At 38.9% G+C, this 121,896-nt stretch overlaps 5 protein-coding genes across 5 annotated transcripts in view; 2 read left to right on the top strand and 3 right to left on the bottom strand.

Annotated features, from left to right (window-relative positions):
• Nucleotides 1-1,175: 1,175 nt before the first annotated feature.
• slc6a15 (solute carrier family 6 member 15) lies at nt 1,176-48,230 on the top strand. The gene is made up of 12 exons (XM_007250574.4): nt 1,176-1,369; nt 4,192-4,695; nt 8,613-8,770; nt 9,012-9,138; nt 9,811-9,992; nt 38,444-38,554; nt 40,700-40,941; nt 41,616-41,805; nt 43,033-43,225; nt 43,341-43,500; nt 44,528-44,690; nt 45,012-48,230. Exons 2-12 carry the CDS (start codon nt 4,398-4,400, stop codon nt 45,396-45,398), a joined length of 2,211 nt encoding a protein of 736 aa, XP_007250636.3. The 5' UTR covers nt 1,176-1,369; nt 4,192-4,397; the 3' UTR covers nt 45,399-48,230.
• A 255-nt stretch (nt 48,231-48,485) lies between these two features.
• ctsd (cathepsin D) lies at nt 48,486-57,287 on the bottom strand. Its single transcript, XM_007250573.4, has 9 exons — nt 57,098-57,287; nt 54,294-54,453; nt 52,654-52,777; nt 52,076-52,194; nt 51,127-51,326; nt 50,860-50,982; nt 50,094-50,238; nt 49,197-49,295; nt 48,486-49,022 (listed from the first exon to the last, which is right to left on the bottom strand). Exons 1-9 carry the CDS (start codon nt 57,157-57,159, stop codon nt 48,861-48,863), a joined length of 1,194 nt encoding a protein of 397 aa, XP_007250635.2. The 5' UTR covers nt 57,160-57,287; the 3' UTR covers nt 48,486-48,860.
• A 7,421-nt stretch (nt 57,288-64,708) lies between these two features.
• On the bottom strand, nt 64,709-70,317 carry bhlhe41 (basic helix-loop-helix family, member e41). Its single transcript, XM_007250572.4, has 5 exons — nt 70,093-70,317; nt 69,938-70,001; nt 69,039-69,146; nt 68,827-68,938; nt 64,709-68,136 (listed from the first exon to the last, which is right to left on the bottom strand). The coding sequence occupies exons 1-5, from the start codon at nt 70,152-70,154 to the stop codon at nt 67,265-67,267; spliced, it is 1,218 nt and encodes a 405-aa protein (XP_007250634.2). The 5' UTR covers nt 70,155-70,317; the 3' UTR covers nt 64,709-67,264.
• A 4,406-nt stretch (nt 70,318-74,723) lies between these two features.
• sspn (sarcospan (Kras oncogene-associated gene)) lies at nt 74,724-82,006 on the top strand. The gene is made up of 3 exons (XM_007250568.4): nt 74,724-75,218; nt 77,928-78,014; nt 79,352-82,006. The coding sequence occupies exons 1-3, from the start codon at nt 75,006-75,008 to the stop codon at nt 79,709-79,711; spliced, it is 660 nt and encodes a 219-aa protein (XP_007250630.1). The 5' UTR covers nt 74,724-75,005; the 3' UTR covers nt 79,712-82,006.
• A 7,881-nt stretch (nt 82,007-89,887) lies between these two features.
• itpr2 (inositol 1,4,5-trisphosphate receptor, type 2) overlaps nt 89,888-121,896 on the bottom strand; it is a 110,700-nt gene continuing 78,691 nt past the window's right edge. The window contains exons 46-57 of the mRNA XM_007250570.4: nt 119,274-119,378; nt 118,869-119,061; nt 117,706-117,831; nt 116,894-117,069; nt 115,179-115,343; nt 114,771-114,954; nt 111,871-111,954; nt 110,510-110,640; nt 109,459-109,624; nt 107,868-108,028; nt 96,014-96,175; nt 89,888-92,493 (exon numbers count right to left, since the gene is read on the bottom strand). Of these exons, the coding sequence (XP_007250632.3) occupies nt 92,410-92,493; nt 96,014-96,175; nt 107,868-108,028; nt 109,459-109,624; nt 110,510-110,640; nt 111,871-111,954; nt 114,771-114,954; nt 115,179-115,343; nt 116,894-117,069; nt 117,706-117,831; nt 118,869-119,061; nt 119,274-119,378 (1,737 nt within the window). The 3' untranslated portion in view covers nt 89,888-92,409. The remainder of the gene's footprint in view (nt 92,494-96,013; nt 96,176-107,867; nt 108,029-109,458; nt 109,625-110,509; nt 110,641-111,870; nt 111,955-114,770; nt 114,955-115,178; nt 115,344-116,893; nt 117,070-117,705; nt 117,832-118,868; nt 119,062-119,273; nt 119,379-121,896) is intronic.

The following is a 121,896-nucleotide window of genomic DNA, read 5'->3' as shown; positions in this document are numbered from 1 at the left end:
CAAAACTGTGTAAACAACAGGGTTATTACACCAAATCTTGATTTCTAAACTTGAATATGAACTTGGTGAGGTCTAAAAGCTCAAAGCTGCATTGTTTTTGTTATTTCAGCTATTTCTCATTTTCTGCAAATAGATGCTTTAAATTACAACATTTTTGTTTGAAAATTGGGGAAAATGTCCGTAGTTTATATAATAAATCAACAATGTTCATTTAACTCAAACATATACCTATAGATAGTTAAATAAATGTCCGTAGTTTATATAATAAATCAACAATGTTCATTTTACTCAAGCATATACCTATAGATAGTTAAATCAGACAAACTGATTCAGAAACTGAAGTAGTCTCTTTATTTTTTTTCCAGAGCTATATATATATAATTAGAGGCTTATACTATAGGACAGAGTGGCTGTCCCACATAGATCTGAAATGCACTCTCAGACTAAATCAATATTGGAGCTCGCTTAGGTTTGATCTGGTTGCTGGGGGCAAAACTGTGAAACAGTGGAGCTTGTGGCACAAACAAATTTTGATTAAATATAGAGAACGCTTATATCAATACATTATACAGGCTTACTAATCAGAATGACCAGCATTTGTAAATGAGGGAGTGAATGAGTGTATGTGTGTGTGTGTGTGTGTGTGTGTGTGTGTGTGTGTGAGAGAGAGATGGAGGGGGTGAGAGAGAGAGCGCATAAAGCAACAGTACACCATATATAATCAGACTTGCAATAGGTTACCGGTCATTCTTGCAAAATATGTAGGTTATTATATTGACTGTATTTTTTAATATTAATTATATTTACATGGGTAAATAAATGCGATACTCATGGTCGTTAGATATAGAACACACGTCATTTGATACATTTACTGATACATATATTATAAGAGAAAGGCGGGATATCGCGTGCATGGCCTCGAGAGCGAAATCCACCCACATGAACCATCTTAGCGTGTGCACCATGTAGTAGACTGAACCACTCGCTTTAGTAAGGGGGGAGGGATGTTGGGAGATCCATTTTGCCCCGTTTAACGTAACTTAAATTGTAATTTAAAATTCGTTTTTAAGGTAATTCAATACATTAAACGTGTTTTACCTTTTGTAAAATATTTTAAATCAGCAGGCTGTTGGTTTGTGGTTCGCTGCTGAAAGCCCGCTCCCCCCTCAGCATATCCGTTTGAATGAATGTCACTGAAGGCGAAGCGTCTTGTGAGCAGCACCGGCGGAATCATTAGAATTAGATACAGGAGGAGAGATGCGTAATGCTGACCGGCTCCCGCAGATTTCACTAAATATAATATAAATACTTATTACGGGCTAAAGGAAGCCGTTACACTTATTGAACACGTTTTGTTTAACCCGGGAAGGTAAGAATATCTGTTTTCTCGTGATTTTTTTTGTACAGAGGGGGAAGGATGCGCCAGCAGCCAGCCAGCCTCACAGTGCAGTCAGTGCACAGTGTATGATGAAATACGCCACATGGATGGCACAGGGAATTTGGGCGGGGAATCTGATTAATTCTTCTTCAACCCATTTGGAAAGAAAATGCATATATCTGAAATAACTATTATTTTCTTCTTCAAAAAAATCGCTTTTTATTAAAAAAATGAATGAAATGTTGATTATTTTAATACTTGCTATATAAATTCAACCAGCAACCTTACCTATAGCTACCACTATAACGCTAGTTAACCTGCGATGACTGTGTGCTATAGAAATTGAATGATGGTGAGCTCCATATGGTGAAACCATTTCTAGCTAGGTTATTTTAGTGACGACCCTCTACAATTTGATTTAAAGCTTATGTAGCAGTGTTTTCATTTGTGTTTAAACATGAATTAGATTTTACAATATTTAAGGTGATATTCTTATATTAATATTTTGCTACTTTGTGTATAAATGTGTATAAAGGAAACGCGTTTAGTGAAGGCTAATCCTGGTGATGAGCTCTGTAAGCTGCTATGGAGGGTAGCAGCAATTTGCCGTGTGTGTTTTTTGAACACACTTCACCGCTGTAAAATCACGGGGTTAGCCTACTTTTAGCTCTAGATGGTAAAAGATCGGTGTAGCAGGTGTGTGTGATCCGCTTTTCCCCAGAAACAGTAAAACAGTGTATCAGTGAGGGTCTGAGCACGGTGCGCTTCTCAGATTGGCCGCTGAGCGATGCTGAGCAGTGTTTGGGTTCTTATGCAAATGAACCTCGTGCTTGTGGGCTCCGGTATCATCAGAGCGCAGGGGAAAGAAAGAGGATCGTTTCAGAGCAAAGCTCGCGATTAAATAGGTCAACCGGACAGATATCTGACAAGTAGTCGTGATTGCATAACTGGGGATGTCGGTAGGCTGTGCTGTGATCTGAAGACATCATATATTGAATGCATGAATACTGATCCAGCTGATGTGCTGAGCATTGTGAAACGAATTACTCTATTGCATCACCTATACTCTATTGCATATATATATACATATATATATATATATATATATATATATATATATATATATATATATATATATATATATATATGTATGTATATATATATATACATATATATATGTATATATATGTGTGTATATATATATATAGATCACTAAATGATAAGTTTCATTGATTTTACCAAATTGAAAACCTATAAAATCAAGAGGAAAATAGATGATTAGAAGCCATCAAACCAAGCTAAACTGCTTGAAGTTTTGCACCAGGAGTGTTATCCAAAAACAGTGTGTAAGACTGGTGAAGGAGATCATGCCAAGATGAAACATTGTTAACTGTTATTAAACTGTGATTAAAAACCAGAGTTATTCCAGTTGTGCTTAAAGCTTTATGAATATGAACTTGTTTTTTTTTTTTGCTTTATTTGAGGTCTGAAAGCTCTGCATCTATTTTGTTATTTCAGCCATTTCTCATTTTCTGCAAATAAATACTCAAAATGACAATATTTTTATTTGAACTTTGGGAAAAATGTTGTCTGTAGTTTATAAAATAAAACAACACTTTTCACTTTACTCAATGTTTAGCTACATATGTTTAGTAAAAAAATATTCTGTTACAGTTCATTTTGGAGCATTTCTTTTAGTCCATTCATCATTAAATTTTGAAACAATGTAAAAAACAACTGCCAGATACAAATGTGTACACATGCTGGTACACTGTGCTGTGTTGAGCATTGTGAAACTAGTTTCTGTATTGCATCACCTAATCACCAATCTCTAATTGTGTGTGTATATATGATATATTATATTATGTGTGTGTATAATTTTTCACCATTAATAAAAAAAGGCAATACTTTTGTTTTAATTATGCTATGTTAGGACAATGTAGGCTAAAATGTGAAGCACAAAAACACATGCTTTCTTTTTAGTCTATTCATAATTAAGTTTTGATGTAAAGAATGTAAGGAACTACTGCCAAATACACATTATGTATTGATGTGTACACATACATTACTTATAAAATGGAGACACAATGTTATGTTGGGACAATGTATAGCTTCATGCTTTAAAACAGATATGAGCAATGGCCAAGTCTGATCTCACAGCTTCACTGTTTTTTTTTTTTATAAAGTTGAATTTTTAACAATTGCAGTACACATTATTGTGTATAGTATCATTGTATCTCGTAATTGATCGAATAGTAACTCCTGTATCATGATACACATTGTATCGCAAACTTCTTACCAATACACAGCCTAATTCCATATACCGGTAGTTTACTTTTTTCCCTTGATTTTTATTGGTAATCTCTAAAGATCTGCTGATGTATTTAGTAATATGTTTAACTAATTACTAACCGAAACAGGGTAAACAAAAACCTGTCATTACCATCACTAGATGACATTACCATATGTTGATGATGACCTGTTCTGGTAATGGCAGGTTTGCAAGACCTTGGCTCATTGCTCTCCAAACCCCCACGAACAGCTAGTATAATTCCTGCTTTAAATACAAAGAAATATAATAATTATATATATATATATATATATATATATATATATATATATATATATATATATATATATATATTCTTTCATAGTATTTATGTTTAAAACTTTACATTTAAAGTCATTTTGTTTTCTTTAACTAAGCTGCTAATTTTGTAATAAAGCATTTATAATGTCTACCCCTCTAGACATTATGACCCAGATACTTACTAAACTTACTAATTTACCCTTCTTGTTTTTTCTCCATCCAGCTTGTCTTTCTTGTTGAGAAGCACATCTCAGTTTCTCTTCAGCCTGTTATTATCTGTTGCCATACACACAGCAGAATCTCTTCTGTGACCGGGCTGTGTCCTTTGCCAGCTAAGGTGGCCCAGGCTCCATCCTAACCCCCAATTACATTAAGCACAAAAGACATTTTCACCCATTTTATTTTGTATTGTATGTTGTATACATTACAATGCCTAAAAACAGCAAAACTGTCAAGAGAGCAGATCTTGACGACGAAGTCAAAGAGTCTGTAAAAGACCTGCTGTCCAATGAGGACTCGTGTGACGACTCTTTTAAGAAAAGCATGCTGGCTGTATGTGCACCTGCAGAGGAAAAGGCCCGTCAGGCCGAGGAGGGCATGATGATTGTTGAGGAGGAGAGACCCGCGTGGAGCAGCAAGCTGCAGTACATCCTCGCCCAGGTGGGCTTTTCTGTAGGACTTGGCAACGTCTGGAGGTTCCCCTACCTGTGTCAGAAGAATGGAGGAGGTAAGTCAGGCATCTGTTGTAGCTACAGTCTAATCTCTTCACAGATCATAGTTGAAATGCGTTTGGTGGAAATGTGTGCATGTGTTTTTATTTATCTATATTTTCTTTATATGTATATTTCTTCTAATCTTTAATAGAGCCTGATATTTTTATAATTGTCAGCATACCAATTCTGCTGAAATCATGAAACTATTAGCTCTGGGTAGTTTGCATATCTAAAGTAGTCTGAACACATCTGACAGGAACCCAGCTTTATTTTTAGCATGTAGGCTAAAATGTGAAGCGCAAAACACATGCTGCCTGTGAAGGGAGGCTCTTGTGCATAAAGACGGACTCTCTCTCTCTTTTGCAATGTTCAGTCGTCACTGTCATGCAAAAATCTTCAAAAACGCAGCTTAGCAGGAGAAGAAAAATATCTACTTGCCTTTAAAAGGAATCAGAGTACAAATATTTAATTTAATATATAATTCCAGTTAGTTATGCAGTATTTATATTAGTCCGTTCATCATTACAATTTGACACAATATAAAGAACAACTGCCAGAGATCTATGTACAGATGTGTACACACATATCATGTATAAAATGGAGAAACAATTTTTTTATGACATTTTCTATCTTACCAACATTATAAAATGCTGCTAACTGCTTTCCGGTAAGAGTGATTTAGAGATGTGGTGATGCCCTTGAAGAGGAAACCCTTTATGTTGTCTACTGTCTAAGATTATACTAGATCAAGATTATTTCGGGAAAAAAAGCTCCAGCAGTGTCACTTTCACTTGAAAATGTAAAGAAGCTCATTCCCAATGATGACCTCCTGTTCGGTTTGTATGTTAAAATAATAAGGAAAAGACTCTACTGCAGCTGAGATGGTTTTTATTCTTGTGTATTTCTGGCTGTTCCTGTAAGAGCACATCATATGTAATATATATGTATACTGTTCAAAGCATAGGTTATTTAAGGAATGTTTAAGGGTTCTTCAGGACTGCTTGTTCAGGTTAGCACAGTCTGCACCGTAAAGAGCATCCTCACAGCTTTTACGATGTATTTATCATAAAAAACTTATATCTTGATGACAATAAACATACAATTTATCATACAGCCCTATGGCAAGACCCTGCATCACTGAAAAACCTACCACGAACTTTATCTCACCCCTTACACGAAACACAAGATCATGAGCACCAGTTCCTCTTAGCCCACTAAATTACGAGACACTTCCTCATTTACAAGAAGTGTTACTATAACATCCTGCTTTGTCTGAAATGTTAGGGTACCTCTTGCCTATGTCTGGCAGGTGTCTTGTCATGTCTGGACGATAATCAGAGGTTATATTTCCACCCTGAGATTATGCAAAGCTCCTCAGTCTCCAGAGAAAGCTGATTACACTGCATTACCCTAGTCTCTCTGATAGAGTCATACTGTAGTTACAGTAAGCCTTCTCGTGCCCATTTTTGTCTACTTTGGTAGAGTGTTTATATGTTTTGTTTACTTTGGTAAGTGTTGACTTAAGGTGGTCTTCTAAAAGCAGGACTGCTTGAGTTTTTAGTCAGTTAATTCGGTACATTTATGTGCACGGACATTTATGTGGACGTATGTGTTTGTCGTTTGCATGAGACCACATTTGCCTACTGGCAGGTATGGCAGCTGTGTCTGTCGGAAACTACGATTTTTTTTACCACCCTGGAGGTCACTGCAGGGTCCTTGTCTTTCAGGCCATTATAAGTGAGTGGGTACCCTGCTGTGCTGGACTGTAATTAGATTAAAGAGGATAGGCCAATGTGTATGGTGGGGGAGTCTGTGCTTGTCTTCATGTCTGCTCTCTGTCTCTTTCTCAGAATACCGTTGACTCATATGCCATAAACTGAAAAAGGAAGTTGGTATTTAACAAATGTAATCCAGAGAAATTAAAGAGTTTATACTTTAATTTACAGCTCTGGAAAAAATGAAGAGACTACTTCAGTTTCTGAATCTTCAGTTTCTCTGATTTTGCTATTTATAGGTATATGTTGAGTAAAATGAACATTGTTTTTGATTCTATGAACTACAAACAAAATTTCTCCCAAATTCCAAATAAAAATATTGTCATTTAGAGCATTTATTTGCAGAAAATGTGAGATGGCTCTCATCATGATCAAGTTCATACTTATACATTTTTAAAATGTCAGGAATCAATATTTAATTAAATAACACTGGTTTTTAATCACAGTTTTTGAGCATCTTGGCATGTTCTTCTCCACCAGTCTTACACACTGCTTTCGGATAACTTTATGCCACTCCTGGTGCAACAATTCAACAGTTTAGCTTGGTTTGATGGTTGTGGTGATTCATGTTCCTCTTGATTATATTCCAGAGGTTTTCATTTGGTAAAATCGAAGAAACTCATAATTTGTAAGTGGTCTCTTATTTTTTTTTTTCCAGAGCTGTGTATCTTATAAAGTTACAGCTTCTTATTTTGGAGAACATACTGGCAAACTGTCTGTATATACTGTAAAAAATATTTGCAAAAACAGATAAGGAACAGAATCTGTTTTTGCAAACTTTATTTAGTTTATATAGTTCACTTTTTATATAGTGGACTATATATTGCTTCCAGCACAGGTCTACTAAAAAAATGAATGAACGTATCATAACAAGACTTAACGGTAATCAATGCCGCTACACTCTACTCTCTGTGGTGATGGAGGTGGTTAGTAAGCACAAGAGCAGAGGGCTAATAGCCTGTGGGTGGAGTGAGAATGAAACCAACTCAAAACACATGCCCAGACTGGTCCTGATGGAGCAGAAAGCTATATACTCTGAGTAAGAGGGTGTGATGCGTGTAAAATCACACACTGTGAGCACTGACTGACTGACTGACTGACTTTTAAAACTGACTCATCGAGCGAGAGAAAGAGAAAAAAAAAGATCTGCACTGCCTCATGACCCTAGCACATGTTTAAAGCCCTTGAGACTTTATAGGGCAAATGAGTTAAGGCTGATTTCTCAATGCACTGACATTATATGCTCACTGTGCCATCCTAGAGGCACTGCATAGGAATGCAGATTTTCTGTCACTGATAGTGTAATGTGGTTTTTAATTCCATTCAGGAATTATTTAAGGACTATGCCTGTAGCTAATATGAAAAATCATATATTTATTAGGGCTGTCAGCATTACCACATTAACACATGCAGATAATTTGAAATTTTTAACAAATATTTTTTGTACGCAAATTAATTACATGATAAAATTGACAGAGCCTGGGTAACACATTAGCAGTTTTATTTAGCGCTCTTACACAGCAATGTGTACTGTTGAGTTCAGTGTGTAGATTAACTTTTATTTATACTGAAGATTATGCTCTCTCTCTCTCTCTCTCTCTCTTACACTTTCGTGGACATGCAAACACACACACACACACACACACACATTAACTCTTTCCAAATTGTTGAAGCAACTTTTTATTTTCTCTATTAAAACTCAGTAACTTAGCACATTACAATATTCTAGTTTAAAAAGCATCAAAACTGTCCTGATATATTATAATACACTCTACCAGGTATATATCATACCATATCATACAATATTTTTGTCCCCTTCCCAGAAACAGTTATTACTAGAATTTAAACATGTAATCATACATTTATCCATGATTTATGCACATAATCTTGTTTTGATTTATACAATTCTTTTTTATATTAATTGGCACCAATAATACAAAGTAAGTTTGTACCACTGATTATTTTATTCACATTTAAAATACCCATCATCAAAAGCTTAGTCTTAAGGAGGAAAAGGTGTGATTAATCTTAATTGACATGACTACAATTAATATTGCATATTCATAATGAAAAATGTTTTGAATGGGCATTTCTTTGTTTCGATTTGAATTCCTAAAATAAGCTTATATATCTATTATCTTCTTATTCCCTGATAGGAGCATACCTGGTGCCTTACTTTATCCTGCTAGTTTTGATTGGCATCCCACTGTTCTTCCTGGAGCTCGCTGTGGGGCAGCGGATCCGCCGCGGCAGCATCGGCGTCTGGAACTACATCAGCCCTCGCCTGGGAGGCATTGGCTTTGCCAGCTGTGTGGTGAGTTTCCTGCAGAGCTCCGGTGTGTGTGTGTCTGTCTGTACACACATTTGTTAATTCAGGTGCACAGAGAAAAATAGAGGACATAGGCGTAAGTAATTATTGCCCAAGAGGGAAAGTGCTAATGAGAGGCTCATTAGTAACAGTGGATTGCTGTATTTTGTGCTGAATTCAGTGCTCCTGACCTGGATGTCACATGATGCACTGTTTTATGTGTGTCCTCTGTCCTCTGCTATTGCAGGTTTGCTTCTTCGTTGCCCTCTACTATAACGTGATCATCGGCTGGAGTCTCTTCTATTTCTCCCAGTCTTTTCAGCATCCCCTGCCTTGGAACGAGTGCCCTCTTGTGAAGAATGCGACCAGCACATGTGAGATGATTTGCAAGCTGTTGAGAAATATTAGTTTTAAAGTTTAAAGTTACAATAGTACCTATGCAAAGACATAGAGCTCTGGAAATAATTAAGAGACCACTTGAGTTTCTGAATCATTTTTTGCTACTTATAGGTATATGCTTGAGTAAAATGAACAACATTGTTTTTTTTTATTCTATAAACTACAGACATTTCCCCCAAATTCCAAAAAAAACATTGTCATTTAGAGCATTTATTTGCAGAAAATGAGAAATGTCAAAAGTAACAAAGAAGATGCCGAGCTTTCAGACCTCAAATAATGCAAAGAAAACAAGTTTATATTCATAAAATTTCAGAAAGAGTTCAGAAATCAATATTTGGTGGAATAACCCTGTTTTAAGCACAGTTTTCATGCATCTTGAATAACTTTATGCCACTACTGGTGCAAAAAGTCAAGCAGTTCAGCTTGGTTTGATGGCTTGTGATTATCCATCTTCCTCTTGATTATATTCCAGAGGCTTTCAATGTGGTAATATCAAAGAAACTCATCATTTTTAAGTGGTCTCTAATTTTCTCCAGAGCTGTGGATTATTGAACTACATAATCTCTATTAAATCTCAAGACCTAAAGCAGAACCCAAACACCATCCTGGTCATTCTAGATTTAACACCAACTTCTCTTGTTATACAGACATAGTGCCTGAATGTGAAAAAAGCTCAGCTACCACCTATTACTGGTATCGTGAAGCTCTGGATATTTCCAACTCCATCTCAGAGAGTGGAGGACTGAACTGGAGGATGACCCTCTGTCTACTGGCTGCCTGGTCCATGGTGTGTCTGGCCATGATCAAGGGCATTCAGTCTTCAGGAAAGGTAAGAGTAAAGATGGTAGTAAATAAGTGTGATACCAGTAAAATATTTCTAATACAGTGTGGAAACCTTGTATTTGACTAAAAATAAAATAAAAAAATTGTGTGCTAAATTGTAGACCTAAAACCTAGGACATTTATTCTGTATGATGTTTTTGACCTGTCTCTACAAGCTTACATCCCCTGTCTACTGGTTTTAAATATTGTATGTTTCATTTCAATACTATATGATATACCACAGAATAAACATTTACCACAGTTCAATTATTAATATACATATGTCTTTATCTTAAACAAAGAGGCTAAATATAAAGGAAATTGTCCTCTGTTTAGATGTAGGTGACTGAAACATAATGCTTATCCTAACTATGATTGGTTATTAAGCAAATCAGGGGTGCGTTTCCCGTACAACGACGGAGCCTAGCATTGAACTAACGTGGTACGATGCATCGTTAAACTAACTAACATCTGAAGTACGACCGTTTCCCGAAACCATCGTACTTTGTTGGTACCACAGAAGTCTGAACTATGTTGGTTTGAACCACCGTGGTCTTAACTAAGGTGTTTCCAGATGTGTTCGGCCAGACTTTCCCAGCAGAAAACGTGCAAAACTCACAATCTTTAAAATATTATGCCAAAAATATGTTACTAATGTATCATTTAGGCTATTTATATTGTAATTATCACCAGAACATAACGGACAACAATACTATTAATAAAATAACAATGAACTGCAAGTAAAATGTAGACAATAATTGCTATATATTAATTATTATTTGTAACAGACAGTGTTACTTAAAAAAAAACATACACATATTTGCTATTGCAATATTTTTTTTAATAAAATAATCACCATTCTGAAGAAGTCTTATTAAAATGAGACATGAGAAATGTGTTACTCAGTGGTTCAGCAGAGCGCCTACAACGTGCAGCGCGCGGTGTTCTGTCGAATTGTGCAACCCATCGAGATGTGCTTCTCAACACCAGCGCCCATGCGTGGAAACATTATTTATTTATTTATTATTTTTTTATGGTAATTCTGTTCTTTTTGGTTGCATTAAACAACCAGAAACCCCTTGCCATTATTTCTGAGTATTACAAATGCGTAAATGACAGCTGATGATAATGAAAGTAATGATAAGTTAGCAATAATAAAAAAAATAAGGTTTATAATCACCCTAATAACCCTAAACTGTCTCCTGATATTTTGAATCAGGCTTTCCAAATATTCTACCGAAAGCATGTTTAAATATGGGGCTTTTTCTAGCAATTTTATATTTAAAAATTAAATATGCACTAGGATAATACGGTTTGACAGGGTAGCAAAACTCGACAGACACCGGATGGAAGCCTAGTTCGAATCCCAGTCGTGGTTTTATTCTCTTAATGTTTTTTCTCATAATGGCAATTAATGTTATTGTTTTTTACATATATATTAATGTAGCCTACATATTTCTACGTATTTCCTGTAATATATTATTTAACAAATACTAATTGATAACATTTGTATAGGCCTAGAGACACGTTGTATTGGCTAAATAATAAATTTTCTGTATTCACACTCTGTCTGGCCCTGTTACCTGCAGAGGATAATTAGGTAATTCAAAACACCTGCTTATTGCATATCTTATTCACAGAGTGCATATAGCACAATGGGTTTAACTATTTCATAAATGTTCACAGCACAAGTTATCTTTACTCAAGAGATGCCTGCTTGAATAATTAACATACATCTTTCCAAGACTGTAAAATACATTTTAGCTAAAGAGCACTTCTCTTTTCACTACACTGAATTCATGTTTGCCAAATAAAGCTAAATGTTAAAGACATACATTAAAAAAAGGACTGAATTTTATTATTTTACCTGGGCGCACATGGGTAAAAGTGAAGTGGCTCAATTAATGTAATTAACACAAACATTAAAAAAATAGGTACACTTGATATCTTAAATCCTCGTGTAGCAATATTAATGTGATTTATCAGCTTTCTGTATCCTACCGTCCACCGTCTGCACTAATCACCAGCAACTAAGCTCTTAACGACAGGTCTAGAGCTGTAGTTGGAACGACGCAGCTGAACCACGGTAGTTGCGAACATTCGCTGGAACCACGGTTCTGGGAAACACCTGAGTAGCTTAACTAAGGTTCGCACTATGCAAGTTACTAACGTGGTTACCTCCATAGTTCCAACCACGCTTTTGGGAAACACCTGCGTCGCAGCTGCATCGTCCAGACTATGTAAGTTGCTAACGTAGTTAGCAACTACGCTTTTGGGAAACGTACCCCAGATCTCATAAATGCCAAATTTAATCCTGCCCATCTCAATTCCAATAGAAGTACACCACAGATAACATAGTATAAAGAAATCTTTCCACCAAAAAGACCAACATAATTGTTTCTTTTACATTTAATAATAAATTAAAATAAAAACACTACTTAGGATCATGAAAATTAGTATACAGGGCCTTTAAATTCAGTGAAAATGGTAAAAACCAACATTCCTGCACAATAACTGGAGAAGTTCATTCTGAATATAAAATCAACAGTTCATGGGCCTTCACTAGGACCTTTAACCAGTACTGTAAGAATGTGATCTTTCCCATTGCCTCCAGCAGATGCCTTCAGTGCCACTAAAAACCTTAAGTCTCTCATGTGGTTATTGTCAGGGGTGGCATAGCTCACCGCTATCAGAGTGCTGCATAGTATCTCTGTGTTCCTGACCTTCTCTTTTCTGGCTTTTAGATTTTCTCTGGTCTTGTGACAAATATAATGATATTCAAAGTTGAGTTTTTTCAGCTATTGAGCTCCTAAAGATCGATCTGAATTTATTTACATGGTTAGCTAGTTGCAGGATAAGAAGAATATGACCTCAAGTTCTGCTTTGAGTTCTTCTTTTGACCTCACAGAGAGAAATCAATTAATAGCTTGCTGGGATGTTGTCTTTAGGCTTAAGGATTTCCTTGTGCTGTTTAAACTTTTATTATTAGGTCATGCACGTTAAATGTTGTCCTTCAGTGAGTTCCAGAGATGAGTGTGAAATTGTCTGTGAAATGCAGTAACCCACCAGCCATGCACCAAATAATTCACTAGTTTGGAAAGTAGAGGTCTCTGATCAAGCATGCTTTATGAATGTCTCACAAGTCTAGCAGCGTGCTGGTGGGCTCATTACAGTGAGTGAGTGCAGCCCCTCAGCCTCAGTATGGGCCTCTGTCTGCCAGCAGAGCAGTAGAATCTCTGGGACTGGACTGTTAGGAACTGAAGGGGGTCAGGGAGGTCTTAACAACAAAAGAATATTAATGTCCTATTCACTGTTTCTACAAAAGCGTATTTCAAGAAAAACTAGATTGCAGTTCCTGCAGAAACTGCGAGTGTGATTGCAGTGCTGCTTCATGGCTGGGTGTTATGGTGTTGCTATGGTTTCCATGGTGGTTGCCAAGCGGTTCTTAAGGTGTTGCTGCGGTATCAATTTTATTTTCACATAATTTGGGGAATCTGTGTTTGTACAGTGATGTAGCATTAATTAATTAATTATTAATCATAGAAACATTATGGCTATGATCTATACTAGTACAGGTAGAAGTTTTAATAAAGAGATTACTTACCACTTTCTCCATCAACTTGGCCAAGAACATCACGCATTTTAATAATCACTGTTGTAAAAAAATGATATCCAGTTATGCAGATGTTATATACAGCTCATTAACACAAACACAATTATCTCACAGTATTATATTAAACTCTTGGCCTTAATAGAAAGTCCTGCAGAATGTTAAACCTGCAATAATTTTTTGATTTATCAGAAATGCTATAAGTCTATAATGCTATAATCAGCACCAAACTACATTACACTACGAGTAGTGTTTAGAGTTTTTCTCAAATAGTTAGCTATTAGAATGTTTTAATCATGATTAGGGAAAAAAACATATACTATACTGATGCAAATACCTGCCTGTACTGGTTTACACCCCTAGAACCTGGTGAAAAAGAGTGAAGTTATTCAGCTCATAGTATTAATGTGTTATTGTGATGACACAAACGGGGCCTGCTTTTGTTTAAAGCCCACTCACCACGTCAAGGTACAGGCCAAGAGTGGGATGTTAGTATGACACGACAAGGACAAGGTTAGTGTAAACTGACAAACAATACAAACTTTTAGACACGCAGACAACATAGAATTATTGCATAGAACTATTTACAGAACTGAATATTTTTATTTTTTGCCTTCAATTTTTTTGTATGAAATACTGGAAGAAATACAAAACAATTTACAAAACTAAACTTTATTTTTGCACATGTGAAGGATTTCACAAGTGATTTTTTGGTATGGAACATTTGAAAAAAATGCATAGTAGTATTTACAGAACAATTTTTTGCCTTGCAAAATGAAATATTTTTTGTATGTAATTTTTTGGAAGAAATGCCTAGAACTATTTACAGAACTGATTTTTTGGGTCTTGCAAAATACAAGATTTTTAATGTAAATGTTGGGGAAAAATGCATAGAACTATTTACAGAACCAGACAACATAATACAGAGCCCAATACATGACATCAATACATTATACTCATTGCCACCAAAACCATATGGATTTTAACCACACAACAGATCCATTTTGGCCTCCCTGGCGACTAAGGCTGTACGGAGCCCCACTGACACCAATAATATGTAGTCAGTGTCGCCAGTTCCAAATGGATTTAACCACACAACAGATCCATTCTGGCCTCCCTGGCAAACTAAGGCTGCACCGAGCCCACTGGCATCGTTTATGCATGCTCAGTGTCGCCAGTTCCAAATGGATTTTAACTACAGAACAGATTCATTCTGGCCTAATTTTTATTCTCTTGCTTTTAGTTAGGCACAAACCTTAATTGTGTGATTCTTTTATTAATTATTTTACTTGTTTTGGTTTGTTATTTTGTGTTTTAGTTCCTGTTTGTTGTAAGTGTTCATTTGATTCCAGTGAGACTTGTTTGTTGTGAGAGCATTTATAAGTTATACAAATCCTGTGCATGTTCTATTGTGTTGCTGTGGCTGATTACGATTCAATCAGTACGTTCTTCTGTGTAGCTGTGGCCGCTTATGGTTTGCTCCTTTTATTGGTCTTCTGCAATTCCAACATATTGTTCCTCTGATGAAATCACTCCTTGATCACTGCATAGACGGGGTTGTGGTAACTATAATATGAATGCAAAACTCCTGATGATAAGCACTTTTGTGGTTGAGAGGTAAAGATGAGATCCAACAAAGTGTTTTTCTCAGTTGTTGCTCCCTGTATGAGCTGTGTGTATCCTCTTCTTGTGAATAAGTCATAGATGGACTTTGAAGTCGTTGATCTGAGATCTTCATTGAAATCCCCACAGATGATAACATGGTCCTGATCCATTATATCTATGGCATCCAAAAGACTCTTTAGGTTTGAAAGAAAATCTTCTGTCTTGTAGTTCGGTGGTTTGTAAATAGCAGCTACAACAGCTTGTACAGGGTCTCTGATTTTGAGGGCCAGAAATTCCATGTCAGTGACACCCATTACATACTGCAACACCTGGGCATTTATATGGTTCTTCACATATATTGCAACACCACCACCTTTTTGGTTTGCCAACTGTGGAAAACTGCTATAGGAGACTTGTCTGTTCCGCTTGTACATGTTGTAGCCTTCTAGTTGGAGCTCCTCTGGGATGGACAATCCAAACATGTGGGTTTCAGTGAAGCACAAAATATCTCCTAAGCAGATCTCATGGTGTTTTCGCATGTCATCAAAATGACAATGTAAACCTTCCACATTGTGGTGAATCACAGTAAAACAGTCCCTGGCTTTTGTTTTAGCATGCATCAGGAGTGGCATGACCATTTCAACGTTTGCTTTAGGCATGCTTTCCAGTGAATTCAAAACTTCTTCGTTGCAAAAAATCTTCTTTTCTTCAAAATCGATGATGTGTAGGCCTTGCAAAGAGGTGGTCCTGCTGAGGGCTACATAAGCCATTCCTGGTTCAAAAATCCGCTTCAGAGATACTACAGCTGATGATGACGTCATGCCTTGTACTTTGTGAGACGTGCAGGCATATGCTAGTTTTAAAGGAAACTGACAACGTACCAGTCCCTTTCTCTTGCACCGCTCCTCTACTCTCTCAATGAAAACAACATTGTCAGGACTCCCAGGGATTCGACTGCGTCTCTTGGTGCCAGCAGTAGGGTTATCCAACTGCAATCCGATTAAATCCACATATTCATTGCCTTTTGTGTCAGTCTTCTTGACGATCTGTGAGATCTTTGCAAAAGTTCCATTAACCAAACCGTCTCCTGTATCTATATTACGTGTAATGACAACACGTACACCCTCTGACAACAACAATGAGTCTGGAAGATCTCCTTTGCGGCCTTGAAACGGAGCTGCTTGCCGTACCATTCTTCCTGTTCGGTCATCTTTCATATGGTCCTCTGCATCAACACGGGTTATGTCAGAACTAAGTGCAGAAAGGGTGTCATTGTTGTGTTTATCCACCTCCTTGTTTGTGGCAAAGATGTGTAACACATCCGGTGGGCAGTCTTCCTTCCTGGGAAAGGTGCGCGTAGCCAGCAGAGCTCTGTCACAGTTCAGTAATGGCTCGGTCTTCTTCTTAACACGAAGCCTGTTCAGCATTTCCGCAAATGGGGCATCCTGCTTTTGTCTCATGATTTCTTCCAGTGTGACGATATGGAAATTGTCTTTCCAAATGTCCATTGTGTTGTCTTCATAGACACACAGGGCCTTAGCCTTTCCAACTGGTGGGAGTTGAAAGAAGTCACCTACAGCAAGCACCGACACTCCTCCAAAGGGTTTCTTGCTGCCTTTAATCTGTTGTAGCCTTTGGTCAACATATGCAAAGAGCTCTTTGGAAACCATGGAAACTTCATCAATAACAATGATTTGAACATTTGAAAGTATGATCCTCATCTCATCCAAAGAATTTCCAAGTCCTTGGTACGGTGGCTTCAGGTTCTTTGGAAGTTTTAGTACTGAATGCAAAGTGTTTCCCGAAATGTTAAATGACGCCGTTCCTGTGAAAGAGGTAAGTAAGACAGTTGGCCTTGATGGGTCATCCAGCTCATCCATACTGGGCAATCTTCTCAGAATTTTGGTCACTTCATTGTAGACACACTTGATCAAATGAGATTTGCCAGTTCCGGCTCCACCAGTGACAAAGTAAAAGAACTGGTCTGGCCTTTCGCCATTCACAAGCCTTAAGCTCCAGTCTCTTAGTTTATAAAACACAGCTGCTTGTGTTTCATTTAGGTTTTGGTACATCTGCCGTAAAACCTTACTACTCAGTGCTGGGCACTCGACAAGCTGCACTGCTGTTGTTCTTTCAGAATTTTTTCTGTATTCTGGCACATCATCTTGCTCTTCATCCTCAGCTGGATCCATTGGTTGATGTTCTGAAATGGTCTCAATTCGAATGAGCTCTGTATTTGGAGCAAAATTGGCCCATGCATCCTCAGTGGGTCCAATTTTTTCGAAGTCCTCGATTGCACGCTCGATAGCATCACTGTCCTTTTCATATCGCTTTCTATTGTCATTCACAATTTCAAACACAGGCCTTAGTGACTCAGAGCCAGAAAGTTTGATACATGCACTCTCATAGAAGAACTGGTAAGAATTAAACGGTGGTATCTTCAGCTGATGTTCATCTCTGTAGGGGAGGTAAACCTTAAGAAGACTTCCATAAAACTTTTCAGGGTCCTTTTTTGGGGAAAAACGTGCATATCTAATGACTGCAGGTTTGCCTTTGGTCCTCTTCTGTATAAATCCCATATTATCTTGAAGTGGAATGACATTTGGACCACCACTTTGTCTGCCATAGACAAGTCTGTAGTTGGATGCGAAATCAGCCATGCACATTGTTTCGAATTCAGGAGTTTCCGGTCTGGCTTTATACTTTTCTGGCAATCCAGCCATCCACACTTGATCTGAATCTGGATCCTTTGTCTCCAGTTTTCTCAGCGGTAGGCTCATCTTCACTGCATTGTCGTCTGTAGGAATAAAGATTACGCTGCGTGAGCAAAACTTCAGTTTTAAGCTGCACACACGGGTGACAGCCTCTTGCACACTGACCTCCCGGTTTTTGGAGTAAGCTTGCATGATCTCTTTCATCTGCTCAAGCTCTGATGAATTGTCTTTGCTTGATTCCTTAACAATTCGTTTGAGATAGTCACTCATCTCATGCTCGGCCTTGGTTATGTATGACAACATGTAGATGATGCAGCTGTAGGGATTCAGAATGTACTGAATGTCCATATTTGCATTCCATGCTCTCAACAAGTGTGGATTGTAGCCATTAACCCAACAGTCCTTGGGGTCACGTTTCATCATCACAGCACTGGAATCCGTTGTCATCTCAAGATAATGAGAGAAGTCGTTATAAGTCATATTGCATTTAGCAAGAATGTCATCTGTGCTTTGAAATGAAGCTGCTGAGTCATGTAGTAAATCCCAAACAGGCTTCAGCTTTGTTCTTGCTTGTTGATTTGGGTTTGGTCCATCTGGATCTGATGGTCTTGGTCTGCTAATGAAAGTTGACTTCACGGGTGGCTTTGGAAACCCGAAACGGCAATGTTTTTTTCCTTTTTTACATGACTTTGTGTGACTTTTGCTGTGAGACTGGACTTCCTTCACAATATTGTGCAGATCCGGGTCTGACTTTTCATCAGGCAGTTGGCATGAAATGTATTTATCAATGAATGCAGAAACCTTTTCATCTGGATCATCCTCAAACTTTGGGGCATCCTTAATCCAGAACAGGCAGTGAATGTGGGCTGACCCTCTGGCCTGGAACTCCACTCTGTAAAACATGTCCACTACTTCACCGATGGGTTGTGCAGGTGACAAGATCAAATCTCTCATTAGAGCCTCCACTCTCTTTTCAAAGAGTCTTATGACTGTCACAGGGTTGCTTCGAAGGATGTCACATTTAGTGGACCAGTCCAATTCTGAGAAGTTCACAGTTTCTCCCTGTTGCTTCTTGATGGCTCCAATGATCTCTGGCCACCTCATTTCAGCAGCACTGAAAGTGCAAAAAAACGTAGGCAATCCTAATTGTCGTAAGCATGCAAAGAGGTCCCTCATAGTCTTTTCCCAAAAAGCCGGTGTTCCTCTTAAGGGCTGCATGAATCTTGTTGCTTCCCCATGTTGAACAAGTTTCTGCACCTCACGCTGGTCTTGCAACACTCGTGATGTAATTCTTCGTCCATCCTTTGTGAACGCTTTCCCTTTGCGCAGCTGAATGGACATGCTTGACATAGCAGCGTGCATTTCTGCCACAAACTGAGCAAAGAAAATGTAATTGGTGTCCATGGCAAAACGGTTGTCAGCGCTGAACAGCCTTGCATTAAAATATCTGCTTGGAGAAATCTTCTTGGGTCGATCTGATTCATCCAATGTGTTCCTACCTGTGTTGAATTGCACAGGAAATGCCATGGATTCCAACTTTGGAGTTTTGAAAAAGCTGACTGGTTGATTTCCTTCTGCCGGTGCAATTGAGTAAACATTGTCTCCAAATGACAGTATTTCTTGACCAACATCAGCTGGCTGAAGGCATGAATCAAAAGCAATCCCATAGTTTCCTGCAACACTGTTGTCCTGTTCGTCACATGCATTTTCATCGTCAGAACCACCATGTGCACCATCGTCTTGGTTGGTGCAGACATTGTTAGCAACATTGTCCTCCAGTTTGTCAGATGTATTTTCAGAATCAGAACCTCCCTCTGCATTTTCTTCATTGTTGCTGCAGCCATCATTAGCAACACTTTCAGCACCGTTCTCCCCCATTGCACATTCTGTTGTTTCCAGGTACTCATCTTCTTCTTCCTCTCGTACAGCCACTTCTCTATACTCAGAATGAATTTCCTTTAATTTCATTAAGGCAGTTCTGACCTTTTTCATGTCCAAATTCTGAAACTGAAAATGTCCTTTGTACTGTAGGCGTCTCTTCAACTTCACCCTCAGTAATTGTGATTCAGATGGGGGTCTGGGTAAACACTGGACAGTTGACTCTACCTCAGAAGGTACGCATACCACTGCTCCATGGATAGCACGCTGTTGTCCCTTTGGAAGAGCAATGATTTTTGCAAAAGGTATGAACTTTGCAATGATGTGTCTCTCAAGAACATTTAGCCCTTGCAATTCATTTGGAATAGGGTCAAGCTCAAGGTTATTTGATACAGCAATAGATGGCAGATGACCAGTCTTTAGGTTTTCATGGCAGCTATGGCAAATCCACTCTTCCTTCCTTTCAGGCATTACACACTCGCCTTGATCTCTGCAGCTGTCTTCACATACATGGACATATGTTCCTGTTAAGCACATGGCTGTAAGCTCAGGGTCTTTAGAGTAGTTTGAAGATGCACACAGCCTCACTTGGTTGGCAAATAAGCATCTGTGGCAGACAGTACACATATATATTGGTCCTTGCTGCACATTTAGTGCAAACAGTGATTGTGCCTGTTGTATCAGTTGGTTTGACTGGGTATCACTGGTACGTTGGACTGTAGTTGGCTCAGAAAGTTCTCTGTTGACTTGTCCTGTAGTGAAGCCAACAATGCTCCTGTATTTCTCCTTTATGCGGTTGCTACATCGTATGCTGTGCAGTGCTTTGAGGTCCTTGGTTTTTCTCAATTTAAAATGGCGGCTTTGTGACATACGGCGCCTTTCTTGGAACCTTGCATCTTGTTCATAATGCTTTTTAAAATGTGCCTTCATATAAGCCTTTTGTTTCAGCTGAAATGCAGGGTCATTTCTATAACGGCCTCTAGCGTTCTCTTTCTTTTTCATTTGGCATGCAGGGTCATTTCTATACTGGCTTCTCATATGCTCTTTTTGTTTCAACTGGAATGCAGGGTCATTTTTGTAACGGCCTTTAATGTGCTCTTTTTGTTTTTGCTGGAATGCAGGGTCTTTTCTGTAACGGTCTTTAATGTGCTCTTTTTGTTTTTGCTGGAATGCAGGGTCTTTTCTGTAACGGTCTTTAATGTGCTCTTTTTGTTTTTGCTGGAATGCAGGGTCTTTTCTGTAACGATCTTTAATGTGCTCTTTTTGTTTTTGCTGGAATGCAGGGTCTTTTCTGTAACGGTCTTTAATGTGCTCTTTTTGTTTTTGCTGGAATGCAGGGTCTTTTCTGTAACGGTCTTTAATGTGCTCTTTTTGTCTTTGCTTAAAAGAAGGATCATTAATATACCGACCCCTGATGTACTGTTTTTGCCTTAACTGGAAGGCACAGTCTTCGCTATATCGGGCTCTGATGCTGGCAGTCTTCTCTGAAGAAAGAAGCCTATATCTATGTTTATCAGCATCTTTCCTCCTCTGTGACATTCTCAGTTTTTTTTGTTCTTTTTCATTTAGCAACTCTTGGTTCCTTTTTGACATCTCCAGTCTTGTCAGTCTCTTTGCAACTTTTTCTCTCCGAAGTTTATCTAGTTTAATAGACATCTTAGGCAGCATGGAGGATTCCTGTACCACATCTGGTTCACTCTCTGTTGATGTTATTCCCATTTTGAGGTCTTCAGATATTTCTCTCTCAAAGCAGACAGGAAGCAGGTTATACTCGTTGTGTGCTTTTAACTTCAGAGAGTAGAAGAAGAGCTGTATCAGTCGGTTTGCCAGATCAGAAACGAAGTGAAAAGTAACCATCACTGCTTTCCCATTTTTGTCACAGCATGATCCATTTGCATTTCGAGCATGTGGATCAAAAAACCCATACCGCCCACTTCGATCTTTGAAAACACTTACACACAAACCACCAATGATCAGCAAGGCCTGTGAAAATTCAGTTCCAAGACCTTCAAGACGAAGTGACAGATTCAAAAAGTTTTGCCAGTCTTCAGGTGCATCTTGCAGTAACAATCCACCGACTGGGTTGGATTTCTTCACAACATAACGCCCTGAGTCAGTTTCAATTGTGTTTGGGAGATCATCAAAATTCAAATACCTAGAAATAAACCTGTTTTCATCCTCTAATCTGTGTCTTATCTGACCGTACAACTGGTCTCCTCTGTTTAAGATGCAATTCAAGCAGTCTCTGTTTATGTGTTGTTTCTCATTCAGGTGAGCTAGAAACATCAATGAATTAGCCACACATTGGGTTCCTCTGGTGTACTCTGAAAACCTGTAATCCGATTGACTGTATGAGGCTCTCACCGAAATCTCGTCTGTTTCTTTATAGGATGTACTGTTACTACTGACAGGTCCCTCACTGCTTTTAAACATGATGTCATCCTTGTCTGAAGCTTTATTATCCCTATTTTGACTTCCTTTGTTCTGCTCTGAAATCCTGTGATCAGACTGGCTGGAGGAGGCTTTAGGTGAAATAGGTATTGCAGTTTCACAGTTGTTGCTCACAGCTTTCTCAACAGTATCAACTAAATGTTCAGTACGTAATTTCCACTGTTCTTTTTTTGCACAGGATCTTTTGTTCTTTCGCGGCATTTTGGGAGTGAATTTCTTGGAAAACGATATATAATAACAGCTAAATCAATGTACCTTAATCAAAAACGTAAACAATTAACCTGTAAACAAAACACCTCAATATGGATATAACTTACCAGTATTCCTGTTTGTGAACAGGAACACAATACAGCAAAATGACTCTGCAGTCAGTCGACGCTTACCACTCTCTCTTCCACAACACCAACCTGCCTGCAATCTGCAAATAAGAACACAGCATGAATGAACGACAAATGTATGCCTCTTACAAAGCAATGCAAATATGACATTTTTACAACCCTTGGTACTTAGTCGTTAAGTATTTATACTTCATAACAAACAACAAAATAACCTTGCAAAATTATTTTGCCTTATCTGCACTTCTCTAAAGCAAATACAAGCACATTTCCTTAATACAAATTAGTTTACAGTTTAAAGGGGTATTTAGAGGCCATAACATGTTGAGCAATACTGCTAGATTTGGTCATCATTTCACTTTGTTAATAACATAACATTAGTCTAACCCTGATACCTACAACAGACAGGCATTTTAAGTGTGTGTGTTTATTTGAAAGAATGTGTGTGTGTGTGTTTGAGAGTGTGTGTGTGTTAGAGAATGGGACATAGTGTGTTTGAGAGTGAGACAGAGCATGTGTGTGTTTAAGTCTGTGTGTGTGTGTGTTTGAGAGAGATAAAGTGTGTGTGTGTGTGTGTTTGAGAGAGAGAGTGTGTTTGAGAGATAGAGTGTGTGCGTGTTTGAGAGTGTGTGTGTGTGTGTGTGTTTGAGAGAGTGTGTGTGTGTGTGTTTGAGAGTGTGTTTGCGTGTGTTTGAGAGAGAGTGTCTGTGTGTTTGAGAGTGTGTGTGTGTTTGAGAGTGTGTGTGTGTTTGTTTGAGAGAGATTGTGTGTGTGTGTGTTTAAGAGAGAGAGTGTGTACGTGTGTTTGAGAGTGTGTGTGTGTTTGTTTGAGAGAGATTGTGTGTGTGTGTGTTTAAGAGAGAGAGAGTGTGTACGTGTGTTTGAGAGTGTGTGTGTGTTTGTTTGAGAGAGATTGTGTGTGTGTGTGTTTAAGAGAGAGAGAGTGTGTACGTGTGTTTGAGAGAGATTGTGTGTGTGTGTGTTTGAGAGAGAGTGTGTGTGTGTGTGTTTGAGAGAGAGTGTGTGTGTGTGTTTGAGAGAGATTGTGTGTGTGTGTGTTTGAGAGAGAGTGTGTGTGTGTGTTTGAGAGAGAGTGTGTGTGTGTGTTTGAGAGAGAGTGTGTGTGTTTGAGAGAGAGTGTGTGTGTGTGTGTGTTTGAGAGAGTGTGTGTGTTTGAGAGAGAGTGTGTGTGTGTGTGTTTGAGAGAGAGTGTGTGTGTGTGTTTGAGAGAGTGTGTGTGTGTGTTTGAGAGTGTGTGTGTGTTTGAGAGAGAGTGTGTGTGTGTGTTTGAGAGTGAGTGTGCGTGTGTTTGAGAGAGATTGTGTGTGTGTGTTTGAGAGAGATTGTGTGTGTGTGTGTTTGAGAGAGTGTGTGTGTTTGAGAGAGAGTGTGTGTGTGTGTTTGAGAGAGAGTGTGTGTGTTTGAGAGAGAGTGTGTGTGTGTGTTTGAGAGTGTGTGTGTGTTTGAGAGAGAGTGTGTGTGTGTGTTTGAGAGTGAGTGTGCGTGTGTTTGAGAGAGAGTGTGTGTGTGTGTTTGAGAGAGAGTGTGTGTGTGTGTTTGAGAGAGATTGTGTGTGTGTGTGTTTGAGAGAGTGTGTGTGTGTGTGTTTGAGAGAGACTGTGTGTGTGTGTGTTTGAGAGAGACTGTGTGTGTGTGTGTTTGAGAGAGTGTGTGTGTGTGTGTTTGAGAGAGAGTGTGTGTGTGTGTTTGAGAGAGAGTGTGTGTGTTTGAGAGAGAGTGTGTGTGTGTGTTTGAGAGTGTGTGTGTGTTTGAGAGAGAGTGTGTGTGTGTGTTTGAGAGTGAGTGTGCGTGTGTTTGAGAGAGTGTGTGTGTGTGTTTGAGAGAGATTGTGTGTGTGTGTGTTTGAGAGAGAGTGTGTGTGTGTGTGTTTGAGAGAGAGTGTGTGTGTTTGAGAGAGAGTGTGTGTGTGTGTTTCAGAGAGAGTGTGCGTGTGTTTGAGAGAGTGTGTGTGTGTGTTTGAGAGAGATTGTGTGTGTGTGTTTGAGAGAGAGTGTGTGTGTGTGTTTGAGAGAGATTGTGTGTGTGTGTGTTTGAGAGAGAGTGTGCGTGTGTTTGAGAGAGTGTGTGTGTGTGTTTGAGAGAGATTGTGTGTGTGTGTTTGAGAGAGAGTGTGTGTGTGTGTTTGAGAGAGATTGTGTGTGTGTGTGTTTGAGAGAGTGTGTGTGTGTGTGTTTGAGAGAGTGTGTGTGTGTGTTTGAGAGAGAGTGTGTGTGTTTGAGAGAGTGTGTGTGTGTGTTTGAGAGAGAGTGTGTGTGTGTTTGAGAGAGAGTGTGTGTGTTTGAGAGAGAGTGTGTGTGTGTGTTTGAGAGAGAGTGTGTGTGTGTGTGTTTGAGAGAGAGTGTGTGTGTGTGTTTGAGAGAGTGTGTGTGTGTGTTTGAGAGTGTGTGTGTGTTTGAGAGAGAGTGTGTGTGTGTTTGAGAGAGAGTGTGTGTGTTTGAGAGAGAGTGTGTGTGTGTGTGTTTGAGAGAGAGTGTGTGTGTGTTTGAGAGAGAGTGTGTGTGTTTGAGAGAGAGTGTGTGTGTGTGTTTGAGAGAGAGTGTGTGTGTGTGTGTTTGAGAGAGAGTGTGTGTGTGTGTTTGAGAGAGTGTGTGTGTGTGTTTGAGAGTGTGTGTGTGTTTGAGAGAGAGTGTGTGTGTTTGAGAGAGAGTGTGTGTGTGTGTGTTTGAGAGAGAGTGTGTGTGTGTGTTTGAGAGAGTGTGTGTGTGTGTGTTTGAGAGAGAGTGTGTGTGTGTGTTTGAGAGTGTGTGTGTGTTTGAGAGAGAGTGTGTGTGTTTGAGAGAGAGTGTGTGTGTGTGTGTTTGAGAGAGAGTGTGTGTGTGTGTTTGAGAGAGTGTGTGTGTGTGTTTGAGAGTGTGTGTGTGTTTGAGAGAGTGTGTGTGTGTGTTTGAGAGTGAGTGTGCGTGTGTTTGAGAGTGTGTGCGTGTTTCAGAGAGAGTGTGTGTGTTTGAGAGAGAGTGTGTGTGTGTGTGTTTGAGAGATTGTGTGTGTTTGAGAGAGAGTGTGTGTGCGTGTGTTTGAGAGTGTGTGCGTGTTTCAGAGAGAGTGTGTGTGTTTGAGAGAGAGTGTGTGTGTTTGAGAGAGAGTGTGTGTGTGTGTTTGAGAGAGAGTGTGTGTGTGTGTGTTTGAGAGTGTGTGTGTGTGTGTGTGTGTGTTTGAGAGTGTGTGTGTGCGTGTGTTTGAGAGAGTGTGTGTGTGTTTTTTGTTAGAGAGAGTGTGTGTGTGTTTGAAAGTGTGTGTGTGTATGTGTGTGTGTTTCTGTGTGAGCATGTGTGTTTGAGTGGGCGACAAGAAATTTAAGTACCAAAACCAGTATTGCTGTTGTGTTAGTGCTAACTATGTAGCTAACTTATCCCTGGTTCAGTCCTCAAAATGGCCGCTATATATATATGTATATATATATAGCGGCCATTTTGAGGACTGAACCAGGGATTAGTTATCTAGTTATAATTTATAAATTAAAGCTAAGTTATCTAGTTATAATTTATAAATTAAAGCTAGGTTATCTAATTATAATTTATAAATTAAAGCTAGGTTATCTAGTTATAACTTATAAATTAAAGCTAGGTTAGCTAGTTATAATTTATAAATTAAAGCTAGGTTAGCTAATTATAATTTATAAATTAAAGCTAGGTTATCTAGTTTATAATTTATAAATTAAAGCTAGGTTAGCTAGTTATAATTTATAAATTAAAGCTAGGTTAGCTAGTTATAATTTATAAATTAAAGCTAGGTTAGCTAGTTTATAATTTATAAATTAAAGCTAGGCTAGCTAGTTATAATTTATAAATTAAAGCTAGGTTAGCTAGTTTATAACTTAGAAATTAAAGCTAGGTTAGCTAGTTTATAACTTAGAAATTAAAGCTAGGTTAGCTAGTTTATAACTTAGAAATTAAAGCTAGGCTAGCTAGTTATAACTTATAAATTAAAGCTAGGCTAGCTAGTTATAACTTATAAATTAAAGCTAGGTTGGCTAGTTATAACTTATAAATTAAAGCTAGGCTAGCTAGTTATAACTTATAAATTAAAGCTAGGTTGGCTAGTTATAACTTATAAATTAAAGCTAGGCTAGCTAGTTATAACTTATAAATTAAAGCTAGGTTGGCTAGTTATAACTTATAAATTAAAGCTAGGTTAGCTAGTTTATAACTTATAAATTAAAGCTAGGTTAGCTAGTTATAACTTATAAATTAAAGCTAGGTTATCTAGTTTATAACTTATAAATTAAAGCTAGGTTAGCTAGTTTATAACTTATAAATTAAAGCTAGGTTATCTAGTTTATAACTTATAAATTAAAGCTAGGTTAGCTAGTTTATAACTTATAAATTAAAGCTAGGTTAGCTAGTTTATAACTTATAAATTAAAGCTAGGCTAGCTAGTTGTAACTTATAAATTAAAGCTAGGTTATCTAGTTTATAACTTATAAATTAAAGCTAGGTTAGCTAGTTTATAACTTATAAATTAAAGCTAGGTTATCTAGTTTATAACTTATAAATTAAAGCTAGGTTAGCTAGTTTATAACTTATAAATTAAAGCTAGGTTAGCTAGTTTATAACTTATAAATTAAAGCTAGGCTAGCTAGTTGTAACTTATAAATTAAAGCTAGGTTATCTAGTTTATAACTTATAAATTAAAGCTAGGTTAGCTAGTTTATAACTTATAAATTAAAGCTAGGTTAGCTAGTTTATAACTTATAAATTAAAGCTAGGTTAGCTAGTTTATAACTTAGAAATTAAAGCTAGCTTAGCTAGTTATAACTTATAAATTAAAGCTAGCTTAGCTAACAGTTAGTTATAACTTATAAATTGAAGCTAGGTTAGCTAGTTATAACTTATAATACATCACATTAGGAAAATGCCAAGCTAAAGCCCATTAACTCCTTCAATTTTCTCAAGGTAAGGTCCATTTAATTTGATTGTGTGTGCTGGCTACCCAGCCACCAAAATTTAAATTAGTAGCTTCCATTAGCTACCCAGCTAACACATTAGACCCTATTCTACTGGTATAAACCTTACATAGCTATGTACAAAATTCCAGCTTTCATCAAGATTAGTTACAGCTTTTAATCACAAAATAATTATCCAAACATCTATAAGTCTAAAGCAAGATAGTTTAGCTAATTAGCAGTTTACTAGCTAGCAGAGTTAACACATGGCTTGTATAAATTAATGTTAGTTTGACTCACCAGATATTTAAAGTTAAAGACAGAAGTCCAATGTCTGGGTGAAATCAGGCCTCGTCTTGGTTGTAGAAAGTCTGGATTCAGTTGAAGAAATGTGGGGTTTGTCAAAAAGCAAGAAAGCAAGAGATATCTCTGATCCAGTCACCTCAGTGGCATTGATCAAATCTGAGAGAGAATTGTGAATTCCAGACAGATGTACAGGAGAGAGGGGGGCTTTTCCCCCCTTTGTTATGTCTGGGTCTCTCTGTGTTTTTATTTAAAAAATACACTCAGCCAATCACCAGCAAGTGTAGTGTTTTTTTTTTTTTTTTCAAAATCAACTGTCCAAGTTGAAGCACCTGCAGCACCCCACACTGACTGACCTTCACAATAAATCAGATTATGAATTTTAAGTACTTAGATACAGTAATTTCCTATTACTACTAAAGTCAACTAATAAGAAACCATTTAGCTAGCTAGCTAGCTAACAAATATATTAAGAACATATAAAGAGAAATTATTTTTTCACACATTTTATTTTACTGCTTCACAAAACATATTTTTTGTGCTTTAATTTTACTATGAGTATGTCATCATCTACTGTTATCTACTGTGTATAGTCACATTCTAATTTTTGCATTAAATGTATGCAATTTACAGAAAAACACACGTGCTGGTGACCATGGTGTTTCTATGGGGTTTCTAAGGTGTTGCTAGGTAGATGCAAAGTTTTGCTATGGTGTTGCTATGGTATCCGGAGTGGTTGCTAAGGTGTTGCTAAGGTGTAGCTAGGTGATTGCTAAGGCGTTGCTAGGTGGTTGCTGAGGTGTTGCTATGGTATCTGAGGTGGTTGCTAAGGTGTTGCTTAGGCGTCGCTAGGTGGTTGCTAAGGTATTGCTATGGCATCCGGGGTGGTTGCTATGGTGTTGCAAAGTGGTTGCTAGATGGTTGCTAAGGTGTTGCTATGGAATCTGGGTGGTTGCTAAGGTGTTGCTAAGGCGTTGCTAGGTGGTTGCTAACGTGTTGCTATGGTATCTGGGGTGGTTGCTAAGGCGTCGCTAGGTGGTTGCTAAGGTGTTGCTATGGTATCTGGGGTGGTTGCTAAGGTGTTGCTAAGGCTTTGCTAGGTGGTTGCTAAGGTATTGCTATGGCATCCGGGGTGATTGCTATGATGTTGCTAAGTGGTTGCTAGGTGGTTGCTAAGGTGTTGCTATGGTATCCGAGGTGGTTGCTTAGGTGTTGCTAGGTGGTTGCTAAGGTGTTGCTAGGCGGTTGCTAAGGTGTTGCTATGGTATCCGGGGTGGTTGCTAAGGTGTTGCTGGGTGGTTGCAAATGTGTTGCTAGGTGGTTGCTGCGGTGTTGCTAGGTGGTTGCTAAGGTGTTGCTATGGTATCTGGGGTGTTTGCTAAGGTGTTGCTAGGTGGTTGCTAGGTGGTTGCAAGGCGGTTGCTAAGGTGTTGCTATGGTATCCGGGGTGGTTGCTAAGGTGTTGCTAGGTGGTTGCTAAGGTGTTGCTAGGCGGTTGCTAAGGTGTTGCTAGGCAGTTGCTAAGGTGTTGTTATGGTATCCGGGGCAGTTGGTAAGGTGTTGCTAGGTGGTTGCTAGGCGGTTGCTAAGGTGTTGCTATGGTATCCAGGGTGGTTGCTATGGTGTTGCTAGGTGGTTGCTAAGGTGTTCCTATGGTATCTGGGGTGGTTGCTAAGGTGTTGCTAGGTGGTTGCTAGGTGGTTGCTAAGGTGTTTCTAGGCGGTTGCTAAGGTGTTGCTATGGTGTCCGGGGTGGTTGCTAAGGTGTTGCTAGGTGGTTGCTAAGGTGTTGCTAGGCGGTTGCTAAGGTGTTGCTATGGTATCCGGGGTGGTTGCTAAGGTGTTGCTAAGTGGTTGCTATGCGGTTGCTAAGGTGTTGCTAGGCGGTTGCTAAGGTGTTGCTAGGCGGTTGCTAAGGTGTTGCTATGGTATCCGGGGAGGTTGCTAAGGTGTTGCTAGGTGGTTGCTAGGTGGTTGCTAAGGTATTGCTAGGCGGTTGCTAAGGTGTTGCTATGGTATCCGGGATGGTTGCTAAGGTGTTGCTAAGTGGTTGCTAGGTGGTTGCTAAGGTGTTGCTAGGCGGTTGCTAAGGTGTTGCTATGGTATCTGGGGTGGTTGCTAAGGTGTTGCTAGGTGGTTGCTAAGGTGTTGCTAGGCGGTTGCTAAGGTGTTGCTATGGTATCCGGGGTGGTTGCTAAGGTGTTGCTAGGTGGTTGCTAGGTGGTTGCTAAGGTGTTGCTAGGCGGTTGCTAAGGTGTTGCTATGGTATCCGGGGTGGTTGCTAAGGTGTTGCTAAGTGGTTGCTAGGTGGTTGCTAAGGTGTTGCTAGGCGGTTGCTAAGGTGTTGCTATGGTATCCGGGGTGGTTGCTAAGGTGTTGCTAGGTGGTTGCTAAGGTGTTGCTAGGCGGTTGCTAAGGTGTTGCTAGGCGGTTGCTAAGGTGTTGCTATGGTATCCAGGGTGGTTGCTAAGGTGTTGCTAGGTTGTTGCTAGGTGGTTGCTAGGCGGTTGCTAAGGTGTTGCTATGGTATCCGGGGTGGTTGCTAAGGCGTTGCTAGGTGGTTGCTAGGCGGTTGCTAAGGTGTTGCTATGGTATCCGGGGTGGTTGCTAAGGTGTTGCTAAGTGGTTGCTAGGTGGTTGCTAAGGTGTTGCTAGGCGGTTGCTAAGGTGTTGCTATGGTATCTGGGGTGGTTGCTAAGGTGTTGCTAGGTGGTTGCTAGGTGGTTGCTAGGGTGTTGCTAGGCGGTTGCTAAGGTGTTGCTATGGTATCCGGGGTGGTTGCTAAGGTGTTGCTAGGTGGTTGCTAGGTTGTTGCTAGGGTGTTGCTAGGCGGTTGCTAAGGTGTTGCTATGGTATCCGGGGTGGTTGCTAAGGTGTTGCTAGGTGGTTGCTAGGTGGTTGCTAAGGTGTTGCTAGGCGGTTGCTAAGGTGTTGCTATGGTATCTGGGGTGGTTGCTAAGGTGTTGCTAGGTGGTTGCTAGGTGGTTGCTAAGGTGTTGCTAGGCGGTTGCTAAGGTGTTGCTATGGTATCCGGGGTGGTTGCTAAGGTGTTGCTAGGTGGTTGCTAGGCGGTTGCTAAGGTGTTGCTATGGTATCCGGGGTGGTTGCTAAGGTGTTGCTAGGTGGTTGCTAGGCGGTTGCTAAGGTGTTGCTATGGTATCCGGGGTGGTTGCTAAGGTATTGCTAAGTGGTTGCTATGCGGTTGCTAAGGTGTTGCTAGGCGGTTGCTAAGGTGTTGCTATGGTATACGGGGAGGTTGCTAAGGTGTTGCTAGGTGGTTGCTAGGTGGTTGCTAAGGTGTTGCTAGGCGGTTGCTAAGGTGTTGCTATGGTATCTGTGGTGGTTGCTATGGTGTTTCTAGGTGGTTGCTAGGTGATTTATATGCATAAATTAGATTAAATGGTGTTTGCACGTTGCTACGCAACGTGCAAATACATCAATCAGCTATGCACGCTAGGTTGCTCTGGCCGTTCGGGGGTGTCCAAACTTTTGACCCGTGGCTCCATTACACACAGTACTGGGGGGCCGGGGTGTCCAAACTTTTGACCCTTGGCTCCATTACACACAGTACTGGGGGGCCGGGGTGTCCAAACTTTTGACCTAACGCTGATTTATCCCATAGCTGCTCCATACACTCACAGTACTGGAGTTCTAGCTACCTGTCCTTCGATCTAGCTGCCGTCCTCCGATTGGCCCCATTCATTCCAATGGGGCCACTTCGTACGACAATCGTACGAAATCCGTACGTCGTAATTTTTCGTAACGCATATTTTCGGAAAGAGCTCAATAAGTTCTACAGGTCCTCAATTGGTTTCATCTTCGTATTTCAAAAATTGCGACGTCCACGGGCGTGCAAAGTTCTGCCCATTCATTTTCAATGGTCAAAAAAACGCGTACTTACGAAGTTTTTACGAAAAACGTAAGTTCGATCGGAAAGCTGTATACAAGCCCACCATTCCCGATATGGACGCACGTTTTCTCTTTTGAACGAAGTCGATATTTCGAAAACTGCGGCACTAGTTAACCGGACAAAAAACAGGTGGAATAATAATAATAACTAGATTGCAGTTCCTGCAGAAACTGCGAGTGTGATTGCAGTGCTGGCTGGTATCTGCTAAGGTGTTGCTAGGTGGTTGCTAAGGTGTTGCTAGGTGGTTGCTAAGGTGTTGCTATGGTATCCGGGGTAGTTGCTAAGATGTTGCTAGGTGGTTGCTAGGTGGTTGCTAAGGTATTGCTAGGCGGTTGCTAAGGTGTTGCTATGGTATCCGGGATGGTTGCTAAGGTGTTGCTAAGTGGTTGCTAGGTGGTTGCTAAGGTGTTGCTAGGCGGTTGCTAAGGTGTTGCTATGGTATCTGGGGTGGTTGCTAAGTGTTGCTAGGTGGTTGCTAGGTGGTTGCTAAGGTGTTGCTAGGCGGTTGCTAAGGTGTTGCTATGGTATCCGGGGTGGTTGCTAAGGTGTTGCTAGGTGGTTGCTAGGTGGTTGCTAAGGTGTTGCTAGGCGGTTGCTAAGGTGTTGCTATGGTATCCGGGGTGGTTGCTAAGGTGTTGCTAGGTGGTTGCTAGGGTGTTGCTAGGCGGTTGCTAAGGTGTTGCTATGGTATCCGGGGTGGTTGCTAAGGTGTTGCTAGGTGGTTGCTAGGGTGTTGCTAGGCGGTTGCTAAGGTGTTGCTATGGTATCTGGGGTGGTTGCTAAGGTGTTGCTAGGTGGTTGCTAAGGTGTTGCTAGGCGGTTGCTAAGGTGTTGCTATGGTATCCGGGGTGGTTGCTAAGGTGTTGCTAGCTGGTTGCTAGGTGGTTGCTAAGGTGTTGCTAGGCGGTTGCTAAGGTGTTGCTATGGTATCCGGGGTGGTTGCTAAGGTGTTGCTAGGTGGTTGCTAGGTGGTTGCTAAGTTGTTGCTAGGCGGTTGCTAAGGTGTTGCTATGGTATCCGGGGTGGTTGCTAAGGTGTTGCTAGGTGGTTGCTAGGGTGTTGCTAGGCGGTTGCTAAGGTGTTGCTATGGTATCCGGGGTGGTTGCTAAGGTGTTGCTAGGTGGTTGCTAGGGTGTTGCTAGGCGGTTGCTAAGGTGTTGCTATGGTATCCGGGGTGGTTGCTAAGGTGTTGCTAGGTGCTTGCTAGGTGGTTGCTAGGGTGTTGCTAGGTGGTTGCTAAGGTGTTGCTATGGTATCCGGGGTGGTTGCTAAGGTGTTGCTAGGTGGTTGCTAGGTGGTTGCTAGGGTGTTGCTAGGCGGTTGCTAAGGTGTTGCTATGGTATCCAGGGTGGTTGCTAAGGTGTTGCTAGGTGGTTGCTAGGGTGTTGCTAGGCGGTTGCTAAGGTGTTGCTATGGTATCCGGGGTGGTTGCTAAGGTGTTGCTAGGTGGTTGCTAGGTGGTTGCTAGGGTGTTGCTAGGCGGTTGCTAAGGTGTTGCTATGGTATCCGGGGTGGTTGCTAAGGTGTTGCTAGGTGGTTGCTAGGTGGTTGCTAGGGTGTTGCTAGGCGGTTGCTAAGGTGTTGCTATGGTATCCGGGGTGGTTGCTAAGGTGTTGCTAGGTGGTTGCTAGGGTGTTGCTAGGCGGTTGCTAAGGTGTTGCTATGGTATCCGGGGTGGTTGCTAAGGTGTTGCTAGGTGGTTGCTAGGGTGTTGCTAGGCGGTTGCTAAGGTGTTGCTATGGTATCCAGGGTGGTTGCTAAGGTGTTGCTAGGTGGTTGCTAGGTGGTTGCTAGGGTGTTGCTAGGCGGTTGCTAAGGTGTTGCTATGGTATCCGGGGTGGTTGCTAAGGTGTTGCTAGGTGGTTGCTAGGTGGTTGCTAGGGTGTTGCTAGGCGGTTGCTAAGGTGTTGCTATGGTATCTGGGGTGGTTGCTAAGGTGTTGCTAGATGGTTGCTAGGTGGTTGCTATGGTGTTGCTAGGCGGTTGCTAAGGTGTTGCTATGGTATCCAGGGTGGTTGCTATGGTGTTTCTAGGTGGTTGCTAGGTGATGTATATGCATAAATTTGATTAAATGGTGTTTGCACGTTGCTACGCAACGTGCAAATACATCAATCAGCTATGCACGCTAGGTTGCTCTGGCCGTTCGGGGGTGTCCAAACTTTTGACCCGTGGCTCCATTACACACAGTGCTGGGGCTCTGGGGTGTCCAAACTTTTGACCCGTGGCTCCATTACACACAGTGCTGGGGCTCTGGGGTGTCCAAACTTTTGACCCGTGGCTCCATTACACACAGTACTGGGGGGCCGGGGTGTCCAAACTTTTGACCTAATGCTGTTTTATCCCATAGCTGCTCCATTACACACAGTACTGGAGTTCTAGCTACCTGTCCTTCGATCTAGCTGCCGTCCTCCGATTTGCCCCATTCATTCCAATGGGGCCACTTCGTACGACAATCGTACGAAATCCGTACGACGTAACTTTTCGTAACGCATATTTTCGGAAAGAGCTCAATAAGTTCTACAGGTCCTCAATTGGTTTCATCTTCGTATTTCAAAAATTGCGACGTCCACGGGCGTGCAAAGTTCTGCCCATTCATTTTCAATGGGCAAAAAAACGCGTACTTACGAAGTTTTTACGAAAAACGTAAGTCCGATCGGAAAGCTGTATACAAGCCCACCATTCCCGATATGGACGCACGTTTTCTCTTTTGAACGAAGTCGATATTTCGAAAACTGCGGCACTAGTTAACCGGACAAAAAACAGGTGGAATAATAATAATAACTAGATTGCAGTTCCTACAGAAACTGCGAGTGTGATTGCAGTGCTGGCTGGTATCTGCTATGGTGTTGCTAAGGTGTTGCTAAGTGGTTGCTAGGTGGTTGCTAAGGTGTTGCTAGGTGGTTGCTAAGCTGTTGCAATGGTATCCGGGGTGGTTGCTAAGGTGTTGCTAGTTGGTTGCTAGGCGGTTGCTAAGGTGTTGCTATGGTATCCGGGGTGGTTGCTAAGGTGTTGCTAGGTGGTTTCTAAGTTGTTGCTATGGTATCCGGGGTGGTTGCTAAGGTGTTGCTAGTTGGTTGCTAGGCGGTTGCTAAGGTGTTGCTATGGTATCCGGGGTGGTTGCTAAGGTGTTGCTAGGTGGTTGCTAGGGTGTTGCTAGGCGGTTGCTAAGATGTTGCTATGGTATCCGGGGTGGTTGCTAAGGTGTTGCTAGGTGGTTGCTAGGGTGTTGCTATGGTATCCGGGGTGGTTGCTAAGGTGTTGCTAGGTGGTTGCTAAGGTGTTGCTAGGCGGTTGCTAAGGTGTTGCTATGGTATCCGGGGTGGTTGCTAAGGTGTTGCTAGGTGGTTGCTAGGTGGTTGCTAGGGTGTTGCTAGGCGGTTGCTAAGGTGTTGCTATGGTATCCAGGGTGGTTGCTAAGGTGTTGCTAGGTGGTTGCTAAGGTGTTGCTAGGCGGTTGCTAAGGTGTTGCTATGGTATCCGGGGTGGTTGCTAAGGTGTTGCTAGGTGGTTGCTAGGTGGTTGCTAAGGTGTTGCTAGGCGGTTGCTAAGGTGTTGCTAGGCAGTTGCTAAGGTGTTGCTATGGTATTTGGGGTGGTTGCTAAGGTGTTGCTAGGTGGTTGCTAGGTGGTTGCTAAGGTGTTGCTAGGCGGTTGCTAAGGTGTTGCTATGGTATCCAGGGTGGTTGCTAAGGTGTTGGTAGGTGGTTGCTAGGTGGTTGCTAGGGTGTTGCTAGGTGGTTGCTAAGGTGTTGCTATGGTATCTTGGGTGGTTGCTAAGGTGTTGCTAGGTGGTTGCTAGGGTGTTGTTTGGCGGTTGCTAAGGTGTTGCTATGGTATCCGGGGTGGTTGCTAAGGTGTTGCTAGGTGGTTGCTAGGTGGTTGCTAGGGTGTTGCTAGGCGGTTGCTAAGGTGTTGCTATGGTATCCAGGGTGGTTGCTAAGGTGTTGCTAGGTGGTTGCTAGGTGGTTGCTAGGGTGTTGCCAGGCGGTTGCTAAGGTGTTGCTATGGTATCCGGGGTGGTTGCTAAGGTGTTGCTAGGTGGTTGCTAGGTGGTTGCTAGGGTGTTGCTAGGCGGTTGCTAAGGTGTTGCTATGGTATCCGGGGTGGTTGCTAAGGTGTTGCTAGGTGGTTGCTAGGTGGTTGCTAAGGTGTTGCTAGGCGGTTGCTAAGGTGTTGCTATGGTATCCGGGGTGGTTGCTAAGGTGTTGGTAGGTGGTTGCTAGGTGGTTGCTAGGGTGTTGCTAGGTGGTTGCTAAGGTGTTGCTATGGTATCTTGGGTGGTTGCTAAGGTGTTGCTAGGTGGTTGCTAGGGTGTTGCTAGGCGGTTGCTAAGGTGTTGCTATGGTATCCGGGGTGGTTGCTAAGGTGTTGCTAGGGTGTTGCTAGGCGGTTGCTAAGGTGTTGCTATGGTATCCGGGGTGGTTGCTAAGGTGTTGCTAGGTGGTTGCTAGGGTGTTGCTAGGCGGTTGCTAAGGTGTTGCTATGGTATGCGGGGTGGTTGCTAAGGTGTTGCTAGGTGGTTGCTAGGTGGTTGCTAGGGTGTTGCTAGGCGGTTGCTAAGGTGTTGCTATGGTATCCGGGGTGGTTGCTAAGGTGTTGCTAGGTGGTTGCTAGGTGGTTGCTAAGGTGTTGCTAGGCGGTTGCTAAGGTGTTGCTATGGTATCCGGGGTGGTTGCTAAGGTGTTGCTAGGTGTTTGCTAGGTGGTTGCTATGGTGTTGCTAGGCGGTTGCTACGGTTTTGCTATGGTATCCGGGGTGGTTGCTAAGGTGTTGCTAGGTGGTTGCTAGGTGGTTGCTAAGGTGTTGCTAGGTGGTTGCTAGGTGATGTGTATGCATAAATTTGATTAAATGGTGTTTGCACGTTGCTACGCAACGTGCAAATACATCAATCAGCTATGCACGCTAGGTTGCTCTGGCCGTTCGGGGGTGTCCAAACTTTTGACCCGTGGCTCCATTACACACAGTACTGGGGGGCCGGGGTGTCCAAACTTTTGACCCATGGCTCCATTACACACAGTACTGGGGGGGGGCCGGGGTGTCCAAACTTTTGACCTAATGCTGTTTTATCCCATAGCTGCTCCATTACACACAGTACTGGAGTTCTAGCTACCTGTCCTTCGATCTAGCTGCCGTCCTCCGATTGGCCCCATTCATTCCAATGGGGCCACTTCGTACGACAATCGTACGAAATCCGTACGACGTAACTTTTCGTAACGCATATTTTCGGAAAGAGCTCAATAAGTTCTACAGGTCCTCAATTGGTTTCATCTTCGTATTTCAAAAATTGCGACGTCCACGGGCGTGCAAAGTTCTGCCCATTCATTTTCAATGGTCAAAAAAACGCGTACTTACGAAGTTTTTACGAAAAACGTAAGTCCGATCGGAAAGCTGTATACAAGCCCACCATTCCCGATATGGACGCACGTTTTCTCTTTTGAACGAAGTCGATATTTCGAAAACTGCGGCACTAGTTAACCGGACAAAAAACAGGTGGAATAATAATAATAATAATAATAATAAGAATAAGACTTAAGAAGATCAATACTGTGATTGCATTACTGCAATCACACTAATAAGAAGAAGAAGAAGAAGAATAAGACTTAAGAAGAACAATACTGTGATTGCATTACTGCAATCACACTAATAATAATAATAAGAATAAGACTTAAGAAGAACAATACTGTGATTGCATTACTGCAATCACACTAAAAATCCCACATGGGCGTGTTTTTCTCTTCTTACATGTGTGTGTGTGTGTGCTATGTGTGTGTGTCTGGGTGTGCATGCACGTGTTAAAAAGAGAACAAAAAGCCTTGTCCGTTGCCATGGTATTTCGCGCGCTAATCTCACTGGCAAAGTGAACAATCTGTTGTGAAGGCAAATTGCCACTATTTAGGCAGCGTCCAAGTACAGTATGTCTGGAGCGGGAAACTGAGTGTTTAATGGCTCATCTGAGTTCTGTGTCTGTAATTCGAGTGAATTACCATGAAACCAACCCTTTGAAATGTTAGATTTGACTGCAGTGAACCATGTATTATCTTGTAATTTTGTGAAATCTGATCTCAGAATTTAGTCTTTTTGATGTTTTCTCTGTAGCATTCATTTAGGTTTATGTTTGATCCAACCATATGCTGAATATCTAGCTTTAAGTGTTGTTTTTATCAGGCATGCAACAATGTGCAATTATTCAGGCACGTTTGTAAAATTTTTAGAGATATTTCAGAAATATATTGACACTAAAGAATACAATAAAAGACTGTAGAGTCAGAATCAGTTGCATGCAGTGCAGCAACAGAACATTATACCATGAAAATACACTCCCCAATCTCCTAATTAAACCCTACAGAGCATGCAATTTACCTCCTAAATAACTCAAATTTTTCAATAACTCGATAACATTTTTGTGGAAGAGCTGTTAGTATGAATAACTTTTACATTGGTAAAGAACTTTTATATAGACTTCTTTAAAACTTCAAAAAGTTCACACATACATTTCTTGTACAATAATGGTTTTATATGGAATAAATGTTCTTCTATGGCATTGCTAAAGTATCTCACTTTGAAACGCCTTTATTTTTAAGTGTGTAGGTGTAGTGTCTAAAAAGTGCACATAAATTTAATCACCAGTTGAGAGCGCTGTTATGCTGTTGGAAAACTGCAGTTAAACTGGCTGTGAAAGTACCTTCATGTTTCATTTTTAATTAAGTTTTAATAATTGACGGAGAATTATATGTTCTTCGGTTGTCTGCAGGTGATGTACTTCAGCTCCCTTTTTCCGTATGTGGTGCTGTTCTGTTTCTTGGTGAGGGCCCTCCTTCTGAAAGGTTCTGTGGATGGAATTGTCCATATGTTCACCCCCAAGGTAAGATCCTAAACACTTACATATTTGTTACATAGCAAAAAAATTGCACCCGTAGTCAAATTACATATAATTCTCAATAAAAAAAATATTATACAAAGACAAAATTCTACACATTTTAACAGTTACTATTAATTAGCTGAGTTAAATGTCAATTTTGCCACATACATTTAATATGCATAAATCTTTGTTCAATGAAATTAAGCAATGCATTCAATTTGTGCTTCAAAAACGACAGAAAATGCCATGTTTTAGTTTAAGAATAAGGATGTTCAAAAGTTTTAGGACACCGCCAATTATTTCAGTAGTTTCAGTAGTTGCCACTCCCCCTGTCAAACCTGCAGCTCCAAATCGTTTCCTCAAAGCCAAAACTAAGCATTTGCTCAGTGTAACACCTGTACATAAGCCCACTCCTTTAACTACAGTGCTCACATAATTAGCATATTTTCCATAGGTAGAATCCTCTAAATATAATTCTGTAATATACCTCAGAAAATGCTGAACTCTTACCAAATAATTCACTGTAGTTTATGTGTTAAAATAGTTGACAGAATAATAAAACTAGAATTCAAAAGGTCACATTGAGCTACAATTTGTTATCACTGTATGTACATTGTATGTCTTATGATTGAATAATGATGAACTGAATAATAATAATAAGCTTGTAAATGAAAGTGTTAAGATCTTATCCACAGAGACGCGCTCCGCTATCCCAACAACAGTTTAGCACAATTAACTTAACCTGCTGAACCTCGAGCGCAAGCCAAGCACCTCATTTCTAACGTCACAGTTAAATTGTTCATCAGCAATTCCTCCATGTGCTCCACTGGGTGGTCTAACAGAATTTTCAGAAAACAATAATAAGAACCATGGAAACGGCATTGTTCTGTCCAGTTTCCCAGCATGCATCTGTGTGAGTAACATGGCAGGTTCCAGAAATGAATTAATTCCTCCTCCAGTAGACAGCCTGCATCCCAGCAGCGTGTGTGTTTCTGCCAGCTACTTTACATAATACACACACACACCACACACAAACACACACAAACACAAACACACAATGCTGTCACATGTCAGCTGTGTGCCTTAGATCACTATCTCAGCTCACGTCAAAGATTTGGTGTGTATGTGTGTGTTTGTGTGTGTATGTGTGTGTGTTTGTGTGCGTGTGTCCTTGTTTTTGTGTGTGTGCGTGTGTGTGTGTGTGTCTGTCTGTAAATATTGATTTATAAGGTTTATCAAGCTGCTACTTGTGCTATATTTTTTATTTTTTGTTGAACTGGCAAGTTTAACTAAAAGAAAATATTTAATACACTGTGTTACTTTATTTCACATAATAATAATTTGCTCTTTTAAGAAAGTTATACAGGCTATATTCTCCTGTTATCAGTAATTTGATCATTTTTATTATTAATATTATTATTAATACCACAAAAGACTGTCACTGTGTTAAGTAATTTGTTTTAGTAACATTAAAATAAATAAAACTTCGGTCACACTATAATTAATATATCTATTCTTTCAATGTTTCCCTACCTAATTTACACTAACAGTTATATTAACAATTTGACATAATGTGAATCTACCAGTTCTTTGCTGTTTATGAAAACGATATGGTGAATGTACTGATAAAAATTGTTACTTATAAAAATAATTGATTACATTGACTAAATAAAAAAAAATGTAAATGCTGATATAGTTCTTTGCCTGATTAAATTGTTCTTCGATTTGGTCAAAAACCTTTTGTAGATGGTTCTGCAAATAATAAGTGTTCTATTAATATAGATTTCTTTAATATACTATATATGTTTTGTTTAGATCATATACAGTATGTGCTATATGTTACTCAGATAATTCACCTAATTGCATGTTAAAGATGAGTAAAGAACTGTGGTACTGTTATCTTCTGTAAGCAACCTTTATACTTCATCTGTAATTTGTTTTATAGTATATTATCCACTTTTCCATATTGTGAATCTGACAGTTCTTTACATTTTGCCAGTGAGGATTATAAGAATGTATAAGAATTTGCCAATAGTAATGCTCCAAAATGACTTGGAATAAAACTTTAAGCTTAACGAAAGTTTAGAAGGCACAGTTTATGTTGTTGGCTCAGTGTGAAAAGAGTATTTGTGTGTGTTTTTTTGTCAGCTTGAGATCATGCTGGAGCCTAAAGTGTGGCGAGAGGCTGCTACTCAGGTCTTCTTCGCTCTGGGCCTGGGCTTCGGTGGAGTCATCGCCTTCTCCAGCTACAACAAACGGGATAACAACTGCCACTTCGACGCTGTGCTCGTCTCCTTCATCAACTTCTTCACTTCTGTATTAGCTACGCTGGTGGTGTTTGCAGTGCTGGGCTTTAAAGCCAACATTATGAACGCCAAATGCGTCGAGCTGTGAGTCCCACCTTTTTACACAAGCCAATACAGGGAAAGGTTGTGTTTTTGTTGTGTTTTTTTTTATTTAGGAATTTAGTTGAACCTATTGTAGCAAAATGTAGAATTAGCAGCCACTGCACTTTTTATTCAGCTGTGGAACCAGTAGGTATGTATCATAAAAAAAATTGATTGGTTTACTGATACAGTCTTTTGCAAAGTCTAAAGTTTGTTTGAAGTGTAAAAATAGTAAAAGAAAAAACCAGAGAATTATATACACATATTTTATGCTCAGAAAATCAACAATACTTTATAATATTTACAGGGGCAGCCAGGCTTTTGCACAAGCAGTATGTGCACAATTATTTATTAAGTACATAAAATAATTTTTTTATGCCTTAGAATTATGAGCACTAGTTTAGGGGTTTTGTAGTATTTGATCATTTGTGAATATGTTTTATTACAATGTATTCAATATACACTGTAAAACATCCTGCACAACTGTAAATATAATTAAAATTTAATAAATTAATAGTTTTACATATTAAAATTTTACCAAAACAGCTTTTGTCTGTAAATTCTCTGTTCAATAAAACATGCAGTTGTTCTGTGTTTTTAAATGATGAATTAAATCCATTGCCATGTAACTGATCACAATAAAAATTTTATATTTTTTTTGTTTTACTAAATTTCAGGAATACAAAGAAGATAGTTGGTTATCTGGGTAACGAGATAAGTCATGACTTGATCCCGCACCACATCAACTTCAGTCAAGTGAGCACCGAAGATTACCAGCAGATGATTGAGATAATTCGTGGCGTGAAGGAGAACGATTACTCTCGTTTGGGACTGGACAGCTGTGACTTAACAGAGGAGCTGAACAAGGTAAACAGTTATAATTGGCCATACCTAATTTTTACATCTGAACTTTACTTGGACCCCAGTAATTACAGTATTTCTGGAGGTGTGATTTTTTTACTTTTATAATGTTGACTTTTATGAAGAAGGGCACATTTTGTCATTAAGTCATTAAGGGAAGTTTGTTTTTAACTACACCTAAAATAAAGCTCCCTTACTCTTACCTGTAATGAAAAGTACTTGTTGTTTTATGATATAAAGTTCATTTAATCACCTTCCTCAGACATTGACATAGACTTAGCATAGGTCTTCTAAAATAACAAAAGAGAGCAAATTGTGTGTAGTAGAACAAGTGCACTGCTTTTCATAATCCTGTCGAAACTACACTGTATGGCCTTGTGTGCTAAAGCGTGTCTCGCGCGAGTGTGAAAGTAGAAGAGGAAGTGTGGGTGGAGAGTGTGAGGTTTTTGCGGAGTATTAGCAGATGATGAAATAAGCAGAAATAAGTGCAGTAGGTGTCTGCTTGGGTGATGCCATGTCTTCCTTTGGGTATTCAAAGACGCAGCCATAGACAACAGTCACTCTGAGAAGCTGACTTCTATTTATAGAACAAGCTGACTTTAGCTTTGTATGTTTTTTGTTTAGCAAAATGTTGTTTCTCTACATCTTAGTGATCTCTATCATGCTCAGTAGTTGACAATAGAGAAAATACTATACACTGTGGGAAAACCTGACAAGCAGTTAGCAGGAAAGTGGAGTAGAGGATCTGTTTTGTGGAATGAGGGTGCTTCATTCAGTACTTTGGGAATGAGGTAAACTGAGGTAAAATATGTCAGCAACGGAAATTAACAGTAGAGAGGGCAAGGCAAAAATCGAGAGTCAGAAACAAAGTCAAGTTGGTAACTAAAGACAATAAACAAAAAAGGAAACACGTTGTAGAAGAGCTAGATAACTAGATTCAGCAAACAGAGCAAACTATAAGTATATATATACTAGACAGGCCAGGTGGAAACAATTAGTAACTGGGAGGGGGGAACTCTGTATCGTCACATGATCAGCAGACTCAGGAAAGTCCGGTGTGTGTGCATGCTGGGAATTGGAGTCTTTGAATAGTTCAGAGTCCAGTGCAAGCAGATTGACAGTATATGTCAGGCCTGAAATGTCGAAAATGTGTGCATAATTTATTTTTTATGCATCGTGCCTTTCTATTTAACTCTTTTTCTCTCACTCTCTCTCTCTCCCTGTCTCTCTCAGGCTGTCCAGGGTACAGGGCTGGCCTTCATTGCTTTCACTGAAGCCATGACCCACTTCCCCGCCTCACCATTCTGGTCGGTAATGTTCTTCCTCATGCTGGTGAATCTGGGCCTGGGCAGCATGTTCGGCACTATTGAGGGCATCATCACGCCCATTGTGGACACTTTCAAAGTCCGCAAGGAGTTTCTCACAGGTCAGTCTAAAAGCTAAGCCGACCACAGCATTTACACATATTTTGCATTATTTGGTGTAATAACTCATCTATTGAGCACTGTTATTCACATGTTCTAATTCTGCTCTTTTTACAGTGGGCTGCTGTTTCTTGGCGTTTGGTATTGGCCTGATCTTTGTTCAGCGATCAGGAAACTACTTTGTGACCATGTTTGATGACTACTCTGCAACACTGCCCCTCCTCATCGTAGTGTTTCTGGAAAACATGGCTGTAGCGTGGGTCTATGGAACTGACAAGTATGTTACATATGTTTTATATACAGACAAAGTTAAATTAATTGGGGTTTTGTTGTGGTATGGTTGTTATTATTGGGAGGATCAGATCAGCAGTGCCCTCTTCTGGTGGTAGTGGGTTGTGTACCATGGGCTGAGCCATGATATGAGTGTTAGATGTATTAGAAAAAAAATAAGATTACCTAGTCTCATAATTACATTTAAATGTTTTATTATACAATTGTAATACTAATAGCAGCTTATATAAACCATTTATATTATCAATTTATATTATCATTATTATATACCCTGTCAAAACAGGGTCTGTTTGGTTGAAGGGACTGTAACTACCCTGATTAAGTTAATGCCATCATCATTATATGGCACAAATGTAAAAAATCTCCATAAATTTTGAATTACTGTACTCTAAAACTAATTTAGTCAAATGTAAGTAATCTTATAGGTTAATTAATTTAAAGGTGTTTTAAAAATAAGGCCTATAAGATTATATAAAGAACAGATGGCAACTCAAACAACAATTTAAATGCTGAAATAAACTTGTCTAATATCTAATTCTATATATCAAGAAGTATTTTAAGCAATATTCAGAACCTATTTTTGATTGCTGTGTCATGAGAAATTTTACCTCATTGTTTGCTCTAAAACTGTTTTACTGCCATCTACTTTATGCATTTTTGCTTTAGCACATCATTGCTGTTGTGTCAAACATTGTAACTCCAATTTTCACTTTTTCACAACTAAATAGTGTTTTGACAAAATGTGAATCTGACAGTAGTTCTAAACATTGTGTCAAAAAATTTAAAGTGAAATGCTCCAAAATGTGTTAGGATAAAATCTTTTTATATTAGCTTGTAATAAAATTGGTGTAGCACTGCAACGTTATAGTTGTTACACACAGTTACTGATAAGTTTAACTTTGTTCTAGTTACTTAATTTCATTTCTTCTTACACCAAATAATGTTATGCAGTGATTAGTCTCTATTGTGCAGTGAGCTCAATTATGAAAACCTGACTGTCTGCTTTCCCTCAGGTTTTTTGACGATTTAAAGGATATGCTGGGCTTCACACCATTTCGTTACTATTACTACATGTGGAAGTATGTGACTCCTCTGCTGCTCCTGGCTCTGCTGGGAGCCAGCCTTATTCAGATGGGTCTGACCCCTCCCAGTTACAGTGCCTGGATCCAGGAGCTGGTGAGTCCTGCAGGGCTTCTTGTGCCAACTTTAAAGTCTCAGATTAAGAGAATTAGATCAAATCACCATCTGTTGTACTAATAGCCTGTTTCCTTTACACAAGCATATGCTCTTAGCTCATTCGGCATACTGTAAGGACAGAGAGTTTACTAACTGAGTAGCAGTTAAGGATTAATGAGTGCAATTAAGCTGTTATCTGTGCGTATGCCTCTTCCATTCAATAGCTTTTAACAGGAAGGCATGATAAAAGGCTACAACTCAGGATTAAGACTGCTAGCATTTCCTGGAATAATCCTTTTTCTGTGTGTGTTTGTGTCTCAGGCTCATGAGCAATCCCTCAGCTTCCCGCCATGGGGTCTGGCAGTCTGCATCACGCTGGTGGTAGCTGCCATCCTGCCTGTGCCTGTAGTCTTCTTTCTGCGCTACTTTAACCTCATCGATGAAAACGCCTGCGGCATGTCCACCATCTCCTACAAGAAGGGACGCATCATGAAAGAGAGCGTGCGGCGAACCAGGGAGGAGGACGAGGGGGATGATGCCAGTCTGCTCCAGGTAAAGACTCCCAGTGAAGCACCGTCACCCATGCCTTCCAGCAGCAGCCACCGCAAGCAGAGCAGCTCCACGCAAGCCGACCCTGCCAGCAACGGCCACTACAGCGTCGGTTACCTGATGGCCGACATGCCTGACATGCCGGAGTCAGACCTTTGAGGACGCCTGCTAAGCAAAGACGTCCATAAATATATCTCAACAATTAGCATAAACCACTGTCCACTTATTGTGGTATTAAGGGCCCATATTGTGGTATAAATAAGACATAATAAGGCATAATGTATTATATATACCACTGTCAAACAGATTAATATATGGACCACAGTCTGCAAAAATGTTTCAGTTTTAGCTCAGGTTGTGATGTCACAACCATATACAGTTTTATGGGTGATTCTTCAATTGGAGGAACTTTTTGCACACAGATAAAGAAATGTTAGAAATACTTTTCATACAAAAAATAGCTTAGATATTATATATGTTATTTCAAGTACAATACTGGTCTTTTGCCTAACCCTGGCTCCAAATAAATTACTAAAAGTAATTAGTTCAGTTAAATAAATTCAAAATGTGCAATTTATAAAATAAATTATTGCATTTTTATCTCACCAATGCATATGCATATTTCTAACCATGTCCCTAATTACTGTATGCTATTAATGTAGCATTTGATTTCTGTAAGGATTTTTTTTTTAAGATAACTATACATTATTGCTCGCTTTTGGGAGAAACCATGTGCTTTACTTTTACATATGTTTTCAATCATGAAGGTATTTAAAATACAATTATTTACAACAGAAAAGGAAATAACTGGTCTCTCCCAAAAGGGACAAAAAGGTCGACATATGGTTATTCAATGCAATATCTAATTTGTTTGAGTGAAAAGGATCATATCCTGATCATGGAGTAAGTTTATTTAGAGTTATTCAGTATTTGTACCATTATGGCAATATTTTATTAAATATGTTTACATTATTTATGCATTTAAAATGCATCTTATACTAGCTGATGAGTATTGTTAAAAAAAAATATGAACTGGAATATTTTTACGCAGAAAAGGAAAATATATATATGAAATATGTTTTAATGCTATGTAAGCTCAGTCTTGGAAAATGTTAAGTGTTCCTCCAAGTGGTCCTAGGGAATTGTCACTATTTATTTTCCACTTTTATTCCCAGATCATGCTGCATTGGCATCAGCAGCCGGAGTCTGAGAGAAAACAATTGTCCATGTTCTCTCCCCCAAATCATTTCTAATGTTAGCTGTTAGCTGACGTATCAGAGAAAAGGATATGGTGCTTTCCTCCAAGCGCTCTAGATACCCTGTGATGCTGAACTGACAGCAGTTTAAAAATATTTTCTTCTAAAGTAAGGAAAACAATATTGAGCCTCCTGTTGAAGAATTACCCATAGACAGCCTTAGCCTACAACAGGCTTTAAAACAGTTTATTCACCCACTCACTTTAAGCTAGTAAAACTTTAACTGTGGACAGTTTAGAACAGTTTAGGGAAGATGTTTAAAAGGTGGTGCTTTAAAGGTCAGGAAGCAAATCACCGCTGTCCAATGAAAACAAAGTGTCTCCAAAACAGCAACTTTACAGGAGAAATAAAAAACCTTCTAAACTTTCAATGGAAAAAGAGCTTATTTCAGGTGATTTTTAAATATTTCTATAGGTCCATTCATCAAGAAGTTTTGGCACAGTTTAAGGGAAAAATGGTGACACTTGTTAGGACAGCGACAAAATGTACCAATGCAACCTTCCTAGGGATCCAGACGTCCTGAAGGACTGGTTGAAGTTATATTTCCTTACCTAATGTAAGGGCATTCTGTATGTTTTACTCTGCATTGCTTTGTGAAGGTGGTGTGCCTCATTTCACTTTTGTCAGTCTGACGGAATGGTGGCCATTTACAGATATCATTAATGATGGGAAACTGTTACAGTAATCAATAGCCTTGTGTTAAAATATTCAGCCTTATCAGAAATCAAGTTTGCATTGTAGTTTTAGAGCTACAATATCTGGTTATTTTGCACTAGATCATGTTGGTGGAGGCATGGCCACACCGGCCAACAACCTAAAACAGTGTGTAGCACTTATGTTACTGGATTCATCTCCACAATTTACAAGTTATGGCTACATAAAGTTACAGATTGGAAACTAACCAGATTGGTTAGTCATGAACAAAATCTGGGACTTCTGGTACAAGAAATTACACAAATTTCATTTTTCATAAGACTTCAGGGAAAAAAATTAAAACGTAAATGATGGGACTTTTGACATTCATCCATACTCTGTCCCCACTCTACTCAACTATGCTGTTTATGGTCCCAAACCAGTGTTTCATATTGTATTATATGTGTAGATATTGCGCCCTGCACTCCCGAATGTTAGCGGAGTTGGGTGCATGTGAACATTTTTTCCTCTTCCCTGTATGTCTGATCAAGGGGTGTTTAACTGCATTGTAGAATGGCTGTGAATATTGATCATGTCGCAAGTGAGGGCAGTCACTGTCCATCAATAATGAGATTAGAAGCAGCTTAGCCGCTTTGGATGAGTTTAGAATGTACTGTGTATGTGAAATGTGAAGAAAAAAAAAAAAAATCAGACCAGAAAATGCAATACAACATTTCTTTGGTAACATTGCTGTGACATTATACAACACCCTGTGGATGGCATTTACAAATGATTGTTCTCAAAATGTGTGCCTAATTTCATTTGTTTATACAATACACCAAGGATGTTGTAAATTTAAGGTTTTCTGTAAATATATAATATAAATATATTTATCTGATGATAGTTTGGACATCAGGACATGTTTCTTTTGGTAAGAAGTGCTTAAAAATCTCAAATGCTAGTTATTTTCAGTTTATCTATGTACTGTTATTTGTCTGGACTTTTGCGTCCGCCTACTTGCTGTAAATATTTTTTTTCCCCATGAAAACGCTCTGAATTTGCTCTTTTCTGCATTGAAATTAAAACCAAATGAAAAACAAAACATCCACGTTACTGTATTGTGTGTTTTAATTGTTGTATATTGGTACATCGCTGTTTGTTTATCAGTCAGGATGAGAATTTTAACCTTGATTAAAATCAATTGTTAGTGTAGTGCCAGAGTTCTGAACATTCTCATGCACATCAGCCAAACAGAAAGCATTGCCCATAACCCACAACAACAAAAAAACAAACAAAAACCCTGAAAAAATGTATTACAGTGGGCTGGGTGGAAAAAAGTGATTACAGGTTATGAACACAAGTTTTAAAACATTTATTTCATCCAATTCAATTGTACACATTAAAATCAGAGGTATTTTCAAAAAAAGCAGATTTAAATGAAATAAAAATCAGACATAAAACCTTAAAACAAGTTAAAACGTATTAAAACCACACGTCTGTTTTTCCTAGCATATCTGTAGTACCTTTCCCTGATTCGTTTAGACTTCTCAAGCCCACTGATAACGGAGTATTTGTATAAGCTAAGAAAGCACAGTGCAAAACACAACACTATCATATCGCTAGGTATGTAGATATTACAAAAGCAGCTGATATGATGTGTAGGGTTCTTTCAAGCTTTCCTACAGTTATTTAAACTCCTCTCTGACCCTTTAGCAATTTCACTCAACAGCCTTTAGACAGCCTTGGCGAAGCCCACTCTGTTGTTTTCGCGGTCAAACTCAGTGTAGTACTGGCCAATGAACACGTCTCCCAGAATCCACAGTGGTCCGGCTGGGGGAGGGATATCCAGAGCCATGAAGCCACTCAGGCAGATCTCTTTACCAGCCTGGCTCTCCTACGGAAAGACAAGGACATAAATATAAGTTAGAGATGGGGAAGCTGTCTTTATAAACTCTCTGAGGCTTGGCTGCTTTAGTAAATAATCACACCATGACCTAGTTACAACATCATGTGACCTTTGAAGCAAGATTTCTAGACACTGTTATTTAAAGTGTTTTTTCTGACCAACCTTGAGAATGTATTGTTCTCCAGTCAGGGTGTAGGATTGTCCGCCCAAAACAAAGGAGATAGTAGGAAGAGAGGGGACCTTCTTGCAGTCAACCATATACTAAAGAAAAAACAAAATGTGAAACATTAACAAGATCATAAAATAAATAAAATGTTTGTCTTGATACACTGTACAACTGAAAAGTCAAGGTTTACAAAAACTGACCCATTAAAACCATTTTGAGCTTGAGTCATTTGAGCTTAAACCGCACACTGAACTGAGTAAAAACAATGCACTTCTTAGGTGAAGTAGGTTACACTATTTAAGCTAACATTACTCAAACAGCAGTCATTAAATATGGACCTTGAATCCAGTATCCAGTCCTGGACTTTGTAATTCTTTGTAGTTGTGACACTAAGTGGCAAACAATTAAATGAATTGTTCCCTCACAAAATCCAGGGCTGGAAACAGATCTCAAGTTCATGATTTTAAAACTTGGCTTGTATTTAGGACAGGGGTTAGAGTACAGCAAAGTTTACTGATACAAGACTTTAAGTAGTAAGTAATAATGAAATTATTTCATATTAGTGCATGGGTGGCCTATGTAGGATTTAGACATAAAAACTTAAAGACTCCCTCTGCAGCAAAGAAAGAGTTAACTTGCTCTTACAGTCTACAACACTGAGGCCAGGTAGCAGTGCCACATTATATATTAAATGGTACCCACCCAGTGGGGAAACACCCAGGATGCAAATAGAAATCAATAGGAACTGAGCTTTACTCAATTTGGTATCAAATCAGTATTACTTAACTGATTTAGTTGACTTGAAATGTCAAAAGATCTTACATAAATAAACTGAGTATATATAGCACAACTATTCATTTTTGAGTTAGACTTAAGGTAAGATGAGGTGGTACCTCTCCCTGGATGAGGGGGATAGCTCCGATGGCTTTCTGCAGGGCCTTGACCTCAGCTGCAGGTCCAGTGATCAGCGACGTTCCAGTGTCTACAATGGCCTCACAGCCTCCCTTACAAAGGTTCAGCTGGCTGCCGATGTTCATGCTAGACAAAAAACACAAACAGCACTATTAACACCAGCTTACTTCTCATTACACTGAACTAAACTGTTTAAGAACCAGACCTTAAGTGAACCTAGGTTCCTAAGTCTCTCAGATAAAACTAGCAAACAAAAACAAAATGTTATACCACTCCTAAGGTTTATACCAGGTATCAATTCTATCTACCTTTGGATCTATAAAACATCATGGGGTGAAAATGTCAGCCAAAGTCTCAATGTCATTATAAGTGTTTAGTTGGACAGACTTCAGCTCTCCATGTAGAGAAACCTCGCTTTACACAGACCCAAGCATAATAAAAAGCAGATCAGGGTCACCTGACCAGCACTTTAGCCTGCATTTGCACCTCTCCAAGCCTTGGGGAAAACAACTACTTCAATACAGGCCACTTCACTGACCATGTTAAGTGGGAGATTAAATTTCTGAGAAAAGTGCTAGTCCACATCTTATGTAATACTTTTGAATAAAGGATGTGAAACTGATCATTTGGTTTCACATGACAAGTCTTGCTTAGCTTTTCCTCTATGAATCAGCATGAACATAGTTGTGACTTCCGCTAAAGAAAACATGACATACGAAATCACAAGTCATGAGGTTGAGCTCTTACCCGTCCATATGAACCTGCCAGTAAGCCTGTCTGCTGATATTCACGTAGTGGAAGTCTCCAGTGTAGTACTTAGGGTCAGTCCCACCCAGCAGGAGTTCACCACCAGGCTGAGTATATGGGTTCCTACAAAAAATATATATTGTACACATGTATACATTAGTTCAAGGCAGATAATTATTAGCTTCAGTGAATACATTGTCTCCAGCTTGATTGTACACAAAAGATGTAATAAACATACTAGTGACTAAGAAGCAAGCACACACTCACCTGTTTAAATAGAAAGAGAAGACGTTTTTCTCCACTTTCTTTTGGCTCATCATCATGTCAAACACAGGAGGAACCCCATCCACAGAGATCCGAGGATAGGCCATACCCAAGATGCCATCAAACTTTGCTGCAATGAAAGCAACTCCAGGCTGTTTGATAGCCTCCCCAAATATCTGCTTTTCAACAGCAATATCACCGATCTGAAAAATAAATGTTGCATTTTAAATCAGTCACGTCATAACTTAGTACAGAATAGTTATACTGTATCTTGGTCCCAAATCTAAACATCCAGTTCCTGAGAAGACATTTTCTCTGTCGACCCATTAACCTTTAACAGGTGGGAACATTCCATCAAGTCTTCATCAGCTTCTAAATGATTCCTGGTTCAATTCTATGCTGATGGGAATACCTTTTTATGTCTGCACCAACGAAGGGAACTAAGCATGATTCTTTAATTTAAATTTAGTTAAGCCATTGCTTTACTGTTCTTAAAGCACACGCTGGTGCTCGTTAACAGTTGACATCTGACTGTAAAGCAGCATATGGATGATTTTTTTTAATGGGTTAAATTACAAATTGCAACGCAAATTAATGAACAGATCTTTTCATTAAGAATGGAAAAATTGGTGCAGTTTAGCTGTTGTGGTGATTAAAACAAAAGCAATAACAAAATCAAAACCTAAAACAAATTTTGGTGTGAACTTTTACCAACAAACTGGCTAAGAAAACAGGTTTAGAGTCTATCCCTCATACACACCCACTTCAGCAGAAAAGCTTGCTAATGAGCAAAGAAAGCATGCAAGAGCAGGGACACTAACAGACATAGGGAAATGGAACTCTAAATTCAGATTTTAAGCCTGAATAAATAAATAATATAAATAAACTTAAAATAAAAAAAAACTTTCCAAAACAGAACAAATAAACCATGTATATTATTTTATATTCTTACTGTGCATGTGTCCTGGCTGAGATACCCAGACAAGCTCCCACTGCCATACTGGATGGCAAAAGCAGTGCCATTCTTCACATAGGTGCTGGATTTAGCTCCATTGTACTTGTGATGAAGCACTGCAAAATCAGTAAAAGAACGCAGTTATACACAGATTATCTAAACATCTTCTAGACATAATATAAACTGCTGATGGCATGAGTAAAGGACTACATAAAGAATATACAGAAAAATAAATTGTGTGTTGTCACTATCCCTATCATGTTGATATTTTACATAGTACATTACTTCACATTATGTGCCAATTTTATGATAAATGGACAATAGAAATTCTTCTAAACGACCTGGATTAAAAACCTCTTTACATGGACTTTATTTTGGAGACACATTTTTCTTTGGACAGCAACGATAGAAATGTGAGAGATACACAAGTCACATCCAAGTCAAAATCTATCACACAGCAGTGTCTCTACAGCAAAAAGTTTTTGTTTTCTGCAATACTGAGTTTTATCAGTACCAACAGCACTTTAATAAACCAATAATTTCACACTTTATACAGAGACCTAATGTTGACTTACAGCAGGCAATGTCAGTAAGGGAGCAGTGGACAGAGGGAACCCATAGGTTGGAGGATCCAGTGTCAAACACCACAGTAAAGGTCTGGATAGGAGTGCCAAGACCTATTTCTCCATAATACTGGGCCTTTTAAAAGAAAACAAACAAAAACAGTAATCAATAAGCATGTCTTAATCAGATTATACACTCACTGGATAGTTTATTCAGAAGGCATTTCACACCAACAGGAAAAACACTTTTCAACAAGGTTGTTTACTAAGTTATTATTTGGCAATAAAATCACAAGGCTTTTGCCAAATCTGATTGTGTCAGTTCTCATGACACAGTAGGGGCAGTCTTTCTAGAGCGCTATGACAACAGTCTCGTGATGAGAGACCGAACTTCTGCCAAACACTGATTTACTTCTGCTTATAATAAAGGCAAAAAAAAATACCACAGATTTTTTACACGACCAAGCAAGTCGTTGGTTAAGTTTCGCAAAGGTTAGCAATGCATGACAATGAAAAAGCATCTTAGTAAAGTATGATGGTGTCACGCGCCCCAATATGCAGGACATTAGTCAACTTCTAAAGGACTTCCTTCCTGTACAAGTTGTGGTCACAGAGGGGAAAGAGAACATCCACAGAATGACACAAACCACTGCTTGGCAGCAGAAGTGATGTCCTCTGCCAGTATTTTGTTAAGTAGTTTCTTAGTTGCATATAAAGAAACACTGCTAGCAGCGATAAAAGACTCTACGTACCTAATGATTGCACTTATACAGTACAGTATTTTATTAGGCAATTATTTTACTTCTTAGAATATAGGCACTTTGAAGTGTTTTAGTGATGCCAAAAAAGAACCTCCTAAATTTTCATTAGGAACTATGTACTTGATGTAATTTTTGGTTCATTAACAGGAATTTTTATTTAAAAACTCCTTTTTTCAGATATGCTGACAAGCTGCTCATTTACTTCTAATAATTGTAATTATTATATACAGACATGCAAAAAATCTGTGGCCTTCTTTATTGAATGAGAGATTACTTGTTTAGTTGCATCTAGAATTCTAGCCAGATGCAACCAGTCACAAACATTACCATCCACTGCAACTAGGGGTGGTAATGCCTTCTACAGTGCCTTCTATAGTCCTGGTACACAGGTGATACTGTGGATCGAGGAATCTTTAATGCCCTCACAACTTTGAAAATGCAATGTCCCATCCGTCTCACACCCACTACTAGGCCTCACTTGAACTCATAAGATAAAGCCTTAAAACCTTGACAGGTGTGGGTGTTTCCCAAGCTGTGATCTTAGGTAAAATCTTAATTAATATACTGCCATCCCATGGCTTCTGAAATGCCAATGTAATATTCAACTTTATGATCACTGCAACAAATTCACACATTTAGTTTAATTTCTGATTTACTTGAACTTTAACAATACATGCATGCAACCCTTGCATTTGATTTGCAACCCCATTGTTCTTAAACTAGATTTTCTTTAAGTAATCAGGCCAAGAACAGATCTTCAGAAAATAATTAGGAGCCTACCCTTCACAGTCACTCAAACAGATTAGAGAACCAGGGCAAAAGAGCACAAGTAGGCTACTGCTGATGATTTAAGACAGATCAGTTTAAAGGACAAAGGGGGGCCACACTCACGTCCAGATAGTTCTTGAGGGTTTCAGGGGTGGGACCGTTGCTGGGAGGGGGGAACCCCAGGTTGTACTTTGTAGACTGAGAGTCAGCTAGGAGTTCTTCCATAGCTCTGCCTGAGTCAGTCATGGACCGCCTTATGGAGCGAAACTTCTTCAGGGGAATCCTAAAGGGTGACATCCAAAACATTTGGGTTAAGGGTTACACAAGGGCTGTGTTGTACATGTCAGTCACTAAATTTACACTCTAATCTGTTGGTGAGCTTTAAGACCACCTGCTGCAAACAAGAAATATTCCCATCACAGCATCTACTGGTCCAAACATGACCAAAAGTGTGATAACGGAGTTTGGACTTTTATTTAATAGTTGTCAGGGTGAAAGAGGGACATATTTTACACCTGTGCTGCGTATAAGCTGAGAATAGCTGTACAAGCAAGCAACATTCAGCAGGGGTGGATCTCTGCTTATATTCTTAAAAAAATAAATGTAGTATTTTTATTTGAAGACAAATGAGACATTAACCTACACCTAGTGATAACACCTAAACCTTGCATCACAATTTATTTTTCTTTTTGACTCATTGAATTGGAAACCTATAAAACTATCAGGAACTAAATTTGGATCCAAGGTTGTCTTCCTTTTTCTTAAAAGCTGACATTTCAGAGGTAAATGATTACATCTTGGCACAATTTTGAAGTTTAAAAAGCTTCAGTAGCAATACTAGTAACAAGATTAGCAGCTGGCCTGTAAACACTAGTTCTTATAGACACAATGAGCTTGGTTTGACACAATGGAAACTTCCTGCTGTGTGAAAGGTGGGCTACTTGTGTGGAGGAACTGAGGTCTACACTGAATGCAACAAACCACAGAAACATCCATGAGGTCCTTTAAGACACTGACGTGTGGGTTTCTTTCATGAATGGCATTCATTTTTGCAAAGCGGGTCATTTCAAAAATGAGTCACTTGTAACAAGAAAACAATCTTCAGTGGAGGTGCTGAGGTGTGGTTTTCAAGCTAACATCTAAATGTGAGACATCATGAGGAAGAGTTTTGACCACTTTTTTTTTTAATCACACGATCTTTGAACTTGTTAAATGTTACATTAAAATATAGCATATTCATTAGAAGAGAAACAAGTAAATAACCTACAAATACTTTTTTCAGCACTTGAAAGAACTACAGACAATTAGAATACATTTCTCTCATTCCTCAGGAATGGAGACTTTGAGCTAAACAGTGGCATTGTTGGTACTGCAGGTCACAACTGCAGAGGAGCAGCTGGCCAGTAAACAAATAGGCTTAACTTCCTTTCATAGCTCCAGATACACTGTAAACGTAGGTGTACAGTGTATTCAAACATGTTTAGACAAAAAAAGAAGAAAAACGAAGGATACAGACTAAATAAAACACAGAAAATCCTCAAACATAAGACCAGTCGTACCAAATATCTATACCTGCCTTCGGCAAGCTATCACTGTTGGGTCCTTGAGTATGGCCTTTAACTCCATCAGATCTCACTGATTGCTGCCCACCACTTCAGGCATGTGTGCTCACATTTTAGTAAAGCTGCTTTGTGTCATCAGTTGTAAAAATTACTATACAAATACATTTAATTTAATTTGATTAAAGAGAGCAGCCATACTCCAAACATTAGTATTGTGACCATTGTTGGTAAACTTAGGTGTAGTGAGTAAAATAAACTAGAGATTTTGTTCCAGCAATTAGCAGTTCTTCCACAGTACTGGGTTATATTTTTGCATACAGAACCTAGATTTGCCACCTCTGAGCTTGACAATGGACAGACATTCCCTGCTGTGTGAGAGCTGGGATTGTGAACAGGCTGAAGACTGAGTATATGGCCCGAGTGAAGACTGAGGACTAGTGTGTGAGGGTTTCCTTTAGAAGTGGCCTTCTTCTAGACATGAGGACAGGTTTTAACTACTTGGCGCCACCTTGCTTGTAACTTGATTTGTGAAGCTTTAAAGCTAAAGACCACTGAAACACACTGCCTGGCCAAAAATGTCACCACCAAAATAAAGGTCACACTATTTTATTTCAAACCAGTGTTGCATTCATTTTTCACCAAGATCTTCCATTGATTGTGGTAGTGTGTGACCCCTGCACATCCCTTCGGACCCAGCACATCCCAAAGATTCTCAGTGGGGTTAAGGTCTGTATTCTAAGGTCTGGGGTGGCCAATCCTATGTAAAAATGATGATCTCATGCTCCCTGAACCACTCTTTCACAGTTCCAGTCATCTTGGAATATACCCGTGCCATCAGGGAAGAAAAAAAAATCCATAGATGGAATAAACTGGTCATTCAGTATGTTCAGGTAGTCAGCTGACCTCGTTCTTTCAGAATATACTGTTGCTGAACCTAGACCATTTGCTTGGTTAAATCCAAGTGGATATTTTTATTTGGCCAGGCAGTTTATTAACTCATATAAGCTCAGTTTATATAACTTACTCGGTTGTTTGGTAACTAACTACACCACTCCTGAACTCCCTCAGGTGACTTTTGTTTACGAGCAGCTCATGTTAGACTGAGGCTTTTGCTGAGTCATTAACACAGAGTCAAAAACAACACAGACAGTTATTCTGCTCCGCAACATTAGAGCTACACAATAAACCAAATTAACACACTTAAACCGATTTAAATAATACAAACACATCACGAATCGCAGCACTAAACGGTAGTGAGTGTGTAACCAGTGAGTTAGCTTCAGCGCCGTGCAGGCTAGGCTAGTCTGTAGTTAGTAAGAGTCTGAAGGTCTCTGAGAAACACAATACGCTCTTTGTTTACTTCACCTAACTATCGCCTCGGAGCTCCAGGCGACAGCAGCCAGCAGCAGCAGACAGGCCAGCTTCATCTTGTCGGTTTCAGCAGGTCGATAAAAGCAGCTGGGGTTCACCGCGCCTCCTCCCGGGGTGTTTATGCCGACTCTCCGCTGTGGGATCTGGGCTAAACTAAACGACTCGAATCAGCTGACTGCTGGGTCACTTATGGTCCCGGTCACGTGAACGCTCCCACGCGCCCTTCAGTAACGTCATCCTCCCAGTTTCGCAATCGCAATGCGCAGACTCTGTAGCGGGTGATTTAATGCTGATGTTAGGTCGTGTCAGAAATATCGCATTTACGAGATGAGAGCACAGACTCGGATTTTAGATAAACCCCGGGTTTACCAGTTTGGGGCGTGTCAGTAACAATAGGTCAATAAATTGAAAAAATTTAATAAATTAAAAACGTATTGTAAACTGCGTAACAATTGAACACTTGCTGGGAAAAACACTGGCAATACGTGAAAAAAAACCGTAAAGTCTACTATGATTCGCGGTTCTAATAGGATAAGAACATAACTCAACTAATGCATGTCTCATTCGCTTCATTCTCTTGGAGTAGGGCAAAATAAACCTGTTTTTATGATAATAGACCAAAAGTATAGAGTAAATAATTTTCTTTATGGCGTCCATTTCCACCCGACCAAAACACATCGACATTACAGTCGAAATTACGACCCCCAAACTCGAAAGTAGGAAATTCTGAGGAGGATTTGAAGGCATCCTAAATTGTACGCAAGGAGTGAATTTTGTGCCAAAAGTTTTACCCCAAAAAATAAAATCCGCAATTAAAACTTTAAGATTCAAAAAGTAAAGGTCTATGTTTCAAATTCAATAGAGCAGCAAATACAGCAAATATATATTTTTAAATATACTTAGTTACTTTATTATTCATTGCAGATATTTTGAAAATTATTTAGTTTGGAGTTTTCGTGTTTGTGTTTTTGTGATTTTTCTGTGGATTTTTGTGGATTTTGCTGCTAAAGAAAGAAAACATACTCTAAGCATGGATATTAGCACACCTATGGTATGGAATGAATTTGTGCAAAAGGTTTTACGCCAAAAAATAAAATCTGCAATCAAAACTTTAGAATCAAAAGGTAAAAGTGTATGTTTCAAATTCAAAAGAGGAAAAAAAATACAGCAAATATATATATTGTAAATATACTTGGTTACTTTATTATTCTTTCCAGTTATTTTGAAAATATTTTTTGCCAGTCTTTGCTTTAACCCAGCTGGCATTTTAACATTGAATTAATGTTAAATCAACGTTTCAACGTTGTTTAAACAAAAACAGACATTACTTTAATCATATTTCAACCACAAAGTTTAAGATCAGTTTTGTCGATTTTTTGTGGATTTTTGCCGCTAAAGAAAAACACATAGTTTGAGCATGAATATTTAGCACCCCTCACTAACGTGAACTTTGAAATGGGGTGAAACACATTTACTTAGAGTAGAAATATAACATTAAACGTTATGTTTGTATGAAATTTAATCGGAAAAGTATCTGCTGCTGCTGCTGTTTACTGGAACCCGTTCGCTCCGCCCTGTTTTTAGAAGAAAGCTTGAAGCTGGCGGGTGGGCGTGGTCAGTCTCAGACTAGCGTTCAGGGCACTCGTCAGTAGAAAATCAAGTGAACAGGGAAACTTTTAAGCCCCGCCCACACGTGTAAAGCCTGCCAAAACTCAGAAGCAAAAAAATTGAAGCAAAAGCAATGGAGAGGTTCCAAAAGCAACAGTCTTCAGCAAAACCCACAAAAATCCACAGAAAATCCACAAAAGCACAAACATAATCCAAATTTAAATAATTTTTTAAATAACTGCCAATAAAAATAAATAAACTTAAAATAAAGTAAACTTAAAAATATATATTTGCAATATTTTTTCTCTTCTGAATTAGAACATACACTTTTTCCATTTGATTCTTAAAATTTTCATTGCAGATTGTATTATATTTTGCTGTAAAACAAAATTCACTCCATATAAACTGTACATGTACATGTACATGTACATTCGTATTTGTATGGAATTTAAAGTGAAAATGTTTTATTTGGTTCCACTAATTATAGGAAAGAATTGCAAAAAATATTTTTATATATAATAATTTTTTACTACTTCTCTACCTTCCCTGGCTATGTTTTTTTTTTTGTTAACATTGTTTTGGAATTGTAACAAACTAAATTGACTAATAAATGTACTGTAGTAATAATGCTGTGCAAAAATAGTCAATAAAAAAATTAAAATACTAATTAATTACAGACTCACCTCATCTCAAATAATCAATAATTATTATCAAATATTTGTCACATGGGAACAGTTGCTTTTATGAAAGAACCCTTGAAGTTCCCTCTTGTACACAAGATCTAATTGAGCTGACACTTTCTTCGGTCCACTTATCCTGTAGTTATTTTTAGGAGCATTTTAAGTACACCTTTGTACTTTAGAGTCAGTTGACTGACTCTACACTTGCTATTTCAGGAGTTTCAGCATTTTTAAGGTGTGACCTAAAGACAGGAATTAACTTAATGTTTTACATAATTTCATTTATTAATAATGTTTATTCAAACATATTCAAATTCTGTGGGCTTTTATCGGTAGGCACACTTTAATTGACACTTAGCATTTTGATTTGAGCCTGCTTGTGATTGTATTATCCTGCAGCTGTAGTTTACATTAGGCATGACAGTAATCAAATTCAGCGGATTTGCTCCTTATGCATTGATTTGTAAACCTTTACACAGCAGAGATTTGCAAATGTCAGCATATTTGTATTTATTTATACAGTACACAGTGTTTAAATTCCAGAAAAAGCCTTGCTGTGGCTGATACACTCAAACCAGCACTAAACACACTAACTTATTTATTAACGCTGCACTACCAAGAGTGATCCACCATTAAAATTATATTTGCTCAAAATTTTAAAAATTACAATCATATGCTGAGATGTGCATCTGTGTGGGTGCATGAAGCTTATGATATTATACTTGAAGGCTTATAATGTTTATTTATTTGCGCTTTAATACCAAATTATATATATAGGAAACTATTACTAAGTCCAAAAAAGCCATGAGTAAATTCTATTTTTAGTATAAGTCATATGCATTATATTTATTGTGACCTAAATATTACAGTAAATACATTTGGATAACAAATGTTGGTTAGTTGAGAACAGAGCTTTTTTCCAAAAATAATTGTATTCACACAAAAAAAACTTTTATTAGCATGATTTTAACTTATAATATCATCAGCTAACTGGTAATGTTAAAATATGTGAAAACACTGATGGTCAAACCTGCCTGTCTAGAACTGGAGCTAGAAAGTAAATACAGTAAAAGGGCTGTGTGTTCTGGACTAGTATATAATTCTCTGCAAATTAACATGGAGCAGAGGCTGAGATGACATTTGTTCAATGTTGTAATAATTATATGGGAAAAGAGTGGGTTACACTGGCTATGGTTGCCGTTTGGTTCAAACCTAGTTCAATTAATTTGCCACCATACAGCTTTGGTCTGCATTTGAGTGTGATTACTGTCTTCACACTATCTGCCTAAACAAATCACATCAAGGGTAAAAGAAGATATAATAATGAAACACTGTACAGTGGTTTGGCCAAGAAGGTTGCGTTGATGATTTTAAAAGGAATGTTTTTTCAACTTTCAGCTCTATCACAGAGAAATGTTCAGAGAAAGCCAATGGAAAGTTCTCAAATAGCTAAGCAGAGAACTTAGAATTTTTGCATAAAGGCTCTGATAGATAGAAATCAAAATCAAATGAACAAAATCAAATGATCCATATACTGGGGACAACAGAAAGCAAACAGAATTTACAACAATCCTAAAATTAGTATGGACATTAGGGTTGTACAGAATTTAGAATTGAATTAAGAATTTGAATTTTAATTGAGATTACAAACAGAAAGCAGAATTGCAAATTAGATTCAAATTTCAGGAAGTAGAATTGGATTCCAAGAAATATATATATATATATATATATATATATATATATATATATATATATATATATATATATATATATATATATATATATATATATATATATATAATAACTAAAGTGTATTGAACAACAAAGCCTTACAACAACATGAATTTCATACAGATATTTATGGTCCATAAAATAACATTAAAAACATATTTTTTAAAACAGTATGAAAAAATTTTCCAATTGTGGAAAATGATAAGACAGCACTTAATTTCCCAGAATACCTTGCTTTACCTTGCTTTTAGGAGGAACTGTTGACCATTAGACGCAAAACCCTGTAAGAACTTTAATAAATGATAATTGCATTTACCAAAAGATTGTTTAATTTGCTTATTTTGGAAACAAATATATTGCTAATTATTCAACATTAAGAAAATGTATGCCTAAATGGCAGTGTATGTACTTCCATTTGGAAGAAATGGATGTTTAAAGTCTCACATTCTTTTAATTCCTTTGAACTCCTATTCCTGTCATTCAAATTCAAACTCAAATCAACAACATTTAGGGTGGATTCAATATAAATTCAAATTCATTAATTAAATTTAATTAAATTCTGAATTTTGCACAGCCCTGATGGGCATAAGAGAGCAAAAATTAAAACTGATATTTCTTTATTGTGTAAAAAATGACCTGAGATTTTTAAATCAATATGTATTTTCATACATTTATTTCTGGGCACAATTTTATTTGGAAATGTAAGGATTTAAAATATATATATCTCGTGATCCAAATGACGCATTACCCACTCTGGCCTGTAGATGGAAACAATACGCCATTCAGGCAGTAATGGAGTGTGGAGGTTGTGTATATTTACGTACCTGGAACTGTTCTAATGAGAATTTGACCATATATAGCACTATTTGGATCTCAGTTTGAAATATAATGACATTTATTGTTTCTACAGACATCATTAACTCGTATCAGCTGTCTGTAGTGTTAGTGGGAGGTGTGCTGTATGTATGGTGATTTGGTGCCGTCTACAGGACATATAAGGTAACGTAGCTACTTAAGTTCCATACAACATAATGCTAACTTCCGTTAGCTCCTGAATGTTTTTTTTTTCTGCTTGATAGCATGAAGCTAACAGCAGTTCATTCGCTTTCTCAGGGGGGTTACTATAGTCTTTTGCACCAGCTGATTTTGAAACCCGTGAGATGTGCATGTCCTACTTTATACTCTGTGTTTCAGCAATTCCTTTGGTTAATATACAAGCTTGAACCCTGAGTCTATTAGCTAACCAAATTTCCACTGAGCTTGTAAAACAAAATCACAAAAAATGCTAAAAAAAATCCAGCTCATTAACTACCTGTAGTTCTTGACAAACACTTTATTAAAACATATTTTTTACACACATAGATTTTAGCAGGGTTATATTGGGGCTAATTAAGTATTGGTATTGTTTAAAGTATTACTTCTAAGATTAGTTTTTATATATGTATATTTAAAAACAAGCTTATCTCTAGTTTGCATTGTTTGTTGACTTCTCATATGTGTAATTTTGTTGTGCCAACCATACACTCAAAGACACCAGATACCTCAGACACTCCATCACATCTAAGGAATTGACTATTGTCAATGACAGTTGACAATTTGACAATTTGTCATTACACTGCAAGCACTCACAATCTTTTAGTTTTGCAAGCCTATTTGCATCTACATTCTTTTTGAGATCACTTCATGCTCCAGGTAGAAATTTACAAACAGAGATGTTGTTTAATAATAAAACAGAAACAGAAGCAGCTTTTGGCCACAGCTTGCCCAGAATATGAACATGACAGCTGATTTTTTTCACAGTGTCCATGTCACAATTTGCAAGGGCCAAAATGAATAACTTATATTAAACATGGTTTATTATTATTATTATTATTATTATTATTATTATTATTATTATTATTATTATTATTATTATTGTTATTATTGTATTTTATTTCTAATTTCTTCCCATGTCCTCACCAATTTACACGGCCAATTACCCAACCCACTCATTAGGACTCCCCCTATCACTAGTGATGCCCCAAAACACCAGTAGGGTAATGACTAACACATTCCTCCTTCGATACACGTAAAGTCAGCCTCCGCCTCTTTTTCAACTGCTACTGATGCATCATTGCCAAATAGCATCACAGCGTGCTCGGAGGAAAGGGCAGCAACTCAGTTCCGATAAATCAGCTCACAGACACCTAGTGCTGCGGACATCACCCTCTGGAGCGATGAGGGAAGAGAGCCCCATCTACCCACCCAGTGAGAGCAAGGCCAATTGTGCTCTCTCAGGGCTCCGGTAGCCGATGGCAGGCTACATGATTGGGATTCGAATCAGCAATCTTCTGATCATAGTGGCGGCGCCTAGCCTGCTGGAACAGTCTGTGCCCGTATTTGTTTTATTATTTTAATGTCAAGATGAGAAAAATGCTCCTCATCTTGAAAAAAATATAAAACAGTGAGGTCATGGAGCTATTGTGTGTTTCTGCAGTCACACCACTAGATGCCACTGTTGTCTAGTTTATGAGGGGAAAACAGTAGGGTACTGCTTGGGTGTGCTCACATCATGGGACAGTCACACTGGTTAGTTATGTTTGGATATTAAATAAAAAACAGATATATAAAAGCACAGGCATCACTCCAACATCTTCATTTTCAGATACATGTATGAGTATATATAGACACCTGATGAAATTTAACTGATGTATACAGCTGTGATGTATGAAGCTCACAGAGGCTGTACTTTTACTGTAAAAAATAAATATAGGTACTTTTAGTGCTTAACATGTGACCGTTATGACCATTATGAAGTGACATTGTCCTCATTAAATCATGTCATGTCATATGTACGCCCACTAGTCAAAAACATTTTATAGATATGTGGGTGGGTCCTGACGTGTGACTCAATCCTACATGGTTGTATAACCCTACTGTATAATAAACTCTGTGGGCTCTACAGGTCCACTGATATAATTGGTCAATGTCATCCTGTTGTACTTACTGTAACACAGACATAAACATGTTGCATAAGGTTGTTCTGAAGGGTGCTGAGAAATATCAGAAATCCACCACTCATGCATAAATGATGTTGTTTTGCCTCTTTTCTGTAAAGTGAGCAATCATGTCTATATTTTAATCCCTCAAATATCACATGACAGCAGCTAAACCTTGGCTTACTGTACATTCCAGCTAAGTGCCTTCTAGATCAGCTGATCTTTGTGTCTCACCACCATTAAATACTATGAAAGTACAGTGACCATTATCCAGTGTTCAGTGACCGGGAACAGGAGTCATTTAGTCACTGCTGCTTTCGATATGAAGTGTTTTCAAAACCAAGCTGGCCTTTAGAATGAAGTGTCCGCACCCTCACTGAGGCATATGCAAACAGTGTATCACGTGTCTTTGGTTTCAGTCAAGTTCTGGTGTAACTCCAGCTCTTGACTGATCCCTTTGAACAGGCTGTCTTAAAAAAAGCTATCTAGCAAGACTGTAATACAACCTTGCTTTGGGGAGAACAGATAGTTCCAAAGAGGCAAACTACAGAAGTGTACATTGTAGTGTGTAGTAAAAAGAGCAAAATGAAGCATGAGGAGACATCAGGTAGTTTTTGAAGTTTATTTGACAACTGTGCGGCAATAATTTAGAACAGCAACAGTGTAAAGCGTTAACGGAAAAAAATGTGCAACAGTTGCTCAGTTTTATCCTTTATAAAATCCATAAATCATCTACAACATGAACATTGGACATTGAGCATATTCACATACTATTTACATGACACGTGCTGCTGCTTAGGCCAAGAAGACAGCTGTGGCAAAGAAGCTAAGAACAAGGGGCCTACCAAATTACTCGATGCCAAAGTTAATGGTCATTCTTACCATTCTCCTCACTTCTGACAAACTTAAAGAAACATTACAAACTTAGAACAACAGGAAAGCTCCTTGTCACAGTCCAACATTGATCTTTTAAGGTAGTAAAATCAATGCGTCCTTCTTACATTCCTCCAGTCCAAGGTCGTCTGCATTCTTGTGTGGGCACGTGCAGAGCAACATGCACTCTGCATGTTACACAAGACGTAAAGTCCCAGTCAGCAGCTGTTACACCAGAGAGACTGCTGCGGCCACAGGTGCAGCTCTGAGTTTAGTAGCACAGGCCGCGGTGAATACACACCCGCAGATACACACTTTTCTTTTTGTTATTTAAAAAGCAATGAAGCCTTTGTTGTTGCTGTAGTAATAATAACTTGCCTGAAAAGTTGTTCTCTGCCGTGACTGCTGATTGGGACCTTAGCCAGTGTTACATCATCTCACCATTTAATGTTGTGGATGAAAGCAGTACTAAGTAAGGCAAAATACACACGTTGCTTTAATTGCTTTAGCCAGACAGCTACTGAAATCATAGGCATTTATCAACAAAGCATGACACCCGAAAGCTGACTGAAAGAACTGAAGTACTGAAACGTGTAGCTATTATATATACTGTCATTTGTACATTTATTCAAGATACATTGAGTCTGAGAATTGCCAGTCAGTCAGGATTTTGTTAAGAAAATACTTATTACAGTTGGAATACAAAGGGCAATGGATTAGAAACAGGTGCATGTGAGGAGTGTGTTGAAGGAACAGAAAAGGCATGAACAAGTGCACTTTACCTTGCGGATTAAAGTTTTACTTTTTAATCAGAATATTTACAAACTTTCAGATCTACCAAAACACACATTACATTCAATATCAAAGTTCCATAAGGTGCTAACATATTTTTGTTGGTTGTTTTTGCTGGGGACCGCCCTTCACAGGGGCCATAAAAACCGTTTCTCCAAGGAGACACACAGTAAGTCCCAGGCTCACACAGATGGTGTGGTTTAGTCCAGCTTAGCCTTATAAATTTGTCCAAAAATTGGCCTGAAGTCAACATCCTTGAATCACAGTCACCTCCAAGCCTTTAATATTCAAAGTGCCATTCCACACCTTTCTCACTTAAACTTAAGTCCGAATGGGTTACTGGAGAGTCGGGGGGAGAGAGCAGGGGGCTGTCGTAACAGTATGTCAGAGGATTGTTACGTTTTTATTTTTTTTATTTAAACAGAAACCACTCCCATCCTATCCAAGAAAGTTACTGCAGTACCCCTGCCAGAGGAGCATTTTCTCTAGGACTCTCTAGGAATGAACGGATCCTGATCTAAAATGTCTAAATGCTAAAAGTATGTTGAGGTATTTAAGTAACTATTTTCAAGCACTGAAGATTACAAAAAAATAAACAAAACAAAAAAAAACGATCCTCACCATCAATCCAGTAGTTATACCAAAAAAATTAAAAAAGTTGCTAAAGCAGGTGCTTCAGCTTGCTTGAGGTCACTATCATACGGTACATCCAAGAGGCCAATATGTTTCCAAATCCTTGATAAAAAGAGGTGCAGTTGGTTGTAGCTCACAGAGCGTTAATGGAGTATTGCACTAGACTACATTTCCTAAGCAAATAACAAAAAAAAGAACAAATCTGCGTTTTTGTTTTTCTTGCTTAAGACGCTTTAATGCCATTGATTAATAATGGCTATAATGACAGACATAGGCTTGTCAATCACTGTCGATTTCCATTCAAAATAGCTCAAGGATTGAGTGCAGAAGGCACTGAGTTGTTACAACGTCCCCCAGTCATTCTCCCCACAGTAGCTAAAGACCAACTGGACGATAAAACCCTGTTCTGCAAACACTTAAAGTAACAGTTTGGTCAAAAATCAAACCTGCACAACATTCTCCATATCCCAAATGAAGATGATCAACAAAGACATAGTTGGTGTCCATTATTGGCTTATTTAGTTTTGGGCTAAAGTAGCTAACAGGTAATGAAAGTCTGCGGTCACCCAACATTTAGTATTTGCATTTATTTTATTACTGTTCCAAAGAAGCCAACTTTGAACAACAAATTGTGTCACTAGCTGATCACCTTTGAGTTGTAAGGAAAACTTTGCTCATTTGATTTTCGCCAAACTGTTTCTTTTAAAAAGAGATACAAAATGAAAGTACAGATTTCGCCAGGAAACTCCATAGAAACATCTACAGGGCTACAGAACACTCTACGACCATTAAATTAAGGAACGGATAAATAGGCTACGCAATTTTACAAGCCAAAAAAAAAAACAAGGTGAGAACTGACAGATGGTCTATGTACCCTCATTTTCTTCACTTTGGCTCTGCTCTTCTGTATTTTCAATTTCTGAGCCGTGCTCCTCTGCTAAAGGCGAGGAGGCCTCTGCTCGGCTCTCCAGATCAGTAGCAGAAGGAGAAGGAGAAGAATCTTCATCCTTGGATGGGGTCTCGAAGCTTTTGGAGTTGAAAGCAGCTGCTGCAGTGGGCAGCCCTGGATAGAGCCAGGGGAAAGGGGTTGCCAGCGGATAAACCAGCTTCTCCATATGGCTCTTGTCCAGAAAGGGCACATATGAGGCAGCTGCTGATGGGTTGATGAAGTAAAAAGGCATGCAGAAGGGTGTCTGCTGCCCCACGCCTGCCATTCCCGCCATCAGTGAGTTCATAAAAGCCATTTCCGGTCGGCTGGCAGCGTCCGTGCCAGCAGCACCACCTGCCGACCAACTAAGCTTGGGCTTTTTGGCCGGCCGCTGCTCATCGCTCCCAAATTCTTGCTTGATTTTAAGTCCTTTTACTGCCCCAGCGTCCCCTACTCTGTCTGGCCGCCCATCACTCTTCACCTCCACCTCACCACCATAGCCACTGTCAGTGTCTGTGTCATTCTCATTCAGCTCTTGGTGCTGAGTCCTCTGGATGACTGGCACGCAATTGGCATGACCGTCTTTGGCGTGACCCTCACGCTCATGGCCTTCACCATTGGTCAGTGGGTGCTGCAGGAGCTGTGCAGACACTTTATGCAGGTGGTCCACCAGCTGGGTGCAGCGCTGCTCACGGCTTGTCCACTTCTCCACCTTGCCAAGGTACTGCACCACCTCCCGGGCACACGCCTGGAAGCCTGAATGGAAGGTGTCCAGATCAGCTTGGATGGAGGACTTCAGTGACCGGTCACCTAACAAAGAGGAGGAGAGGAGAGCTATAAGCATCAGTTTGAGATTATTTTCATTCACTATATCACACCTTTCTACTAACTTATACTAAAACTACACTATATGAACCAAGGTACTGGCACATTTGCCTATTGTTACGTCCAAAGTCTAGGGTATTAAAAAGAGTTTTTTCTTCTTTTGTAGGAGTAACCTTCTCTAATGTCCACGAAAGGCTCTCTACTTGTTCCTTAACTCCTGAACTCCACAGATTACAGTTTCACTGCTTTACAGCTCAATACTTTAGGGATTTGGGGATATCCCTCTAGCCCAGACCTCGTCACATTAGGTATGGTGTGAAGGGATTGTTGTTTATCCTATTCTTGTGGTGATACTTCTCTCTAGGGACTAGACAAGTTCTGTATGTGGGTGTGTGCAAACCTTTAGACTTACAGTGTACTTGTGAGGTGGTATTAGACTATGTTTGTGCCCCAGGTGTTTAAGTTTAAGCCAAGTAACTAATATTAAATAGCATATCATAGCATAGTATAGTACAGTAGTATAGTCAGTCAGTAGTATAGTAGAATTTAAGGTGGTATAGTAACATTTAGACTGAGATTAAGCTTAATAAATGTACAAAAAAATCCATTTAAATGAATAAAAGTCCAGCAGGACTCTACAGATAAACTCTGAAGATGTTAATTCAGCTCCTTTACCGTTTTGCAGAGCGATGATCTTCTGGTGCTGCTGCTCTGTTACCGCCGTCAGAGCGTTCAAGTGCTTCAGAGTTAACTCCAGAACCACCGCCTTCTCTAGATGACCCAGCGTCTACAGGAACATACCAAATAGAAGTTTATTAGCCATCAACTTTCATAAGAGTCTGGAAATGCAGGTTTGTGCAAAACCGACAAACTTGGGAATAGCTTACCGTCAGCTTTAGATGTTCGGGTAGTAAGTCTTTCAGCTGTCCGATACATTCATTTATCCTGTCCCTCCTCTTCTTCTCAATCAGTCTGTGGGGTAACTTGTAAGCGTCCTGTGTTTGAAAATTAAAATAAAGTGTGAAAAATGCCAGCACTTTAAACATCAACAATCAATTTTTACATGATTTTATTTAAATACTAATTAATTAATTTTAATAAATATGGATATAAATAAATTATGTATAATATTTAAATATATGCATTATTATAGCCCAGCAAATACAGAACGTTGCTATCAAGTTAAAATGTCAAAATGTGTTAATATTGACGTTGTCTCAGGAAGGTTGTCAATTAGATAACTACATACAGATACAAACTACATTCAGTCAGAACTGATTTGTGCAATATTTTAACGGCAGCCAGGAAGATAAGGATTAAAGTGATTTTGTTCTGTATGACTTAGTTTGTTTAAAAAAACTGAAAATCATGCAGTAAATATTCAAAAACATATATAAGTAAATATCGGATGCTCTAAATCATATACATTTTAGATGTATTTATTTAACTCACATTTTCTAGCAATTATATGATGGTTCGGACTTTTAAGAGTTAAGAAATGGTACCGCACGGAATCATTTTAGCAAAATGCGGACTAATTGTAACTGTCTTTTACAGTAGTCTGTTGTCATCACACGCTGTCAAAACCTTTTAGAAAATATCGGATATTGTTTTCACAACTTTCTAAGAAATTACTATGTTTCAACGTGGTGACAACGTACAAATCGCCAAGCAGACAACAGTATGGCACCAAAAGAAAAGGCAGTCAGAAAGATAACATACTGTGCTGGCTGGGAAAGATGAGTTTTATTATCTATATATAAGTGTTTAAATAAGCGATTCTCACCTTTCCTTCCTCTCTCTTCATTCCTCTTTTTGATTTACACATGTACAGAGACGAATACTCGACCCTAAAACAAAACAACAACCACACACAGCACTTAGAGAACTTATTCAACTGTAAGCAGAGAGTCAGTAAACACTGATACAAACAGCACTCACCCCAAGAAATCTGCATGATCCAGGAAAGGTCTGTCCTGCAGTCGCGCTATTCTTTCATCCATAACTTTCTCCTTCTTTCATCCACCTCTTCTCGTAGTTCAGAGGGAGATCTGTTCTCTAAGGTCGGTTTTGTATTTCCGAGAGCGGTGAAAGTGTTAAGGGAGGTGAGGGTTGTGTATGTGCAGCAGTGCAGCACTTTCAGAATGATGTCTGCACTCGCCTGAGCTCGGCTGCCACTTTGCCGAGGCGTGAAGTTTTTTTGTCGTTTGTTTCCCACCCGTTTTCTCTGTGGCTCCGCCCTGCGCTGCTGTGATTGGCTACAGGTAAAATTCACCCGCTGAATCCGCTACAGGACTCCCAGCCAATCGTAATACACGAGGGCGGGGCTTACCTGACAAACACGGCAATGTTGTGACAATGTTAAATGAGAACTTTGGAGTAAAATGGACTTTAGGTGTAGTAAAACATGATAAAAAAAGTACTTACCTTTGATGAACAGCACACCGTTCTCCCACAGCGTTCTGAGATCCAGAAATTTTAACAGTTTTTCCAAACACACTTCAGGCTGGGTGACACAGGGCATAATTTGCCCCAATCACTTTTTCCATCGTTATCCAGGCTCAAAGTAGCTCCACACCTCCTTGCTAGAATACGAAGAGCCCTGATATTTAAAACAATAAGCTTATTAGAAACCACTGTTTACATCCCATAACACTAGCTTCAGTTCCTTGCGCTGCCATCCATGTACGATAATGACAAACAGTACCTACTCTCCTAACACCTCTAACAAACTAACCACTTCTAACCTCATTTCCTTCTTCCCATCCTTCCCTCCTCTATTACACTATTTCCCTTTGGCTTTCTTTAGACCTGCCTAAAAATGGTTTTGCCTTGAACTTCTGTGTCCTCTATTGCTAAATGTACATCATTATTTGTAAGTTGCTTTGGATAAAAGTGTCTGCCAAATGTATTGTTTTGAATGGTTGAGGCTCCGAATCTACACTCACAATGCTTTAAGGTTAAAAGGTGATTCCCACAGAAAATATTATTATTATTATTATTATTATTAATAATAATACAAAATATTATTTAAATGTTTCGTTCTACACTGCAATGCCACAGTTCATTCTATATAAATATAATACAAACAAGTAGTATATATTTGTAGTATTAGAAATAGTTATCTTAAGGATGTAGCCTGTGTTTTAGGACCTGCTGGCAAAGGTGATTCCTGTATCTTTGAATGAGCCATATTTTTATTGTCTTTAGTTTCATCACAGCTTTCACACACTTAGGGGTACATGCATATGCTAGTTTTTGTGGCACAACCTGTCTTGATTTGGTAATGCTACATTTGAGTTAATGTACAGCTAGTGAAACTATAGGCCCAGAAACCAATGCAAATGTTGGGGAACTTTTCCATTTAAACTGAGAAACTTTTCCATTTAAAACTGAGAAGCAACCTGCAATGTTCCCCTAAGGTGCCTTATAATTTCATTTGCGAATAATCTTATTGAGAACGTAAACTGTACCACTTTTTCCAACAATGCACCAAGACTGTAAGAAAATAGACTATGTTGTGGCATTAGTGTGTGTTTGCTGTGTGCACGAAAAGTGGTGGAAAATGACAGCGAATATGGGTGGGTTATAAAAACAGTGACATTAGTATAAACTACTGGCCAATCAGAGTGAAGATGGGCTGGGCCTGTCTGAAATCGGGCGGTAAAAGAAGTCCAAAACCCTATCAGCGCTTCATAGAGCGTTCCGTGAGGCGAGGGAGAGCGCACGCGCGATAGCTCTGAAAGAGCCTCACGTGTAGGGCTGCACCATGCAGTCCGGTAAGCGCGCGCGTTAATGTCCGGACAAGACATTAGTGGATTTGGAGACCCGCGAAAACCTGCACGCGCTTGCAAACAACCTCCAGCGACCACTGTGCAAAAAAATTCCAAGCGTTTATGCTCGAAAACAAACAGGAGAATGTCCTGCTCCTGGATCCTCGCGCTGCGTGCTATAACACGTGCGCGGCGCTAGACGATGCGCGCGCACTGAAAAACTTTACAGCAAAAAAGTGCAGCATCACGCGCGCGGTGCGTGAACCTGTGAGGGGCAGGGTGGAGGGGCACGAGAGGGCGAAGACCACAACTCTCACATAAACACCGTCTCCAACTTCACACAATCACACAGCAGCGCTTATCTAATGAACAGAGATCAGATTTTAAAGCAGCCTCCTCCAGAAATCTCTCTCAGACTATATTCCCTCAGAGTAGACCAGTGACAACATCAGCACTCACGAAGTATGGCTATTTTGAGTTAATTTATGCAAATATATGCCCACACGTTTCATTCGTTTACATAAGAAATGTTACAAAACGTCTGCATCATTAAACTGTAAATGCAGTGTGATTATGTGTAAGAGAAGTAAAACTTCTTATGTCATGGAATTTACAACACAACAAAACAAGACAGTAACAACCTTTAATCCCACTGTTTTAAAAATATAAGAAAAGTCTTCCAAAAGAACAATTTTAAAATATTTTTGTGTCTGTGTCCTCACCACAAAATGAAACGTGCTAAATCTAAAATTTTAATTTAGCAGCAAACAAAAAATAATTAAAAAAAAGTCACACATCTTTAAGTTAATGAGAGACAAGACCACCCACATAGAACTGTTTATGCAAGATGGCAGAGTGCAGCATGAAATGTTCACACTAAAAGTGACCAGACAAATATTTAGGTTATCAGCCAGGCTCAGCAGAGTTGGGCCAGGTTAGCCAGTATTCTAACAGCCAAGCTCAGCAAAGATGGAGCCAGGATGCTACCATGGACAGCAGACAGGTTCTAAAAAGTTGGAACAGGTTAGTAACAATGTTCATAACATACTCAGTGCTTTTTTAGATTTTCAACTGAATTATTGTACTGTATTATTATTGTACTGTATTATTTTTGCTTTGTAAAACTCTACATTAAAAAGGAAAAGGAGCAAAATGCAAAATTTGGACACCCCAAAAATTTGAGCTCTTAATTATTTCTTATTAGTTAGTTAGTTGGGTTGTTAATAGTTTTACTGGGAAAGATGAAGTTATGCAAACATTAAAGCTTTATAAATAGACTTACTAATCTGCAGTCATCCTCTAAGAAGCTGCCTGGCACTTAATAAAAACTAAAATAATTTATCACCACAATTATGCAGGAGGTTTTTCTGGTAGTAATTTCTAATCTTATTAAAATGGCAGTTAACAGGAATGGTGGAGTTTGAGTCGAGGTCCAAGAAAACCTTCAAAGAGAACTGCTTTTCTGTATGTCGCAAATGCTAGAATGGTAAATTCAACTCCAAAAACATTTGCTAGAGTGCTTGTGCACTTTCTTGTTTTACTGAACATATATTGTTAGACCTATGTGAAATTTCATATTTGTTGATTCCTTTGTGCGCTTACACTTCCATCAGTGGAGTTTGGATAAGGCTACTCAGGAAAATAAACCTAATTGTTCTCCAACAGAGCTAAATGATTCAGAGAAACACTGTGGGTGTTAATCCAGCTTTGGTGATTTTATAAGATTTTGTTCCTTTGTCTTAGTCACAGTTTATAGTTTAGACACAGCTGTACTGACGGTGTTATGTTGTTATGTTGGAATTTGATATGATGGTTGTGCAGTGTGGAGCAGTGTCTCTACCATCTTGATAGTGTGTATATATTGCAGATATTGGCATGAAGAGATGTCAGAGTGCACTTCTTCACAAGGGAACTACAGTATACACTGACATGCAATACAGGTAAGACAATAAACTTTTTTTTTTTTTTTGCATGATAAAACATTTTTAGTTTTATTTTCCAAACATGTCCAAGCCTGGAGCAGATAGAATTGAACCTATTGACACCATACCAAAATGCCCGGTGTGGGCTGGAGGGGTATAAAGCCTTTGAGCTGTGGTAGAACTGTGTTCCCTGGAATGATGGCGTTTCATCCAATACTTTTGAGTTGGATGAGTTGGGGATTTGGGGATGAGGTAGGGTGGTGATTATTCAACATAATGCACTTAAAGTCTTACAGCAATGCTCAAAAATCTAGTAGAAACCTTTCCTTGGACAGTTATTTTAATAACTACTGTAGTACAATAAAACAATTTTAATACACAAGATTTTGGAAGAAACAATGAATGAGCAGATGTTCTAAAACCTTAGTTTTACTAAATATTTTTACCATGCACAGGGTATATACTAAACTGGGTGAGTACATTAGAATAATATTTATCAGGGATTAGCTGTAACGCTCTCACATGCCTGCAGGTCACATTACTTCTCCATGGAAATCATGTGACAGTTCCAACATCATTATAAAGAGATCGCGCAGCATGTGTGTGGCAGCACTTGGCCCAAGTCATGCATTCACCCACATGTTTGACAGTGCAGTGGGACGTCACTGGCAGCCCTCATCCCTGCTCTCTGCACCTTTTCCTGGTTCTGGGCTGAGAACTCTTTCCCAGCACTGTTAGTTAGTGTCTACAGCAGTTGTTCTGGTCGTGTGTTGGAGTCCCCCTTTCTTAGTCTTCCCTCCACTCTCGCTCCCTCCCTCCGTTTCCTCTCCTCTGCTGCGTTCTGCTCTATATGTAGCTCTCAGGCAGCTTCGCTCCAAATGTTTTCCATATTAGTTCAGAGCCCTCTCTGGTTCCAAATAGAAGGGCTTTGCTCAGAGAGGAGCCCACTAGCTGGGCAGGGAGGGGAGGAGAGGGGGAACATAGGGAAGGGCAGGGCAAAGCAGGGGGGCTGGCAGGCAGCACTGTGGAAGGGCAGTCAGGCGAAAGAGAGCAGAAGAAAACACTAGAAGAAGAGGAAGGAGTGGAGCAGGCAAGGCTGAGAAAAGCTCCCAGTTTAGAGGAAGAGTAAGCCGGGAGGAGGAGGTCATCAGGAGGAAGCATGGGGTCACAGAAGAGTCCAGGGGGGTCCGGTGGAGGTGAGAAGCCAGACAGGCCGGAAGATGCACACAAATGCTGCGGCTGCCGCTTCCCATTGCTCGTCGCCCTGCTGCAGCTGCTGCTGGGCATCTCCACAGCCACCGTGGCCTTCCTCATGGCCACCATCAGCCCCTCTCTGCTGGCCAGGGAGACGCCTCACTGGGCCGGCATCATCGTAAGCATCTCAGTCTCCTCCTCTTCCTCTCGCTCACCACCTTCCTCTTCCTCAGCTCCCAGCATGCCATGCCTACCCACACTGCCTGGGCCGAGCATGAGGCCAGCACATCAGCCCTCATCACCCTAACAAACCAGTAGACACACTACCATGCAGACACTGCAGCTGTAATGGAGCCTCATATAATGTTACACTGTCTCTGTGTGCATGTGTTTACATGGTTGAGTGGGTCTGTACATTTCACTGGAGCAGGGCAACTTCAATATTACAATAATACACAAACACAAGTACAGCTACAAGTTTGGGAGCTATTTTGGACAAATTGGACACATTGGTAACTAGGGAACTAACTTTGGTTTTAGCCCTATAGAAATAAATGTGACTGTTTTGCCATACTCTCTTATAAAAATAAAGCTCCAAAAATAGATCATTGGGGGTGCCATAGAACAAGAAGTCCCTACACAGAGTAGAGATAGAACAAAAAAAATGTGGACTGTGTACAAAGCTCTGAGGACAGGCTTAAGAAACATTGGCCTAAAAAACCTTTCATTGGATGGTTCTTTAAAAACACTTAACGGATTGGCCCTTTAGTATTACTCTGTAGTAATTGCTACAAAGAACCCTTTTGGTAGGAGAGTCGTTATATTAAATACTTTAAATAATTTATATATAAAGTATTTTTGTCAATAAAAATGTACAGTTATTGCTATTGTAGAGCATCCATATACAGATTACTGCTCTGTAATGGCCTGAACAGATCCTGGCCCAATTATTTTGTTAAAACAATGTCACACCAGTGAAGTCAGAATGATTTCCTGTTGCCCAAGGAAAGATCTAGAGTATCTAGATAACAGCTTCAGTACAAAAGCTTTTTGTTTTGAAAAGATAAATAAATAAATAAACTGAACTCAAACAACCTCTGAAAGTAGAAGGTGACTATTAGTGTCTGTCTGATGTTATAGCTGAATTATATTTCTTTATGAACTATGTCCAATGGTTCTTCTGAAAATTGGGTTAAAATCTCTTTCCACAAGCTGTTAGAAAACATTGCTGTGAGGATTCGATTATATGTTTAAGAGATATATCACAATATTTTTTGTAAAATTTTAGTTATTTAAATGTAAACATTGGTGGCAATTGTTCCATCCCACTGTAATTATTGCATAAAAAGTAAACTTTAATTTACTCAGATTTAATTAATATGATTTTCATACTATGAGAACACAAAGTCATATTACCAAGATCCTGCCAATAAACAGCTGAACTCTAGTCTCTGCTTGGCATTGGACATAATTACTATAACATCCTGCTGTTAAAAGCTCTGTGTGCACAACCGAACACAGTTCAAGATCGACAATGTATGCTTTTTAAAGGAATAATTCTTGGCCTAAAAATAACATAAACAGGTTTGAGATCAGAAGGTTGTTGGTTCAATACCCTTAGTAGGAATGTATTATATGGCCTGAAGGAACAGTCATTTCTCCTCCCTCAGCATCCATTCCACCTAAGCCCAACTGCACCTTGGGTGCACATCCTTACTGCCCCACATCACTAGTGTGTATGTTTACTGCCATGGATGGGTTCTCAACTCTTCTCAACTGTGCAGTGTCTATAAAGTTTTGAATTCAGTTTAAACTCACAATGTCACTTGAAACCTGACCTGGATTTAATTCAGAAATTGTATGTTTATTATTTTGATATTGGAGTGATTTTGTAACATTACAGCTATATTGCACCATATTACTGTATTATATTGCCTATTCTTATCTCAGACCAAGATCATAGTTCATAGTTAATGCAGATAGAGGCTGAATGCCACAGACTTTCTTAAAGTGACAGTTCCAGTGTCAACAGCTACCACATGATTAATAAAGGATTCAGATTGAGGTTTGGGCGTGTGGGATAGAATGGTGTGCACATAATTTGCAATAGAACAGAATGGTCCTATCTATGTCTATGTTCTAAACTGCATGGTATTGATTATTACACACATTAATGGACAGATTTAACAGGTTTCACAGGCCTGAATGAAGGCTTTGTAAGTGGTCATGCAAAGTTGCTTGTTTACGCTCTCAAAGGTTTTTTTTTTTTTAAGAAAGTGCTTGTATCCTCCCTCTCTATGCTCATGCCTCCACATCATCAGAGTGTCTCTGGACATTGCGATATATCCCGAGTTCAGGCCTCACGAGACCACCACTGCTGGAGAAAAACACTGAGGTCACCAAGATTTCTCCGCTTAAGAACCTGGAAAAAACAATCAAATTAGATACTGCACGTTAGTCACAAGACTCCAATAGCACTGAGAAAGAGAGCGTTATCTTAGAAAGGGGGGAAAAAAACTATTTAATTTGGCAAAGGCAGTGAGTATACTATCAGATGACAACTCAGTGCTGAGTTGCACAATACTGATTACAACAACCAGGGGCAGGCCGGCAGCAGCGGAGAAATGAAGAGACCGTCTAACAGGCCTGAAAATGAGATTAGGCCAATCCAGTAGGATGGTATGTGTTTATAACATGGGATACAATGGCAACACTGAAAAGTGTCTGACCGTGGGATGCAGAAGGTCATTAAGTTTGTACAGAAAATCCAAAATCTTAGAAGTGGGTTAATTTGCAGATGTAATTTGTTTTTAAATTATTGTATTAAATTTGGAGGGCTCAGTAACACAGGCTGTTTTAATGTGTTTCTCTATGTGCTGTGTTGCAGCTCTGTGTGGTGTCTATAGTGGGATTTGTCCTTTACTGTATCGCCTACCTGCCTGATGAGAGAACCTCCATGCAGTTCATTATAAAGGTGAGAAAACGAGGGAATTCCAAAAAAATGTGCTATGAAAACTTAAAGAGCTGCTCTAACTAGGAGGATATGCATGTGGAATATCTTGTATTGAATGTGGATGTGATATTTACCAGAGCTGCAGTGTATAGATTGGAGAAAGAAACATTCACACATTTATCTTCAGTCCCATTTATCTTTACTTGTAAATACTTAATATTGTACAATTTTAGCGATATTAAGAAAAAAAACTTTGGATTTTTGTTTTTAATGCAGGACTGAAAATCATATCAAGCATAAACATAAAAAAAACTTTAAACTAGTAAAGAACTTTTACATTGCCTTTTTTAAAGTCTCTCCAGGACACATGTGACAACTGAAACCCCTTTCACTACAACTGAAATACCAGTAATAATTTCTGTGCAACAAGATAGTGTGATTTCACTTTGACTAACCAGAGACTCGTTTAACCAGCAACACTAAATGCATGTGGCAAAACACATATAAGCATACAATCAAGATACTTATTACATGAAGTGACCAAGTGTAAACTGTGTCTAACAAGACTAGGATACTGCGTTTCAATTTGGACATAAATTGATTCCTCTTTGCATCCCATCAGGCATAATTTGTGGATGCTTTAAAGGTCACTGTGAAGTAGTATCTAATTAAAATAAAAAAAGGCTACAAAAGCAAGTCATTAAAAAGCAAGCAACAGTACAGCCAGTTTTCCATTGTGCTCATGGCAAGTTCATGCTAGACCTGATGGTGGATGCCAGATGTTTGGGACATGTTATTTAGTGAATTTTAACATTCCTTAAACCAGTGTCCCATGAATACATCATACAAGACTTTAACACTCACAGTAGTATTGATTGTGACCGGGGCATCTGGATAGAATTGTTCTTGTTACAGGAAAGAAACCACATCACAAGAAATCACATCCACATTCAATTCAAGACCCCACATGCACAACACACAGCTCAGTTCAGCCTTCTTTAGCTTCCAAAGAAGATGGCAAAAGTCATGGCACACAGTACTGTTTCCTATTCTTTGAAAAGTAGCATGTCACTGTAGAATCAAAACAGAAACAAACACACAAGCACATGACTGGAACACTAGACCAACAGAGGTGAAAGGCAAACAGGAACCGTGACAGATGATCATCTTGTTGTGATAACATGTTCGAAAGGCAGCTAGAAAAGACACAATTGATTTCAAAAGTACAAAAGATACATTTCAGGCTTTAAGACTTTGGACTTCAAATCGCATTCCCACAGCAGCATCATTCCTGAATTTGAACTCTTCTGTTTTGTTATTTAACTACTTTTTCTATTAAACCTCCTTCCACACTGCAGTTCCTCTACTTCCTCCTGTGTTCGGTGGGACTGGTCATCTCCATCCTGGTCATCGCCTTCCAAGGCCACCACTACTCCCTCACCAACGGCTTTGTGTGCAGGGAGGTAGCGGAGGACTGCATATGCACACTGGAGCCTGAAGACCCCATTGCTCGCACCTTTACCTACGCCCAGGTGAGCGACTGCTCTGCCGTCACGAGCACGCTCATGCTCTACTACCTGCTGCAGATGGTGCTCAACTTAGCCCAGGCCATTGTCTGCTTGCTGGGGGCCTTCATTATGTGGAAGCACCGCTACCAGGTCTTCTTTGTAGGCCTGCAGATGGGCTCCCCCACCAGCCAGCACTGGCAGAAGGTTTAAGGGCAGGACTGAGGGCCAGAAACTCTTCAGAAACTTGGAGAAGGAATCTGAAGCAGAAGAAGAAAGCTCTCCTGGGGGAGGGAAATGTGTGGAGTGTTGGAGGGTGTGTTGTGCGAGTTGAGGGAAAGGTCAGGATCTGCCCTTTCTGAACAATATGTATGTGTGTGTGTGTGTGAGGGTTTGCACCAAGAGTGTACTGTAAACGTGCTAATGGGGGCAGCGGGTGTGGAAGGAGGGGTGGGTGCGGTGGTTATACTACAGGCATTTAGCTTGGAGTAGTATTGGCACAATGCTGGCGCATATAATATGGTCCCATATTTAGAGCTGTTGTATTTTTCTACATTGGCATCTGGACATTTCCACTAATGTAAATGTATACTTGCCTTTGCCGGTGCCAAGGAGGCTATTTTTATCTATCAAACTGAATATGGGATGCAATAAGAGAGCATTCATTCTCACAGAGTAAGAGTGTTATGCAAAGGTCTGCTCACCCCTGACCTATTTTGTTCATTTCTGAAGTAAAAAGAACTAGGTTTAAACGTAAATGTATTTTTTTGTTATTGTTATTGTTATGTTAATAATACTTTGACACCAGCAGATCCTTGTCTGTAATACAAGGGGTTTGCCTTGCCTTTCTTGCCAGCATATGATTAGTTAGTTATATTTCTTTGTCTTGCAGTTCTTGCATTGACTTCCACAGTTCCCCTTAACTGCCATTCCTTTCTGGGAAATGAGAAATGGAAGTGCTTTAATATATATTTTAATCTGTGTTTGAGTCATAGTTTCATTTTCAGAGCCTTCTTGTTGTTGGAAATTAGCATCAGTTTACGATTTCTGACGTATCTAATCAGTCCTAACATGCCATAATTGGTTAATTACATCCTGCTACATTACTGGAAGGGACATTTGCACAACAACTTATTTTTAAGCAATGATACATGACAGGAAGTGCTACAATGCAAGATACTGGCACTGGTATACTACAGTTGCCACTGACCAACCAGTGCCAGTGATAATGTTGTAGCATGAACCTCAAGTGTAGGATATTATAGTAAGTATACCACCCATTGTCACTGTTAATTGTGTAGATTATTGTAGATTTTAAGGTAAAAAATTATATATTTATCACTTCTGAGATGTAAAATTATTTGTAGGATTAGTGTCATTCTATCAGGTATACCTCTGCATCAGTCCCCAACATCATCAGACTCCATCATTCAGTCACAAAAGTTGAGTAATAATACATAATTTCCCAACTATCAGGGTTTAAAGCAACTGCCAAAACATTAGATGTTACAGGTTATATTAACTCCATGGCTCACACACTGCCAACACTGTAATTTAATAAGACCTTACTTGTATGTGAAGCTGATCTTTGTTTCATATTTGCCCACTCTCTAATAAATGTATTTGTTGTACCTTAAATGGTGCAGCAGATCATGCTCTCTCTGATTGGCTGATTGGCCTTGTCTCAAACCACACACTACAGTACAGTACCTACCAACTGTACCTATCTATCTACCTACCGAGCAAAAGTACTGCTCTGCTCCGTCTGTGTTTAGTGTACTTATGTATGATGCTGTGTGAATAACAGTGTGAAATCTCCAGCTTTTAGCTTTAGTTTTAGTTATCAATTGATGTTTTCTGATACAACTGGACTATTGCTGCTTTGTTATGGCTGGTGTTTTGTTTAGTCTTGTAAGAACTGGTGTCATGGCAAGGTTATGTGTGTATGGGCAGCGTAATACTTTAGGAGCTTCAATCAGAGTGCCATTATTGTGCAATATTGGCATTCCTAGAATGCCTTTCAGACAATCACCTTGTTAGATAGGAACTAACTCATTTCTATAATCTATATTCTTTTAATTCCTTAGGTTCACAAAAAAACATATATTTTTTCAAATGTTCAGGAATTGAAAAAAAAAATAACTTCAGGAATGAACAAAATATGTCTTATTGGGGTGCCTTTTTCATACAATTGTATGTATTTTCTGTACTGTGTAACTGTGTCACTGTTTGCATTGGAATTTTCTCAGACTGACAGCCTTAACAGTTAGCATGGTCGTATGACAAATCTCCAGTGTTAACTTCTCAGCAAAAAGCGTTGCAAACTATTTTATACCTGGCATTTTAATCTGTTTATTTTTTCTTAAGTGATATTAAATAATACTGTGTCTTGACTATCTATGACTAAGTCTTCTTGTTACTATGCGAAATGCTGACAGAAACATAAAAGGGATAAAAGAGCATTTTATCACTTATTTACCAAATTAAACTATCGTTTATATTGTTTTATATCTTTGTGTGGTTTTGCCTTGCCTTTGCAGTGAGTTTTGGTCAATACAATACTGTTACACTAAAACTTGTCAGACTGATTTGCATAGTGTGTGCATGTGTCGCATGATGTGTGATACGTTCACGTTGCATCACATTCGTTTGTGCAGGACAGAGGTCAGACATCAGACACTGAACGTCTTCAGTTGTGTAACAGTTTAGTTAAAAGCCGAAGACATTCAAATCGTTGGCTGAGGCTGGCTTTAGGAAGTGTATTCATGCTATATCTAAAGACAATTTTATATATATAATTATAGTATCACATTACCAGCAGAAATAGCACTGCTCAAACACACACACACAGGCAGGCAGCAGTCAGGGACGTGAGGTATGTCCAGTAAAAGTACTGGCCAGGCCTGTGGTCAGGAGCCTTGACTCATACAGGCGGTAAACAGCAGCCGCCACTGTCAGTGTGCAGAGGGGTGGGGGGACTGAGGGGGAACTGAGACAGACGGCAGAGCGATGCGGGAACACTGACTGACAGACTGATACAATAACTTACTCCATGAAGAGCATAAAAAACCCACTAAGAGACAGTTTCATGCACAGAGATTAAGACTAGTGGTAGATTTTCAAAAGAAAATCTCCATTTAAAATGGTGTGTAGAATAAGGCCCAATCCCTTTTCACCCTTTGGGCCTACCACTTGTCCCTACCCCTCTGTTTGCACGCCTAGGGGTAGTGGGAAAGGTTAGGGGTAAACAGAAATCTTTCAGAGGCACCCTCAAAACTGAGGGATATAAGAATCACTGACAAAATGGCGGCACAAGCGACTGAAAAAAACACAAATGTTAGTATTTTTCTTTAAATGTGACACTAGAAGTTTGTCTCAGTAGCTAGCTAGCTAACTTTCCAGTTCCACCTACAATGGTGCAACAACAGAGGCTGCAGCACTTGAGGAGGAATATGGAAACATAATATAAAACAAAAGCTAATAATAGTTTATTTCAGCTCTCGATCACAAAAGAATTAAGGAATGGACAATAATTATTAATTGCTGCACCAATAAATACAATCTCTAAAGTTAACTAGTTAAGCAGCAGCTAGGTTGCTGAACTTTACTGCTCCACTGCTTTATATTTGTAACTCTGTTCCAAGCGTAAGGGTTACTCTTAAAAAAAGGGGTAGAGGTACAAAAGAGAAATGGGATTGGGCCTAAAACCAGGCTTAATCCCTGTCTGGGAAAGTGCCCCAAAGATTTTTTTTTATCTAAATAAAGAAAAAAGCATGATAGGTAAACAGATAAAAGTGTATATGGAGTGCCAGTGTCACTGTCAGTACCACATAGAAGATGATCTTAATAAAACATAAAAAAAAAAAAAATCTGCAGACTTATGTTTTAGAAGCTCTTAAATGGCTATAACACTCTTTGGAAAGGAAACTTGGCTTGGAAAAAAGACCCCCCTTCACCACCCACTTTCATTTTTCAGTGACTCATCTCTCCTTCCAGCTTTTTTTTTCTAATAAAAGACATTTACGTAAGTCTTTCCCCTCACCATGAAGATGCTTGTCTCCAAAAATAGCCATCTCTGGCTTTCTCAGACAGTTCACTAAAGACAGGCCAGTATGTGTGTAGATGAGTAGATGAGTGTAAGAACAGTGCCATAAGTGCAGTTAGGCAACAAGCATCTCAGAATTGACTCAATATCAGCAGAAAATATTTGATCAGGTATCAGATGCTAAACCTAATTGAATACTGTAATAAAACTGCACACACTCTCACACTGTGGCTACATCCAGAACACCTGAAAGTCACTCTCTTCTTTATGACACCATCTTGTTGTCAATTTGCTGTTTAAATACCAGAGAAGGAAGTGTTGTTTCTTTCAGTGGATGATGCATAATTGCTACCAAGACAACCCAAGATCTTTTTATAAGTTTTAGAGTGTTCATGTTTTATGTGTTTTTATATGATGTAAGGTAAGGTAAAAAGGTTCTTAGCCGTGGTATATTTTGTGTTAGCCTAGCACCTGTCTAGCACATATTACCCAGCTATGGTAAGCAACCTTTCTGAAGCTTAGTGATTATCTCTTACCTGTTAAGCAGAAAAATAATCAACTGTCACGATTCCATGGCTGCAGCACACTGTTTGCATCACACCAGAGTTAAGTGCATTCCAGTTAAACATTCGGATATTATCTATGATTGTTAGAACTGCTAGCGATAACAGCACATTATGCATACGTTTTTTTGTGTATTCAAACTTAATGGAAACATGCCCACAAATGGAAGCTGGACAGTATTATGTGTATAACCTATTTAATTAGACAGTGCTGATAAACTGTATAACACTACTGCATTTACTTCTGTTATTGCTGCAGTGCAGCCATCTTTGATTCTGAAGTGGAGGAATTTGGTGAAAATCAAAACTGTAGAAGCTTTTCAGTTAAAATTTCCTACTCTGCACTAGGAAATTCTGACTTCCGATCTCAAATGGAAAGCAGCATTATCCTAGCAAACATACTCGCTAGCTTGCTTAGGTTTTTATGTCACCACGTACACATTTTTGAGCTCCTCTTCTTTGAACAATGATAGCAATCTTGTGGTGATGTGTCTAAAAGACACCCTATTCTCCCAAAGTGGATGTTGGGTTTTACTGTGTCACAGCCACGACTAGGCCTAGCAGGACTTTTGTAAGTGGGATGGGTGTATTGTATGTATGTAATGTTTTGAGGTTTAGGATGTGGCTCATTTTACAGCTCTGCTTCTGCATCATAGTATCAGATTGTCTTTTCAATAAACAAACAGCAGTTTTTGGTTTGAGACAGAGCTTAAAATGGGCTGGTACTTACTGGTTTGCAGTACCCCATTTCTGCATTTTACTCTTTGGCATGCTGGGATTCTCCAAGCTGCTGGAAAGTAAAAATATCATCAGATTAAATGTGTTTGATTAAGTCTTTGCCTTTCTTTTTGCCACCAACAACAGAGAAGAGTCAAACTCAGAAGCATATCCAATCAGAATCTTCAATTTATGGAGGGTCAGGACTTACTTCTATCAACAGTGAAACTAGCATGAATGAGTAAACATTTTTAATTTGTTCCCATAGTGTCAATATTACGTGTGACCGCAGGAGTGAGTGGCTGACAGATGTAGCTTTGACACAAAAGGCAGTGTGATTGGTCTGTTCTTGTGCTTAGACTTAAAAGTATGCTCCGTAGGTAGGATTTACCTCCTGATTGGTCTTTCTTTGGGCTAAGAAGGCCAATCAGTGAGCTTTGTGGGTGGAATTTACATGGGATCTCTCTCTTTCAAGTGACTTCTCACCCAAATAATAAATATAATTTAAAATAATTAACTAAATGCTAGTATAGTTAAGATATTCATACCCTGCAGGCACGTAACAGTATTAGACGTTATCCTTGCATGAAATATTTGTCATCTGATGTCATAACCAACCTGAAATTAACATCTATTGATGTTGGTGGCCAGCTGGGTAGGAGGAGCATGAGCTGAACTCTTGGTGGATGCTTGATCAAGCAGGATCTCTCAGATGGATAAACCTAAAGCCAGAAATGCCAAATAAGAATGTTCTTTTTCACTCTTCTGATTAGTCAGGAGCTTTAGCTTGAAACTGGACTTAAGTGGCGAAATCCCACCTCTGGCCCATTCCTAGACAGAGGAGCATCCAGTTCAATCCTGGTACAGATGCCTTCCCTCTCAGGATTGATCAGCAGGCCTTCACTGCTTTCTGCAGCGGTTGATTAGATTAGGCAGGAACGCTGAGTCAAATAAAAAAGTGGCTCATGTTTTCCACAGTGTTTTTGGGGAAGAGGGCCGCAGGGGTGTTCTGCCACCGCTCAGAAACACACTCATGTGACGGCCCTGATCTGCTGGGCATCCTTCCAGCATGACACAAGACGTCACATGCAGGCTCATCACATGCGGGTGTATTTAGAGTGTGCTGCCTGTTTTTCACTGTTCTGAGGTTTTTCTTTCTACACTCCTGATGTGACCCAGAACACCTGCTTGATTGAGGCAAGATCTTATTTGACCTGACAATTCTTAAACATAAGGTTTGATGTTTTTTTTTAGGTAAGAGACAGGACTGCCAATCAGAAATTAGCATAACAGATTAGATTCTTTAAATAACTGTTTGTGGTAGTTTCCTAGTTTCCCGGACAAGGATTAAGCCTTAGACTTGAACTATAACAATTTTTGAATGGAATTTTTCTATTGAAAGGGAAACATTGTTTACGACTAGAATTAATCCCTGCCCAGGAAACTACCCCGTAGTGTTGTAGGCCTACAAAAGTAAAACAGTGACAATTAATACAGAGATATTTAATTCAGAAGAAGGCCTGGATTCAGTTCCCAGCTGACTGGGGTGTTTCTGTGTGGAGTTTAAAAGTTCTCCCTGTTTCCTTTGGGTGCTGCTGTTTATTCCTGCAGTCTGAAGATGTGCTGCTCAGATGAATTAGAGGTGTTGACAGTGAATGAATGAATTCCATCCAGTTAAAGCAACATTATGTGAGAATGGGTATTTCTCACATATGAGAAAGTGTAATTTGCACTTTGAGTCACTCCAAAAGCACACTTGTTCACATCCATTTCTGGACAAGCTGGGAAGTACAGAACTGTCACTGAAAGTGAAAGAAGAATGGCTTGGGAATGTCCACACCTTTATAAGTTGTAAAGTGTTTTGTGAAATAACATCACCTCAGCTCTGTAAAAAAAATAAAAGACCACTTAAAAAAAATTAGGAGTTTTCAAATTGAAAACCTCTGGAATATAATAAAGAGGAAGACAGATGATCACAAGCCATCAAACCAAGCTGAACTGCATAAAGTTATCCAAAAGCAGTGTGTAAGACTGGTGGAGGAGAACATGCCAAAATGCATAAAAAAATGTGATTAAAAACCAGGGTTATTCCACCACATACTGATTTCTGAAAACTTGAATATGAACTTGTTTTCTTTGCATTATTTGAGGTCTGAAAGCTCTGCATCTTTTTTGTTATTTCAGCCATTTTTCATTTTCTGCAAATAAATGCTCTAAATGACAATGTTTTAATTTGGAATTTGAAAGATTTCGTTTATAGAATAAACAACAATTTTCATTTTACTCAAACGTATACCTATAAATAGCAAAATCAGATAAAGTGATTTAGAAATTGAAGTGGTCTCTTAATTTTATCCAGAACGGTATATATCCCACAGATGAGTAGAGCATTGTTTAGTTTCCAAAATTTCACATAGACTGAGACCTCAGTTAGAATCAGAAGAACAAGTCCAGAATTCTCTAGTTGTGATTCCAGTACAGCACTTCCCACTTCCTAAAATGATCATTATGAGTATATAAATATTGATTATGCAGCCGTACTGTGTTGAAAAGGGGGACAGGCTGCATCATTTCCTGTTAATTCTACACTGCAAGTGTTGAGATGTAGGTAAGAATTGTACATGGCAGTCTGAGAGCTTCCTGACCCTCTTCACGTAGTCTGATGTCATTCTGCTAACAGAGGGAAAGTCTGCAGTCTGCTGGCACGTGTGTATGTGTGTGTGTCTGTTTGTGTCCGGTCAGTTGCCACCCTGCTGTCTTCTCCTCCCAGATGGAGGCTTCTAGAAATGCCGGACTTTCTCCTGCTTAAATGACAGCTGTTGGTGCTACGAGCTCAGTCAGGGGCTAAATTTAACCGGTGTCACAGAGACGGCACAAGCAGCCACGGGCCTCACGTACCAATCTGCCATTCCTGGAAGCGGGCCAAGTCTCTGCCCACACACATACAGTATATTACTAAACCCAAACACATGATGTTGAAAACTGGGACATTTTGGGTTGTGTATGTTGTTTTAAATGTAATTTTTTTTCAAGTTTTTGCTGGTTGGGCAGAAGATCTTTAAGCATTTACCATGTTCTTGGAAAGATTGGTGCTACAGTAGAGAACATAGGCTTTTAACTCTCTATGGGATGAATTATGTGGCTATAGCAACTTAAATTTAGATTTTCACTTTTGATAACAAGCTGACCATTTAAATCCAGTGTTTTAAAGAAAGGCACCCAAGCACCCGAAACATGCAAGGTGGGAGGTCTCTGTGACCAGAGATGAGAACCACTCCTTCATCATGATTTACCTAACAAAAGTTATTTAATCGTACAAGCAAACAAATATAAAAACACCATCTTAGTAACAATATAACAAAAATGTATTATATTACATTATATCACAGATAGACAGATGGTATCAGATGGGATGGCATGGTTTGGTGTAATAACCAAAAAGTTGGCTGTTGCCTATGGGCAACTCTATGCCATAAAAGGTTAAATGATTATTACACCACAGTTAGTTCAGAACCTGCAACATGATTGGCTGAGAGGCGTTCTATAAGTGCCATTATCAGCCGGTAATGCACTGTAACCGAAGCTCTCCATGAATGAATCCGCCACATACAGATAACCTAGCAATGATTTTGTGTTTACAAGCCAAACAGCGCAGCTAAAAACAGTGCAGCAATGGAACTGTTTTAACTCGGGGTGTTTATAACTAAACAGATCGCATTTTCTCGTCCTCTGTGGTAAAATCGCAATAATACACTCGAGGTTCGTGCTATTTTGCCAATATAACACATTATAGCTTGAACCTCGAGTGTATTGTTGCTTAATTATGGGTTTTGTTATGCTATTTTTCATACATCAAAAGTTGGATGTTGGAGCTGGGAATGTCATCACACCTGATTTGACTGAATTCCAGTTCAACATTCTAATTTTACACAATTTACACAAACATATCTAAAAAAAAAACATATAAAAAAAACAGTTTTTATGTCCCAGATTAGCGGTTCCAGTTAATAATGTACTATGTTGAATTTTTCAAATCCAAACACACTGAAAATGGTACTGTGTGTATGACTCATTTAACAAGAGACAAATGTACAAAAGTGATAATACTGTGTGGTACTACTGTTTTTTTCTTACTTGGAACTGGAACTAGCAAAAACTAGCAAAGTGCTAAAAGGCTAAAAACGAACACTAACTGAGTGTCTTTTACCCTCCCTTCGCTCCACTGTCAGTTCCCTCACAAACAAACTGGACTATATCATTTGAACAAACTTCGAGGTCAACTCACATCAGAAGGGAAAGCTGGCTTTACTGATTTATTAGTTTAATTAATTATTTATATTTTTAACTTATTGTTGTTTATCAGCGAGTCTGGGAAAGGGTTTGGGTGCTAGGCTTAAAGCTAACCCAGCTAAAGTCTTTTTATGACAAAAGGAAAAAACAGGGGACAGCAGCAATGTCCTGTAAAAGTTGGGAATAATTACATGTTTTTTGTTACGTTATTAAAATTATGCCATGTTAGAGTACTCTTAAGAGTTATTGTGATGCTGTAAACCAGCCCATAAAAGCAGAGCTTATCTTTTTTTTCCACTATCCCTTCATAATATGAAAACCAGTGTTTCATTCTGAGGCAAAAAATAAAAATGGTTGTAAACAGTGTTGTTAAACTGCATCTGAGCATTTTTACTGCAACTAAAATCATATACATATTTACTATTTATAAATGAATAAAAATAGTTTTAGTAAAAATGAATTCTGAAATGAAATAGTACCTTTAACGCAACCTTTAACACAGGTCTTCATTTCATAACTCCTGGTGGAGAGCAGTTAAGAGCAGGCTTACATTTACTGATGTTAATCATTAACCGCTGCCTCCAGAGAGACACAGAGAGACAGAGGAACTCAGGACTATAAATACTCAGAGAGTAAATGTCACATGTCAGAAGTGTGGGTCACTTTGTAGGTGACTAAACACACGTGCATGTGTATGGGTTGGTTGGTTTGTGTGTGTGTGTGTTGACAGGTGCACTGTGAAATAAAACACAAGTCACATGACAGTCACGCCGATCACATTCATGCATATTTAATACAGTATCTTAACCACATAAAACAAACACTCTCTCTCACTCTCTCCTGTGAGCAGAAGATAAGAAAAGGCTTTTTTTTTATTCTTCCAACATACAAACTGCTCTCACTGCTGGCGTGAGTCGTTTGTGCAAATTTAACCCCTCCAAAAAAAAGAAAAAAAAAGAATTAAGGTGACTTCTAATCTCTTTGTCTCGTGATCTGTTAGTAGCTTTTCCCCTTGAAAGCACATTCAGATTTTACAGTGTGATAAAGCTTGTTCCTCTTATCTGATCGACTGACTGAGTTTGCAGATACAGATCAATATTTAACCCTGGTTACACAAGCAGGGGTTTTTCACCACGCATGCCCTTCCCTTCCACAACAGTGTACTGTACCAAAATCTACCATTCACACATCAATAAGTACATTCACCTAGTCTTTAATCTTACACTCACACATATTATACATATAGTTTGCTCTATTATTTACTGTACAACGTTTTTCTTTTGCTTTAAGGTACTTCTGGTGCAGTGATTTGCATGGCAGGCACATTGACGGCTTTCAAAAAACAGTTATAGTTATAAAAACGTACAAAAATATATTTATATCAACAGTACTGTGCAAATGTTTTAGGCACATGTGGAAAATTAAATGGGAAAGAAAAATCTCCTTCTCTGGGCAGCAAGTGTTTATTTGCTTAGTAAAACACTAATATTAGAATAAATACAAATAACTTTAATACAAAAAGTGGTCATCTAACATCCCTGTGCTCATTAAAACATATAGTATTAGCTAATAATTATTTATAGTTACCAACATATCAACAGTTTAATGGCAATAAATCAGGCTGGGGTTTGTAAGGGGCCCTGTTTAGATCTGTGTTCTGTATCTGAATAGTAGCTGTTCTGTTTACACTTATCATTAAAAGACATCTTCAGTGTCACAGGATGACATCCGATTTTACTTTCTCGCATAAAAATTTTGCAACACGTACATCATTTCTGTTTTACTTCTTGTAAAGTTTTTTTTTTTTTTATCAAAACTGTTCTGATCCAGGAAACTTTTAACAGTTTAGAACAACAGTGTTGGTTCTACAATGTGATGGAACAATCAATTGCTCTCAGATTCCCAAACTACCAGTGAGCATGTGCTCCAGCACGAGAGAGCAGCATAGAGAAACCAGGATCCACAGTAATAACTACTCATATTATTCTTTTTTTCAGCAAATGTATTTGAGCGTGCTTGTCTGAATCCAAACACAAGAAACAGAATCTATTTACATTTGTTATAAATGTGGATGGAATCTTTCTCTGACCACCTCTGAATGTGGTTTGAGATCAGATCAGATTCTAGTCCATACACAGCGTGTCTAGGGGATGTTCACACCTGCCTTTTTTATGCAGAGAAATAAAATCAGAGCATAGCATGATCACCAATACCGCAGCATGTTAACGCCAACAGGTCCAATAAGCAATCTGGATCTAGCTACCAATAAGATCCATCACTGACCTCCTCTGTATGTGGTTTGACGGATCCTTTCATGCAGACAATTTACTTCCGAAAAATGTTACTTTTTAGTGTATTTGTGTTAACCTGCATCTGTTCTAATGTGAGCTGGAGTTTTTGTAACAGTAAAAACTCTTTATATTTATAACTGAAATAAATGTTTTAAAATATTGTTTTTTTAGGTGCCAAAAACTTCTGCACAGTACTGAATGAGAATGACTGAAACCATCAAACGATTGTTTGCCAGCTGCAGTAGCTGGCCCTGGCACTGAGAGGGAGATGAAACAAGACGTTTTTTTCTTCTTCTTCTTTCCAATTCTATAGTCTCTTTCTGTCTAAAGGACATGAAGGACACTTTAGTCTGCAGTTCTAATAAGCATGAGACGACGCTGTAAGGCACTTCGAAAGCGACTCCAGCTACATACTGAGGTTAACCTTGAGTCACGATACTGCTCCAGTTACTGCCAGAAGGTAAGACTGCAATAAAACAGAACCACAGTTAAAACATGAGTAATACTTTATAGTTAAAATTTCAGAGACGCCGTTTCTAGAGGATCTGCTCTACACTCAAAAGGTTCTTTGAGCGACAGTACATTTTATTTCCACGAAGAAGAGCTGTGTTCAGAAGTTTGTGAGTGTTTGAGGAAGATTTAAAGTCATAATACAGTGTGTGAAGGTTCTTGAGATGTTTATAAAGTTTATCACACAAATAAAATTAGTTTTTCCCCCATGGCATTGCTCAAAGAACCCTTCAGAACACCTGTTTTGTTCAGGGTGGAGTCTTGATGTGTCAATACTGGATATAAACAGTGTAGTCCGTAAGCATGCGGGGAGTTCTCTGGATATCTGTGTTCCACTCAACACTGCATCGTCAGGGTTGTGTAGAAGTTTAGGAACCTCAGGGTTGGATCAGAGCAGTGTTCAGGCTGTGATATAAGCTGGGATGAGAGCTCCAGTGATGAGAGTAGTGCAGCTGAGCGTCCCTGTGTGTGCATTCGTTGGTCGCGGTCCTGCTCTCAGTGTGCAGGGGGCATATGATGGTTGGCTTGTGATGAACCCAGGAAGCCCATCCTCTGCTTGTTTTTCCTCTGCTCAGTCATCTAAAAGACACACACACACACACACACAGAAAGAAAGAGGCCATTCCATCAATCCGCTCAGCCCTCAGAGGCAGGCTCAGTGCAGTAGAAATATAGAATATAGGGCAAGAATTTCTTTTAGATCTTCAGGCCTTTGAAGCCTGAAGACACGTTTTTTTGCAACAGAGGCTGGATTTTCTGAAAAGCGGTTTTAAGCGCCCTTCATTATAGAAAAGGTACGGAGAGGTAAGTTACAATAGCATACTGATGCCAAGAGCTTAGTGCACACACTGGTCTCAGCTCAAGATCTGTGAGCATCAAACTGTAGGCTAGATCACCTCGCTGGGAAAGATTCTGCAGAGCGATAAAAGCAATGGAGTGGCAAAAATAAAAAAATAAAAAATAATATTTTGATTTTATTCAGTTTTTAATGTTTTATCCCATTTAAATTACCTATTGTCCTTTAACACAATCTGAACAGGAAATTCGCAATACTTATAATAATTGCATATTTGATTTCGGACGTGTTAGAATTAGAATGAAACTTTTTAATATAGTACTCTACATTAAAATGGCAAAACATTTGTGGGATAAAATTATTTATGTAAATTAATATGTGTCACATATGTACTGGTAATACATAAATTCAATTTATGTAAAATAATATGTCACATATGTACTGGTAATACATAAATTCCAGCATAAATGCTGGAATACATACGAAAAATGTATGTATACATATAAATAAAAATAAATAAATGTGTGAAACACAACTGTGTTTGTAAACTAAATGAAGATGAAAAAAAATATATTATCTAAATTACCTGATGTGGAAATAAGAGATCTGGGTTTATTCAACTCAAATTAGCACTTTATGTATTAAAATAAGTAATAAATAAAGGTTCAATTAAATCATTTATCCGAGTTAAATAAACTATAAGTTCTACTATAAGTTCTATAGCAGTCTACCACAGGTGATTTTGCTAGGATTAACTGACTAACTTTTAGTCTTTTGTGCTTTTTTACAGTGCAATCATTATGTGTGTCATTAAAGTCAGGTAGCCAGTAGGTGTGATTAATATTCATCAAATTGCAGGGGGATCTGAGGGCAGAAGGTAAACACTGCAGAATTGTGCAGTGCTGGAATGTACGGTACGTGCGAGACGGAGCGAGCTCGGCGTGTTCACACGCTGCTGGGCAAAGCTGCTGTCCTGTTGGCTCGAGCTCAGCAGTAATTCAGCAGGGCTGGAGCAGAGGGGTGAGGAGGGTTTGTTTAATTAGGCCTGGCCGCCGAGAGAGAAATCGCTTTAATAAGTTACTTAACATCTAGAGCGCCTGGGGGAATTACAATCAGGCCTTGGCGCGTGACCACCAGGAATCAAAAAGACCCACCCCCTACAGCCCGAGCGTGACTGACTGTCTCACCTGACGGAGGGGCTCCGCCTATGTGTGCACACTGGAACACTGCTAATCACAGAGAATTAGCAACACTATAGTGACATGATGCATTGGCAGCTGCTTTACTGGAGTAATTCTTTTACAGACGTCATTTTAACTTCATTTTCTTACATTTTTACACATTTATCTGTACTTTTTACTCCTTATGTTATAAAAAAAAACATTGTTTATCCTATTTAATTTGAGCTTGGTTTTATTCTGGCTTTGTATTGTTAAAAAAACATCCAGATAGAAACATTCCCACTCCCTATTGGTTTATACACGATCCATCTCACCTCCACGTCACCTAACACTCCAGCAAGAACATAGCAGACGTATGTAGCCTAGTGTGCAGATGATCTGTGCAGAGACTCAAAAGAACTCAAGCCAAATGTCCAACTAAGCTTCTTTAATATATTAACACTGCACTAAAATGCATTCATTTTCAATGGGCACATATGCAGCTGAAACATACAGGGATTGGACAATGAAACTGAAACACCAGGTTTTAGACCACAATAATTTATTGTCTCAACGGACAGTTTTGGTGGAAACAGGAGAGTTGAGGTGCACATTGAATTCTGCCGTGGTTTGGGCAGCCGTGGTTTTATGATTTTTGGATACAATCTGGGTTAACACCCGAACATCCCTTTCAGACAGCTTCCTCTTACAGCGTCCACAGTTAATCCTGTTAGATGTGGTTCGTCCTTCTTGGTGGTATGCTGACATTACCCTGGATACTGTGGCTCTTGATAAATCATAAAGACTTGCTTATGAACTCTGGTATGTCACCCATAATGTTGTGTGCATTGCAATATTTTGAGCAAAACTGTGCTCTTACTCTGCTAATTGAATGTTCACACCCTGCTCTTACTGGTGCAATGTGAAATTAATGAAGATTGGCCACCAGGCTGTTCCAATTTAGCCATAAACATCTCCCACACTCAAATGACAGGTGTTTCAGTTTCATTGTCCAACCACTGTATGTGCACATTAACATTAACATTTTAATATAACATTATAGTCATAATCATTTTGGGGAGAGGGGTAGTGCACTCCTGTGGCAGACCCTTTTGTCCTTAATGGCATTTTTTCCACTGTTTTATTACTTTTACTTTTATACTTTAAGTAGTTTTGAAACCAGTACTTTTACAATTTTACCTAAAATCTTAAGTTGATAATTCATAGTAACGTATTTTTAAACCCTAGTATTTATATCTACCTGAATAATAAAAGCGAATACATTTCTCACCTTTTTTATAGCATTCTGCCAAAAAAAAACAACAGCTAACACCTTCCTGAATTGTGGGTTGTGCTAAAGTCCATGGCAAAAGTCCATCCAAAAATCATGGAATATGATACTAGTTCCTGTCTATACATGACATGTCAATGTAATGCCAATTCAGGTCTGATCTTTACAGTTAATTTAAACAGTTAAAAGTACGGTTGACTGCACAGTGTCCCATTTTTGCTAATCCACATATAGTCATGATCAGATTCTAAAAAGTATATCTGCAGTGAAGTTGCAGCAGAAGAGAACCAAATCAGACAAAAACTAAACAAACTAATCAAAATAACCTAAAGATTGTAAAGAAAACTGGGTATTTGTTGTTTTCATTGTACATACAGTTGGTATAACTTATACCAAATTAATTATTATAATAATTATTGCTCAGTAATTATTATCAGCCCTGGTGCATTATTAGCTAACAAAATAAAAACAATTAAAGCTATATCTGTTATCTCACTCTGAATTAGAATCTTGTATACTGAGGCAGAGGCAGACTCGAACAAGGCCAGCGTTGTTCGTGAGGGATCACATGCAGGGCAGGCAGGTGACTAAGGAGACGGGACGTGTCTCCAGACAGCCAGAGTGTGGCGGAGAGCCGCGGGGCTCTGAGATGCTGCATCACAGGGCAGGGCCACCCAGGTACTGTGCTTTTCTGAAAGAAGCCTGCTCTATACCTTTCTTAATGTTCTGATATGTGCGGGTATTACAGACCTGTACCACCGACCACAGAGACCTATTTTAGGGTGCGTGTTATAGAACTGCATACCGCAGCGTGAAAGTGTGGTCGTGTATATATATATGTATATATATTACCTGCTCTTTGAGTTCAGCCAGCTGTGCAGAGAGTTGTGATACGAGTGTGACCGTGATGTCAAGCTTCTCCTGTAGCGAGCGCATCTCGTTCTGCTCACTCTCACCCGCGCTCGTCACCAGAGACATGGCCTGCATCCGCGGAAACCAGTCCAAATTCTTCTCCTGAGAAAAGACAGAGAGAGAAACACTTCAATATTAATCAGAAAAAGTTTCTGAATGAAGGGTAACAGTTTACCATAGGTATCAGAAGGTTACATAACTCTTTATGATAACTGACTTGAAGCAAAAAACAGTAAGGTGAAATGTAAATGATGTGAAGGTCATTTAATCTCAATAAAAGGTTGTCAGTACTTATTAAAGGCTTACAAAGCAGCTGCAAGTTGCTTAATCACTATGAATAAAGTTACCACATGTTGAAAGTATGGTCTGAAAACAGGTAACTTGTTCATTTATCTTCTTATAATTAAAAAGGCCCTAGAATATCAAACTATAATTTCCATGGCATAGTTCAATAATAGCCTTATCCAGATGGGATTAGTTTCTCAGGGAGACGTCTGTGAAAAACATTTCACGCTTCTACTCAGTGATAAACCTTTGCATCGGGACTGCAATTGAAAAAACAGGAGGACCAGTGAGTTTTTTAGCTTTCTCGATCACATCACGTTCAGTAGCTCCTTCATTTTCACTTGCTGTTGTGTTACGTGGATCTCTGTGGAAACATGTGTCCGAAGTGTAATTAAGGGCAAACAAAACTCAGAGATGTGAGTCCAGCCGGGACTAAAATTACTGGAGGACCACGGAGTTCAGCGTAAAACAGTAGTTAATTCAGCGTGTAATTTTCTCAGAGGACGTCTTGAAAAAAACACATACATGGTTGTTCCGGACCGGATATAAAATCACAGAGGACGCCCCAAAAAATAATAAATTACCCCATGAACCCCTGAGACACTAAGAACGTTCGGATAGGGCTTATGTCAGTTCAAACTGCTGATTTATCCTTTCAAAATAAAAATTGGCAAAACCAAAACAGAGCTGACAAATGGGCCAATTTTAAACCCCCCACACTGTAACACAATAGTCAAAACAATAAAACCAGCTCAGTAAACCTGCGGGGAATACAGATCTTCTATTTATTACTGTGTGGTAAATAGGCTTGTAAAACCACATCTGGTCATTGTCACAAGTCTACAAATTATAAAGAAATAAAATATTGTAGCTTTTAAGACGACAGCTATGTTCCAAACATAGCCTGAAGGATAGCTTCCTTACCCATTACTTGCTGTATTACTAGTCTATCCATTTGGCCTTAAGTGTTTTAACTAATTAACCACAGAAAATGGAAACAACTCATAAAAAATACACTGAATATGATTCTTTTCAAAATCTGTCCTTGTACATGGGGTTATATATGGTCAGTACTCAAATTTGTACAGAAGTGCAAGAGTGTGTGTGTGTTGGTGTTTGAGTGTGTGTTTGCTTGTGTACTCAGACAGCATGAGACACAAGACAGAGATAAGAGTTAGATGCTTGAGGCACTCATCAGATGCAGTTATGTAAGGTGCTTTTCACAGCCAGGCTGATGGGAGCACTGCAAAGGTGCTGTGAGTTCCAGGATGTGGCCATCCTCAGAGGTGGGAACACAGAGTCTCTCGCTTATGCAACCAATCCCTCTTTCTCTCTCTCACTCTTACACACACACTCACACACTCTCACACACACACACACACACACCTGTATACACCTCTTTTGTGTAATACACGTCTTCAAATCTTTTGTCTCTAAAGTAATTTCTCACACAGATAAAGGGGCTGCTGAGAAAGCCACGTTCCTAAAACACGATGTTCTCTCCGGAGCATCATCCGCTCTGTTTTTTGGTTTTCCAAATCATACTCCTGCTGAACATGACACACACGTGGAAGCCAGATACACCCCACTTCCTCCCTCGGGCGCAGCATCCCAGCCACAGCCAGGTCCGCAGTTCTTACCAGCTTTCTGTGCTCAAGTAAGTGGAAAGTTTATGTTACCCATTCACATGAAAATTGCCACTGATTAGTTTCGAGACATGGTGCATTATGGGAACTGAAGTCCACTTTCAGCTACACTGAAAAAGGAGGCCTCGGGGGGTGGGGTAAAATGGGGACAGGCGAAGCGAACGCAAACTGTGAGCACTGATGGTAATGAATTGGTCCATTCTGCAGACCTCACACCCTCAAGATGCCCCAGGACCTGAGGCGGACTGGGGGGGCGGGGGGCAAGGAAGGCGAGCAACACAAACAACAGGCTTCTTTCTGCCGGCCTGAGAAAGGAAACACACAGACGGCAGACACAGCTCAACCGAGCATTATTTACCATCAAATCAGATCCGAATAATTCATTAAAACAAAGAATTAAGCTGTGATGATTTTGAGGGCTGAACTGTGCGAAAGACTGGCAGCAGATAGAGTCTTGTGAAGAACGGTAATTTGAGATATCCTGGAATAAGGGCGATGGTCTTTCAAAGAAAATCTGTCATAAAAGGCAATGAGAAGGAAAAACAAGGAAACAAGCCAATCTAAAAATTTAAATGAGGTCAGCAGCACATTATAGACATACTAGCCTCTTGTTTTCCAGATGATCAGGTGGTACAAAAAAAGAGGATAAATAATAAAGACGGTTTACAGGGATATGATCAGAAAAATTAGCTTCACAAGCAATATAGGAATGTTTATTGCATTGCTAAAGACCTTATTAAGCCCTATCCAAATACACATTAAAAGTAAGACCAACTTAAAATAATAAAACTGATTACAGTAGAGTGTTTTTTTTTTAGTTTGTGTTTTTTTCAAAGGAGCTTTTATTCCCTGCTTGTGTTTGAACTTGTGATCTCATCACACTTGATTAGTAGGCAGTTAGATTGTAGGGCCACTCTAGAACAGTAAAATATTTCTACAAAAGGCAGAAAAAGTTCATAATGAGTTGAGGGGGCATTGATAAATACGACAATTGTACTTATTAATAGTGGTACTTGCAGTAGTATTACATTATATTCTTAATATAATATTATTAAATACATTAGTATTACAAATATTAGAGCAACTTCAGCTGTGACCAATTTTTAATGTTTTGAGGCAAGAACTGCTGACCAAACCGATATGCAGAGCTACAAATTACATACTCTTCTCCAAGTACTGTGCACGACACAAAACTACTGATTAAAAATTTAAACAGAGCATTATATATATGTAATATATCAGATATGTCCATATCTGAAATCTAGTGCTATCTGCCTTTACATATTGTAGATGTATGCCTTCTGTTGTGTACTTTATTGTGAGTAAAGAGGTATTTGAGCTTCAGCCAGAAACATTACTCGCATTGAGCTATTAGCATTTTCATAAAGCTAACGAAAAAATGCTTTGCAATTGATAACTTTAATTACTTCCAGGACTAAAGGCTGATATGGGATGTCAAAAAGCAGCTTTAGCATCTAGAAAACTACTATTGCCAAATAAAAAAAAACTTACACCAGCCATTGTTAATATCTGTAATGGTTTTGTTTTGTCTGTGCTCATGCTGAGTTGCCTTTTCACCAACTTTTATCAAACGACTGGTGTTAACACTCATGTATTTACAGCTGCATACTTTGTGCATGTTTGAAACTATAATTTATAACATGTTTGCATATATCATAAAATGGTAATGTTACATAAGCAGTCTCAAAGAAAACAATTTAATAAAACAAAAGTGGATCAAACTTGTTCTGAACATATCAGCTACTACTCAACACTGAGACCCCCGTAGACTTGTAATGAGTTCAGAGGGCAAATAAACTGGATCAGGACACCCTAATTACTTTATATGTTGAGTAGTATCTATGCAAGATCCTCTGCATTCTGTTGGGAAGCTTCGCCGGATGGTGCTATGCTGCTGAGAGGAGACTGCTGCACAGACTACAATGCGAGTGTGAGGGACTGAAAGTCTTCATTAACTTTCACTCCACTCCACTACTGCAGCAAGCTTAGGCTCTGGGGAGCAGCGTAGGTATTGCAGAAACCCTGCTGAACACAGAAACAAACACATACACTTGTGCTCAAACCCATAACCGTGTGTACGCATGGGAAGTATTTCACAGCTGTTTAATACATCTTTAAAGAGCTAAACTTCGGATACCACTCTTTACTAGCAAGACTTAAGACTTAAGCTCCTCCCGCAGAGCACCTGAAAGTGACACCATACCGTCTAGCCGGAGTCTTAAGTCTAAAGGCACGAGGCCACACTTGGCATACAGGAAGTTTGTTTACCGTCAAACAAGCCAAACACTGTCAGCCTCCAACCGTACAACAAGTTGTCAAAGTTCTCACCATCAGCCATCAGTTCACCATCTACAAATGTTGATGCTTGTCAGTGGAGTTTGCTACCTTTACTTACTGTGAATTATAAGGATGAACAGCCAATCAGAGAACTGACGTGTTGCTGAATGCAGAAGCTGATTTATCATCAATCATCAATCATCAAGCTACAACGACAACTAATACACACTAGAGCAGCCTACTTCTCAAACTAACAGCCTACAGACCACATCCGGCCCATTAGGCAGCTTAATTCAGGGCCTGGCCTTTTTTTTGTTTTAGTTATATTACAAACACAAATACAGAATTTAAGTGAGTTGTTTCCCCAATGATTCACCCCATGCAATAAGCTGACTAGATCATGCTAGATAAAGGCTAGCTCGACATTCACAGCTAAAAAGCATAATTCTGACTAAAGCGCAAGGAAAATTATACAACTAAACATTAGGGGTGTAAGAAAATATTGATATACATATTTTGTTTTGTGATGTTTTGTTTTGCAATATTGTCTCAATTTTCAAAAACATTAACAATACATTTTTACTAAGACAGTGGTTCATTTAGTGTAGTGTTTATACACTGACCATTAGATAGCAGTGTTGTACTCAGTGCTGTTATGTTTGTTGTACAAATCAAAAAATCACAATATAAATACATTTGAATTGAATTTAATAAAAAAAACCTTAAAACTAAAAAAAAAAAAGTCCTAAAATGTGATTTACACAATCACAATATATCACCTTGCTTACAGTATTCCAATATATTGTGATATACTGAATTGTGACCCCTGTATCATGATACATATTGTACAGCCCTATTAACAGTTACTGTGCATTTACAGCTGCCTACTTTGTGCATGTTGCTGCAAGCTGTGTACTGAAGACATTAAAAAATGGCTATTCCACATGATCAGTTGTAAAGAACAAATTAAGAAAACTAAAATCAATCAAACTTGCTCTGAAGTCATGAAAATGTCTTTCTAAGAAAAAACAGGTAACATATTAGCTACTTCTCAACATTGTAATAATTTATAAACGTTTTTTTTTTTTTTTTTGATTAAAATGAACACAATATCACCACGGTAATAATTACAACAGTGACAAGGAAAACTCCCTTCCTCAATTAGATATTTTAACCAGAATGACACTTTACCTGCACTGAACCACTGAGACTGAGAGTTACTGCTGTTCAACCATACTCACCCATGCTGATACAGGATGCACTTTATGCACTTTTGCACTCACACTGGAATTCATGTTGTTTTTGTTTTTTATTCATATCTATGTCTATTTATGTATTTTATTCTTTATTTTATTTTACTTTATCTTATTCTTAGATAATAATTGTTCTTTTGGGTAGAACTGGACAGCGAGATCATAATTGTGTTCCACCTCATGTACCACAATAAAGCCTTCTTGAATCCTTGACCTTGCTTACAGTATCACAATATATTGTGATCTATTGAATCGTGACTGCTGTATCGTGATGCTTCTCATTTTGCCAAGTTCTTGCTAATACACTGCTCTAGTCAACATGCAGGGTATGAGAGACTTGAGACAGATTATTCCGTTTTGAGAGTTCTGTTGCTGCAGCAGACCTATTTTTTACAGAGCAAAACAAGAAAGATCTGCTGCAGTTGAGAGAGGTATGTGGTGAGTGAGCTCATTATGAAAGCAGAGAAGTTGTTAATAGAGGGACAGTATCTAAAATAGTGTATCTTTCAAACTGATCATATCCTGTGCCCAGAAAAGGCCAGTTTATTCAGAAACGTAAGTCTGAATGCGAATACTGCGTATGAGTGGATCAGCGAGTTGTTTGATGAGGGTTATTATCAGCCGTGCATCAAAGTACGAGGATTCAGTGCATATTCACTGGCACTCAGTGTGCCCAAAGTCACTATGTTTGTCAGAGGAATAGATCATCAGTTTGAGGTGACTACTACAACAGCACAGAATACCTATGAAAGGATACACCCCAGAAGCTTTTGTATAAACATTGAGTTTGCATAGTGGAAAGTTTGATAATGGTTGAGATATTTTTGCACAGATTCCAAAAAGACTTATCAACTTTGACAGCTCTGGCCTCTTTCGGAGCATACTACCTGCATAGTGGCCCACGGGATAAAAGTTTGAGACCACTAAACTAGAGGGTTTAAAGTTACTTTTGAATGTTTTAATGATACCAAGTGTATCACTGTAATTACCAAATACACCTTATACACCCATTACTGACACAGATATTACTTGCACACAGCTTGTCTGGTCCATTTAGAAAAGTACTGCTAATAGGACCGTCACATGCAGATGCACAAACTTGAACTTCCTGGCACTGTGTCTAATGCCAGGCATGAAGCCTGAAGTGTATAAAGCCCCCAGTATTAAGCTTGATGATGGGTTGATGGTGCTCCATTCAGCACTTTTTGAATGAGATGCAGAGTTGGGGTTGGGTTGGTTATCATCCAACAGAACACCTTTAGGATGTGGAAGAACCGCTAGAGAATCACACTATAAGGTGCAGAGCTATCCATGACTATTATGCTGACTCTACATGCTTAACATGATTAGTAATAGTTACCAAATTATGCTGACATGTTATTTGTCAAATAATTAAAGCTGATGTCCGTAAGTTTTGGGATTTAGGGCCCTCTCTGGTGAGAATGGGTAATTGCACTGAGCATACGGAAGAATCATTTTAAACTGGCTGGGTGTGATGCGGTCTCCTTCAGAGTGGATGAATCCGATTCCACATTATGTTCAGTCAGAGAGAGAGTGTGTGCTCAGTCAGAAACTACATTCTATCGTTTCTTTGCTTTTTTTATTATGGGTGAATGAGCTACTGAGGTCTGAGTTTCCCCTTCTGAAGTCTCCATTGCTCCACCAGCCGCTCGCATTCAGTAAAATTGAGACGGATCCTCTTTTAGAGGCTGTAAGTACATAAAAATGTGTGAAGGGGCCAGAAGAGCTTCTGCAAAAAGCGACCCGACACCGCAGTTTTTAGAATAAATATATATTAGGATTAGCAAGGATGGTGGTTCCAGCACACTGGAACCATGAACCACAATATTTTATCCCTTCGTCACTGTTTCTTTCAGTTTAGAAACAGAATAATACAGACTGCCACTTTAAGTAAACAGTCAAAAGACAAATACTGCATTACTTAACCTAAAACAAAGGCCTGTACCAAATCTGACTACATACAGTCACCATCAAATTGCTATTAAAACTTAAGGGTGAGCTAAAGTAACTGACAGAGACATGCGTATGTGTAAACTCGTCTCAGCATCATGAAGCTGCCTTAAAGGGAAACACATACATACAGCTCACTGTCATTCAACCAGCCCCGGAAATAGCAGCATGATTGCCATAATCAGTCTGATTAGCAGAGCCAGCCGCTGCAGCCGTCCAACAGTTAGAAACATGCATGCCTGCACACACAGACACTTAAGCACATACAAGAGGCAGAGAGAGTGAGTGTACGGTGTAGTGGAAAGTGGAAAAGAGAGAGAAAGTACACATTAGAGAGAGAGAAAGAGAAACAGAAGGTAGAGAAAGTGAGAAAGAAGAGAAAGGGGCAAAAGAGGAAGAAACAGAAAAGACAGAGAAAAAGAGATAGAAAAAGAGAGTACAAAAGAAACAGAAAGGGCTAGATAGATAGAAAGACTGATAAGAAAGAGAGAGAGAGACAGAGAGATAGGGGTAAGACAAAGTAAAAATGAACGAGAGAGAGATGGAGAGAGAGTGAGGCTGGATGAGAGAGAGAAACTGGAGGAGAGAGAGAGAGAGAGAGATCCCACTGGGAGTCAGTGACCTTTGCACTGTGCTGGTGATCACGAGTCCAGGGGCCAGCGTCCTCCCTCCTCCCCCTCCTGCTGCTGCCAACGGTGCATGACGACGGTGTTGCCTAGGAGATGCCTGACTCACTGTGTGATAATGAGTGGCTGGGCAGGGGTGCGTGTGTGTGTGTGTGTGTGTGTGTGTGTGTGTGTGTGGGACAGGAGAGCACGTGTGAGGAAGGGCTGAGCTATTAGCGGGCCACTTGAGATGGGTTACATAACACTGCTGTGGCTGCTGCAGTACCTGCTCACTCTCTCCAGTCTGTGTGTGATAATCACACACACACACACACACACACACACACACACACACACACACATACACATACACATACTGCAACATCTTATTATGTATGCATATCCGTGCAGTACAGATTATACACACACACACATACTTATACAACGATCAATCAAAACATAAAAACCACCTGTCTTATAATGTGTAGGTCCTACTTGTGCTGCTAAAACAGCCCTGACTGGTTGAGGCATGGGCTCCAGTAATTTCTGCAGGTGTGCCATATGTCTGGCCCAAGGATGTTTAAAATATATTTTTTTAGTGCTGTAAGTCACAATTGGTTGCCTATCGTCTTGTCTCAAGTTCCCTGGTTGTTCTTTCTTGGATAACTTTTGCTATGTACTGACCACTGCTTACTGACAACATCCTACACGACCTGCCTTCTGTTTTGCAGATGTTCTGAGCCAGTCTTTTAGCCACACAATTTGCATCTTGTCAAAGTGACTCAGATTCTTACGCTTCCATGTTTCCCACGTCCAACACATCAGCTTCAAGAACTGATGGTTCACTTGCTGCCTAATATTATAGATATACAGCTCTGAAAAAAATAAAAGACCACTTAAAAGTGTTTCTTTGATTTTACCAATAAAAATGAAGATGCTTAAACTGCTTGGATTTTTGCACAAGGAGTGGCATAATGTTATCCAAAAGCAGTGTGTAAGACTGTTGGAGGAGAACATGCCAAGATACATGAAAACTGTGATTAAAAACAGGGTCATTCCACCAAATATTGATTTTTGAACTCTTAAAACTTTATGAATATAAACTTGTTTTCTTTGCATTATTTAAGGTCTGAAAGCTCTGCATCTTTATTGTTATTTCAGCTATTTCTCATTTTCTGCAAATAAGTGCTCTAAATGACAATATTTTTATTTGGAATTTGGAAAAAAATGTTGTCCGTAGTATAGAATAAAACAACAATTAAAATTTTACTCAAACATATACCTATAAATAGCTACATCAGAGAAACTGATTCAGAAACTGAAGTGGTCTTTTTTCCAGCGCTGTAGATTCCACCCTCAGACAGGTGGAACTGTAATAAGAAAACTAATGTTAATGTTATGCACATCAAATGCCTTTTTTTTTTTTTTTGTAACAGCAGATAGTTATACACATGCTGCCTTGCCATGAGCATGCTGGCCAGTGTTCAGCCTTACTCACATGATAACACATCACAACTTGTACAGGTGTGTATGGACAGAAGGACAATTGTATGTATGCAAACGGACGACATAACACATTCAATCATTTGTGTCCAAATGTCCGACCAGTACAGTGTTACAAAAACAGTTTCAAATAGCAAGTAGAAACTTGTTGTTCATTTGCACAATGTTCTGTTCCTCAAGCAAAATACACATTAGAACAAGAACAGCCCCTCAGTCTCAACACTGAGTGTAGTAATTAGTACAGCTAATCAGGCAATTCTCCAAAGATCATTTAGTGAATGAGGGCGAACCAAGATATCCCATTATAAATATTGTCCCATTATAAAGCATACAGTGTACTCGTGCAACAGCAGTTGGGAAACATATTAGACAGCAATACAGCAAACAAAATCTAATGTTTTAAAATTGCTACTCGATAAATGAATATAAAATATTTATATTTATATAACATCTGTCCTTTTTTCACAGTACAGTATAAAATCTCACTTCGTTAAACACTCAATTTGTGCTTTAAAGAAGTGCCAATAAGTAAGACTGAGCAAATCTACATTCTCCCCTCCCCTCCACTTGTTAGTGTAACATCAGCAGCCTCTTAATGAGCAGTTAATCACTACACCACTTATAGTGTGCACTGTGAGAGAGCAGGAGCCAGAGCAGGTCAGACACACACACACAGCCTGCATGAGGTCACACAAACAGAAACAGAGAAGTGCAAACACACACACACACACACACTCATTTACTACACTGAGGAGCTATAGTGAGACTATATACTGAGTGTATGTCTCTTAATAACAGCATCGTTAAACATCAAGCACAAGTGTATTGAGCTGTGGACTGTGTAATGTCTTGCGTGCAGGAGACAGTTCCGCTCATGAGAAAAGAAAATACTGTATGTCAAGGTTTTTTATTAACACTTATTGGGTCAGAAAATGCAATAATACATTTCCTGTGAAAAGCCAGGAGACAAATTGCTTTTAATAAACAACCAAGTTTTCTTTCTTGTCTTTCTAACGTTACATACCGATAGATAGAAACCTCACAAATAATTTTAGAGCCTACAGATTTTATTCACTTTATCACCCCTCCATTTTAACTGTTTAAATCTTCCTGGGGCCAGAACATTTCTGTTTGTAAATACAGCTCTGGAAAAAAAATAAGAGGCCACTTAAAAAGTGAGTTTCTTTGATTTTACCAAAACGAAAACCTCTGGAATATAATCAAGAGGAAGATGGATGATCACAAGCCATCAAATCAAGCTGAACTGCTTGAATTTTTGCACCAGGAGTGGCACAGAGTTATCCAAAAGCAGTGTGTAAGACTGGAGGAGGAGAACATGCCAAGATGCATGAAAACTGTGATTAAAAGCCAGGGTTATTCCACCAAATATTAAGTTTTCTCTTAAAACTTGTTTTCTTTACATTATTTGAGGTCTGAAAGCTCTGCATCTTTTTTGTTATTTCAGCCATTTCTCATTTTCTGCAAATAAATGCTCTAAATGATGAATTTTTATTTGGAATTTGGGAGAAATGTTGTCAGTGGTTTATAGAATAAAACAACAATATTCATTTTACTTAAACATATACCTAATAATATATGGTCTATTAATTGTGTTTGTGAACATCCATTCTAATAAATGTATTTAGTTACTTTAGTTTCGTCTAGCTACATCTGGGTCACATTATAAGCAAATGCAGATAAGCAAATGCACACACAGCTTGTCTAGTCCCTGTAGAGGAGTACTGGAGAGGTGATCATCCAGCAGGACAATGTTAGTCCACATACTGCTGTCACCTCTGGAGCTTGCATTGAAGACACAGATGGTATGACATGGCATACACATACATAAACATTCTTAAAACTTGGGACATTTCTGGGTTCCATTGGTAACATTTAGGCTTTGATTCATTCGCATAAGCAGCCATTTAATAGTGATTAACTGGGATGCACTCATTCTTAAAAGCCCTAAAAATCTGGGTAGGACGTGTCAGCATTATCAGCATGAACACCCAATATCTCCCTCTGTATTGGATGTGCCAATTAAATGCAGTGTTATTTTTTCAGGGATATCCCACTCTGACTCGTGTTCACACTTACCCTAGGTTCCCTGGCAAAAGTGTAAGTGTGAGGAAGACTCAATATAACTTCTATGAGGAAGAATAGAGAATTCTCTTCCACTGGAAAATAAAAAGTTCAATTATTTTCCTGTAGAATTTCAACGGAACAGACTGACCTTTATCATCTGGGCCACGTAGCTCTCTGGACCCGTGTATTCAGTGGGGTCCTTCACTCGCACCAGCACTAGGAAGTACAGGTAGTGCCACATGTTGTGCTCAACTTTGATGTGTTCCTCAAATGACACCGTCTTGTTGTCAAACTTGTCTCTCTCCAGCCCTGCAAAAAGACAAGTGCTGCCTATCAAAACACTTCACCAAAAAAGAAAACATTATGTTATTTTATGAAGAGGTCTTGCACTTTCACAGTTCACAGTGTTCTTTAACACTGCTGCTCTTTACACAGCTGAAAAATAAATCCCTGAGCAGAGATTCAGTGTTGATTCACCAGCAGTGATGCAGTTCTCAGTTAGAAGCAGCAGTTTGGTCAAGTCTGAATGAACGGAGCTGGATACTTTGCACATGTTATACAACATTAATATATATATATATATACCATGCAAGGATTTTTTTCTTCAGATTCACTTTAATGGTGAACCAATTGTAATGGTGAGATTAGAATTGTTGCCACATTATTGGACCAGAACGATGCAGCACTGTGTAACTTTGGTGGAGCTGCATAAGACCATGAGACACTGCAGAACCACTGCAGAGTCATGTTTGTGTAAAATAATGTAGTGTTACTCTACTCTCTCAGTCCACATTTACTCATAGCTTGACAGCAACAAATGCACATGTACAGGCTTAAATCTAGCACTGGACTGCCTTTTTACTTTTAGTGAAATATCTCTATTGAGAATGTTTTAAGAAATTACACTAAACTCAACTGAAATGGTTTGGGCTGAGTTAGACAGCAGATGGAAGAAAAATCTGTCGAAAAGTGCTCAGGACTTCTGGGAAACCCTTTTATGTGAGCTTGAAAATGCCAAAGGTGCAACTATGAAAAAAGTAATTTCTAAAAATGTTATACAATTTACAGTTAGTTTATCATTTTTTGTTCACTACATAATTCCATGTGTTTATTCGTAGTTTTGGTGTCTTCAATAATATTGTACAATGTAGAAAATATTGTTAAAAAAGTAAAGACGACTGCACCTAGTTTGGGCTGTGTCCCAAATGGCAATGACTGATCACTGATTACACTGATGAGTCACCGCAACCCTATTCATAATGTGCACCTAATCCTGTAATGAAATTTCCTTTCAGTTCCATTCCAGTGTGCACTGTGTGGGTGAACTACCTATGAAAATAAAAATATCAGCTTAAAAAAAATCCAGGGAGAAAAAAAACTGCTTCAGGACATCCCTAGATATTACATTATGAGTTTTATTTGATTCAAATTTATTTTAAGCCACAAAGTTTTATTTCTCTGAAGCAAAAACTTCCCAATATATATTTTTTTGTTCCTTCCATCTAGGCAAAGGGAAAAAAAACTATCAATATAAAATGTAAATGAAATATAAATATAAGGTTTACCGCTGTGTATCAAAGTACATAAAAAAAGCTTTCAATAACTTTTGAACTTTTAACTTGATCTTCAGTCTGTCTTCTTTTTGGAAACCACAGTCATTTTAGAAGCAGTCAATCAAACCCTGATCTCTTTCGAGACTCCAGTTGCTGGGTGGTGTGTGTTATTTGTGTGGGACGTACCACAGATAAAGCAGGTGGTCTTCAGGATCTCCTCCTTGCGCTGTTTCTCACTCCTCAAGTCGGCGAACGTGTCGATGATCACACCAAAGATGAGGTTCAGCACGATAATGATGACAATGAAGAAGAACAGCAGGTCATAAACCACACGGGCCGCAAACATCGGCTCCTGCCAGGGGGAGAATATGAGTCACAGGATTAGACAAAGTGCAGATCATGCTCAAAGACATTAGGTGCTAAATGGTAGCCACATATACAGTACAGGTCAAACATTTTGGACACACCTTAATTTTTTTTTCTTTTTTTTTTTATGTTGTGCATTGTAGATTAATATTAATGTCATAGAAACTATGAAGAAAAACATATGGAATTATTTAGTAAACCAAAAATGTGTAAACAGAATGTGTTTCATATTTTAGATTCTTCAAACTAGGCACCTCTTGCTTAGACGTTGTGTTATGAAAATGTAGAGATGGTATACAGTGAATAGCCCTATTTGAGTAATGTTCTAATCTATGTTATGGCAAAAGCTACTTTTACTTACAAATTTGAACAAGAGACCACTTCACTTTCTGAATCAGTTTCTCTGATTTTGCTATTTATAGCTTTAAATGGCAATATTCTTATTTGGAATTTGGGAGAAATGTTGTCAGTAGTTTATAAAATAAAACAACAATGATCATTGTTGTTTTATTTTATAAACTACTGACAACATTTCTCCCAAATTCCAAATAAGAATATTGCAATTTAAAGCATTTATCTGCAGAAAATGAGAAATATTTGGTAGAATAACCCTGGTTTTAATCACAGTTTTCATGCATCTTGGCATGTTATTCTCCACCAGTTTTACACACTGCTTTTGGATATCTTTATGCCACTCCTGGTGCCAAAATGCAAGCAGTTCAGCTTGGTTTGATGGCTTGTGATCATCCTTCTTTTTCTTGATTATATTCCAGAGGTTTCAATTTGGTAAAATTAAAGAAACTCATAATTGTAAGTGGTCTCTTTTTTTTCAAAGCTGTATTGTGTATGATGAATTAAGAACTATCTTTACGTCTTTTGAAGGCTTGCGGAGAATGTCTGCGATGCCTCCTCCGTTCCTCAACCCGTGATTCAACACCGTTACAATACACATCAGCAGAGTCTCACACACTCGCTCCATCTCAGGCTCATCACTTTTCTCCACTAGGAAACAGAACATACAGACAGACAGTCAGACACAGACAGAGATATACATAAACTTTTACTTGTCAGCTTGGATAGTGAGTTGGGCGCAGAATAAGCATTACAGGAGTTAAACACAGACCAAAACACAGGGGCTGTGAGAGTGAGCATGAGAGCACGCGAGAGAGAACACGTGTTGGTACCCAGAGGCACAGGTGATCTATAGGGACTCACAAGACTTTGAAACAAAGAAGCACATGAGCTACCATCTCAACAACACACACGCGCACACACGCGCACACACAGGCCATCATATCTGTACTCTGTAACCTCAGAAGTGACAGAAGACAGCTCCCTCATACATACACAGACCGACAAAAACATACACACAACATCAAACGAGAAATATGTGAATCACAAGAAGGGGAAAATCCTCTACTGTACTCTAAGTGTAGAGAACTGGCTCAGAGCCACAGTAAATTCTGGATGTTTTCTTAGAAAGCTTCTGAAGATCAATCCAACTCAGTTTACCAACTCATGTGGTTCTAATTTGGCTATGTTTTACTTATTTACACTGATTATAAACTGCCCCTGTCCATGTTAATCTTATAGAAATAAAACCACAGCTATTCTGCTTTCACTCTACATGTTTTGGAGCATCTACTGTACTTGAAACATACGGACTGTCACTTTAATGCAGTCTCAGCATATTATGGCCCTTTGAATCAAAGCAAGCATAAAAAAACGCTAGTAGTTTGTTTCGGTAGTTTGCTAGCTAGCTAATTTTCTTATTCCACCTTAAATAGTTCAGCAATTACATTTTGACTGAAGCTTTAATGAAGCTGCTGCACCATTTAAGGTGGAAGAGGGAATTGGGAACAAAAAGTTAGAGAATAGCTAACATCAGCTCTTTAGCACCAAGGGATTTTGGATTTTTAGAATTGTTGCACCATCCTGACCCCCCTTTTTGAAGAGATATATTATGCCTTAAATTGAACTAAAAGTCCATAAGCAAAGTTCCTGAACTCAACTCCTCTGCTTTCACAACAGACTGGCAGCATCGCTAGCAGCTGAGGATGGCATATTGAAAATGCTGGAAAAACTCATCAAGAGGGGTTTAATCTCTTCCCCAGTGGTAACTCAGTTCCAAGGGTAAGGGTAACTAGAGAAAACAAGGCGTAGGGATAGAAATGAGAAATGGGTTTGGGCCTACATGGTGGTGGGTATAGTAATGTAGTGGAGTCTGCTTACCCTGGGAGAAAGACGGGGCAGGGCAGCCGTCTCGTTCACAGGTCATCGAGTCTGCAACCTCATGAGCCTTCACCTTCTCTGAGACTCCAATCAGCAAGAAACACAAGAGTTAGTATTAATGTAAAACAGCTTCTCCATCACTTCCTCGCCCAACTGATACACTCCACTGTTATACATCAATATACACTGCCCAGCAAAAAGGTTTGTTTGTGCATTGCTTTGTAAACATATTATTACTCTTGGCTGTATGGATGTAATGCATTTTGTGCAGCAACAGTTTTTTTTTTTTTTTTAAAGAATGTTTTGCATTCGGAATGAATGTGTATATTTCATGAGTGTACCCCAATAAAACATCCGTAACACCCAACCAATCACTTAGTGTGCCACAGCAACTACATGGCAACACCCTAGCAACCACCTGAGACACAATAGCAACCATCCTGGTTACCAACGCAACTGTAATTTATTTATTTATTTTTTTTTAACAGCACTGTAGCAATCACTAAGCAATACCAAAGCAACCGGCCAGTAGCCACTTAGCAGCACCACAGCAACCACCTATCAACACAAAAGCAACACCATAGCAACAAAAGCAGCACAATAGCAACCCCCTAACAACACCATAGCAAATGCCTGTCAACAAGTAATTAACTGCCTATCTTTTTAACATAGCAAACATCCAGCATACTATTCGCCCTAGTGACCACTAGGAGTGGGATTTACAGGCATCTCACGATACAATATTATAAAGATACATGCCCACGATAATGTTTACAGATATTCTATCCCATTTCTAGTGACCGCATCTGCAACTATCTGACAATAAAAGCCACTTAAACAACACAACTACTCTTTTTATTTTTACTTTCTCAGAAGATACCTAATAAATTATTTTCAGTTATTTTTTGCCTTTGCTTTGAAAATATTGCTGTAAGGATCAGTGATTATGAGACTCATAAAAAAAACAACCATAATAATTTGCCTCAATTATTATTTGCCTCAATTATTATTTGCCTCAATTATTGCCTATTATATTTTTGCAGGGGGAGCCTATTACTGTGAACAAGCTGGTATGTTAAGATATTTAAGATATTTAAACTTGCTTAATAGTATTAATTCTTAATCATTAAAAAATAATGCAATTGCATTGTTATGCTTTTTAATCATTTTTACATCCGTGGCATTAAAGGGTCTAAAATTGGCAATAAAATCACTTGTTGCAAATCTTTCTGGGGCAATCATGTCTGAATTGTCCAAACAAAAACAATTATAGGTATTGTCACAGGTCTATGTATAGTCAAATATTTACTTTAAAATAAAGACATATAATTAGTCATTAACAAAAAAATATTGCTAACTGACATGGAAAACATTCTCATTTTAAGAATATCTTAAAAAATCCCTGTTTAATTTTGGAACAACAATAGTTTCAGCCCCTTCCCATACATTCTCTTCCACTGTGTGTGGTCAGTGTGTGTGTGTGTGTGTGTGTGTGTACACACAGGCTCTGCTGTTGAGCAGGATGAGGATGTCCCGGTTCATGCACGAGCATGCATGTGCACAGTATATTTGCGTCTGTGTGCGTGTGAGCGTGGGTGCGTGTGTTTGCTCCCGCTGTCCCTTATACCAGAGCAGTGGTGCACGGCTCACAGATGAAGAGATTACATAAGGGAGAGTGGCCACTGCCGGGTTATACAACAGGTGCACATGTGCTAGCAGGTCTCTCTGGTCACAACCCAGCAACACACACACGAGCACACACTCCAGCACGTCTGCGTGTGTATGTCTAACAGCACCGCTTTCTGCTCCAGTGAATAATCACGAACAAAACATGGGACATTACCAACAGCACAGCATGCAGCTGGAGTGCACTGGAGGTCATATAGCTTTTACAATGCATCACAGTCTAACTGCCACTCTAACACAATCCAACTAAACTAACAACACAAACTGTTGTACTGTTTAATTGTTGTCGAATAAACTGGAAAATTAACCGTTTGAACCCTAGGCTGTTTTGGGTTTTTTTTTCTTCGTTTTTGTCAGTTCCTCTTTTAGGTCTTATAATACAGTAATTATATCAGACAGCCACATGCCATGAGCTTTTTCACTCCAGAAGCCATATGGCTGCTCAATAATGTAATCATTTGAAATGTAAACGTAGCAGAATTTAAATATTTTCTTGGAAATTGCCATTTTTGGGTCAACATTTTACCAAGCGGCTTATATTTTTTTTTGCTTTTTTTTTATTTATAGACTTTAAAATATTTATCAAAATGATAAGAAAAACACCTTTATTTAGGACAAAGTAGGAGAACTATATACAAAAAAAGACACTCATCCCAACTGTGAAGCATGGTGGATGGAGCAACTTGAGGAAGTGAGCTGCATCAAGGCAGGAAAAATGATGGGTGAAAACAAATCAGCTAAAACTAAAGAATGACTAAAAAAAGGAAGAATATTTGTGTTTTGGAAAGTCAGAATATGAGTCCTGATCTTAATGTTATCAAGATGATGTCTGAAGAAGGCTGTGCATGCAAGGCATGCCAGAAATGTTATTAAATTAAATCACCTTTGCAGGTTAAATCTGTTCAAATTTCCTCCTCTGTGTTGTGCTTATTTGCAGATACAGAAAATGTATGAGGGATCTTTAATGGGATATTTTTTTTAAACTGCACTTTGGATGTTTATTTAATGTGCTTAAATAAATTTTGTAGTACAAATGTTTGTCAGTTATTTGTTAAATTTTTAGTAAAAGGTTTTTAGATTATATTTGTCTATAACTGTCTCTTAAATATCAAGTCACATTTTTATCATCAATAATTGTAGAAATTCAAGTAATTGCACTGTAATATTAAATTAAAAAAATGAAAAATTCTGTAGTCGCTTTAGTTGGTGCATACCAAGTGCAGGGTGACGGTCTACCTCCATCAGAAAGTCGCTTTGAAGGAAGAGGAAGCCCACAATGGAAAAGAGGTAGACCAGGATGATGGCCAGCACAGCAGTGAGGAAAATAGAGCGTCCATTCTTGGTCACACTCCTCATCACATTTAAAAGAGTCTCCTCTCTACGTACCAGATCAAACAGCTGTAGATAAAGAGCTTATTATTATTATTATTATTAATATGAGCAGGAATAAAAAGAACATTTAATAAAACAATGCTTCTAATGTTAATCTAAAAATAATTCACACAGGAGAGCAAGTTAAAAATCAAATTTAGATAACTAAAATGGAAATGCTTATGACTGAATGGCACTACAGTGGGTGTAGTTAAAGTGGAGAGAGGGCTGAGTGCTGTGGAGTGTTGTACCAGTATGCTGTAGAAGAACTCGTGCACGAAGAGGCCGAGCATGCAGACGATGACGTAGAAGACGTGGAGCAGGAAAAAGATGTCCATGATGACCGCCTTGTAGCCCCGCGTGAACGTACCCTGGTTCCCCACAAAGCTCACCAGGAATACAATCTTATTCAGCAGCTGAAAGCAGATATCAGGACCAGAATACATATAAACAAATCATTAAAGCATCTCCAATTATCTGCTCATCAGAACTGATATTATTAATAGCTGCCATCCAACAAATTATTTGGTAAATTAGTACTTAATTATGATGCTAAATCAGAGAAGCTTATATAATCTGGTGGATTTACAAGCACAAATAATTTTACTGGGTGGCACAGTGGTTTAGGGGTTAGCACGTTCGCCTGACAGAACTGTGGTCTTGAGTTAAAGTCTGTAGCTGGGTGGAGTTTCCATGTTCTACTTGTGTCTGCATGAGTTTTCTCCCACAATCCAAAAACATAGAGATTGGATACTCTAAAATGTTTGCATGTGTGTGAGTTTCACTGTATGTATGACTGTGTATTCAGATATGGATTGTCACACTGTCCTGGGTCAATGCTATAGTGCACGATACAGTCCTCTACATGGACAGTCGTTTCAGGTTGCCTCTTCTCACTGGTGTGTGTTGATGAGTGCCGAGTATAAATGGTTGCGTGTAAAACATTACTGTTTTACGGCGCTCTAAGTGTAAGTTCATTCATAATGCCATTTCTTGTTAAAATAAACGTTTTTAAATAATCTTTAAATCTAAAACTTTCGAGTATCAAAATAAATCTTACTTGCAGACATTTGTGACAGAGTAATTATATCAGACAGACACATGCCCTGAGCTCTTTTACTCCAGAAGCCATACGGCCGCTCATAAATGTAAGCATTTGAAATGTAAAAGGTAGCAGAATTGTTATATTATCCTGAAACAGGCCATTTTTTGGTCCAAATTTTACCAAGCACCTGTTTTTTTTTATGTATAGACTTCAAATATTTATCTCAATGATGAGAAAAACACTTTTATTTAGGACAAAGTAGGGCAACTATATACAAAAAAGACACTCATGCCAACTGTGAAGCATGGTGGTATCAGGTGGTACAACTGTCTAACTGCTTACTACATAAGTACACTTTTAAAAATAATTCTTCATTTTTTTAATTAGTTTGGCATAACGTTTCAATAAGCAAAATGACAATACAATACAAATTACGGCAATTAAATGACTGGCCTCACCAACCCAGGTAAACTAATCCATTCCAAAAATGACTTTGCTCTGTCCTAATGTCACCAATTATGTGGGATGCTTTTCAATATTAACTATTAGTTTGCTGAAGGGTCTGCATCTGATGTCAGCATGTTGTTCATTTTGCAAGTTACCGTTCCAAGTTTTATTTCTGTTTATAAATAAGCGTTAATCTACAGTTACAGTAGATACAAGACTGAGAGGGGTAATCTGTTGTGCCCAAAATGCCAACAAAAGGGGAGGTTTCAGCCCAACATCAGTTATTTTTCTTCTTCTGTTGTTTTCTTTAGTGGTTAAGTTCCTGTAATCAATATAAAAGTCCAAACTGTCCATCCAAGGTTCATTCTAAACAAGGTAAGTGTGAAAGCGTCCTCAAACCATTAACTTAATCTACACAGTTTTAACTGTTTCTGTCAATAGATGAGTGCATTAAAAACCAAAAAGCTGTCTTACATTGGCTGCCCCAAGTAGCACCAGAGTGGGGTGTAAGCCTATGGTATAAATGGAGCGGAGGATGATTGTGACCAGGAAGGCCAGGATGCCCCCTTGTCTGGGCAGGATGAAGAGCAGGGACGTGCTGACTACCACGGCAACCCACAGCAGGACAGACAGTAAGGGGGGCAGGACACCTGGGAGAAACACACAAACACTCATCAGAGGCATTGCTGCTTAGTGAAGAAGAGCATGAACAATCACGTCTTACTTTAATTGAATCAACACTGCCCTTTCTCTACAGTGAGGAAGCTTCCAGCGCTCGAGTGCATATATCATCTACTGGGAATGGTTGCTAAGATTTTCATGCTCTGAAATTAAAACTAAGCTCAGTTTCTGTCATGATCTTCTTTCAATATCACAGAGGACCCTTTTATTACTGAGTGACCACAAGTCATTCATCTTAAATAAGAGTCAGCAAGTAGACAGTGGAGTTTAATGCTGTGACGCAAAGTATGAAATGGGGAAAATTCAGTGACCAGCTCAAGTTAAGTTCGGCTGGATGTCATGGTATGAAAACACACCAGCATATGCATAAAGTCTGAGTAGAGCAAAGTGAACTTTTTATCGAATCAGAGCAGTGGGCTTAAAAAAAAAAATAAACAAAAAAAGTATAACACTGCCCTTTATTGGTTGAGGTTCAAACACACCGCAAACTGAACCACGGTCTGCCACCAACCTCATTTTTTCCCCAATTTTATTCCAAAATGAGATTAATTTAGCAAAGTTGAGTTATGGCTGTAGGAAATAATTTACTGAAAAATAGAACTTACCCTCATCATCGTCGTCCCCGAATGGGTAGAAGAGGGCTACAGCCATATTGACCAGAACAGCCAAGTTAAAGGAGATACTGCCCCAAAGAGAGATGTGCTTCGCTACCCAGAACAGAGCGACATTATCTACACACAAAAAACACAAATAGAATATATAAAGTTATTCTCTTTAAACTACAGGCTTATTATTCAGTTATCAGTGCTGTCCTAAAAAACATAAACACCAAGTGTCCAAATGTTTGTGGTAACCCCTTCTAACTACTGCAAAAGACATGTGCAAATGCACACACACAGCTCGTCTATACCCTACAACAGGACTCTCTGGAGCAGATAAACATTAACCTACTGGCACCATGCATTATGTCAGTTGGCTGGAACACAGGTGTGGGTTCTCTGGAATAATAATAATATGCAATCAAAACCTCACAGCAATGCTACTAGGTAGCAGAGAAATTATTCAAATAAAAGCAGGATAAACTCTTTTAAATACCCTTGATTTCAGAAGAAACAATGAACAGGTGTTGAAAATACCGCATTTTTAAACGTCTAGGAATGTTACATCTGGATCTAATATATAAATATGTAGTTTTTATGTGACTATGGCAGTATGGTCTGCTAGGAATAGCTTTTAGCCTAGCATGGCTTGCCATTGGCTTCACTGGCTGTCCAGGGGCTTGCTCTATAGGCCTGCAGGGACACTTTCTCTCATCATGCCCTTCTAAAAAAAAAAAAAGAAAAAAAAAGGAGCTCCAACCAACTGGCTAGCATTAGCTTTTATCATTTTTAGCCTTGTGTCCATATTCTACAGGGTTTTCACTATTAACTGGATATATGTACATTTTTGGAGGTGTAAATTAACAGTTTTTTTTTCTTTTGAAGGAAGCAGTGTGTCAGTGATAAAATTTCTCTTACATGTACATAACTCTCATTAATGAGCTATACCAAGTTTTCTATTACATTCTAGGACATGCTTTAAGCTTTAATGTAAGTTAAAGTAAAGATTAATTTAGATTTTTTAGTTTTCATGTCAAAAGCCCTATCAGGGTGGGATTAGTTTCTCAGGGGGACATCTGTGAAAACTATTTCACACTTCTATTCTGCAATTGAAAAAACAGGAGGACCTGTGAGTTTTTATGAGATTTCTTTCACAAAAAGAAACATACTCCTCATTTTCTTTTGCCACCACATCTCATTGTACAGGTCGTCGAACTGCTGGAAGAAGTGGTTGACCTTGCTGCCCTGGTCGTCCCTCTCTGTGGTGGTGAAGACCCGCACTTTGGACTCCTCCGTCAGGTACTCGCAGATGTTGGGCACTGGGAACACGATCTGCTCCATGGAGCGGTCGTGACGCACGATCTGGGACCAAATCAACCACATTAGTGATCAGTTCCAACCAATCAGGAATTAGATAACACTCCTCAAATGACCGAGAGAGACTGAGGGACCATTGAGTAGAAGGAGAAAGAGACAGACACAAACAGCTCTGAACTAATGAAGAGGAAATCAGTGATGCCCTCTGTGACGTTCCACTAAAGAAGACCACAGATCTACTGACAGTGAGTGCGTACCTCTATTTGAGCCGTGTGTTTGGCGTAGTATCCAAGTGAATCCTCTGTGTCGCTGTCAGGGCAGGGCTTCAGACTCTGCTGCAGTTGCTTTCTGTGCCGAGCCAACTGGAAATCAACAGCACTGATTTAACACATATAAACACAGTATAGACACATAACACACATTCGTTCAGGCCACGCACCCCAATTCACCTTCCTTAGTCTTTTACCCTAGAAGTCTAGACCTCACTGCTATATATTAATACTAAAACTAAAACCAATTTAGTGATGCTCAGGCTTTGTAACTTGATAATTAACCCATTGAACTCCAATTGTAAATCCAACCAACATATATTTTATGGAGGAGAAGAAGAAGAAGAGGTAGAGGTAAAAGAACAAGAAGAAAAGTTGCTTTTCTGATGTTATACAATATTGTTATTGTAGAGTTATAAAGAGGAGATAAGCGTTGACCTGTTTTTTTTATTACTATTATGATCATTAAAATTTTTATATGAAGAGGTAGGCTGTGCCAGATCAAAGATCTCAGTGTAAATTATCATTATATCTAAGTGATGTCCAATAAAAAGTTGCATCTTGAGTGTTGATGTATTTAAAAATTGTATTAGAAGCTGTTTGAAAGCATGTACAGCATGTTCCCTTCAAAAAACCTGATCACTGAGTACGAAGTTATGTGTTTCGCTTCCATGTTTTCTTCTTTACTTTACGCTGCTTTTATTTTTAAACTTAATATAAGCCTTAGTTTGATACCGTTCCTTGTGTAATTAGTTAAATTAGTCATTACTAAATAATAATAAGTATTGAAATAAATACACTTCAATATAATACTACAATATACTTCAATACTTTAATATAATTTAGAATTTACAGAAGACTCAATGGATTAACAAAAGAGCAACGGCCTTTCTCTGATTCTTAAGCTTTTTTTTGGCAGAAGTTGTACTTTGGCTCTGTGTGAGAAATTATTGGATTGTGGAGATAAAATCCAATTTTTAAAGTTTCAATAGTAATAGGTTACTATGACATCTGCCACCTCAAGCAGAAGCTGACTCAATCAAACACAACACATTACTATTTAAGTGCAGTACTCTCACTCAATGTTACAACAGACTACAATTTGTTCAAGTCAATATTTGTTGATTGGATTAGAACAGATAACTAATAAAAATAGGGTATTTATTCCTTTTTCACTTGTGTAAAAGTAATAGTTAAACAGTACGCCTGTGCATCATGGCTAAGAGATATATAAAAACATCAGTTTTATCACTCACTGCTGTTCAGCTTAATACTTTGAAAAGAATCCTGTTGATCTGCTGTTTCTCCTTGTCCTCCAATATTGACCAAATCAAGTCCAGCAGAGGAAACACAAAAGGGCCAAAATCTCTCAAATGAATTGACCGATGTTGTTCTCACTGACCAATCAATACTCCATTCATGCAGGTCCCTCTTGCTAACAGCAGAAACAGTTTAACAGAATAAGCAGACAGCCATTTACCTAGCTGATTAGGTGGCCGTGGTGTGTTACAGCAGGAAGTAAATAAATTATGCAGGGCAAGCATACTCTACACAAAGTGCAAAAAGGGTCAGTTTCTGCCACAAGAATCTGGTTTGGGATCCTAAATAAGTTTTAAATGGATGGTTCTTTAAAGAATCAATTAATTATGTGTACATATATGATGCTTACAGTAGTTTTAAGAGCCACCACATAGTACACTCAGTGTCCGAAAAAAAAATGCTAGGTTGAAAGGAACACAAAGGTTACCCAGAACAATAAATGATTAAACATTAAAATTATATGAGCAATATTATTGAACACACACACACGTGATGTGTAACGGAACATGGCAGGTGTCTTGGCATGGAGTTGTAGAGGTTCCTAATGGTGTCACACAGTTCTTGCAGATTTTGAGGAAGGAATGAAGTGTTGGTAGTGCATCCCAAAAGCATTCCACACATTTATAATCAGGGACAGGTCTAGCCATGTAGCCGACCATGGCATAGCATCTGCATCTTCAGCGCAAGCTCTGAGTTTGTGGATGAGCATTGTCCTGTTAGAACAGCACACCATAGTGTGCATTCAGTATGCATTCAGAAAAGGCTGGGGAACTGGTTGCAGGACATCATAAACCCAACAATGGGGTCCCAAAATGACTGGTGATCTGGCAGCATGACACCAGGCCTTCTGGAGGTGCGACATTAGACTCATCAATGATCACAGATGAACCCCTGCCCTTTCGGAGTTCACGACAGTCTTGCATGACTACCCACCAAAGTTGATTCCTTCTGGATGCAACAATTATTAAGAGCAAACACTGGAAGTTTAGAAGGCTGCACAGAACTGGATGTAACACCACACCACCACATAAAAACCTTGAAAACCTTCAAATGATATAAAGATTTCAATTTGTATTTCAGTTTTTTATAGAAGAAGATGTTCCAAGAGTACAGAGCCAATATTGAGAGTCAGGAGAAGTAAAAAAGGCTGTCCAGGACTGTATGTAACACAACACCAGCACTCACGAACCTGGACTTTGAACACTGAGTAAAACTAATCGAACAAATATTGACAGGGCTGCAAAGGTATTTGACATATCAACACTTCCCGGCCTTGTATAACTGCAAGGGG

This window comes from Astyanax mexicanus, chromosome 9 (assembly GCF_023375975.1).
Source record: "Astyanax mexicanus isolate ESR-SI-001 chromosome 9, AstMex3_surface, whole genome shotgun sequence".
Taxonomy (NCBI): domain Eukaryota; kingdom Metazoa; phylum Chordata; class Actinopteri; order Characiformes; family Acestrorhamphidae; genus Astyanax; species Astyanax mexicanus.
This window is presented reverse-complemented; position numbering and strand designations above follow the sequence as displayed.

Bases quoted from the DNA above. Each gene is read 5' to 3' on its own strand.
- slc6a15 (XM_007250574.4), top strand. From the start codon at position 4,398: ATGCCTAAAAACAGCAAAACTGTCAAGAGAGCAGATCTTGACGACGAA. The intron at 9,993-38,443 runs GTAAGAGTAAAG...GGTTGTCTGCAG, and splicing joins GCATTCAGTCTTCAGGAAAG to GTGATGTACTTCAGCTCCCT. The intron at 43,501-44,527 runs GTATGTTACATA...GCTTTCCCTCAG, and splicing joins TGGGTCTATGGAACTGACAA to GTTTTTTGACGATTTAAAGG.
- ctsd (XM_007250573.4), bottom strand. From the start codon at position 57,159: ATGAAGCTGGCCTGTCTGCTGCTGCTGGCTGCTGTCGCCTGGAGCTCC. The intron at 52,195-52,653 runs GTAAGTCAACAT...CTGATTTTGCAG, and splicing joins CCTTACTGACATTGCCTGCT to TGCTTCATCACAAGTACAAT. The intron at 49,296-50,093 runs GTACCACCTCAT...TTTTTTCTTTAG, and splicing joins TCCCCCTCATCCAGGGAGAG to TATATGGTTGACTGCAAGAA.
- bhlhe41 (XM_007250572.4), bottom strand. From the start codon at position 70,154: ATGGATGAAAGAATAGCGCGACTGCAGGACAGACCTTTCCTGGATCAT. The intron at 68,939-69,038 runs GTAAGCTATTCC...ATGTTCCTGTAG, and splicing joins CCGAACATCTAAAGCTGACG to ACGCTGGGTCATCTAGAGAA. The intron at 68,137-68,826 runs GTAAAGGAGCTG...CCTCTTTGTTAG, and splicing joins GATCATCGCTCTGCAAAACG to GTGACCGGTCACTGAAGTCC.
- sspn (XM_007250568.4), top strand. From the start codon at position 75,006: ATGGGGTCACAGAAGAGTCCAGGGGGGTCCGGTGGAGGTGAGAAGCCA. The intron at 75,219-77,927 runs GTAAGCATCTCA...GCTGTGTTGCAG, and splicing joins CTCACTGGGCCGGCATCATC to CTCTGTGTGGTGTCTATAGT. The intron at 78,015-79,351 runs GTGAGAAAACGA...TCCACACTGCAG, and splicing joins CCATGCAGTTCATTATAAAG to TTCCTCTACTTCCTCCTGTG.